The sequence below is a fragment of the Oncorhynchus clarkii genome, chromosome 5 (assembly GCF_045791955.1).
Source record: "Oncorhynchus clarkii lewisi isolate Uvic-CL-2024 chromosome 5, UVic_Ocla_1.0, whole genome shotgun sequence".
Classification (NCBI taxonomy): Eukaryota; Metazoa; Chordata; class Actinopteri; order Salmoniformes; family Salmonidae; genus Oncorhynchus; species Oncorhynchus clarkii.
Genome location: NC_092151.1, coordinates 80182395 through 80326573, shown reverse-complemented (window position 1 = coordinate 80326573; position 144179 = coordinate 80182395). Strand labels below are relative to the sequence as shown.

General features: G+C 44.5%; 1 protein-coding gene across 5 annotated transcripts; it reads left to right on the top strand.

Annotated features, from left to right (window-relative positions):
• The first annotated feature begins 64750 nt into the window (after nucleotides 1-64750).
• LOC139409429 (insulin-like growth factor binding protein 3) lies at nucleotides 64751-130342 on the top strand. Of its 5 annotated transcripts, none has more exons than XM_071154577.1 (5): nucleotides 64751-65224; nucleotides 76684-76964; nucleotides 79155-79274; nucleotides 127274-127439; nucleotides 128992-130342. In XM_071154577.1, exons 1-4 carry the CDS (start codon nucleotides 64861-64863, stop codon nucleotides 127397-127399), a joined length of 891 nt encoding a protein of 296 aa, XP_071010678.1. In that variant the 5' UTR covers nucleotides 64751-64860; the 3' UTR covers nucleotides 127400-127439; nucleotides 128992-130342. The 5 variants fall into 5 exon arrangements, with proteins under 5 accessions (XP_071010678.1, XP_071010676.1, XP_071010674.1 ...); XM_071154575.1 differs by having other exon boundaries at nucleotides 128050-130342; XM_071154573.1 differs by adding an exon at nucleotides 104334-104408 and having other exon boundaries at nucleotides 127274-130336.
• Nucleotides 130343-144179: the final 13837 nt, after the last annotated feature.

Genomic DNA, 144179 nt, shown 5'->3' with positions numbered 1-144179 from the left:
ATGGTTTAAATTGGGTCAAACGTTTTAGGTAGCCTTCCACAAGCTTCCCACAATAAGTTGGGTGAATTTTGGCCCATTCCTCCTGACAGAGCTGGTGTAACTGAATCAGGATTGTAGGCCTCCTTGCTCGCACACACTTTTTCAGTTCTCCTCACAAATTTTCTATAGGATTGAGGTCAGGACTTTGTGATGGCCACTCCATTACCCTGACTTTGTTGTCCTTCAGCCATTTTGCCACAGCTTTGGAAGTATTGTTGGGGTCATTGTCCACTTGGAGAACCAATTTGCGACCAAGCTTTAACTTCCTGACTGATTTCTTGAGAAGCTGCTTCAATATAGCAACATAATGTTCCTTTCTCATGATGCCATCTATTTTGTGAAGTGCATCAGACCCTCCTGCAGCAAAGCACCCACACAACATGATGCTGCCACCCCCGTGCTTCACGGTTGGGATGGTGTTCTTCGGCTTACAAGCCTCCCCCTTTTTCCTCCTAACATAACAATGGTCATTATGGCCAAACAGTTATATTTTTGTTTCATCAGACAAGAGGACATTTCTCCAAAAAGTACGATCTTTGTCCCCATGTGCAGTTGCAAACCGTAGTCTGGCTTTTTTATGGTGGTTTTGTAGCAGTAGCTTCTTTCTTGCTGAGCGGCCTTTCAGGTTATGTCGATATTGGACTTGTTTAACAGTGGATATAGATACTTTTGTACCTGTTTCCGCCAGCATCTTCACAAGGTCCTTGGCTGTTGTTCTGGGATTGATTTGCACTTTTTGCACCAAAAGTACATTCATCTCTAGGAGACAGAACGCATCTCCTTCCTAAGCAGTATGACGGCTGCATGGTCTCATGGTGTTTATACTTGCGTACTATTGTTTGTACAGATGAACGTGGTACCTTCAGGCATTTGGAAATTGCTCCCAAGGATGAACCCAACTTGTGGAGGTCTACATTTTCTCTGTGTGGTCTTGACTGATTTCTTTTGATTTTCCCATGATGTCAAGCAGAGGCACTGAGTTTGAAGGTAGGCCTTGAAATACATCCACAGGTACACCTCCAATTGACTAAAATTATGTCAATTAGCCTATCAAAAGTTTCTAAAGCCATAATTTTCTGGAATTTTCTGTTTAAAGGCACAGTCAACTTAGTGTATGTTAACTTCAGTGAATTATAAGTGAAATGATCTGTCTGTAAACAATTGTTGGAAAAAGCCCTCCCCCGCCCTCCTTTCAGAAAATCCACGACTCCATTTGGTTGCTCCCAGCCTATACACAGAAACTAAAACAGGAAGCGCCCGTGCTCAGGTCTGTTCAACGCTGGTTCGATCACGTAGACTGGGATATGTTCTGCGCAGTGTCGGACAATAACATGATGAATACGCTGATTCGGTGAGCCGAGTTTATTAGCAAGTGCATCGCTGATGTTGTACCCACAGCGTTTACTACAGTTTTTCTCAGTCGCTTTGGTGCATTTCTTAGATCAAAAGTGCAATTCTTGATACTACTTGTACAAATTCCAAATCATCTAGTCACTTGTGCACATCATTAAAGCAATTTCTTATTTCTTTGAACAAATTGCAATTGATAATGTACAAGTGTCAGCTTTTTTCCACATTATCAATTGCTCATGTCATGTTGATCAAAATATAGTAGATGGTTCTCTGTTGAATAGTCTTACCCCTCAAAACATCTAGGCATTAGTTCCTTGCATAAGCCATTACATGCAAAATTGTTGAACTATTTGTCATAAACTGTCAAGCATAGTTTTACACATTTCTATTAGACCTTTTGTACAAAAACGTGAATTGATGAATCGTGCAGGTGAAATTAACCCTCACTCATGAAGGAATGTAAAGTGTTAGTTCAACCAACAATCAACCAGTTGTCTAAATTGCTCAAAGGTGCATCTCATGAAGAATCAATTGGCAAGCATATATAGAGAGACCACAACACAGAGTTGCAATGTTTCCTCCGACACATTGGTGCGGCTGGCATCCGGGTTGGATGCGCGCTGTGTTAAGAAGCAGTGCGGCTTGGTTGGGTTGTGTATCGGAGGACGCATGACTTTCAACCTTTGTCTCTCCCGAGCCCGTACGGGAGTTGTAGCGATGAGACAAGATAGTAGCTACTAACAATTGGATACCATGAAATTGGGGAGAAAAAGGGGTAAAATTTAAAAAAAATATATATATAAAAAATGTGTCTACAATCAGGTGTAGCACACTGAAGGGCTTACGCCCCAGTGGTGTGGACGTTGAGTTACGACCCACTTACAACCAAGGCCATGTGGCAAACAATGATGCAAGCACTAGGGACGGAGGGGTGAGCATGCGGGTCTAGGAAGAGGAGATGTTGTTTCTGTGCGTCTGTAAGCTGTTGTTCGTATGTGTATGTTTGTATTTGGTGTAAAAAAATCATACAAACATTTTTGACTTTGGTCTGATATTTCAACAGCTTAAAGATTACCATGCAAGGTTATTTAGCTGCTTCTGTTTCATGCCGATCCGATGGTATCGCTCCAGAACCTCCGGTGATACATTCACGCCAAGCTCCTCCGATATCAGCTTGATCACATAGCTGGAAAGGTCTCCTTTTCCTCGTTTCCGTTAGCGACAATATTCTCATATTATTTTGTCTCATTCTGTTCTCTTCTAAAGTTTGCCAATTTTGTTGTCTTGTTCGTCCATGCACCCGCCCTGTATATGCATATCTGACACGATAGACTCTACTTTCCTTTCGAGAAAATCTACTTCTTTAACAACAGATTGTAGCAGTTAGTTTGTTTTGGTGAGCATTTAGCTACAGTATCTTTTCCTGGATATCATTCAGCTCTTCATTGACCTCATTTGCATCTTGAAGTTGCTTTCTGTTTTTTTCTTCTAAGCGAAGCCATGGCTTGTTGGGTTTGAGTCGCAGCATCACTTTAGCCACAGATTGATCCGCTGTTGTATATAACAGACCGCTCACTCTCTATCATGGTTACTTGTGGATATATTGATCTATCGATTTTAAAGGCTTAATTTGAACTATGTTGCCTGGCTTCTACATATATTTACAGTTTTGACGGAGCTACTCCTTCCCCATCCTATCGTTACTCACATGCACCTTCTCCGATTCCACGCCTAGTCGAGAGCAGGCAGAGTTTTAAAATGGGACTACATCTTCATCATGATACGCATAGATAATACAATCAGTCTATATTTTCAAAAGCATGCGAGTTTTGTGTTGATATTTCACAAACTCTGCAGGCTTTTGGAGTTGCCTAGATGCGCGAATCAATAGCAAAAAAGGCCCACACTTTTTAGGCTACATTATAGCATGCTAAATGTTGCTGATAAGTTATGGAAGAGCAAATGAAAATATGAGCTGCACCTCCACTTATTTGCCCAGCCAGAGATCAATTAACAGATGTAGATTTTGGGAAACAACATCACATAGATTGATTATCAAGTCACTGGCTTTTGGTCGGGAGTAGCTATAGGCTACTACGCGGGTGAAGAGCAAAATAATCCACTAGGCTACATAGCCTAACACGCTAGCAAAAAGTTATCCGTCTTGCTAATAGATGTGAAAACTAATGATCATGAGCGCTCATCTGAACTTAACTAACATTTACCAGCCTAATTGTAACCAAATATCCAAACAGCGATTCAGTGAAAACAATAATCTGACTTTGATTGATTTATCTAGACGAGTTCCCAAGCTTGTCTCAAATCAAAACGGTGGTGAAAGTATCATCTAGACCAGTGTTGCCAAACTTTTTATAGTCCCGTACCCTTTCCTCCAGTTGTGTACCCCGTCTAGCACCAGGGTCAGCACACTCTCAAATGTTGTTTTTTGACATCAATGTAAGCCTGCCACACATACAGTTTACAAAACATTTATTAAACATAAGAATTTGTGTTAATTTTTATCACAACCAGGCTCGTGGGAAGTGACAAAGAGCTCTTAAAGGACCAGGGCACAAATAATTATATAACAATAATCAATAATTTTGCTCTTCATTTAGCCATTTTACAAATAAAATCTTATTGTTCATCAAAAATTGCGAATAACTCACCACAAGTTAATGAGAACGGTGTGCTTGAGATGATGCACATAATTCTGCAATGTTGGGTTGTATTGTCTCTGTCTTAAATCATTTTCCACACACAGTCTGTGCCTGTATTTAGTTTTCATGCTAGTGAGGGCTGAGAATCAACTCTCACATAGGTACGTGGTAGCAAAGGGCATCAGTGTCTTAACAGCACGATATGCCAAGGCAAGATACTCCCAGCGCATCCCTATCCAGAAATCTGGTAGTGGCTTCTGATTAAATTACATTTTCACAGAACCGCCTGTACCAATTTCGATGAGGCTCTCTTGTTCAGATATTGGTAAGTGGACTGGAGGCAGGGCATGAAAGGGATAAGGAATCCAGTTGTTTGTGTCATCCGTTTCGGGAAAGTACCTGCGTAAATACGCATCCAGCTCACTCAGGTGCATCGCTATATCACATTTGACATTGTCCGTAAGCATGAGTTCATTTGCACACAAAAAATCATACGATGATGGAAAGACCTGTGTGTTGTCCTTGTTAATGTAGACAGAGAAGAGCTCTAACTTCTTAATCACAGCCTCAAATTTGTCCTGCACATTGAATATTGTTGCGGAGAGTCCCTGCAATCCTAGATTCAGATCATTCAGGCCAGACAAATCATCACCAGACAGGCCAGTCGTGTGAGAAACTCGTCATCGTACAAGCGGTCAGACAAGTGAAAATGATGGTCAGTAAAGAAAACTTTAAGCTCGTCTCTCAATTCAAAATGTTTTGTCAATATTTTACCGGTTATCACTTGATAACCGGTGCACTTCTGTATGTTGTAAAAGTGTTGCATGGGCGCTGCCCATATCATTGCATAATGCAGAAAATACACAAGAGTTCAGGAGCCTTGCTTTAACAAAGTTAACCATTTTCACTAGTGTCCACAGCGTCTTTCAAGCTGTCAGGCATTCCCTTGGCAGCAAGAGCCTCTCGGTGGATGCTGCAGTGTACCCAAGTGGCGTCGGGAGCAACTGCTTGCATGCGCGTTACCACTCCACGATGTCTCCCTGTCATGGCTTTTGCGCCATCAGTACAGATACCAACACATCTTGACCACCAAAGTCCATTTGATGTCACAAAGCTGTCCTGTACTTAAAAAATATCCTCTCATGTTGTCCTGGTTTCCAATGGTTTGCAGAAGAGGATATCTTCCTTAATTGACCCCCCATAAACGTAACGGACACATACCAGGAGCTGTGCTAGACCCGCCACGTTTGTTGACTCATCCAGCTGTAACGCATATACAGTGCCTTGTGAAAGTATTCGGCCCCCTTGAACTTTGCGACCTTTTGCCACATTTCAGGCTTCAAACATAAAGATATAAAACTGTATTTTTTTGTGAAGAATCAACAACAAGTGGGACACAATCATGAAGTGGAACGACATTTATTGGATATTTCAAACTTTTTTAACAAATCAAAAACTGAAAAATTGGGCGTGCAAAATTATTCAGCCCCCTTAAGTTAATACTTTGTAGCGCCACCTTTTGCTGCGATTACAGCTGTAAGTCGCTTGGGGTATGTCTCTATCAGTTTTGCACATTGAGAGACTGACATTTTTTCCCATTCCTCCTTGCAAAACAGCTCGAGCTCAGTGAGGTTGGATGGAGAGCATTTGTGAACAGCAGTTTTCAGTTCTTTCCACAGATTCTCGATTGGATTCAGGTCTGGACTTTGACTTGGCCATTCTAACACCTGGATATGTTTATTTTTGAACCATTCCATTGTAGATTTTGCTTTATGTTTTGGATCATTGTCTTGTTGGAAGACAAATCTCTGTCCCAGTCTCAGGTCTTTTGCAGACTCCATCAGGTTTTCTTCCAGAATGGTCCTGTATTTGGCTCCATCCATCTTCCCATCAATTTTAACCATCTTCCCTGTCCCTGCTGAAGAAAAGCAGGCCCAAACCATGATGCTGCCACCACCATGTTTGACAGTGGGGATGGTGTGTTCAGGGTGATGAGCTGTGTTGCTTTTACGCCAAACATAACGTTTTGCATTGTTGCCAAAAAGTTCAATTTTGGTTTCATCTGACCAGAGCACCTTCTTCCACATGTTTGGTGTGTCTCCCAGGTGGCTTGTGGCAAACTTTAAACGACACTTTTTATGGATATCTTTAAGAAATGGCTTTCTTCTTGCCACTCTTCCATAAAGGCCAGATTTGTGCAATATACGACTGATTGTTGTCCTATGGACAGAGTCTCCCACCTCAGCTGTAGATCTCTACAGTTCATCCAGAGTGATCATGGGCCTCTTGGCTGCATCTCTGATCAGTCTTCTCCTTGTATGAGCTGAAAGTTTAGAGGGACGGCCAGGTCTTGGTAGATTTGCAGTGGTCTGATACTCCTTCCATTTCAATATTATCGCTTGCACAGTGCTCCTTGGGATGTTTAAAGCTTGGGAAATCTTTTTGTATCAAAATCCGGCTTTAAACTTCTTCACAACAGTATCTCGGACCTGCCTGGTGTGTTCCTTGTTCTTCATGATGCTCTCTGCGCTTTTAACGGACCTCTGAGACTATCACAATGCAGGTGCATTTATACGGAGACTTGATTACACACAGGTGGATTGTATTTATCGTCATTTAGGTCAACATTGGATCATTCAGAGATCCTCACTGAACTTCTGGAGAGAGTTTGCTGCACTGAAAGTAAAGGGGCTGAATAATTTTGCACGCCCAATTTTTCAGTATTTGATTTGTTAAAAAAGTTTGAAATATCCAATAAATGTCGTTCCACTTCATGATTGTGTCCCACTTGTTGTTGATTCTTCACAAAAAAATACAGTTTTATATCTTTATGTTTGAAGCCTGAAATGTGGCAAAAGGTCGCAAAGTTCAAGGGGGCCGAATACTTTCGTAAGGCACTGTAATTCACAGGCTTGTATGCAAAGCAGTAATTGTTTCAAAACATCTCCTGCCATATCACTGATGCGTCGTGAAACAGTGTTGTTTGATGAAGGCCTTTTCCCCCAGCATTCTCCCAGCCATATCCGTGGTAGCAGGAAGAATTAAGTCCTCCACAATAGTATGGGGCTTGTCTGTCCTAGCCACTCAGTAGCTCACCATATAAGATGCTTCTAGCCCCTTCTTTATTAACGGTATCTGTTGCTTTAATACATGTCTTACTACTCGAAAGTCATCTTTATTCTCACTCAAAAAACTCCTTTGGCTTATTTTTCAAATTGTCATGTTGCGTTTCTAAATGTCTGCGCAAGAGTGAAGGTTTCCCGCGAGAGAGTAACAGTTAATGTGATTGGATGTTAATTATTAGACTAGGCTACCTGTATTTGACATTGTGTTGTTATTTCGCTGAACACTAGATGTTTTCATTTTATTTTGGCAGTGAAACGAGGCTACTCAGGTGAGAAAAAAACCGCACCCAAACGGCATTGCGAGTACCCCTGGGGGTTTGGGAGTACCTGCTTTGCATTTATTATAATGGTTGGATGACTTTGAGAGTTAAGCATCAGATACATGCCTTCTATTGCATTAGCATTATTCCACTATTTTTAATGATGTTTATTCCTACAGTAATCCTTTATTCGTCCATTAGTTGTGATTAAGAAAACATGCATAGACAGTGATGGGCTATGTGAAGTGATGGGCGAAGTGCAACCTGGACTCGGGTAGATATTACAAAATAAAGTCAAATCTGTTTGGTATGGTACTGTATGTATTAATTTGTGGATGTTCATCATCCATTTCATAAGATATCTTACGAATTACAATTTGTATGATGGCTACCTGCCACCCATGCTAAAGTTGTCTGTGATGAAATTCGAACGCGCAATCTTTGGGTTGCTAGCATTCACGTTCTATGCCTACCCAACCACCGTCAAAGAAGGTTACTTCATTTTTGCATGAAAGAACCTGCTTTGTTATCTAACCATACCAAAAGTACCATATCATACTAATTTACAGTATTTTGGGTTGGTGCAACAGGTGTAAACTCAAAAAAGTTGGACATTGCTACGACCAACCTAATATTTAAGACCAGCCTTTTTTAAGTCCAACTGGTGCATCCAGCCCCTGATCACCTGCACACACAGTTTACATTCATAGCAGCCACATACAGCATCATCCCTCTGCTCGTTGTATAATTCATACGATTCCCGTCTCACCTTTTGACTTTGCTTATGGACTTCATTGCACAACACAATAGCTGTCTCTGGCCAGGCGAATAAACCTCTCCAAGTCAAACCTTCATACTCTCCAAGCCAAACCTGTAGCTAACCTCTACACAGCCTACATCACTGTCACCATGTTAACTAACGTCTTAGTCAACATTGCTACTAGAACTAACACGTTAGTAAACCCAAAATCCAATCCATGTGTACAACCACTCATTACAGTGTACAGCAAGCAGTCAAACATTTACACCGGCGTGCCCCGTGGCAATACATTTATTAAACCGAAAGCTTACCTTGACTTGGAAGAGTTGCAGTCTTGGATAGCCTTAGCCAGCTGGCTAACATAAATAGCTTTCCTCTCTGTTTGTGGCTAAATTAGCTGCATTAGCTGGCTAAGTAAGTAAAGAGTAAACTAAGAAGAAGAAAAAAAATACAATGAACTATAGCTATCACTCTCTCTCTCGCTCTCTCATTCTCTGCTGCTTCTCCTTCATTTTTGAAGAAATTAATTTGTTCAAAAGTGTCCAACTTTTGTCTTTCTCTCTCTTTACGTCAACTACTCACCACACTTTATGCACTGCAGTGCTAGCTAGCTGTAGTTTATGTTTCAGATTAATTCTCTGGTCCTTTGATTGGATGGACAGCATGTCAGTTCATGATGCAAGAGCTCTGATAGCTTGGAGGATGTCCTCCGGAAGTCGCCGTATTGTCACGAATATCACCGAAGGTGGCTCCCCTTCCTGTTCGGGTGGCTCTCGGCGGTCGTCATCGCCGGTCTACTAGCTGCCACCGATCCCTTTTTCATTTTGTTTGTTTTTGTCTAATTGTTTTCACCTGTTCCTTGTTGGGGTTTTGGGGTGGGTATTATTTAAGTTAGTTTAGCCCGCTTGTGTTTGTGCGGGCTTGTTGTCGTTGTACGTAAGAGGTGTATTGTTTATTTGGGTTTTCGCTGTCTGGTTTATTTACCAGTGGTCCTTGGGTTGTGTTTGCGCCTGTGTTTTGGCTTCACCCATTTTTGTACCTGTTCCTGGTTACTTTGGACATTTAAAGCGTTTTTCCCTTGAATCTTCTGTTCTCAGCGTCTGACTCCACACCCATCACTCTTCAGATATTACACATATTCACTGTTTAAGTCTATGGAAGCGGGTGAGAACCATGAGCCTCCTAGGTTTTTGTATTGAAGTCAATGTACCCAGAGGAGAACAGAAAATAGCTGTCCTCCGGCTACACTGTGGTGCTACCCTAGATGGTGCTGTTGAGGCTACTGTTGATCCTCATTGGAAAACAGTGTTTTAATCACCTATTTGGTGACGTGAATATATTTAATATAGTTTTATCTAAAAAGCACAGCTTTTTTATTTTTCACTAATACTTTTTTTCTTAAATTTACTGAGTAGGATGGTCCTCCCCTTCCTCTGAGGAGGAGCCTCCACTGATGAATGTTTTTTTGACAATTGTTTCATTTTGTTCATTTTGTTCATCTAGATATTGAAACATACATTTTCTTCTGCAGTTTATGGTTAGAAAAAATTGTGGAAAATGTAAATTGACTTGTTTAAATCCTTTTTAACGGATGCTTTTACAGCTCTTTCTTTGGCTCTTTTCATTTCTCAATCTGTCTCTTTCGTTCCCTCTGTATTTCTTTGGCAGATCCCCCTTCCCCATAATGCCTGGCCTACTTTATCATATGTCTCTGTCTGCATTCCAAATGTCACCCTATTCCCTTTATAGTGCACTACTTTTGACCAGGGCCCAAAGGGCTCCCATAGGGCTCTGGTCAAAAGTAGCACTATAAAGTCAATAGTGTGTCATTTGGAACACAGTCTATCTCTCTGCACTCTCGCTGCTGCCCTGGTGAGAGATACATACACAAACAAACACACATAAACACGTTATTTAGTGCCCATGAAGTCCTACAGATATGTTTTTCCCCCTTTGTAAATGTAACATGGTAAATGCAGTCAGTGCTGGCTGACAGGGGATTCTAGGAAAGGAGACATTCCCTGAATGTGTGTGTGTGTGTTTGTGTGTGTGTGTGTGTGTGTGTGTGTGTGTGTGTGTGTGTGTGTGTGTGTGTGTGTGTGTGTGTGGTGTCTGGTGTGTGTGTAATAGATATATGGTTGGCATGCTCTAGTGTGTAACAGTGTATGTTATAGTGTATGTTTGTGAAGGTGGGTTGTCATGGTTTAGAGCTCAAGAAGAGGTCAGACAGAGCCTGACATAAAGGTCATGGTCATGGATGCACAAACACATACACACAAACAAACAAACACACACACACACACATTTTGTTTTTATTTCAGACCTGAATTTTCAGACCTGATTTGCAAATTTGTATTTAGTTTTAGTTGTATACAATATTGATTTGAAGTTTTTATATTATTTAGTTTCAGTTTTAGTTTTAGTGTTAGGGACAAAAAGCCTGTCAGGTCGCTAAAGATCCACTTCATGAGATGACTTCAAAACTGGCCACTAGGGGCAACGGTTGCTAGGACGTTGTTGCGTGGTTGCTAGGACGTTGTTGCTAGGCACTTTTTTTTTTTCAATTATTTTTTTTATTTTATTTATTTATTTATTTATTTTATTTTTTACCCCTTTTTCGTAGTATCCAATTGTTGTAGTAGCTACTATCTTGTCTCATTGCTACAACTCCCGTACGGTCTCGGGAGAGACGAAGGTTGAAAGTCATGCGTCCTCCGATACACAACCAACCAAGCCGCTGCTTCTTTAACACAGCGCACATCCAACCCGGAAGCCAGCCGCACCAATGCGCCGGAGGAAACACCGTGCACCTGGCCACCTTGGCTAGCGTACACTGCGCCCAGCCCGCCACAGGAGTCGCTGGTGCGCGATGAGACAAGGACACCCCTACCGACCAAGTCCTCCCTAACCCGGGCGACGCTAGGCCAATTGTGCGTCGCCCCACGGACCTCCCGGTCGCGGCCGGTTACGACCAATTAGTTTTTTTACCCATTTTTCCCAAACCTTAATGCTTAGCTTTTCCATTTTGCAATTAATGCCTAAACTTACAGTAAGCCTTCGAAATGTGACGTTTATAGATAAAATGGCATTTGGGTTGTATATTTTGTTTTTGTTTTTTGGGATGTCACTTCTGTCCACTGGGTGGCAGTAATACATAAGGGTCCGATCATAGGTTAGGTTTCAATGTCAATGTGACTTAAATTTAAAAGGAATAGGGCTGAGACTGGTGCAAACCATATAGTGGTAAGAAACTCTCTCTCACCCATGTTTACATCAATCCAGTTATTTTGAACTTTAGTACTGCATGTAAGAGGAATCATGTTAGCTACCTAGATGATTCTTTTGCTGTTAGCTAGTAATAGCTAGCGAAAGTGATGCACAAACTAGGCCTATTTGAACCATCGGCATCTTCTCGCAGCATTTAGCCACCAGATTCACTAGCGTGAAAATCCCATTTGATTTTTTATTATGTTTACTATAATAACCTTGACACACACACACACACACACACACACACACACACACACACACACACACACACACACACACACACACACACACTCAGAGAGACAAAGAGAGACAAAGAGAGACAAAGAGAGAGAATTGAAGAAAGTAGAGAGAGAGATGGTGGATTAAAAAGGTGAGACTGAGGCTGAAAGTGTCAGAAGTAGTGATTGAAATGTGGGAGTGGAATATAATATAGAGGAATGGGGATGAGGGGTAGAGAGATGGGCAGAGAGAGGAGAGAGAGGGTGAGAGGCAGAGAGAGGAGAGAGAGGGTGAGAGGCAGAGAGAGGAGAGAGAGGGTGATAGGCAGAGAGAGGAGAGAGAGGGTGAGAGGCAGAGAGAGGAGAGAGAGGGTGAGAGGCAGAGAGAGGAGAGAGAGGGTGAGAGGCAGAGAGAGGAGAGAGAGGGTGAGAGGCAGAGAGAGGAGAGAGAGGGTGAGAGGCAGAGAAAGAAAAAGAGGATGAAAGAAAGAAAGACAGAGAGGAAGAGAAGGAAAGAGAAAAGTACTGGTGTTTTTTAAATAGCCTACGTGGAACACCAAATCCTCTCAGCAGCAAAAATCAGCTGACACGCTACCACTTGCCAAGGAGGGGGGCAGGGCTTATAACTCTCTCCACTGACACATGCTCAACATGCAGATAGAGAGAGAGAGAGAGAGAGAGAGAGAAGAGGGAGCGAGAGAGAGAGAGAGGGTGGAGGGATTGAGAAAAATAAGAGGAAGAGGCGGTTAAAATAGTGAGAGAAAGACAGAGGGAGAGAAAGAAAGAGAAGTAGAGAAAAGAGGGAGAGAGGGAGAAGGAGGAAGGGAAGGAGTGATTGTTTAGCCTGATCCGCTGTGTGTTTGCTGTTGTAGTAATCAGGCCATTCACTGCTATTGACGCAGTCATTATTTGACAGTAATAACAGCTTTAAATTTTGGCTAGACTGCTTTGATGTGTCCTCTACCCTCTCCCTCTTTGCCCTCTCTTTGCCCTCTCTTTGCCCTCTCTTGCCCTCTCCTTCTCTGGATCCCTCTCTACTAAGACAGGGCATGACTGTCTGGATGGAGGGAAGGTTAAAGGAGGACAACAGGGGGAGACAAACTGTATGGGGAGGAGGATAGGAGAAGAGGAGAAGAGAAGAAGAAAGAGTGAGTATGCTGCATACATAGAAAATAGAGGATGAGAAGAGGGCCTTGGCTTTATCTTTTTGGTCTCCCTTTCTCTCGCTCTCTATCTCTCTCCCTCTCTCTCTTTCTCTCTCTCTCTCTGCTGATGTCCAGTTGGTTTCCTGCTTTCCCAGAGTAATGCACAGTTTACGAGGTTGGCAGAGAATCATGGTTTATAACTGTCTCTGCTCTGCCTAACCCCTATGTGTCTCTCTCTCGCTCTCGCTCTCGCTCTCGCTCTCGCTCTCGCTCTCGCTCTGTCTCTGTCTCTGTCTCTGTCTCTGTCTCTGTCTCTCTCTCGCTTTCAATTCAAAGGGCTTTATTGGCATGGGAAACATATGTTTACATTGCCAAAGCAAGTGAAAGATAATAAACAAAAGTGAAATGAACAATCAAAATTAATAGCAAATATTACACTCACAAAACTTTCAGAAGAAGAAAGACATGTCAAAAGGGAAGTAAATAAAAAGGGAAGTAAATAAATATGGGTTGTATCTAAAATGGTGTCTGTTCTTCACTGGCTGCCCTTTTCTTGTGACACAACTTGCTGCTGTGTTGCTTCACCCCATAGATATAGGAGTTTATCAAAATTACGTTTATTTTTCTAATTATTTCTTGGTCTGTGTAATCTGAGGGAAATATGTGTCTCTAATATAGTCATACATTTAGCAGGAGGTTAGGAAGTGCAGCTCAGTTTAAACATAATTTTGAGGGCAGTGTGCACATAGTCTGTCTTCTCTTGAGAGCCAGGTCTGCCTATGGCAACCTTTCTCAATAGCAAGGCTATGCTCACTGAGTCTGTACATAGTCAAAACTATCCTTACGTTTGGGTCAGTCACAGTGGTCAGGTGTTCTGCCACTGTTTAATCTCTGTTTAGGGCCAAATAGTGTTCCAGTTTGCTCTGTTTTTTGGTAAATTCTTTCCAATGTGTCAAGTAATTATCTTTTTATTTTCTCATAATTTGGTTGGGTCTAATTGTGTTGCTGTCCTGGGGCTCTGTGGGGTCTGTTTGTGTTTGTGAACAGAGCCCCCGGACCAGTTTGCTTAGGGAACTCTTCTCTAAGTGAATCTCTCTGTAGTTGATGGCTTTGCTATGGAAGGTTTGGGAATCACTTTCTTTTAGGTGGTTGTAGAATTTAATGTCTCTTTTCTGGATTTTGATCATTAGCAGGTAGCGGCCTATTTCTGCTTTGCGTGCATTCTCTGGTGTTTTACCGTTTTACACAGAGGATATTTTTTGCTGAATTCTGCATGCAGAGTCTCAATTTGGTGTTTGTCCCATTTTCTGAATTCTTGGGACCCCAGACCTCACAACCATAAAGGGTAATGGGTTCAATAACTGATTCAAGCATTTTTAGCCAAATCTTGATTGGGATGTCAAACTTGATGTTCCTTTTGATTGGGTAGAAGGCACTTCTTGCCTTGTCTCTCAGACCGTTCACAACTATGTGGAAGTTACCTGTGGTGCTGATGTTTAGCCCGAGGTAGTTATAGTTTTTTTTGTGTCCTCTAGTGCAACGCTGTCTCGACGGAATTTGTATTTGTGGTCCTGGCAACTGGACCTTTTTTGGAACACCATTATTTTTGTCTTACAGATAATAATTGTCAGGGCTCTTTATTCCAAATATTGGGGAAGATGTCAGAGCTGAGAATGATTTTAAAGTGTTTATCTATAGCCAATTGGAATTTGTGGTCTGTATATTTTATCATTTCGTTTAGTATACCATCAACACCACAGGCCTTTTTTGGTTGGAGGGTTTGTATTTAGTCCTGTAGCTCATTCAATATAATTGGAGAATCCAGTGTGTTCTGGTAGTCTTTAATAGTCGATTCTAAGATTTGTAATCAATCATTTATATGTTTTTGCTTGTTAACTTGTTGTTGCCCAATTGTTTTTGGTAGGTTTCTACACTACTTTCCTTCCATCTATAACATTTCTTAATATTACTCAGTTCCTTTGGCTTTGATGCCTCATGATTGAGTATTGCTCTGTTCAAGTAGACTGTGATTTTGCTGTGATCTGATAGGGGTGTCAGTGGGCTAGACAATGAACACTCAGAGACACTCTGGGTTGATGTCAGAGATAAAGTAGTCTATAGTACTACTGCCAAGGGGTGAGCTATAGGTGTACCTACCATAGGAGTCTCCTCGAAGCCTACCATTGACTATGTGCATACCTAGCGTGGCACAGAGCTGCAGAAGTTTTTGTTGGTTGTTTTGTCATAGTTGTGTCAAGTGGGGAATATTTGGGAAGGAATATTGTCACCTCCAGGCAGGTGTTTGTCCCCCTGTATGCTGAGAGTGTCAGGTTCTTGTCCAGTTATGGCATTTAGGTCCCCACAGACTAGTACATGTCCCTGGGCCTGGCAATGGTTGATATCCCACTCTAGGATGGAGAAGCTGTCAGCGTTAAAGTATGGGGATTCTTTTGAGGGGATATAGTCTCTCTCTCTCTCCCTCTCTCTCTCTCTCTCTCTCTCTCTCTCCCCTCTCTCCCCTCTCTCTCTTTTTATCTCTTTCTCTCTTTCTCTCTCTTTTGTAGAGGTTGTATGTGTTTCTAGGATTGTGTAAAGTCAGTGTGTGTGTCTGGGAATGTGTAGAGATGGTATGTGCAGTGTGCATGTAGAATTGTGTAGAAATGGTATATGTATATTGGATGGTGGAGGGTGGAGGCAGAGGCACTTGGAGTAGGTTTTGGCAGAGCGCTCAGATTCTTCAGGTTTTTTGGATGCCCTCCATATCACCCTCCGTTTACCCCCCTCCTCCCCCTCTCCCTCACCCCTCCATATCTCACTCGCTTCTTCAACCCCCCCATATCACTCCTCCTTCAATTCACTGTCCCCCTCATCATCGCCCCTCCTTCAACCCCCTATCCCCCAGTCCCTCATCCCTCCTCTCCCCCGCCCTCCCTCATACCTCTCCTCCCCTCTCTCCCATCCTTGCCCCTCCCTCTCCCCTCCCTCCCCCTCTCCCCCCACTTCCCCCTCCCTGTCCTTCCCACTTTCCTCCCCTCTCCCCGCTCTCTTCCTTCCTTCCTTCCTTCCTTCCTCCCCCTCCCGTCCCTCTCTCCCCCCTCTCCCCCCTTCTCTCCCCTCCCTGTCCTTCCCCATCCCTCCCTCCCCTCCCCTCCTCCCTCACCCAACCTCTCCTTCCCATCTTCCTCCCCCCTCGCCACCTTCCTTCCTTCCTTCCCCTCCCCTCCCTTCCATCTCCCCCCTTCCCTTTCCTAACCCCTTCCTCCCCCCTCTCCCCTTCCTCCCCTCCCCCCTCTCCCCCTCCCTTCCTCCCCTCTCCCTCCTTTCCTCCTCCCAGTGCATTCTGATGAAGGTGACTGCTGAAGATGCCACTCTCTACTTCCGGCCCTTCTCCCCCTCCTCCCTCTTCTTACCTTTCTCCCCCCACCTCCCACTCTTCCCTCTTCTCACCCTCCCCTTCTCCCGCTTCTCCACCTTCCTTCCCCTTCCCCTTCTCACCCTCTCCCTCCCCTCTCCTCATCCCTATTTGCCCCCTTCCTTCCCCGAATGAGATGGATGTTTCCTTGCAGCCAGCAGTAAATCTCCATTTGTCCTTCGGCTCGTCTTACACTGGGTCATCCCCTGACTACTTATCCCCCTGTGTGCCAACCCTCCCCCACCTCAACCCCCTCTCCTCCCCTTTCTCTGCCTCACCCCTTCCCCTTTGCTCTTACTGCTGACTTCTTCTTATCTGATCTGTGCATTAGAAGAGCTTTCATTCTATTGTGCTGAACTGTGCTAATGTGAACTGTGCTGAACTGTACTGAACTATCATGCACTCCAAAGGCCAGGACCAGAACCTAGATCCAGAATCCTAACCCTATCCCACAGCAGGATAATGTTCTAAAAATCCATAGAGTTGTTTGTTGGGGGTTTGCATTGTGTCTGATAGGAGAGGAAAGGTATATTTGAGGACACCGATTGACAATGATCTCCACATACCTCCTTATTAACCACGTTTACAATATTGATCTATATTGGTTCATAAACCGCGCTTACAGTATTATTCTACAGTATATTGGTTTATTAACCATGTTTACAATATTGATTATGTTGGTTTATAAACCACGTTCACAGTATTATTCTACAGTATATTGGTTTATAAACCACTTTTACAGTATTATTCTGCAGTATATTGGTTTATAAACCACGTTCACAGTATTATTCTACAGTATATTGGTTTATAAACCACATTCACAGTATTTATCTACAGTATATTGGTTTATAAACCACGTTCACAGTATTTATCAACAGTATATTGGTTTATAAACCACGTTCACAGTATTTATCTACAGTATATTGGTTTATAAACCACGTTCACAGTATTTATCTACAGTATATTGGTTTATAAGCCACATTCACAGTATTTATCTACAGTATATTGGTTTATAAACCACGTTCACAGTATTTATCTACAGTATATTGGTTTATAAACCACGTTCACAGTATTTATCTACAGTATATTGGTTTATAAACCGCATTCACAGTATTTATCTACAGTATATTGGTTTATAAACCACGTTCACAGTATTTATCTACAGTATATTGGTTTTTAAACCACGTTCACAGTATTTATCTACAGTATATTGGTTTATAAACCACGTTCACAGTATTTATCTACAGTATATTGGTTTATGAACCACGTTCACAGTATTATTCTACGGTGCATTGGTTTATTAACCATGTTTACAGTATTGATTTATATCGGTTTATTAACAACACTATCTGCCGTGACTCAGGCCAGATGGCTGGTGTGTCTCTGTCTGTATCTGTGTGCATGCACACACGTGCAAGACTGGAGCATTCAGAAGTTAAGCAGAGGCAGCCTAAACCATTGATTTCTTGTGGATTGTTACCATGTGAATGGTACCACAGTGTGTCTTCTGCTACACTGTAAAAAAAAAAATTATCCTGCAATTGTCACAGTAAATCTATACTATAATATACTTTATGAACTGAATACAGTAGATTACCTTCAATTAAATTGCATTGTGGGAAAATCTAAATCTAAAAATATTGAACCTCTCACTATCATAGTCTCTTGTTCCCACTTGCATCAAGTTGCACACAATTGTTCCTGTACCCAAGCAAGCTAAGGTAACTGAACTGATGACTATCAGCACTCACCTCTGTCATCATGAAGTGCTTTGAGAGGCCAGTCAAGGACAATATCACCTCCACCTTACCCGACACCCAAGACCAGGGATGGGCAACTTTGATGTGGGTGGGAGCCACAGTGGCTCGCTGGTCTGAGTACCCACAAACATAGCAATGATTTATACATACACTAGATGACTGATAGGGTGTGCTGTGTTGAAGTCACTATGCCTCCATCTAGGTACTCCCCCACCATTGTTAAAAAATATTTTGAAAGCTATAGAAATGCATTTTTTAATGTCTACATTGGTTTTCACCACATGTATTCTATTACACAGACCTTAATGCATACTTTTAAATTATATTATGTGAGCTAAACATACAAATAAGTATATGAAAATATATAAAAACATTTTCCTTAATTAAGCAGAATAGTTTGAGATTCCTAATGTTACTGTACCCACTACAACAACAAAAATAATTAAAACACATTTTTGTTCTTGAAACATTGAATGTAAATAATGTAGATTTCCATTCATCCCTATGGAGGACTGCTCCTACTGGGGAGTACCAATATGGCCGACCGGTGGCTTCAAAGGCTCACAATAGCCAATACATAGCATCAGCAATCCAGGGTAAATATATACAGTAAATTCGGAAAGTAGTCAGACACCTTCACTTTTTCCACATTTTGTTACGTTACAGCCTTATTCTAAAATGGATGAAAAAAAGAAAACATCGTCATCAATCTACACACAATACCCCATAATGACAATGTGAAAACAGGTTTTTAGAAATGTTTACAAGATTATTAAAAATAAAAAACAGAAATACCTTATTCACATAAGTATTCAGACCCTTTGCTATGAGACTAGAAATTGAGCTCAGGTGCACCTCATTCTATTCATCATCCTTGAGATGTTTCTGCAGCTTGACTGGAGTCCACTGTGGTAAATTCAATTGATTGGACATGATTTGGAAAGGTACACACCTGTCTATATAAGGACCCGCAGTTGACAGTGCATGTCAGACAAAAACCAAGCAATGAGGTCGAAGGAATTGTTCGTAGAGCTCCAAGACAGGATTGTGTCGAGGCACAGATCTGGAGAAGGGTAAGAAAAACATTCTGCAGCATTGAAGGTCCCCAAGAACACATTGGCCTCCATCATTCTTAAATGGAAGAAGTTTGGAACCACCAATACTTTTCCAAGAGCTGGATGCTGGGTAAAACTGAGCAATCGGGGGAGAAAGGTCTTGGTCAGGGAGGTGACCAAGAACCCGATGTTCACTCTGACAGAGCTCCAGAGTTCCTCTGTGGAGATAGGAGAACCTTCCGGAATAGACAACAATCTCTGCAGCACTCCACCAATCTGGCCTTTATGGTAGAGTGGCAGTGGTGTAAAGCGCTTAAGTAAAAATATTGAAAGTACTACTTATTTAGTTATTTTGGGTATCTGGGGCCTCATTTATAAAAAAGATCTTAGATTTATACTTACACTTAGTCGTAAGATCATTTCTGATGGTGTGCTTACGTTGGATTCATAAAAGATCCTGATCATAAAATACCTTGCTTACGCAGGTTCTAAGAAGCCCATTTGTAACTTACGCATGTTACGATCTACTAGGTGTGGTGGGTGGAATCAGGCGCAGAGAGCAGAGTTCAGTCGTTTTTTTCAGATTTATTCTCCAGCGCAACTAAACAGTCACGCCAACACACAGGGCGTAAATAAGTTGCCAGTCCAAAACAACAACAGGACTAAACAGTCCGGAGAATAAATACAAGAACAATTCACACCATCAAAACCCAGAGTAACAAAAACAAGCCCGCACAAATACCCAGCAGGCCTAGTGCCCCTAAATACCCTACAAACAAACCCTAATACAAAACAGGTGTACCCAATTAACCAATAACCCAAAACAAACGGAAAGGGAATCGATGGCAGCTAATAGGCCGGTGACGACGACCGCCGAGCACCGCCCGAACAGGAAGAGGCACCATCCTCGGCGAGGTTCGTGACAGTACCCCCCCCCTGACGCGCGGCTCCCGCAGCGCGCCGACCCCGGCCTCGAGGACGACCCGGAGGACGAGGCGCAGGGCGATCCGGGTGGAGGCGATGGAAATCCCTCAAGAGGGAAGGATCTAAAATGTCCCTCCCCGGTACCCAGCACCTCTCCTCCGGACCGTACCCCTCCCAGTCCACGAGGTACTGCAGGCCCCTCACCCGGCGTCTCGAGTCCAGAATAGCTCGTACTGTGTACGCCGGGGACCCCTCGATATCCAGAGGGGGTGGAGGGACCTCCGGTACCTCACCGTCTTGTAGGGGACCAGCTACCACCGGCCTGAGGAGAGACACATGAAACGAGGGGTTAATACGATAATAAGAGGGAAGTTGCAATCTATAACACACCTCGTTTATCCTCCTCAGGACTTTAAATGGCCCCACACACTGCGGCCCCAGCTTCCGGCAGGGCAGGCGGAGGGACAGGTTTCGGGTCGAGAGCCAGACCCTGTCCCCTGGTGCGAACACCGGGGCCTCACTGCGGTGGCGGTCAGCGTCTCTCTTCTGCCGTTCACTGGCCTGCCTGAGAGAATCCTGGACTGCCCGCCAGGTCTCTCTAGAGCGCTGTACCCACTCCTCCACCGCAGGAGCCTCGGTCTGACTCTGATGCCACGGAGCCAGGACCGGCTGGTAGCCCAGTACACATTCGAATGGCGACATATTCGTGGACGAATGCCGAAGAGAATTCTGGGCTAACTCTGCCCACGGGACGTACCTCGCCCATTCTCCTGGCCGATCCTGGCAATACGACCTCAGAAACCTGCCCACTTCCTGGTTTACTCTCTCCACCTGCCCATTACTTTCGGGGTGATAACCAGAGGTAAGGCTGACCGAGATCCCCAGACGCTCCATAAACGCCTTCCAAACCCGAGATGTGAACTGAGGACCCCGATCGGAGACGATATCCTCTGGGACCCCATAGTGCCGGAAGACGTGGGTAGAAAGAGCCTCTGCAGTCTGTAGGGCCGTAGGGAGACCAGGCAATGGGAGGAGACGGCAGGACTTAGAGAACCGATCCACAACGACCAGAACGGTAGTGTTCCCCTGAGATGGGGGAAGATCAGTAAGGAAATCTACCGAGAGATGGGACCATGGCCGTTGTGGAACCGGGAGGGGCTGTAACTTCCCTCTAGGAAGGTGCCTAGGAGCCTTACTCTGGGCGCATACCGAACAGGAAGAGACATAGAGCCTCACATCCCTAGCTAAGGTGGGCCACCAGTATTTCCCTCTAAGACCCCGCACTGTCCTATCGATCCCCGGATGACCCGCAGACGGTAGTGTGTGAGCCCACCGAATCAACTTATCACGGACACCAAGCGGTACGTACCTTCTACCAGTCGGACACTGTGCAGGCGCAGGTTCAACCCTCAACGCCCGCTCGATGTCCGCGTCCACCTCCCATACCACTGGGGCCACCAGCCGAGAAGCTGGAAGGATGGGAGTGGGTTCGATAGACCGGTCCTCGGTGTCATAGAGACGGGACAGCGCGTCGGCCTTAGTGTTGAGGGAACCTGGTCTGTAAGAGATCGTAAATCTAAAACGTGTAAAAAACATGGCCCACCTAGCCTGGCGAGGATTCAGTCTCCTCGCTGCTCGAATATACTCCAGATTACGGTGATCAGTCCAGATGAGGAAAGGGTGTTTAGCCCCCTCTAGCCAGTGTCTCCACACCTTCAGGGCCTTTACCATAGCTAGTAACTCCCGGTCCCCCACATCATAGTTCCGCTCCGCCGGACCCAGCCTCTTAGAAAAGAAAGCGCAGGGACGGAGCTTCGGTGGCGTGCCCGAGCGCTGAGACAGCACGGCTCCAACCCCAGCCTCGGACGCATCCACCTCCACTATGAATGCTAACGAAGGGTCCGGATGCGCCAACACGGGAGCCCCAGTGAACAGTGCCTTCAACTGGTTGAAGGCTCCATCAGCCTCTGCTGACCACCGCAAACGCACCGGCCCCCCCTTCAGCAGTGAGGTAATGGGCGCCGCTACTTGGCCAAAACCCCGGATAAACCTCCGGTAGTAATTGGCAAACCCTAAAAACCGCTGCACCTCCTTTACCGTGGTCGGAGTCGGCCAATTACGCACGGCGTTAACGCGGTCACACTCCATCATCATCCCCGAGCTGGAAATGCGATAACCCAAGAAGGAAACGGCTGGTTTGGAGAACACACATTTCTCAGCCTTGACGTATAGGTCATGCTCCAGCAGTCGCCCAAGAACCTTGCGCACCAGGGAAACATGCGCGGCGCGTGTGGCAGAATAAATCAAGATGTCATCAATATAGACTACCACACCCTGCCCATGCAAGTCCCTGAGAATCTCATCTACAAAAGATTGAAAGACGGCTGGAGCATTTTTCAACCCATACGGCATGACGCGGTACTCATAGTGGCCTGATGTGGTACTAAACGCTGTTTTCCACTCGTCTCCTCCCCGAATACGCACCAGATTATATGCGCTCCTGAGGTCCAGTTTTGTGAAGAAACGCGCTCCGTGGAATGATTCCACCGCCGTAGCGATGAGAGGTAGCGGATAACTAAAACCCACTGTGATCGAATTGAGACCTCGATAATCAATGCACGGACGCAGACCTCCCTCATTTTTCCTCACAAAAAAAAAACTCGAGGAGACGGGTGACATGGAGGGCCGAATGTACCCCTGTCTCAGAGCTTCCGTGACATATGTTTCCATAGCCAGCGTCTCCTCCTGTGACAGTGGGTACACATGACTCCGGGGAAGTGCAGCGTTCTCCAGGAGGTTTATCACGCAATCCCGCCGTCGATGGGGTGGTAATTTGGTCGCCTTCTTCTTACTAAAAGCGATAGCCAAATCGGCATATTCTGGGGGAATGCGCACGGTGGAAACCTGGTCTGGACTCTCCACCGTCGTGGCACCGATGGAAACTCCTATACACCTCTCTGAACACTCGTCTGACCACCCCTTAAGAGCCCCCTGTTTCCAGGAAATAAGGGGATTGTGAATAGCCAGCCAGGGAACCCCCAACACCACCGGAAGCCCAGGTGAATCAATAAGGTAGAAACTGATCTTCTCCCCATGATTCCCCTGCGTTACCATGTCCAGCGGAATCGTGGCCTCCCTGACCAGCCCTGACCCTAGCGGTCGGCTATCTAAGGAGTGCACAGGGACAGGTGGATCTATCTGCACTAACGGAATACCCAATTTACGGGCGAGTCCACGATCCATAAAACTCACAGCTGCGCCTGAATCAACTAGCGCCTTATGCTGCAGAGAGGGGGAAAATGCAGGGAAAAAAATTAACAAAAACATGTGACCAACAGGGAGCTCTGGATGAGTTTGGTGCTTACTCACCTGGGGTGGCCGAGGAGCGTTCTGCCGACCATCTCGACTCCCAGAGGGACTCCTCCAACACCGATCCGAAGTGTGTCCTCTCCGTCCACAATAGGAGCAGGAGGAGCCCCCTCTGATCCCCCTTGATGCAGCTCCTCCCAACTCCATCGGAGTGGGAGTGGGAGAGCTGGAAGGTGGAATTAACAGGACCCCTTCTGAACGCCCGCGGGCAGCTAGCAGGTTGTCCAATCGAATAGACATGTCTATTAGTTCATCCAGGGAGAGAGTGGTGTCCCTGCAAGCCAGCTCCCGGCGGACGTCCTCCCGGAGACTACACCGGTAATGGTCCATCAGGGCCCTGTCATTCCACCCAGCACCAGCAGCTAGAGTCCTAAACTCCACCGCGAAGTCCTGCGCGCTCCTCGTCTCCTGTCTGAGGTGGAACAGTCGCTCACCCGCCGCTTTACCCTCTGGTGGATGATCGAACACTGCTCGGAAACGGCGGGTGAACTCCAGGTAGTTGTCCCGAGCCGAGTCTGGACTGTTCCAGACTGCGTTAGCCCAGTCCAGGGCCCTGCCCGTTAAACAGGAGATGAGGAGGCTCACACTCTCCTCACCCGAGGGAGCCGGACGCACGGTAGCCAGGTAGAGCTCCAGCTGGAGCAAAAATCCCTGGCACCCAGTAGCCGCTCCATCGTACTCCCTCGGGGGGGGAGAGACGTAGTGCGCCGGACCCAGAGGACGACGTAGGTGGAGTAGGTGGTGTCGGCAGTGGGGGAGCTGGGGTAGACGTCGGGAGACCTCTCCTCTCCCATCGTTCCATCCTCTCCATCATCTGGTCCATCGCGGTACCAATCCGATGGAGGACAGCTGTGTGGTGATGAACGCGCTCCTCCATAGTGGGGAGAGGAGTGGTCGCTGCTCCTGCTGACTCCATTTCATGGTGCGGGCTTCTGTTACGATCTACTAGGTGTGGTGGGTGGAATCAGGCGCAGAGAGCAGAGTTCAGTCGTTTTTTTCAGATTTATTCTCCAGCGCAACTAAACAGTCACGCCAACACACAGGGCGTAAATAAGTTGCCAGTCCAAAACAACAACAGGACTAAACAGTCCGGAGAATAAATACAAGAACAATTCACACCATCAAAACCCAGAGTAACAAAAACAAGCCCGCACAAATACCCAGCAGGCCTAGTGCCCCTAAATACCCTACAAACAAACCCTAATACAAAACAGGTGTACCCAATTAACCAATAACCCAAAACAAACGGAAAGGGAATCGATGGCAGCTAATAGGCCGGTGACGACGACCGCCGAGCACCGCCCGAACAGGAAGAGGCACCATCCTCGGCGAGGTTCGTGACAACGCATCTGTGATCAATAACTCTCAAATTAACTTAAAATTGACGGCACCTGAATGTGCCTTACAATCAAATTAGAGTTTAGTCAGGAATAGCCATGGACCAAAGGAGAAAAGCTAACTTTTTGGAAGACGAGATCACGGCGATGGTAGAGGAGATTGAAGACACGTATTATTCAGTGGATAGCTTGAGGGTCGGACACCGCTACAGTGAACGATGTGGATCAGCAAGACAGAACTGTGGCTGATGTGCATAAGAAATGGTCTGACATTAAACTGCAAGGGATAAAAATAATATCCCTACATAACCAGCAGGAAAATCACCTACGTCAAGTCTAGACTCTGAGTAGAGATAAGATCATTTCCACATCACAGTAAGGTTTTATAAATAACTACTTATACGTGGATTTCTGCGTAAGTCATACTTAAGATCAAAATAGATCGTAAGTCAGTTTTATAAATGAGGCCCCTGTACTTTACTTGACTATTTATATTTTTGACAACTTTTACTTTTATTCCACTACATTCCTAAAGAAGATAATGTACTTTCTACTCCATACATTTTCCCTGATACCCAAAACTACTCGTTACAGTTGGAATGTTTAGCAGGAAAGGAAAATTGTCTAATTCACGGACTTAAAGAGAAAAACCCTGGTCATCCCTACTTCATCTGATCTGGAAGACTCACTAAACAGAGAAAAACCCTGGTCATCCCTACTGCATCTGATCTGGAGGACTCACTAAACAGAGAAAAACCCTGGTCATCCCCACTGCATCTGATCTGGAGGACTCACTAAACAGAGAAAATCCCTGGTCATCCCTACTGCATCTGATCTGGCGGACTCACTAAACAGAGAAAATCCCTGGTCATCCCTACTGCCTCTGATCTGGAAGACTCACTAAACAGATAAAAACCCTGGTCATCCCTACTGCATCTGATCTGGAGGACTCACTAAACAGAGAAAAACCCTGGTCATCCCCACTGCATCTGATCTGGAGGACTCACTAAACAGAGAAACACCCTGGTCATCCCTACTGCATCTGATCTGGCGGACTCACTAAACAGAGAAAAACCCTGGTCATCCCTACTGCATCTGATCTGGCGGACTCACTAAACAGAGAAAAACCCTGGTCATCCCTACTGCAGGTGATCTGGCGGACTCACTAAACAGAGAAAATCCCTGATCATCCCTACTGCATCTGATCTGGCGGACTAAACACAAATGCTTTGTTTGTAAATGATGTATGTGTTGGCAGTGTGCCCCTGGATATCCATAAATACATTTAAAAAAAGAAAGTCCTGCCTTTTAGTATGCTTAATATAAGAAATATCAAATGATTTAAACTTTTACTTTAGATACGTAAGTATATTTAAAACCAAATAATTTTATACTTTTACTCTAGTATTTTATTACTTGGTGACTTTCACTTTTACTTTAGTCATTTTCTATTATTAACAGCATCATAACGTGTGAATGTTGTTCCGTGGCAGGGACTTGGAGACTTGTCAGGATCGAGGGAAAGATGAATGGAACAAAGTACAGAGAGATCCTTGATAAAAACCTGCTCCAGAGCACTCAGGACCTCAACTGGGGCAAAGGTTCACCTCCCAACAGGACAGCAACCCTAAGCACACAGCCAAACATTGCAGGAGTGCCTTGGGACAAGTCTCTGAATGTCCTTGAGTGGGCCAGCCAGAACCCGGACTTGAACCTGATCTAACATCTCTGGAGAGACCTGAAAATAGCTGTACAGTGACGCTCCCCATCAAACCTGACCAACCTTGAGAGGATCTGCAGAAAAGAATGGGAGAAACTCCCAAAATACAGGTGTGCCAAGCTTGTAGTGTCATACCCAAGAAGAATCAAGGCTGTAATCGCTGCCAAAGGTGCTTCAACAAAGCACTGAGTAAAGGGTCTGAATACTTATGTAAATGTGATATTTCATTTTTTTTGCTTTGTTATTATGGGTAATTGTGTGTAGATTGATGAGGGAATAAAACTATTTAATACATTTTAGAATAAGGCTGTAACGTAACAAAAGGTTGAAAAAGTGAACTTCTTTGGGATGGTTGAGCTAACGTAGGCTAATGCAATTAGCATGAGGTTGTAAGTAACAAGAACATTTCCCAGGACACAGACACATCTGATATAGGCAGAAAGCTTAATTTCTTGTTAACCTAACTGCACTGTCCAATTTACAGTAGCTATTACAGTGAAAGAATAACATGCTATTGTTTGAAGAGAGTGCACAATTTTGAACATGAGAAGTTATAAACAAATTAAGCACATTTAGGCAGTCTTGATACAACATTTTTAGACTGATCCAATAAACAATGGTCTGGAACCTGGTCTGGAATAATACATTTTGGCCTTACTCTTGTGTTTCAAAGATGATGGTTATTTCTTTGTATAATTTTTACCAGATCCATTGTGTTATATTCTCCTACATTCCTTTCACAATTCCACAAACTTCAAAGTGTTTCCATTCAAATGGTACAAAGAATATGCATATCCTTGCTTCAGGGCCTGAGCTACAGGCGGAAATTGAAAAAAACGGGCAGATCCTTATTAAGGGGTGTGAAAACTTTACGAATGCACTGTACATCTGTCACGTCCTGATCTGTTTCACCTGTCCTTGTGCTTGTCTCCACCCCCTCCAGGTGTCACCCATCTTCCCCACTTTTCCTCTGGGTATTTATACCTGTGTATTTATACCTGTGTTTGTTTGTCAAATTTACCAGCGTTTATCCTGTCAGCTCCTGTCTTTTCCCAATCTCTCTCTTTCTCATCCTTCTGGTTTATGACCTTTCCCTGTCCTGACCACTCTGCCTGCCCCTGACCCTGAGCCTGTCTGCCATCCTGTACCTTTGCCCCACCTCTGGATTACTAAACTGAGCCTGAGCCTGAGCCTGAGCCTGAGCCTGAGCCTGAGCCTGAGCCTGAGCCTGAGCCTGAGCCTGAGCCTGAGCCTGAGCCTGAGCCTGAGCCTGAGCCTGAGCCTGAGCCTGAGCCTGTCATCCTGTATCTTGGCCCCACTACTCTGGATTATCGACCCCTGCCTGCCTTAACCTGTCATTTGCCTGCCCCTGTTGTTGCAATAAACATTGTTACTTCACACAGTCTGCACTTGGGTCTTACCTGATAACATCATTGATCCATACTCACACATGCAGTCAGAGCCGGCTCTAGCCTTTTGGGGCCCAAAGTAAAGCGGAGAGATTTTTTTTAAGTTTTTGAGTTAATTTACTGAAATTCTACACATTTTTTTGATTTAATTGTATAACTAATTTAATGCAATTATAGTCACCATCTAGCAGACAGTTTTTTAAATGTAACCTTTATTTACACTGGGAGTCATGCTGTGACCAAGGTGCCTTTCTCAGATAAACGTTGCATTCACATCAATAACCATCACAAACACATCAATATACACGATACACACCAATATACACTATACTGTTTGTGACCTCATGAAAGACAGACACATTACCCTAACTCTGTTTATACAGGTTCCTCACTTATGAGGCTTGCATCTAATTGTTGTATAAAATGAATGAGTAAAGATGAAACTATTTGTGAAATTATGTAATGTGATGTTAAACCTTTAATGTGAGTACATTGTGTTCCCTTTAAAGTTTAACTAAGTTATTGGCCCGCCCCCGTGACACAGACATGACTTGGCATCATGGAACTGCCTCTTCTACTGTTATGAATAAAAGCCCCTCCTGAGAAAATCTTCTTCAGACTGAGCAAACCCACAGCGTGAGTTTAGACCACAAAAACCTCAGTGTAAGCTAAGGTTGCAATGGTTGTTGAGTTCCTAACCATACCACGTGGAGCATTGGCTACACGGCTGGAAATAGTTAAACTCTGAGAATATCGATCCCTACAGAATAAGAGCAAATCTTAGGTACTAATTACTAGTCTGCAGCTAGAAATTATGTAAACCTGGGACGAGAATACCGACTACTGCCGAAACATCTATTCTATGAGAACATTTCTGAATGGTACTCTGAAGTAGCCATTCTAACTATGAAAGAACAGAAAGAGAGAGAGAGACTCGGATGAACTCTCCAGCAGACGAACCGGGTTCCAACAGAAAAAATAATGGGCGTAAACACGTGCGTAAATATATATTGACTGTAATTATTTCCGAAAGAGTGAGGGTTCATGTGCAAAGGATTAGCATTTCAGTTAATACAATTATCAACTGTGTGTAAATCAAATCAAATCAAATGTATTTATATAGCCCTTCGTACATCAGCTGATATCTCAAAGTGCTGTACAGAAACCCAGCCTAAAACCCCAAACAGCAAGCAATGCAGGTGTAGAAGCACGATAGCTAGGAAAAACTCCCTAGAAAGGCCAAAACCTAGGAAGAAACCTAGAGAGGAACCAGGCTATGAGGGGTGGCCAGTCCTCTTCTGGCTGTGCCGGGTGGAGATTATAACAGAACATGGCCAAGATGTTCAAATGTTCATAAATGACCAGCATGGTCAAATAATAATTATCACAGTAGTTGACGAAGGTGCAGCAAGTCAGAACCTCAGGAGTAAATGTCAGTTGGCTTTTCATAGTCGATCATTAAGAGTATTTCTACCACTCCTGCTGTCTCTAGAGAGTTGAAAACAGCATGTCTGGGACAGGTAGCACGTACGGTGAACAGGTCAGGATTCCATAGCCGCAGGCAGAATAGTTGAAACTGGAGCAGCAGCACGGCCAGGTGGACTGGGGACAGCAAGGAGTCCTCATGCCAGGTAGTCCTGAGGCATGGTCCTAGGGCTCAGGTCCTCCGAGAGAGAGAAAGAAATAAAGGAAGAGAGAATTAGAGAGAGCATACTTAAATTCACACAGGACACCGGATAAGACAGGAGAAGTACTCCAGATATAACTGACCCTACATAAACTACATAAACTACTAAACTACACAAACTACTGCTGCATAAATACTGGAGGCTGAGACAGGAGGGGTCAGGAGACACTGTGGCCCCATCCGATGACACCCCCGGACAGTGCCAAACAGGAAGGATATAACCACACCCACTTTGCCAAAGCACAGCCCCCACACCACCAGAGGGATATCTTCAACCACCAACTTACCATCCTGAGACAAGGCCGAGTATAGCCCACAAAGATCTCCGCCACGGCACAACCCAAGGGGGGGCGCCAACCCAGACAGGAAGCTCACATCAGTGACTCAACCCACTCAAGTGATGCACCCCTCCTAAGGACGGCATGAAAGAGCACCAGTAAGCCAGTGACTGTAATAGGGTTAGAGGCAGAGAATCCCAGTGGAAAGATGGGAACCAGCCAGGCAGAGACAGCAAGGGCGGTTCAAATCAAATCAAATCAAAGCAAATTTTATTTGTCACATACACATGGTTAGCAGATGTTAATGCGAGTGTAGCGAAATGCTTGTGCTGCTAGTTCCGACAATGCAGTAATAACCAACAAGTAATCTAGCTAACAATTCCAAAACTACTACCTTATAGACACAAGTGTAAGGGGATAAAGAATATGTACATAAAGATATATGAATGAGTGATGGTACAGAGCGGCATAGGCAAGATACAGTAGATGGTATTGAGTACAGTATATACATATGAGATGAGTATGTAAACAAAGTGGCATAGTTAAAGTGGCTAGTGATACATGTATTACATAAAGATGCAGTAGATGATATAGAGTACAGTATATACGTATACATATGAGATTAATAATGTAGGGTATGTAAACATTATATTAGGTAGCATTGTTTAAAGTGGCTAGTGATATATTTTACATAATTTCCCATCAATTCCCATTATTAAAGTGGCTGGAGTTGAGTCAGTGTGTTGGCAGCAACCACTCAATGTTAGTGGTGGCTGTTTAACAGTCTGATGGCCTTGAGATAGAAGCTGTTTTTCAGTCTCTCGGTCCCAGCTTTGATGCACCTGTACTGACCTCGCCTTCTGGATGATAGCGGGGTGAACAGGCAGTGGCTCGGGTGGTTGTTGTCCTTGATGATCTTTATGGCCTTCCTGTGACATCGGGTGGTGTAGGTGACCTGGAAGGCAGGTAGTTTGCCCCCGGTGATGCGTTGTGCAGACCTCACTACCCTCTGGAGAGCCTTACGGTTGTGGGCGGAGCAGTTGCCGTACCAGGCGGTGATACAGCCCGACAGGATGCTCTCGATTGTGCATCTGTAGAAGTTTGTGAGTGCTTTTGTTGACAAGCCGAATTTCTTCACCCTCCTGAGGTTGAAGAGGCGCTGCTGCGCCTTCTTCACGACGCTGTCTGTGTGGGTGGACCAATTCAGTTTGTCTGTGATGTGTACGCCGAGGAACTTAAAACTTACTACCCTCTCCACTACTGTTCCATCGATGTGGATAGGGGGGTGTTCCCTCTGCTGTTTCCTGAAGTCCACAATCATCTCCTTAGTTTTGTTGACGTTGAGTGTGAGGTTATTTTCCTGACACCACACTCCGAGGGCCCTCACCTCCTCCCTGTAGGCCGTCTCGTCGTTGTTGGTAATCAAGCCTACCACTGTTGTGTCGTCTGCAAACTTGATGATTGAGTTGGGGGCGTGTGTGGCCACGCAGTCGTGGGTGAACAGGGAGTAGAGGAGAGGGCTCGGAACGCACCCTTGTGGGGCCCCAGTGTTGAGGATCAGCGGGGTGGAGATGTTGTTGCCTACCCTCACCACCTGGGGGCGGCCCGTCAGGAAGTCCAGTACCCAGTTGCACAGGGCGGGGTCGAGACCCAGGGTCTCGAGCTTGATGACGAGCTTGGAGGGCACTATGGTGTTAAATGCCGAGCTGTAGTCGATGAACAGCATTCTCACATAGGTATTCCTCTTGTCCAGATGGGTTAGGGCAGTGTGCAGTGTGGTTGAGATTGCATCGTCAATTTTGGGGCTTCACCATGTTTCATTGAAATGTACAGCTGTATGTCATCCGCATAGCAGTGAAAATTAACATTATGTTTTCGAATGACATCCCCAAGAGGTAAAATATATAGTGAAAACAATAGTGGTCCTAAAACGGAACCTTGAGGAACAAACCACACAGAGGACAAACCATTCAGAGACAGACTGATATCTTTCCGACAGATAAGATCTAAACCAGGCCAGAACTTGTCCGTGTAAACCAATTTGACTTTCCAATCTCTCCAAAAGAATGTGGTGATCTATCAAAAGCAGCACTAAGGTCTCGGAGCACGAGGACAGATGCAGAGCCTCGGTCTGATGCCATTAAAAGGTAATTTACCACCTTCACAACTGCAGTCTCAGTGCTATGATGGGGTCTAAAACCAGACTGAAGCATTTCGTATACATTGTTTGTCTTCAGGAAGGCAGTGAGTTGCTGCGCAACAGCCTTTTCTAAAATGTTTCAGAGGAATGGAAGATTCGATACAGGCCGATAGTTGTTTTATATTTTCTGGGTCAAGGTTTGGCTTTTTCAAGAGCGGCTTTATTACTGCCACTTTTAGTGAGTTTGGTACACATCCGGTGGATAGAGAGCCGTTTATTATGTTCAACTTAGGAGGGACAAGCACAGGAAGCAGCTCTTTCAGTAGTTTAATTGGAATAGGGTCCAGTATGCAGCTTGAAGGTTTAGAGGCCATGATTATTTTCATCATTGTGTCAAGAGATATAGTACTAAATATAGTACTTAACTGACTTGCCTAGTTAAATCAAATAAAACAATTATAATAATTGCCATGTCCTTTGGTCTGTTTTGTCCTGCAGTCACTGCCAGTTTGGAAGCCTTTGTTGAGGCCTCTAAAAATGTATGTGATTTAAAATACCAGATATTCATATGCTGTAATATGAAAACACATAACCTAGCAGCCAACCTGCTTCCACCAATCCCATGTAATTACAGTAAAATACTGTAAAATACACTCCTCACCTCCCCTCAATGTATTTAATGTATTCATTTATTAATTCATTAATTAATTTATTACAATTAGTCTAATTTCTTTTACAGCATAATACAGTATATTTTACAGTAATGTACTGCTCTGATTTTACAGTAACTTGCTTGCAGCCAATTGCCTCCAAGTTACTGTAAAACAACAGTATCAAAGATTACAGTAAGAGTATTTGTTAATGTAAAATGATTGCAGTATAATTATTGGTAATATAAAGCAATTACAGTAACAGTATTGGATACCATAAAATACGGTATGGTAACATACTGTACCTTTTTTTATGGTAAGTAACAGGCTGCCAGTAAGTTACCGTAGAAAACAACAGGACATCTTTTTTAAGTGTACAGTGTAGGTAGACAGACACTATGTCTTGAAAAACGTCTTGTACCGAAACATTAAGGAAAAATACATGTACTTGGGTAAATGAATGTTGGGCTTATTTCTATGTTTCAACAACGAGAGAGACAGAACATCTCTGTCTGAGGACCAGGCTCGGCTTTGTGATAGGATGTGATGAGATACGCATCCACAGAATGCATTCTATTATAATATGTTGTAGTGTATTGTATATGTATAAAGTAAATCCACCTTGGTTAACATTGTTAACCCTTCCAGCCCCATGCAGCAGAACAGAGGGCAGACAGGGGGTGGGCTCTGTCACTGTGCCATGACATTGAATGTGATGTGATGAGTGGCAGGTTACATCTCTAGTCCGTGACCCTGATTCGTCTGCACCAGTCCTATGCCGCTGCAGGTCAGGTGACCCATCACGACATAAGACATTATCGTAAAACTGGGAGTCGTGGTTTGTTGCCCAGACGATAAATGATTATCAATTATCAATAACAGAAGAAATGTTCTTTGTGACATTTTGATGTAGTTCTATCCTTGAGCTGTACTTGTCTATTAATGTTCTGTATTATATTATGCTTTTGTGAGGTAAAGATGACTGCCTCTAAACACAGCGCTTTGTTGGGTACCTAACGTTTGCTATGTTATGTTGGTAATTATATATTTAAGAACAGTTGCGTAATTGCTTCAGTAATAAGATGACATTGAGTACTTGGTAATTGTGTGTCTCTTTCTCTCTCGCTTCATCTCTCTCTCTCTCTCTCTCTCTCTCTCTCTCTCTCTATCTGTCTTTCTTTCTCTCTCTCTCTCTCTCTCTCTCTCTCTCTCTCTCTCTCACTCTCTCTCTGTCTCTCTGTCTCTTGCCTGTCTCCGTAGCACCATGTACTTTTGTGGCACAGCACGGCTCTTTTAACTTAATGAGGGAACGTTCTGTGTCTGATTCATTTACTCTAAAATATACGCTGTACGATATAACAATGTGCCATTAGAAATGAGAAACACACACACACACTCAGGAGTACTGCACAGGCATGTGCTGTGATGAAGTCATATAAGCATTTATAAACATTTTGCTACACTCGCAATAACATCTGCTAACCATGTGTATGTGACCAATAAGATTTGATTTGATTTGAGAAGGCCTTAAGTAGTTTTATGTCATGTCTCATAGCTACAGATGTCAGATATTTTCTGTCATGCCTCACAGCTACAGATGTCAGATCTTTTCTGTCATGCCTCACAGCTACAGATGTCAAATATTTTCTCTCATGCCTCACAGCTACAGATGTCACATATTTTCTGTCATGTCACACAGCTACAGATGTCACATATTTTCTGTCATGTCACACAGCTACAGATGTCAGATATTTTCTGTCATGTCACACAGCTACAGATGTCAGATCTTTTCTGTCATGTCACACATCTACAGATGTCAGATCTTTTCTGTCATGTCACACAGCTACAGATGTCAGATCTTTTCTGTCATGTCACACAGCTACAGATGTCAGATCTTTTCTGTCATGTCACACAGCTACAGATGTCACATAGTTTCTGTCATGTCACACAGCTACAGATGTCACATAGTTTCTGTCATGTCACACAGCTACAGATGTCAGATATTTTCTGTCATGTAACACAGCTACAGATGTCAGATCTTTCTGTCATGTCACACAGCTACAGATGTCAGATCTTAATCTATTTAGATTGCATCACATCAACTTTCAGTATTATTTATCAGTGAATGTAAAACCATGTTATTTTGAACATCGGTGTCATTTAATATTATGCACTGGTATGATAGTTGTTATTTATTATTTTTATTTCTAGTGTGTTTTGTTCTACCTCATGTTATTTTAAGAACTACATCGATATGTATTGCTGCATCGTTGTGTTTAGCGCTTGCAAGAAAAGCATTTCGCTGTACTTGTGAATGTGATATTAAAACTTGAAACTGTATAAATATTCACAACGCAAGCCTACTCAATAGAAAAAACATCAGCTCTAATACAATACTAGCTTCACAGTGAAACACCACTATTCTGTCTATGAATCATTCTTGAACAGTCAGTAACATTCTGTCTAGAAATTCTGCCTTAAAAAGCAGCCTCCTTATTATCACCAGCTGATGTCTCATTAAACCAACATACGCGCTAAATTCACCCACACAAATGATCTCAATTGCAACCATTATCGGCCACCCCATTAACACTCTCTAAAAGATGATGCCGGTGTCTTGCTAGCATCAAGTCTTTCAAGATATATTGGCCCTATGGGTGGTATTGTCATCGCAACAACTTAGTCCTTTTTGAACAGACTAAGGGTAATTTATCTATTTGACAAGCATTCCATACAATAGAAATAAAGAATTTCCTTGTTTACTACGGCAAATTTACTGTGGCAATTGATCTGACACGTTGTATGAATGGAAACTGATATTGGTTTAGCCTATTGACTATTATTATTTTATAAACAAATGTTAGTTTAGCCTACTGACTTATTATTTTAGAAACTAATGTTAGTGTAGCCTAATGACTGTTATTATTTTATAAACTAATGTTAGTGTAGCCTACTGACTGTTATTATTTTATAAACTAATGTTAGTGTAGCCTACTGACATTATTTTATAAACTAATGTTAGTGTAGCCTAATGACTGTTATTATTTTAAGAACTAATGTTAATGTAGCCTACTGACTTATTATTTTAGAAACTAATGTTAGTGTAGCCTACTGACTTATTATTTTATAAACTAATGTTAATGTAGCCTACTGACTGTTATTATTTTATAAACTAATGTTAGTGTAGCCTACTGACTTATTATTTTATAAACTAATGTTAGTGTAGCCTACTGACTTATTATTTTATAAACTAATGTTAGTGTAGCCTAATGACTGTTATTATTTTATAAACTAATGTTAGTGTAGCCTAATGACTGTTATTATTTTATAAACTAATGTTAGTGTAGCCTAATGACTGTTATTATTTTATAAACTAATGTTAGTGTAGCCTACTGACTTGTTATTTTATAAACTAATGTTAGTGTAGCCTAATGACTTATTATTTTATAAACTAATGTTAGTGTAGCCTAATTACTTATTATTTTATAAACTTATGTTAGTATAGTCTACTGACGTATTATTTTATAAACTAATGTTAGTGTAGCCTACTGACTTATTATTTAAACAACTAATGTTAATGTAGCCTACTGACTTATTATTTATAAACTAATGTTGGTGTAGCCTACTGACTTATTATTTTATAAACTAATGTTAGTGTAGCCTACTGACTTATTATTTAAAAAACTAATGTTAGTGTAGTGTACTGACTTATTATTTTATAAACTAATGTTAGTGTAGCCTACTGACTTATTATTTAAAAAACAAATGTTAGTGTAGCCTACTGACTTATTATTTTAAGAACTAATGTTAGTGTAGCCTACTGACTTATTATTTTAATAACTAATGTTAGTGTAGCCTACTGACTTATTATTTTAAGAACTAATGTTGGTGTAGCCTACTGACTTATTATTTTATAAACTAATGTTCGTGTATCCTACTGACTTATTATTTTATAAACTAATGTTGGTGTAGCCTATTGACTTATTATTTTAAGAACTAATGTTAGTGTAGCCTACTGACTTATTATTTTAAGATCTAATGTTAGTGTAGCCTACTGACTTATTATTTAAAAAACGAATGTTAGTGTAGCCTACTGACTTATTATTTTATAAACTAATGTTAGTGTAGCCTAATGACTGTTATTATTTTAAGAACTAATGTTAGTGTAGCCTAATGACTGATATTATTTTAAGAACTAATGTCAGTGTAACCTAATGACTGTTATTATTTTAAGAACGAATGTTAGTGTAGCCTAATGACTGTTATTATTTTAAGAACTAATGTTAATGTAGCCTACTGACTTGTTATTTTATAAACTAATGTTAGTGTAGCCTAATGACTGTTATTATTTTAAGAACTAATGTTAGTGTAGCCTAATGACTGTTATTATTTTATAAACTAATGTTAGTGTAGCCTACTGACTTATTATTTTATAAACTAATGTTAGTGTAGCCTAATGGCTGTTATTATTTTATAAACTAATGTTAGTGTAGCCTAATGACTGTTATTATTTTAAGAACTAATGTTAGTGTAGCCTAATGACTGTTATTATTTTAAGAACTAATGTTAGTGTAGCCTAATAACTTATTATTTTAAGAACTAATGTTAGTGTAGCCTAATGACTGTCATTATTTTAAGAACTAATGTTGGTGTAGCCTACTGACTGTTATTATTTTATTTGTTTCCTATTTTTAACCAAAAGTGTCAGGTATGTTAATTTCTTATCAAGACTGAACTGTCCATATTTGAAATGTGTAACTACATCAAGTCAATCGGGATTCAGTTTTTAATGCCAGAAGGGCATTGAGCTGGAACTGAACACATGCCCACACGGTAGGCTTATATGTGCGCACTGAAGGTAGCAGCCCTAACTGCTAGGCCACTCCAGGCCACAACTGAACTCAATTTTGACAGTTAATTTGTTACCTTAGGATACACTAAACACTGGCATGTTGTAGAATAGTGTTAACCAATGTCTATCTGGTGTCATTAAGCTATATAATATGACAGTTTTTGATGTGTATGGCTGCATTTCATATACATTTTTGTACATTTTAATGTTGCAGTAATAGGACATAGACCTATCGTTTGAGTGAGCGAGAGTTAACATTATTTTGATAGGAAGTCCTGATCCCAATGACTCGACTGCCCCCACATGGGGGAAACATGGGGGGAAAGAGAACAACTAATTTTCAGCCACTCATGAGGCTCATTTTATTTTCGTGATGCATCAGGAAAATTCTCTGCAACAAAGAGTGATCAAGTTAACCCTCTGGGGTCACCGGCGTATTATACTAATTCAATTTCCGTGCATGCGCAGTCAATTTCAACCGTGGCTATTCCTCAGCATCACAGTCAGAGACATTTGGGCTAGCACTGTGCCACAGGTGTTACACACACGCACACACACACTTTGCCCACTGGTGGTGGCATCCGCTAGACCTGACAGTTTAGGATTAGTCATGTGATGATCAAAGAGAAGACAGGAGGCAGCCTTGGGGTTCTAGAGAAGACAGAATGTAGCCTTGGGGTTCTAGAGAAGACAGAATGTAGCCTTGGGGTTCTAGAGAAGAAAGAATGTAGCCTTGGGGTTCTAAAGAAGAAAGAATGTAGCCTTGGGGTTCTAGAGAAGATAGAATGTGGCCTTGGGGTTCTAGAGAAGAAAGAATGTAGCCTTGGGGTTCTAAAGAAGAAAGAATGTAGCCTTGGGGTTCTAGAGAAGACAGAAGGTAGCCTTGGGGTTCTAAAGAAGAAATAATGTAGCCTTGGGGTTCTAAAGAAGAAATCATGTCGCCTTGGGGTTCTAAATAAGAAATAATGTAGCCTTGGGGTTCTAAAAAGACAGAATGTAGCCTTGGGGTTCTAAAGAAGACAGAATGTAGCATTGGGGTTCTAAAGAAGAAATAATGTAGCCTTGGGGTTCTAAAGAAGACAGAATGTAGCATTGGGGTTCTAAAGAAGAAATAATGTAGTCCTGGGGTTCTAAAGAAGACAGAATGTAGCCTTGTGGTTCTAGAGAAGACAGAAGGTAGCCTTGGGGTTCTAAAGAAGTCAGAAGGTAGCCTTGGGGTTCTAAAGAAGACAGAATGTAGCCTTGGGGTTCTAAAGAAGACATAATATAGCCTTGGGGTTCTAAAGAAGACAGAATGTAGCCTTGGGGTTCTAAAGAAGACAGAATGTAGCCTTGGGGTTCTAAAGAAGAAAGAATGTAGCCCTGGGGTTCTAGAGAAGAAATAATGTAGCCTTGGGGTTCTAAAGAAGAAAGAATGTGGCCTTGGGGTTCTAAAGAAGAATGAATGTAGCCTTGGGCTTCTAGAGAAGGAATAATGTAGCCTTGGGGTTCTAAAGAATAAAGAATGTAGCCTTGGGGTTCTAAAGAAGAAAAAATGTAGCCTTGGGGTTCTAGAGAAGACAGAAGGTAGCCTTGGGGTTCTAGAGAAGACAGAAGGTAGCCTTGGGGTCTGTCAAAGTACTTCTTCAGACTGAAATCCAAACCACATGGCCAAGCAGCAGAGTTTCTGTGAAACGTGGGGTTTACGTTGTTGTGTGCCGCATGCAGCTCCTCTCCTCTAATTACAGCGCTCATTTGTTCACCATGCTGCAGACACCCCTGTGTCAGAGAGAGACTATAACTCACAGAGTCATTAGTGAGAAAATAAAAAAAATGTGTTCCTTTTATTGGTGTTTGATTAGTTGTTTGGTTACACAATGAAAAACTGTTTCTAAAATAAAGCTGTAAAGTATTTATTGTCTTCGGGGGAGAAACGGTTTATATCTCCACCCCTGTAAGGACAGGAATGGCATTTATGCAGACAGATTGGCTGTGAACGCATGGTATGCATTTTCTTACTCTCGCGCCTCTCTTCATTATGTCAAGCAGCTTCGAAACATTGTGTGTCAGAAATAAAGTTAATGTGAGGAATTTCACAAGTGGCAAAATGCATTAGACTATAGTTACAGTATGTGGCCAGGAAATAAGAATCCATGTGGGATCCACCATAGGGGGCTAAAGAGAGGGTCACCCAATGGCACCATATTTCCTATATAGTGCATTACTTTTCACTAGGGAATAGGGTGCCATTTGGGATACAGGCTGTGTGGAGTATCTCCCTCCTGTGCTGTAACAACCTTCTACTCAACAGCAGGTGAACATGGAAATCAAACCAATTCAGTCAGCACTCCATCACTGCAAGACTACCAGCCCACAGAGTATGGAACTCACATTCACATGAAATTCACTCTGGACTGTTGTCCTCCGCCTCCCTCAAATCAGATAATCATTTGATGCCCCCCTTTTCTCCTGTCCTCCTGCCCCCAGCTTATGGAGCCTCCTCAAGACCATGAGAGGACAGGGCTGCCTGAGTGGAGAGTGAGAGCTGAGAAAATCAAATCAAATTGCATTTGTCAAATGTGCCAAATGCATACTTACAGTACATGCTTACTTAAAAGCCCTTAACCAACAATGCAGTTGAAGAAATAGAGTTAAGAAAATATTTAAAAAATATACTAAAGTGAAAAAAAGAAACAAAATAATATCTAAAAGTAATACAAGAGAATTACATAACAATATTGAGGCTATATACAGGGGGTACCGGTACCGAGTCAATGTGTGTACAGGTTAGTCGAGGTAATTTGTAAAGTGACTATGCATAGATAATAAACAGTGAGTAGCAGCAGTGTAAAAACAAATGGTCGGGGTGTCAATGTAAAAATTCCGGGTGACCATTTGATTAATTGTTCAGCAGTCTTATGGCTTGGGGGTAGAAGCTGTTAAGGAGGCTTTTGGTCTTAGACGTGGCGCAACCGGTATCGCTTGCCGTGCGGTAGCAGAGAGAACGGTCTATGAATTGGGTGACTGGAGTCTTTGACAATTTTTGGGGCCTTCCTCTGACACCACCTAGTATGTAGGTCCTGGATGTCAGGAAGCTTGGCCCCAGTGATGTACTGGGCCGTACGCACTACCCTCTGTAGTGCCTTAAGGTTGGATGCTGAGCAGTTGCCATACCAGGCAGTGATGCAACCATGCTCTCGATCTTTTCAGTCTCCTGAGGGGGAAAGGTGTTGTCTTGCCCTCTTCACAACTATTTTGGTGTGTTTGGACCATGATAGTTTGTTGGTGATGTGGATACCAAGGAACTTGAAACTCTCGACCCGCTCCACTTCATCAATGTTAATGGGGGCCTGTTTGGTCCTCCTTTTCCTATTGTCCACGATCAGCTCCTTTGTCTTGCTCACACTGAGGGAGAGGTTGTTGTCCTGGCACCACACTGCCAGGTCTCTGACCTCCTCACTATAGGCTGTCTCGTCATTGTCAGTGATCAGGCTGTTGTGTTGTCAGCACAACAGTGAGCTTTGTGGGCACTATGGTGTTGAACGCTGAGCTGTAGTCAATGAACAGCATTCTCACATAGTTGTTCCTTTCGTCCAGGTGGGAAAGGGCAGTGTGGTGTGTGGTGTGATTGAGATTGCGTCATCTGTGGATCTGTTGGGGCGGTATGTGAATTGGAGTGGGTCTAGGGTTTCCGGTATGATGGTGTTGATGTGACCAACCTTTCAAAGCACTTCATGGCTACTGATGTGAGTGCTACTGGGCGGTAATAATTTAGCCTGCCTATCTTCTTTTTCTTGGGGACAGTGACTAGTGGCATAGCGGAATTTCGTATAAGCGTCCAGATTAGTTTCCCGCTCCTCGAAAGTGGCAGCTCTAGCCTTTAGCTCGGTGCGGATTTTGCCTGTAATCCATGGCTTCTGGTTGGGAAATGTACGTACGGTCACTGTTGGGACTATGTCGTCCCACTGAGATGGTTTACTTCTCAATGCCATTGGATGAATCCCAGAACATATTCCAGTCTGCTAGCAAAACAGTCCTGTAGCTTAGCATCCGCATCATCTGACAGCTTTTGTTTTGAGAGAGCCACTGGTACTTCCTGCTTTAGTTTTTGCTTGTAAGCAGGAATCAGGATGATAGAATTATGGTCAGATTTTCCAAATTGAGGGCGAGGGAGAGCTTTGTATGCATCTCTGTGTGTGGAGTAAAGGTGGTTTAGAGTTTTTTTCCCCTCTGGTTGCACATGTGACATGGTGGTAGAAATGAGGTAAAACAGATTTAAGTTTGCCTGCATTAAAGTCCCTGGTGTGCCGCTTCTGGATGAGCATGTTCTTGTTTGCTTATGGCCTTACACAGCTCGTTTAGTGCGGTCTCTGTGCCAGCATCGGTTTGTGGTGGTAAATAGACGGCCACGAATAATATAGAATAATATAGATCATGAGGTATTCTACCTCAGGCGAGCAATACCTCAAGACTTCTTTAATATTAGACATAGCGCACCAGCAGTTATTGACAAATAGACACACACCCCGTCCCTCGTCTTAACAGATGTAGCTGCTCTTTCCTGCCGATGAATGGAGAAGCCAGCCAGCTCTATATTACCCATGTCGTCATACAGCCATGTCTCGGTGAAACATAAGATATTACAGTTTTCAATGTCCCGTTGGTAGGATATTCTTAATCGTAGATTGTCCAGTTTGTTTTCCAATGATTGCACTTTGTCCAATAATATGGAAGGAAGTGGTGGTTTTCCTACTCATCAGCTAATACTCACAAGGCACCCCGCCCTCCTCCTCCTTTTCCTCCATCTTTTCTTCACATTCATGATGGAGATTTGGGCCTTGACAAAGCAGTATATCCTTCGTGTTTGGCTCTTTAAAGAAAAAATCTTTGTCCAGTTTAAGGTGAGTAATCGCTGTTCTGATGTCCAGAAGCGCTTTTTGATCATAAGAGGCGGTAGCAGCAACATTATGTACAAAATGAGTTGCAAACAATGCAAAAAAAATACATATATATATATATATAGCACAGTTGGTTAGGAGCCCGTAAAACGGCAGCCCTCCCCTCCAGCGCCATTATCTCCCAGGGCTGACGGGGGTGAGGTGGAGGGATCAGCAGAGTGCTGCTCTATGCGATGAGTCACATGAGATTAATCTGCTATTTGATGGGAAATGTGTCATTCTCAAGGTCCTGTCCAGCACGACAGGAAGATAGATTTAAGAGCCAACCAGGGGTAAGATTACATTTGTATTATTCTCTCTCTCTCTCTCTCTCTCTCTCTCTTTTCCAATGGTGCAATCAAAACAGAACACTATTTACATGATCAACCTCTTACTGCCCCCCCCCCCCTTCCCACCCCACCCCTCTCCCCCAGGAAGATGATATTCACCTCTGCTTGACCTTTCACACTCAGTCACTGACTAAACAATGAGTGGGGCTAAAGACTCCCTTCTATAGAATACCACTTACGAACCAGAGTATATTCCATGTGTGTGTATAGCTGTACCACTTACAAACCAGAGTATATGACATGTGTGTGTATAGCTGTACCACTTACAAACCAGAGTATATGCCATATGTGTGTATAGCTGTACCACTTACAAACCAGAGTATATGACATGTGTGTGTATAGCTGTACCACTTACAAACCAGAGTATATGCCATGTGTGTGTATAGCTGTACCACTTACAAACCAGAGTATATGACATGTGTGTGTATAGCTGTACCACTTACAAACCAGAGTATATGACATGTGTGTGTATAGCTGTACCACTTACAAACCAGAGTATATGCCATGTGTGTGTATAGCTGTACCACTTACAAACCAGAGTATATGACATGTGTGTGTATAGCTGTACCACTTACAAACCAGAGTATATGCCATGTGTGTGTGTTTGTATAAACGTATGTGAGGCCCTCTTGACAGTATATACCAGAATATGGGTGGGGATAGTGAGTCGAGGTTGGGGGTTGGAGTGGGGGCGGGTCACATCACTTAAACATACATGTCCAACATAACAAGCATGCCTAAACTTTCCTATACACCATGTCACCCTCCTTGCGTGTGCGAGTGCGTGTGCAAGTGTGCGAGTGCATGTGTGAGTGCGAGTGCGTGTGCGTGTGCGAGTGAGTGCGTGTGCGAGTGCGCATGTGTGTATAGGACCCAGTGGAAAAGGCACTATCTTTCTCAGCCTAATCAATCAGCCACAACCTAAACAACATGTCAACCACAGACAGCTTTAATTGACGGGAGGGTTGAGGAAAATCTACTCCCCAGCTGCTGGTTACAGAGTGGGGCATACTGGAATGAGAGGAACATACTAACTAACTACTGGCTTTTAGCCATGAGTAGGTACAGCCTAGTCTCATAGACTAGACGTAACATAGTCAATGCAAATCCGGGACACTCAAATTGGTATGATGTGATGTTTGGTATGGTTACATAAGACAGAAAGTTACTTAAGGCAAATAACTTGAATGTCATCACGGATAACTTTTATATTTTATTAATTAGCAACTTTGCAACAACTTAACATGTTAGCTAACGCTTCATTTAACCCTAACCCTAACGTTAACCAATTAACAAAACTCCTAACCTTAACCTTAACTCTAACCTCTAACCCTAGCCCCTAAACTAGCATCCTTAGCCACCTAGCAAACGTTAACATTAGCCCCCTACCTAATTTTAGCCACAACAAATTGGAATTCATAACATACCATACCTTTTGCTGATTCGTAACATATCATACAAATTGTAATTTGTAACATATCATTCGAAATGGATGGTGGACATTCACAAATGAAAACATAACATATGAAACGTAACATATCATACTAATTGGAGTGTTCCGGATTTAGTATAGCATATAGTAGTGTTGTTGTGGGCTCCCGAGTGGCGCAGCAGTCTAAGGCACTGAATCTCAGTACAAGAAGTGTCACTATAGTACCTGGTTTAAATTCAGGCTGAAGTCTTTATTAAGGTTTATATAACAGCATGTGACAATAAAGAGCGGTAATAAATATTTTTGCGACCTTAAACCAACACTAAGCGATCTAGTCAAGAGGTGGACCTCTTGGTGTAAAGGTGTTGGCAGGACATTTGCTGGACCCAGGTTCAAGTCCCAGGCGGGGATACATTAGCTGTCAGACGTGGGATGAGAGGCGTGTATGTGTGAGGGACTTGGTATAGAGAACAGGTATGTTTTTGCCACTTAAAAGGAACAAATGGCTTTGCCACTGTGGTGGTACCCTAAAAAGGCAAATGTGTACCTTTTCGCTCTTTCAAGGTATGAACTGCAAGTGTACAATTGTGTACACTGCCGTTCAAAAGTCCAGCATCCCTGAGTCGCCTCTTCACTGTTGACGTTGAGATTGGTGTTTTGCGGGTACTATTTAATGAAGCTGCCAGTTGAGGATTTGTGAGGCAACTGTTTCTCAAACTAGACACTCTAATGTACTTGTCCTCTTGCTCAGTTGTGCACCGGGGCCTCCCACTCCTCTTTCTATTCTGGTTAGAGCCAGTTTGCTCTGTTCTGTGAAGGGAGTAGTCCACAGCGTTGTACTAGATCTTCAGTTTCTTGGTAATTTCTCGCATGGAATAGCCTTCCTTTCTCAGAACAAGAATAGACTCACGAGTTTCAGAAGAGAGGTCTTTCTTTCTGGCTATTTTTAGCCTGTAATCGAACCCACAAATGCTGACTAGATGACTAGATACTCAACTAGTCTAAAGAAGGACAGTTTTATTGCTTCTTTAATCAGGACAACAGTGCTAACATAATTGCAAAAGGGTTTTCTAATGATTAATTAGCCTTTTAAAATTATGAACTTGGATTAGCTAACACAACGTGCCATTGGAACACAGGAGTGATGGTTGCTGATAAATGGGCCTCTGTACGCCTAAGTAGATATTCAGCTACAGTAGTCATTTACAACATTAACAATGTCTACACTATATTTCTGATCAATTTGATGTTATCTTAATGGACAAAAATGTGCTTTTCTTTCAAAACCAAGTATATTTCTAAGTGACCCCAAACTTTTGAATGGTAGTGTACCTATAACTAAAGGTACAATGGACGTACCTTACAGGCTCTCAGCCCCATCGGGCTCTGGTCAAAAGTAGTGCACTATAAAGGGAATAGGGTGCCATTTTGGAAAAATGTACATGCCTGGCTGTCTGGGAGTAGTCTTCATATACAACCTGTATGGTCTTTCTTGTGCTTACATTGGTAATCAGTCAGCTGCTGAGAGAATGCCTATCTTGGTACTAATCTTATCTGGTTGCTTTTTACTTTTCACATTTTTTGCCAGATAGTCTCCTCCCCCTCCATCTCTCCTTGACAACAGAACATTATATGCACACCTCTCTTTATTCCTTCTTTATCTCTATCACTTTCACACCCCTTCTCTTTTCTAACCATATTCTCTTATCTTCTCGCTTTCTTATTATCTTTCAGTTCCTTTTCTGCTGCTCCATTCATTCCCAGGTTCCTCCAGTCTAAAGGATCTGTCTGCCTGGCACCCAAGCCCTTACTTTGTCCCAAATGGCACCCTATTCATGGTATAGTGCACTACTTTTATCCAGAGCCCTATTGGAACTGGTCGAAAGTAGTGCACTACATAGGGAATAGGGGGCCATTTAGAACACACACCCTGACTGAGCTCCGGAGGTGACATCACCCCCCAACATCATGTGACCTGCTGTGGGCAAACCCTCCCATGCTGGTTCACACCAGGATTACAGTTCAGCACTCTCTATCCTTCTGTCTCTCTCCTTCTCTCTCTTCTTCAGTCTCTCTGTCTCTTTCCATCTCTACCTTCTTAGAGAAAAAGGTTCCAAAAGGGTTCTTCGGCTGTCTCCGTAGGAGAACACTTTTTGGTTCCAGGCAGAATCCTCTGTGAACAAAAAAGGTTATTCAAAGGGTTCTCCTATGGGGACAGCCGAAGAACCCTTTAAGGTAGCACCTTTTGTCTCTTGCACCCAGCTCCAATTTAAACTACTTCCTTCTCTTAGGCCCTATTTCTGTTCATGTAAACACAGTACTATAATGTAGTTTTCTACATCGCTGAGTTCAGTTCTCTGACTGCCATCTCTCTCTCTCTCTCTCTCTCTCTCTCTCTCTCTCTCTCTCTCTCTCTCTCGCTCTCTCTCTCTGTGTGTGTGTGTGTGTGTGTGTGTGTGTGTGTGTGTGTCCTCGCTTGGTGTCAGGTAAACTTCTGAAGAGAAAGGTTTAAAGTCTCAATCCTCTTAGCAAGGGCTCTGCTTGAGTCCCAAAAAGCACCCTATTCCCTATATGGCGCATTACTTTTGACCAGAGCCTATAAGGCAAAGTTGTGCACTATATAGGAATAGGGTGCCATTCGGGATGCATTCTGTCTTTACAGAGCAGTGAGACGAGGCATCGTGTTCATTATCCAGTCTTTGGGCTAGCAGGGTTTTAGACATGGGCGTGAAGAGAGGAGAGGAGGCCTCTTTGCTCTGTGTGCTGTGCTGTTGGAGGATCAAGGTGCTGTGCTTGGTGGCAGCAGCGGTGTGTCGTGTTGCACTGCGGCCTGCCCTGTAGAGGTGCGCTGATCTTGTGCCCTGTGTGGTGCTTGGTTGGTTGGTGGTTCGGTCGGTATGTGTGTCAGGACAGGAAGGGGAAACTGATCCTCTTAGCAGGCTAGAATTGGCCTGCTCTTAGGAAAGTGTCACAGTCACAGCCCTGCCTGGGGTTCTCAACCCACAGAGAGAGAAAGAGAGAGAGATCAAGCAAGAGAGAGAGAGAGCAAGAGAGAAAGAAAGAAATAAAGAAAGAGGGGGAGGGAAGGGTAGAAAAATAAAAAGAGAGAGAGAGAGAGAGAGAGAGAGAGAGAGAGAGAGAGAGAGAGAGAGCGAGAGAGAGAGAACTAGAGAACATGACTCTACTACTTAGCACTCCAGTAGGAGTAGGTTGGTTGTTCAGCTGAGAACAGACAGACAGTCAGTGTCTCTCGTGATATTCTGCACACTCCAAACACATCTCCAGGCGGGAGCCGCATCCAGGGCACTACCCATGCATGTTTGACCGATTAGCGGGAGTCACTGGCGGGCTGGACCCAGATCTCCTGCTGGGTGCTGCTGATCAGCCCTGGTGGTGCCAACTGTCCAGGCTGTGTCCCAAATGGCACCCTATTTTCTTTATAGTGTACTACTTTTGATCAGGGTCCATAGGGAATAGGGTGCCATTTGGCACCCAGACAGCAAAAACAATTAACTCCAGCACAAATACATCACAACAAATATGGATCTTTCTCCCTCCTTCTCCCTTGTTCTCTCTCCTTCTCACCCCCCCCCCCCCCCTCCTCTCTTCCTCCCTAAACCTCTCTCAGCACAACTCAACTGGTATTCCTAATTACAGTTGACACATTTATGTTTGAAAATCTTATGGGACTTTTTGCCTCGCTTTCTCTTTCTCTTTCTATCCCCTTTCTGTCTCTCTCTCTCTCTCTCTCTTTCTCTTTCTATCCCCTTTCTGTCTCTCACTCTCTCTCTCTCTTTCTCTTTCTATCCCCTTTCTGTCTCTCACTCTCTCTCTCTCTTTCTCTTTCTATCCCCTTTCTGTCTCTCACTCTCTCTCTCTCTTTCTCTTTCTATCCCCTTTCTGTCTCTCACTCTCTCTCTCTCTTTCTCTTTCTATCCCCTTTCTGTCTCTCACTCTCTCTCTCTCTTTCTCTTTCTATCCCCTTTCTGTCTCTCACTCTCTCTCTCTCTTTCTCTTTCTATCCCCTTTCTGTCTCTCACTCTCTCTCTCTCTTTCTCTTTCTATCCCCTTTCTGTCTCTCACTCTCTCTCTCTCTTTCTCTTTCTATCCCCTTTCTGTCTCTCACTCTCTCTCTCTCTTTCTCTTTCTATCCCCTTTCTGTCTCTCACTCTCTCTCTCTCTTTCTCTTTCTATCCCCTTTCTGTCTCTCACTCTCTCTCTTTCTCTTTCTATCCCCTTTCTGTCTCTCACTCTCTCTCTCTCTTTCTCTTTCTATCCCCTTTCTGTCTCTCACTCTCTCTCTCTCTTTCTCTTTCTATCCCCTTTCTGTCTCTCACTCTCTCTCTCTCTTTTTCTTTCTGACTCTCTTTCTTGCTCTCTTGCCTCCAAGCGTTTCTCTAACCGTTTCTCTAACCATTTACAACACTCGGTGTCAAAGGTAGTCCAAGAAGATCATCAAGGCACTCAGCCACCCGAGTCCAGTCTGTTCACTCTGCTACCATCTAGCAGACAGAGACAGTACAGGGGGATCAGAGCCGGGACTGAAAGACTGTAGAACAGCTTCTATCTCCAGGCCATCGGCCTGTGGAACAGCCTCTATCTCCAGGCCATCATCCTGTTGAACAGCTTCTATCTCCAGGCCATCATCCTGTTGAACAGCTTCTATCTCCAGGCCATCATCCTGTTGAACAGCTTTTATCTCCAGGCCATCATCCTGTTGAACAGCTTCTATCTCCAGGCCATCGGCCTGTTGAACAGCTTCTCTCTCCAGGGCATCATCCTGTTGAACAGCTTCTATCTCCAGGCCATCATCCTGTTGAACAGCTTCTATCTCTAGGCCATCGGCCTGTTGAACAGCTTCTATCTCCAGGCCATCATCCTGTTGAACAGCTTCTATCTCCAGGCCATCGGCCTGTGGAACAGCTTCTATCTCCAGGCCATCAGACTGTTGAACAGCTTCTATCTCCAGGCCATCATCCTGTTGAACAGCTTTTATCTCCAGGCCATCGGCCTGTTGAACAGCTTCTATCTCCAGGCCATCGGCCTGTAGAACAGCTTCTATCTCAAGGCCATCGGCCTGTTGAACAGCTTCTATCTCAAGGCCATCAGCCTGTTGAACAGCTTTTATCTCAAGGCCATCGGCCTGTTGAACAGCTTCTATCTCCAGGCCATCAGCCTGTTGAACAGCTTCTATCTCCAGGCCATCGGCCTGTTGAACAGCTTCTATCTCCAGGCCATCGGCCTGTAGAACAGCTTCTATCGCCAGGCCATCGGCCTGTAGAACAGCTTCTATCTCCAGGCCATCGGCCAGTTAAACAGCTTCTATCTCCAGGCCATCGGCACAGCTTCTATCTCCAGGCCATCATCCTGTTGAACAGCTTCTATCTCCAGGCCATCATCCTGTTGAACAGCTTCTATCTCCAGGCCATCATCCTGTTGAACAGCTTCTATCTCCAGGCCATCATCCTGTTGAACAGCTTCTATCGCGAGGCCATCGGCCTGTTGAACAGCTTCTATCTCCAGGCCATCGGCCTGTTGAACAGCTTCTATCTCCAGGCCATCATCCTGTTGAACAGCTTCTATCTCAAGGCCATCGGCCTGTTGAACAGCTTCTATCTCCAGCCCATCGGCCTGTTGAACAGCTTCTATCTCCAGGCCATCGGCCAGTTAAACAGCTTCTATCTCCAGGCCATCATCCTGTTGAACAGCTTCTATCTCCAGGCCATCGGCCAGTTAAACAGCTTCTATCTCCAGGCCATCATCCTGTTGAACAGCTTCTATCTCCAGGCCATCAGCCTGTAGAACAGCTTCTCCAGGCCATCGGCCTGTAGAACAGCTTCTATCTCCAGGCCATCAGCCTGCTGAACAGCTTCTATCTCCAGGCCATCAGCCTGTTGAACAGCTTCTATCTCCAGGCCATCAGCCTGTTGAACAGCTTCTATCTCCTGGCCATCAGACTGTTGAACAGCTTCTATCTCCAGGCCATCAGCCTTTTGAACAGCTTCTATCTCCAGGCCATCAGCCTGTTGAACAGCTTCTATCTCCAGGCCATCAGCCTGTTGAACAGTTTCTATCTCAAGGCCATCGGATCATCAGACTGTTGAACAGCTTCTATCTCCAGGCCATCAGTCCGTTGAACAGCCATCGCATCACATCTCCTGTAGTAATAGATACATATATAGTCCCTCACACAAAACACACACACACCTCATACATGCAGACTCTTGTACTCACATATACACTCACACACACCCATAAGCCCATACTCACAACCACACACACACACACACACACATAGCCAACGCTGCTGTCCCATGTATATAGAGACATTAAACACTGGACATTTTATTTTATACTGTATACTTTATTCTTCAGCTCACTGTAGTATATCTACTGCTGTACATATCATTCTAAGTATATAGTGGTGTATATACTCATGGACTGCGTTTAGATTAATGATAGAGTGCTGTTTGGGTTGTTAACTGGATTCATTCTGACATTTGTGATTTCTTGTTTCTTGTTTAGATTATTATTTGTGCACTTGTTTGTCATTTTACTGCACTGTTAGGAGCTAGTAACACAAGCATTTCGCAGCACCAGTTATAACATCTGCCTGTGTACGCGACCAATAAATCACTAAATTCCTAAAGAGCCATTATCCCAAACCAATCAATAATGAATGGCTAGTTTCAGGGGACATGTGTAATGTTTCATAAACTTAAAAATAATGTCGGCCACTCCTGGGAAGGTTTACCAGTGTTCCAAATTTTCTCCATTTGTGGATAATGGCTCTCACCGTGGTTCAATTATGTCAATTACATTGTTTCTCATCTGTTCCTGAATTTCTTTAAATCGCGGCATAACGTCTTGCTTTTTGAGATCTTGACAGGTTGTATTTAAGTGTTTTCTTGATTCAGCAGGTCTGGCAGTAATCAGGCCTGCGTGTGGCAAGTGAAATTGAACTCAGCTTTCCAAAAAATGTGATTAACCACAGTAAATTCATGATTTAACAAGGGGGAGGGGGGGGCAATTACTTTGTCACATAGTGCCATTAAGGTTCGGATAGCTTTTTCCCCTTAATACATAAAATGATCACTTAAAAACTGCATTTTGTGTTTATTTGGGTTATCTTTGCGTAATATTAAAATTGGTTTGATCTCAAACATTTAAGTGTGACAAATGTGCAAAAAAATAAGAAATCAGGAAGGGGGCAAATACTTTTTCACAGCACTGTATTTAGCAATATAAGCCCCAGCAGATATGACAAGCACCATGGTGGGTTTGATTCCCACTATACTGTGGCCATGATCTATCATCTGAGGTCTATTCTGACTGAGCCACAGAGTACCACAGTTACTAGATCATCAGAGAGAGAGAGATGAACCCCTGCACGCTGGTCCCAGAACCAACGGCTAGACCAAGGCCATGAGTGACTGTCTGTCTCTGCTGTGGCTAGGCCCAGGCCAGACCCCTGCTGTTATAATGGAGCTGTGAGTCGGGAAGCAGGTCCAGGGGGAAACGTATAATATAACAACAAAACCAGGAACGAGACAATTCCATGTGGCTATAATCCGGTACAGAAGAACAATACCAACTGGTGAGTGAACACAAGAGAGTGACATATAAAGGGGAATAAATGATGAAGGTAATGTCCAGGTGTGAATCATATTGATTAACAGGTGAGCGTAATGATGAGTGCCAGGTGTGCGTAATGATGAATCCCAGGACCGGTAGTTAGTATTTTGGCGATGTCGTACGCTGGAGGGGAGGAGCAGGAGAAGATGTGACAGTACCCCCTCTCTGACGCGCGGCTCCAGCCACAGGACGACGCCAACCAGAGGGACGACCCCTCAGAGCAAGGAGCGGGTCGGTCCGGACTGCGAAGGTGAACATCACGGATGATGTTGGGGTCCAGAATGTCCTCCACCGCAACACAACACCACTCCTCTGGGCCACACCCCTCCCAGTCCACCAGATATTGGAGCCGACCCATATGACGTCGGGAGTCCAGTAGGGATATGACGGTGTACGCCGGACCCTCCAGGGGGGGTGAAGGTGTGTCGTGGGGGACAGTATCAGCTAGGGGACCTCACCTCGTTGACCCTCAGGAGAACCTTGAACGGCCTCACAAACTAGGGGCTCCGTTTCTTGCAGGGCAGGCGGAGTGGGAGGTTCCTGGTAGAGAGCCAGACACGATCTCCAGGATGGAACACAGGAGTGTCACTGCAGTGGCGGTCTGCCTGTTTCTTCTGACGATGGACGGCGTGCTGGAGTCCAACGTGTCGCATCGCTCCACACCTCCTCCGCACGCCTGAACCATTCATCTACCGCAGGAGCCGCGGTCTGGCCCGGGGTCCACAGGGCCAGGGCCGGCTGGAAACCCAAAACAGACCAGAAGGAGGTCAACCCAGTGGAGAAGTGACATAGGGAGTACTGGGCGTACACTGCCCAGGCAAGGAATCATGCCCACTCACCCTGCCGGTCCTGACAGTGACTCCTTAGGAACCTCCCCAGCTCCAGGTTTATCCTCTCCACCTGCCCGTTGGACTGAAGCCGATACCCGGAAGTGAGGCTGACCGTGACCCCGAGCTTCTCCAAAAAGGCCCTCCATACTCGGCATGTGAATTGGGGGCCATGGTCGGAGACGATGTCCTCCAGAAGGCCATAACGCCAGAATACCTGCTGGAAGAGTGCCCCAATGACTTGGAGAGCAGGAAGAGGGATTAAACTACATGACTCAGAAAATCTATCCACTACCACCAGAATGGTGGTGAAACCATCAGAGGGGGGAAAATCGGTTACAAAGTCAATGGATAGATGTGACTAAGGTCGCTGAGGCACGTGAAATGGCAAGAGCTTCTCTGCTGGAGCATTCCAGGGGGACTTGGTTTGAGCACATACGGAACAGGAGTTGACATACCGAGTGACATCCTGCATCAAGGTGGACCACCAGTACTTCTCAGCGATGGAGTGTATGGTGGGAGAAATACATGGATGTCCAACGATGACAGCTGTGTGAGCCCAGGTCAGCAGCCAATCCCTTATCCCTGTGGGAACGTAGATGCCTTCAGGAGGACAATTCTGGGGTGTGGGCTCCTTCTGAGTCTGGCGGATGTCCACATCTACATCCCAAACCACTGGACCTACAACTCGGAAGGATGTTATTATGGGTGCCCTCTGGACAGGAACCTCTCCCGATAGGTCAGCATGAAGTCGAACATGGTGAAGAAAAGTCCCCACCTGGCTTGGAGCGTATTCAGTCTCCTCGCTGTCCGCATGTATTCTAGGTTCCAATGGTTGGTGAGGATGACGAAGGGTTCCTTGACGCCCTCCAGCCAGTGTCTCCACTCTTCTAATGCCAACTTCACCGGCAGGAGCTCTTGATCGCCTACGTCGTAATTACGCTCTGCGGAGGACAGTTTCTTGGAGTAAAAAAGCACAAGGATACAATTTCAATGGTTTACCCTGTCTTTGTGACAAAACTTCCCCCATGCCCACCTCAGATGTGTCTACCTAAACGGCAAAAGGTAGCACGGGATCTGGGTGTTTTGCAAGGGAGTGGAGGTGTAACGCCCCTTGAGGAGACGAAAGGCCTTGTCGGCTGCTGGAGACCACACCAACCTGTGAGGCCCACCCTTGAGGGAGGTGAGAAGGGCGGCAACGGCGCTGAAGTTCCTGATGAAGTGACGGTAGAAGTTGGCAAACCCCCAAAACCGTTGTAACCCCTTGATGGTGGTTGGGACAGGCCATGACCTTACCGCATCTACCTTGTCCTCCAGCTTCAATCCCTGCGGGCTAATTTGGTAACCCAAGAAAGATACAGACCTCTGATGGAATTGGCACTTCTCTGCCTTGATGAACAGGTGATTGGCCAAGAGGCGTTCCAGGACTGCTCGAATGTGGGTGATGTAATCTTCCAGGTTGATCGAGTAGATCAGGATGTCATCAATGTATACAATCACCTGACGTCCGAGCATGTCCCTGAACACCTTGTTGACGAATGCCTGGAACACTGACAGAGCATTGGCTAAGCCAAAGGGCATAACCAAGTACTCGTAGTGACCAGACATTGTGCTGAACGTCATCTTCCACTCATCCCCCTCCCGGATGCAGATGAGATTATAGGCACTCCACATTTCCAGTTTGGTAAAGAATTGGGCCCCGCAAAGCTGCTTGAGGGCACCAATGGGAGAGGGTACCGATACTTCATGGTGATGTCATTGAGTCCTCAGTAATCGATACATGAGCGTAATCCTTCCTCCTTCTTGGCCATGAAGAAGAAACCAGCCGATGCAGGAGACGTGGATGTGGGGATGAAACCCTGTTGGAGCGCCTCTTGAATGTAATCCTCCATGGCCTGGGTCTCAGCCATACACAGAGGGTATGGCATTGGAGCCAAGGGAGGCGGAGTATGATTTTGTGAACTGGTGCACTGGTGATGAAGAAGGGGATGTTCTCCTGGTGACTGGACTCCACTGTGAGGGTGAGTGGTTGAGTGATGTGTGATGATTCCAGATTCTAATGGCCGACAGTCAAAAACTTGAACCAGGAAAAGGAGAGGAGAGCGGGTAGATGGTAATGTTGAGGGAAGAGGCAAGGGTCTGATTCATAAAGTTCCCCGCGGCGCATGAATCCACTAAAGCTGTAGACACAGTACATGAGGGACAGTCAGCCAGAGTGATGGACACCAAAAAGAGTATAGCAGGAAGAGCTGAATCTAGAATACTCACTTCTGGTCCAGGGGATGGAACATCACATGACCATTCCTCTGCTCTAGTGGATCCTGGATTCTGGACACCGGACACCGCTGTACCGGACACCGCTGTACCGGACACCGCTGTACCGGACACCACTGTACCGGACACCGCTGTACCGGACACCACTGTACCGGACACCGCTGGAGCTTGTGCCCTCTTTGCTCACAGTACAGACAGCCCCAGCTGTATCCATCTGCGTCGTTCTGCCGCAGAAAGGCGTGTGATCCCTACCTCCATGGGTTCTGGCTCTGATTCCAAGTGCTCGCCGAAGGGGGGAGAGAAACGATGAAGATGCCGACACTCCCAGAGAAGGTTATCCAGACGGATGGCCATCACAATGAGTGTGTCCAGGGTGAGGTTGTCATCACAACAGGCCAGTTCCGTCTGGACCTCCTCGTGCAGACCTGTCCTAAATAGCGTGCGAAGCGCCGGCTCATTCCATCCACTGGAAGCTGCTACTGTCCAGAAGGTGAGCGCGTACTCAGCAGCCGTCTGATTCCCCTGCTGTAGCTAAAGCAGTTGTCACCTCCCTCTCTGCCCACCGCGGGATGATAAAAAAATAAATTTAAACAGAGCCATGTACCACTCATAAGAATCTGGCTCCTCCTCTCTCCCAGATGGCTGTTGCCCATTCCAATGCCTGCCCGGTCAGCAGAGAAATAACCATGGCAACCTTAGACCTTTTGGTGGTGGGGGCTCCCAACTGGTGTGGAAAATAGAGGGAGCACTTTAGGAGGAAGCCACGGCATTTGGATGGTGTACCTTCGTATTTCTCCGGGAGGGACAGACGGGCATCGCTAACCTGAGCGGGTTACTGAATGGGCCGTTGTGCTGGCTCGCTGGGTAGACTGGCTATAGAGTATCCTCCACTGCTGGACTGCAACTTCTCTCTGGGTGTTCGAGATGCGGTAGACTGCCTAGAACCTCTTCCATGGCCATCCCCAGTTGAACCAGCTGGTCATGGTGTTGATGTTGAAGGTACCCCTGTTCATCGACCGTCTGAGGGATATCCGATTTTCCTGCTGCTTCCATAGTTGGAGTTCGTATTCTGTAATAATGGAGCTGTGAGTCGGGAAGCAGTTGAAACATATAAACCAACAAAATCAGGAACGAGACAATTCCATGTGGCTATAAACCGGTATACAAAAACAATACCAACTGGTGCGTGAACATAAGAGAGTAACATAAATGAGTGCCAGGTGTGCGTAATGATGAGTGCCAGGTGTGTGTAATGATGAATCCCAGGACCGGTGGTGAGTACTCCAGCGACGTTGTACGTCAGAGGGGAGGAGCAGGAGAAGATGTGACATATGCAGTGCTACTAAAGGTGCTATCTAGGACTTAAAACGTTTCTTCGGCTCTTCCAATAGGAGAACCCTTTGAAGAACAATGTTTGGTTCCAGGTAGATCCTTTTGGGTTCCATTAAGAACCCTGTCCACAGAGGGTTCTACATGGAACCAAAAAGAGTTCTCCTATGGGGACAGCCGAATAACATTTTTTATTTAACAGTGCCGTGATGAGGTTTCACTAAGTCAATGAGTCAAAGCAGACCCAGGCATCGTCCCTGACATGAGTAACTGTGTCTGTCTGCACTGTCAGCACCCAGGCTGAGTTAAGGAGCTGAACGTGATTTCCTTCAAAACCAAACAGCTGGCAGCAGATGAGAATGACTGTCATGGGAGGATTTATTTACGCCAAAATCACATCTCAGACATTCCCCTGGTGGGATGGGGAACGCAAGCCAATAAGCTGACGAGTTGTGATAAACACGAAAGTAATTCAAATGAATGAATCATTTAAATGCATTTGTGTTGTTTCATGGGCCATATACAACAAACGAAGCAACAAATGCATTAAGACAATACATACAGTCTGAAAGAATAGAGAGTGTTTGGTTTTCATTCTGTCTTGCTTCATAAGGTTGCTTCAGCAGGTTGGTTCAGCGGCAACGAGCTTTAAAGTTGCTAGGAAATGGGGAGGGAGGTTTCTTTTTATGTGGCCACTTGTGCCCAGGTTAATGAGGCCACATTGTTGACAAAAAAGGCCTCCAAAAAAGTTAATGAATCCATACAGCCAAATAATAATTAATAATTTATCAATAATTTATTTCCATACATGTACATATGTACTGAACAAAAATATCAATGCAACATACAACAATTTCAAAGATTTTACTCAGTTACAGTTCACATAAGGAAATCAGTCAATTTATGTAAATTCATTAGGTCCTAATCTATTGATTTCTTATGAACGGGAATACAGATATGCGTATGTTGGTCACAGATACCTTTAAAAAAAAAAGTAGGCCCGTGGATCAGAAAAGCAGTCAGTATCTGGTGTGACCACCATTTGCCTCATGCAGCTCGACATTTCTCCTTCTTATATAGTTGATCAGATTGTGACCTGTGGAATGTTGTCCCAGTTCTCTTCAATGGGTGCAAAGTTGCTGGATATTGTCGAGAACTAGAACATGCTGTCGCACACGTCGATGGGTGAGGATGCAGGCCATGGAAGAATTGGGGCATTTTCAGCTTCCAGGAATTGTGTACAGATCCTTGTGACAGGTGTTGGAGTATGTTTTGTTCTGTACAGGCTTCTTTCTTTTCATTCTGTCATGTCTGTTAGTGTTGTAGAGTAACTCCAATGTTGTTTTAAAGTCCCCATTGGCCTCATGGTAAAATCCCTGAGTGGTTTCCTTTCTCTCTGGCAACTGATTTAGGAAGGACACCTGTATCTTTGCAGTGACTGGGTGTACTGATATACCATCCAAAGTGTAATTAATTACTTCGCTATCTTCGAATGGATATTGAATGTCTTGCATCTATCAATAGGTGCCCTTCTTTGCAAGGCATTGGAAAACCTCCCTCGTCTTTGTGGTTGAATCTGTGTTTGAAATTCACTATTTGAAATTCACTATTCGACTGAGGGGCCATACAGAAAATTGCATGTGTTGGGTGCAGAGATGAGGTAGTCATTAAAAAAATTGTGTTAAACACTATTATTGTGCACACAGACAGAGTCCATTCAACATAATATGTGACTTGTTAAGCAGATTTTTACTCATGAACTTACATATTTAGGCTTGCCATAAGAAAGGTGTTGAATACTTATTGGCTTTTCAGCTTTTCATTTTTAATTAATTTGTTTAAAAAAATTATCAAACATTATTCCAATTTGACATTATGGGGAAGTGTTGGCCAGTGACACACAATCTGATTTTAATACATTTTAAATTCAGGCTGTAACACAACAACATTTGGAAAAGGTCAAGGGGTGTGCATAAATTCTGAAAGTATTGTACCTAGACCACCTAGTGAGATGTGCCTCTTGTTAAGTAAATCAGGTGTTAAATGAGGTGAAAAGGAGATTGGAGTGCCTCTTTAAGAAGATACATTTTATAAATAGGCGGGGTTTAGATATAACTATGACTTTATGGCTGTGTTAACTATTAACTACCCTAAAACTGTCAGGATGATCCCTCTGAGCCATGTTGAGCTTTCATTAGGAAGCTATCTAATGTCATGGAACTAGGTGTAGAAGTACCCTGGACTTATCTGACCATAGTTCTGAAGAATAGGCCTGTCAAGATGGTGTATGGTCTATAGCAGGGGTATTCAACTCTTACACCACGAGTTCCAGAGCCTGCTGGTTTTCTGTTCTAACTGATAATTAATTGCACTCACCTGGTGTTCCGGGTCTAAATCAGTCCCTGATTAGAGGGGAACAATTAAAAAAACGCAGTGGAACTGGCTTCAAGGTCCAGAGTTGAGTTTGAGGGGTCTATACTGTGAGATTGAGACCATGTAACATGTATGTGGTGTTTGTATTGTATGCCACGGTTAACCACTGTAACATTCTGCATATTGTGCATTCTGTTTTGGGAAATAAAGCATGTGGTCGTGTTGCATATAGCTTGTGTGAGGAGTGTGTGGCTGTGTCCAAAAGGGCACCCTTTTCCGTATATAGTGCACTACGGTCAAAAGTAATGCACTATATAATAGGTGAAAGGGTGCCATTTCTCTTTTCCCTATAATATAGTGCATTACTTTTGACCGTAGCGCACTATATAGGGAAAAGGATGCCATTTCTGTGTTTTGACAGCAGGACGATGTGCTGAATGAAACACTCGGAGCTGAGAGGAAGAAGGAATTAAGATACATCTCCAATCTTCGCTCTCCACAAACCTCAAATGATGAAGTGTGTAATTGAGGACACTGTTACCATAGGAGCAACGGAACAGAGAGCAAGGGGAGGAAAATAAACAACATGTCCCAAATAGTATCTTATTCCCTATACTGCATAGAAGTAGTGCACCATAAAGTGAATAAGGTGCCATTTGAAAAGCATCCACTACGTTGTTTGGTTGTTTTATGTTTCCAATTATTGATTTATGATCAGAATCAGAAATAGAATATTGCTGCTTCGTGAGAATGGTCGACAGCGGAATGCTGAGAATTATTTATTTATATATTTATTTGAAATTTTGATGACAGGATTAAAACCCTTGAGATGAGAGATAGAGATCTTGTTTCCGAGGAATTTATAGCAGTACGGCTGACACAGAGAGAAACTGAGACAGACAGAGATAGACTGAGAGAAGGCGAGACTGAGAAAGAATGAGAGAGAGACTGAGAGAGACAGTGAGAGGTAGAGACTGAGAGAGACAGTGAGAGGGAGAGACTGAGAGAGACAAAGAGAGTGAGAGACTGCCAGACTGAGACAGACAGAGAGAGAGACAGACTGACAGAGACAAAGAGAGGGAAAGACTAAGAGAAGAGAGAGTGAGAGGGAGAAACTGAGAGAGACGGAGGTTAGGGAGAGACTGAGATTGAGACAGTCTGAGACAGAATGAGTCAAACTCAGATAGACAGAGACAGACAGCTTGAGACAGACAGAATGATACAGAGACAGAGAGAAACTAAGACAGAGACAGAGACAGGGAGGGACACAGACCAACAGAGAGATATTGAGATAGAGGGAGAGAGAAAGAGAGACAGAAACACTGACACAAAGTGAGAGAGACTGGGACCTCTGGGCCCTGGTCAGAAGTAGTGCACTATATAGGGAATAGGGTGAGAAGTAGTGCACTATATAGGGAATATGGTGAGAAGTAGTGCACTATATAGGGAATAGTGTGAGAAGTAGTGCACTATATAGGGAATAAGGTGCCATTTGGGACGCACACACACACTTTTGGCCATGTGCTCCATAAACGTTTCTGTATGAGCAGCCAGACCAGGCAGCATGTAATCTAGAGGCTGTATATATTCACAGCTGAACTAACACAAATGGACAGGACAGCCACCCATACAGGCCTCAGGATAGCAACCTACATGACAATGGCACCCAATGGTACCTACATGACAATGAGCTACAAACGTATGCAAAGACAGACAGACAGACAGACAGACAGACAGACAGACAGACAGACAGACAGACAGACAGACAGACAGACAGACAGACAGACAGACAGACAGACAGTGAAAGCACAAAAAAAACTGACGAAAAGAAAACAAAAAAGGAATATGCCAAGTAATAAGAAAACTAATCTTAGCTGCAGATGTTTTCTTGCTATTCTGGGGGTGTTTTCTTACCCTGTGCTTGTTTTTCATAATGCAGTCTCAACACTTTTTCTGTTTCTCTGGTGGAAATCGGACAATGGTCAATACTGATTGCTTTATTTTTTCAGTGTTTTACGCCTCTCACGTTTGTTATTGCAGAACAGGAGGGTATGCAGGACCAGGGAAGCTGCTGAGATGGCACAATCCCACCATTTCTGTCTAATAATTTGAAATCCTGTGAGGTGTGTGTGTGTGTGTGTGTGTGTGTGTGTGTGTGTGTGTGTGTGTGTGTGTGTGTGTGTGTGTGTGTGTGTGTGTGTGTGTGTGTGTGTGTGTGTGTGTGTGTGTGTCTATACTGTGCAGTCGTGCTCAGGGAGGTGCACTCTCTCTGTGGTCTATCTGTGTACTGGTGTGTGCTTGACATGCTGAGAGGGATGGAGGCAGAGACATGGAACAGTGGAGATACATTCTACGTTCCAGAACTCAGCAGGTTCCACAACCCAGAACAGTAAAACAATACCTCCCTCTGTGGCTGCACCCCCCACAGCTCACACACACACACACACACAAATGACTATGTTTAAGTGTGTTGAGGAATGAATCCACCTACACACCTGCCCAAAAGAATGTAGACATGGGCGGTGTCTTTAGTGTGTGGGGGGCACCTCCCATGGAGTGCTGTGCTGTGGACCATGGCAAAGTGGCTATCCCTGTGGTGGAGAAGTTAGGGTTGTGTCCCAAATGGCACCCTATTCCCTATAGTGCACTACATCTGACCAAGGCCTCGTTTCCCAGAGCCTTCTTCGCGTTAAGATAATCGTTAAAACCATCTTTAGTAGCCGAGATGTTTCCCAGAGCCTTCGTAGAGTTAAGATAATCGTTAAAACCATCTTTAGTAGCCGAGATGTTTCCCAGAGCCTTCGTAGAGTTAAGATAATCGTTAAAACCATCTTTAGTAGCCGAGATGTTTCCCAGAGCCTTCGTAGAGTTAAGATAATCGTTAAAACCATCTTTAGTAGCCGAGATGTTTCCCAGAGCCTTCGTAGAGTTAAGATAATCGTTAAAACCATCTTTAGTAGCCGAGATGTTTCCCAGAGCCTTCGTAGAGTTAAGATAATTGTTAAAACCATCTTTAGTAGCCGAGATGTTTCCCAGAGCCTTCGTAAAGTTAAGATAATCGTTAAAACCATCTTTAGTAGCCGAGATGTTTCCCAGAGCCTTCGTAGAGTTAAGATAATCGTTAAAACCATCTTTAGTAGCCGAGATGTTTCCCAGAGCCTTCGTAGAGTTAAGATAATCGTTAAAACCATCTTTAGTAGCCGAGATGTTTCCCAGAGCCTTCGTAGCGTTAAAATAATTGTTAAAACCATCTTTAGTAGCCGAGATGTTTCCCAGAGCCTTCGTAAAGTTAAGATAATCGTTAAAACCATCTTTAGTAGCCGAGATGTTTCCCAGAGCCTTCGTAGAGTTAAGATAATCGTTAAAACCATCTTTAGTAGCCGAGATGTTTCCCAGAGCCTTCGTAGAGTTAAGATAATCGTTAAAACCATCTTTAGTAGCCGAGATGTTTCCCAGAGCCTTCGTAGAGTTAAGATAATCGTTAAAACCATCTTTAGTAGCCGAGATGTTTCCCAGAGCCTTCGTAGCGTTAAGATAATCGTTAAAACCATCTTTAGTAGCCGAGATGTTTCCCAGAGCCTTCGTAGAGTTAAGATAATCGTTAAAACCATCTTTAGTAGCCGAGATGTTTCCCAGAGCCTTCGTAGAGTTAAGATAATCGTTAAAACCATCTTTAGTAGCCGAGATGTTTCCCAGAGCCTTCGTAGAGTTAAGATAATCGTTAAAACCATCTTTAGTAGCCGAGATGTTTCCCAGAGCCTTCGTAGCGTTAAAATAATTGTTAAAACCATCTTTAGTAGCCGAGATGTTTCCCAGAGCCTTCGTAGCGTTAAGATAATCGTTAAAACCCTCTTTAGTAGCCGAGATGTTCATAAGCCTTCGTTTGTAACGTGGCTCTTAAAAACCTTTGGACATCTACGAGTGATTCAGACTACTCGTAGAGCAGCCAACGTGCATCGTTAGGCTTATTTTCTCCCTTACGTCACAATATATCATTAAAAAAAACAATTTAGAAGGGTTTTGTTTGAATGGGTATAATTATATGATGATAAATATTTAATTTGGATAATGTATAGGATCTAATGTAATATTTGGAATATGTATTTGTAAAACAAATCCAGGTTTTATCACAAGCGGAATCTTATCCGGTACAAATTGGAAACACCTGGAACACTATAAAAGCTTTTGTCTCCCTTAATCAGCCGACCAACCCGAAGAAACTTTGAGCTGAGTGCTGAGGTGCAGTTTCTAACAGTTTTGCACTTTTACGCAGTAGGGAGTTCCTCGCGTTCCTTATGGATGGACACCGACTCATAATTTAATTTTTTTATAAAAAAAAACGAAATATGTGCTGTAAAGGGTTGGTTACTGTATATATTTGTGGGCTATAATGAAACTATCTGAGATAATTATATTGTGGTGCAGTGTGTTAAAGCACTGCGGAAGAAAGAAGACAGCTGGTGTTCAAATCTTGAAATCAATGAACATTACATGACGAAAATGGTTAGTTTGTAGATTATGGTGTTATTTATTTGTATTCATAAAAACTAGTCTGCGAAATGCATAGGTCATGAATGTGGGCTATTAGCGGCATCGATTTCAGCATCAGGGAACTGGACAGCTCCCACAACCGGATCATGTGAAAAAACGAACACTCCCCAACGACGCTGTTAGCTGTCGCACTTACAGGTTCACTCTACGTGCTTGTTTGGGAAACACCGTTAAAAAGTTGGCTCATAAATAACGATGCATCTGGAATGATCATCGTAATGCTTGAGTTACATCGCAATTGGTAAACGAGGCCCAGAGCCTTATGGGCCCAGGTCAAAAGTAGTGCACAATATAGAACATAGCGTGTCATTTGAGACGTATTTAGGAAACTGTTTAAAATGGCAAGCAGGAAAACCACTGGTATAGCCAGCAGGAAAACCACTGGTATAGCCAGCAGGAAAACCACTGGTATAGCCAGCAGGAAAACCACTGGTTCAGCCAGCAGGAAAACCACTGGTATAGCCAGCAGGAAAACCACTGGTATAGCCAGCAGGAAAACCACTGGTTTAGCCAGCAGGAAAACCACTGGTATAGCCAGCAGGAAAACCACTGGTATAGCCAGCAGGAAAACCACTGGTATAGCCAGCAGGAAAACCACTGGTATAGCCAGCAGGAAAACCACTGGTATAGCCAGCAGGAAAACCACTGGTATAGCCAGCATGAAAACCACTGGTTTAGCCAGCAGGAAAACCACTGGTATAGCCAGCAGGAAAACCACTGGTATAGCCAGCAGGAAAACTACTGGTTTAGCCAGCAGGAAAACCACTGGTTCAGCCAGCAGGAAAACAACTGGTATAGCCAGCAGGAAAACCACTGGTATAGCCAGCAGGAAAACCACTGGTATAGCCAGCAGGAAAACCACTGGTATAGCCAGCAGGAAAACCACTGGTTCAGCCAGCAGGAAAACCACTGGTATAGCCAGCAGGAAAACCACTGGTATAGCCAGCAGGAAAACCACTGGTATAGCCAGCAGGAAAACCACTGGTTTAGCCAGCAGGAAAACCACTGGTATAGCCAGCAGGAAAACCACTGGTATAGCCAGCAGGAAAACCACTGGTATAGCCAGCAGGAAAACCACTGGTATAGCCAGCGGGAAAACTACTGGTATAGCCAGCAGGAAAACCCCTGGTATAGCCAAGGGAAACTGATTCAGACCATATCTAGTGTTCTGTTCATGTGAAAACCTCTAACCCTATGGGGCTGGTGTCCCAACCTATATTAACTTTAGTCCTGGACTACAAACACTTTCAATTGAGAATGTAACATACGTCTGGGTCCAGGATTAGGCATAATCTGTGTCAGGGAAACTAGTCCTTTATGTTTCACATTTTACTTGGCTCCTAACTCTAAATTAAATAAGCGTATTGCCTGCTTTAATCAATTAAAATACAACAAAATTGTAGGCCTATATACTAAACATTGTGTACAAAGTGATAGTTAAACAATAAATACTGTACATTCACAGAATAGGCCTAATCCACCTTTGAATCGGTTCTAAACCGTTATTAATGTCATTCTCGAGCCTGTGTCGTCAACATCGGCGGTTCCTCTGGATCGGGGCTCTCCGTTTACATTATTCATTCGGAGGGTGTGACTTGTTGGCTCTTTTTCCCGCCTGTATAAAACGACAAGTTCGCTTAAAAGAAAATACAGATGGAGAAGTCTAGCCGGTTCGCTGTGACACAGAGAGTCCCCTTAAGCTTACGTGACAACTCGCATACTGTCCCTTTGTGACCAGCTTATCGGCAGAATGCCCGGTCTATGCGTGCTTTGTCTCACTGCGGTGCTCGCTGCATTCACCCGGTTCGCGGAGACCGTTGGACCGGTGGTCCGATGCGAGCCGTGTGACGCCGGGGCTCTTATGGAGTGCAAGCCGCTGCCAAAAGACTGCGCAGAGAGGGTGCGGGAGCCCGGCTGTGGGTGCTGTCTGTCGTGCGCCCTTGCTGAGGGTCAGGCGTGTGGAGTGTACACCGGGCGCTGTGGCTCCGGGCTGATTTGTCAGTTCCAACCCGGGGAGACCCGACCACTGCAAGCCTTGCTAGAGGGACGGGGAGCGTGCTCCAGCGCCGCGTCCAAAAAACTCAACACCTTTCTGCTCCCCGCGCAGAAACAAGGTAAGCGCCTCACTGTTCTAAATGTCGCTCTTTCTATGAAGGTTCTGAGCTGGGTTGGTCTGTTTCTGTTAGAGAACCACTCTAGTCTTAGGGCTATAGGCTGCGGGTCGATGTTGGTGTGACTCAGGGTTACTCAGGGTCATGGGTTACTTAGGCTTACTCATTAAATATTGATGTGAGTTAATTTGTGGTAATCGGCAATAATTAGACACTCGGCGGACTGTGGCTGCCTTGTGGCCGGCTCTCCATGAGTGTCGGACGTTATGCCTCCCTCTAAGTGTCCGTTGCCCGCTACAAATAGCAACAGTGGCCCTGTGGCAGTTCAGAGAAGATTCACGCTTAATAAGATTATGTGCATTACAGTGCACATAAGGGGTTAATAAAATGTTGGTTATTGTACATTAATGCTATTAGTATCGAATCAGTGTTTTTTTTATTTGCAGTGTGAGGTTTAAGTATATAGCCAATATGTCAATACGTTTTGCGCGTCGTAACCTATTGCCAACATATCCATGGCGCACAGTATATATGGGCCATATAGTAATTAAAAACGCATTAAAATTCAGGATGTTGTGAGCTTTCTTTAGTTAAACAATTGATATACTCTGTCATTGGCTGTGAAATGCACCATAGGGTTTGATTGGAATCTGCGCAACTATTTTAGCCCGTGGCATTCCCTCCATTCCGCCACTCCGGTCGCTAAGGCGTGCGCCACCATATGTCAGATACACACTGTAGTCGTTGTTCTTTTGAGGACGACATGCTGACTCTCAATACCATATACTGTGTGCTCTCTCCTCTCGCGCTCTGCACACGCACGCACACACACAGATACACATCAACCACACACACACACACGCTCACACACACACACACACACACACACACACACACACACACACACACACACACACACACACACACACACACACACACACACACACACACACACACACACCTGGCTGCCCCAACTCAATCGTTAGTGAATGCCACATATGTGTATCTTTAGAGGAAGTAGATGAGCAAAAATTAGCGTTTTGTGAATGAAGACATTGTCATGTCCCTACTCTCCTTTCCCAAACGCACAGCTTTGACATCGGGACATGCAAATACGCCTGACACACACACACACACACACACACACACACACACACACACACACACACACACACACACACACACACACACACACACACACACACACACACACTAATATGGACCTGGCACACATATCACATCCATGTGAAGCCATACTTCCTCCACCTTGCATTATCACAAGGAAAGAGGGGAAGGCCCTGTTTCACTCTGCTCCCTGTGGTGTTGTTGTGTGTTTAGTGGAGGCTGTGTCAGCCCACCAGACGTTGGTGTGTGTTTAGTGGAGGCTGTGTCAGCCCACCAGGCGTTGGTGTGTGTTTAGTGGAGGCTGTGTCAGCCCACCAGGTGTTGGTGTGTGTTTAGTGGAGGCTGTGTCAGCCCACCAGGCGTTGGTGTGTGTTTAGTGGAGGCTGTGTCAGCCCACCAGGCGTTGGTGTGTGTTTAGTGGAGGCTGTGTCAGCCCACCAGGCGTTGTTGTGTGTTTAGTGGAGGCTGTGTCAGCCCACCAGGCGTTGGTGTGTGTTTTGTGGAGGCTGTGTCAGCCCACCAGGCGTTGGTGTGTGTTTAGTGGAGGCTGTGTCAGCCCACCAGGCGTTGGTGTGTGTTTAGTGGAGGCTGTGTCAGCCCACCAGGCGTTGGTGTGTGTTTAGTGGAGGCTGTGTCAGCTCACCAGGCGTTGGTGTGTGTTTAGTGGAGGCTGTGTCAGCCCACCAGGTGTTGGTGTGTGTTTAGTGGAGGCTGTGTCAGCCCACCAGGCGTTGGTGTGTGTTTAGTGGAGGCTGTGTCAGCCCACCAGGCGTTGGTGTGTGTTTAGTGGAGGCTGTGTCAGCCCACCAGGCGTTGGTGTGTGTTTAGTGGAGGCTGTGTCAGCCCACCAGGCGTTGGTGTGTGTTTAGTGGAGGCTGTGTCAGCCCACCAGGCGTTGGTGTGTGTTTTCTCCTAGTAATTTGTCTTTGCCACAGTGGTGTGTGGTGAAGCAGTCCACTGTCACATTGTCACACACAAAGGCTATTGTTAGCTAGGTCTGTCACTTTAAACAGCAGTCTGGCTTGCCAAAAATAGTGCACTATGTACACTCTAAAACATTTCCTGCGCTTTTCTAAGGTAACTTAGAGGCAGCCAGTCTCCTGTAAGTTAACAAAAGGTACAATATGTTACCGTAAGATATTTTACGGTATCCAATACTGTTCCTGTAATAATTTTACTATTGTTTTTATGGTAACTCACAGGAAACTGTTTAACTGTAAGTTGCCGTAAAATAACAGTACAGTGAGTTACTGTAATCCTTTTACGGTAATTGTAATGTATGAATGAATGGATGAATGAAGGGAGGAATTACATTCATTGAGGGAGATGGGGATTGTATTTTACAGTATTTTACCGTATATTGCATGGGATTGGTGCACGCAGGTTGGCTGCTAATGTGTTTACATATGACATCATATCAATGAATGCCAGTTTGGACGCCTTTGTCAAGACCTCTCGAAGTACAAGTGATATCAAATTCCACAGACCAAGGATATGGCAAATGCTCAACCATTAAAGGTTTGTGACTTGCTGCCACTCCAATCCGTCCTCTGTACACATTTAATTGATGTGGCACTACTACAACACATACTCACATACAAGGCATGACTCAAAATATGTTAATGAGTCAGAAACAAATGCACTGTGCACCCACTAGTGGTCAAAAGGTTTGTGGTGCCCGAAAAAACCGGCACTCTATTCTGTGGGGTGCAATTACAGTACCATACGAAATACATACATTATTTCCCTGCCCACAACATTTTCCCACAATACATCATAATTTACAGCATGCTGCAGTATAATGCATTACAGTATTTTATTGTTGATAAATGTACACATTTACAGTATAAATCACAGTTTTCCTATTACAATGTAATATACCATTAATTTTGTAAATCATATAAATATTGTGCACACCTTATGTGGTTGGTTCAGACACCTTGATGTCTCTCAATCCAATTAGTCAGAAGTGTTTGAAAACGTTGCTAGTTGCCAATCCCACAATGCTGTCCAGTGTTGACTGCTAGGCCATTGTCCTTAACAATTCCAGACCAAACTGACCCTAAAACAGCCTCTAGGCAACCGTACCAGTCTCTATCACATTGTTGTGCACTGTGTTTAGAGTTACTGAGATGCCCTTCGGGCCCTGCTCAAAAGTAGTGAGCTATATAGGCAAAAGGTTGCCATTTGGGAGCCATACCAACAATTTAACAATGCCTCTCCTCTCGCTTTCTCTCTCTCTTCGTTTGTCTCTCTGTCTTTCTCTCTCTCTCTCTCTCTCTCTGTCTCTCTCTCTCTCTCTCTCTCTCTCTCAACCTCTCTCTCTCACCCTCTCTCTCTCACCCCCCCCCCTCTCTCTCTCTCTCTCTCTCTCTCTCTCTCTCTCTCACCCTCTCTCTCTCACCCTCTCTCTCTCTCTCTCTCTCTCTCTCTCTCTCTCTCTCTCTCTCTCTCTCTCTCTCTCTCTCTTTCTTTCAATTCAATTACATTTAAATTTAAGGGCTTTATTGGCATGGAAAACATGCGTTTACATTGCCAAAGCAAGTGTAAACCTACGTAATGTATGTAGATAATAAACAAAAGTGAAATATACAATTAAATGATTTTCAGAGTAAACATTACACTCACAAAAGTTCCAAAATAATAAAGACATTTCAAATGTCATATTATGTGCAAATAGTTGAAGTACAAAAGGGAAAATAAATAAACATAAATATGGGTTGTATGTACAATGGTGTTTGTTCTTCACTGGTTGACCTTTTCTTTTGGCAACAGGTTACAAATCTTGATGCTGTGATTGCACACTGAGACATTTTGCCTAACAGTTATGGGAGTTTATCTATGTTTGATTTGTTTTCAAATTATTTTCTGGGTCTATGTAATCTGAGGGAAAAATGTGTCTCTAATATGGTCATACATTTGGCAATAGGTTAGGAGGTGCAGCTCAGTTTACACCTCATTTTGTGGGCAGTGTGCACATAGCCTGTCTTCTCTTGAGCGCCAGATTATCCTTTCTCAATAGCAAGGCTATAATCACTGAGTCTGTACATAGTCAAAGCTTTCCTTAAATTTGGGTCAGTCAGAGTGGTCAGGTATTCTGCCACGGTGTACTATCTGGTTAGGGACAAATAGCATTCTAGTTTGCTCTTTTTTTTGTTGATTCTTTCCAATGTGTGAAGTAATTATCTTTTTGTTGTCTCATGATTTGATTGGGTCTAATTGTGTTTCTGTCCTGGGGCTCTGTGGGGTCTCTCTCTCTCTCTCTCTCTCTCTCTCTCTCACTCTCTCTCTCTCTCTCTCTCTCTCTCACTCTCTCACACACTCTCTCTCTCTCTCTCTCTCTCTCTCTCACACACACTCTCTCTCTCTCTCTCTCTCTCTCTCTCTCTCTCTCTCTCTCTCTCTCTCTCTCTCTCTCTCTCTCTCTCTCTCTCTCTCCCTCTCTCTCTCACACTCTCACCACTAAGTTGTTTACCCTGCTGCCATTGGACAAACAAATTTCGTAAGATGTTTATCAGAAAAAAGTAATGGGAGAGGTTTTTGTAAATATACATGGATGTTTTTCCAGGCATCCTTATGCAGTATTCAGACACCTTCCCTTTTTCCACATTTTGTTACTTTACAGCCTTATTCTAAAATTGATTAAATTAAACAGATCCTCATCAATCTACACACAATACCCCATAATGACAAAGCAAAAACTGTTTTTAGAAAGATAACTATAATAACTGTATTAAAAATATAAAACATTAATACCTTATTCACTTAAGTATTCAGACCCTTTGCTATTCATTTCAAAATTGAGCTCAGGTACATCCTGTTTCCAATGATCATCCTTAAGATGTTTCTACAACTTGATTGGAGTCCATAAATTCAATTGATTGGACATGATTTGGAAAGGCACACACCTGTCTATATAAGGTCTCACAGTTGACAGTGCATGTCTAAGAAAAAACCAACCCATGAGGTCGAAGGAATTGTCTGTAGAGCTCTGAGACAGGATTGTGTCGAGGCACAGATCTGGAGAAGGGTAGTAAAACACTTCTGCAGCATTGAAGGTCCCCAAGAATACAGTGGCATCCATCATTCTTAAATGGAAGAAGTTTGTAACCACCAAGAGTCTTCCTAGAGCTGGCCACCCGGCCAAACTGAGCAATTGGGGGAGAAGGGCCTTGATCAGGGAGGAGACCAAGAACCCGATGGTCACTCTGACAGAGCTCCAGAGTTGCTCTGTGGAGATAGGAGAACCTTCCAGAAGGACAACCATCTCTGCGGCATCCACCAATCAGGCCTTTATGGTAGAGTAGGCAGACGGAAGCCACTCGACAATAAAAGGCACATGACAGCCCGCTTGGAGTTTGCCAAAAGTCACATAAAGACTCTCAGACCAGGGAAAACAAGATTCTGGTCTGATGAAACCAAGATTGAACTCTTTGGCCTGAATACCAAGCATCACGTCTGGAGGAAACCCTGCAACCTCCCTACTGTGAAGCATGGTGGTGGCAGCATCATGCTGTGGGGATGTTTTTCAGTGGCAGGGATTGGGAGACTAGTCAGGATCAAGGGTAAGATGAATGGAGCAAAGTACAGAGAGTTCATTGATGAAAACCTGCTACAGAGCACTCAGGACCTCAGACTGAGGCGAAGGTTCACTTTCCAACAGGACAACAACCCTAAGCCAAGACAACGCAGGAGTGGCTTCGGGACAAGTCTCTGAATGTCCTTGAGTGGCCCTGCCAGAGCCCAGATTTGATCCCGATCAAACATCTTTGGAGAGACCTGAAAATAGCTGTGCAGTGACACTCCTCATCAAACCTGAGAGAGCTTGAGAGGATCTGCAGAGAAGAATGGGAGAAACTCTCCAAATACAGGTGTGCTAAGATTGTAGTTTTATACCCAAGAGGACTTTAGGCTGAAAATCACTGCCAAAGATGCTTAAACAAAGTACTCAGTAAAGGGTCAGAATACTTATATAAATGTGATATTTCAGTTTTTTTATACGTTTTCAAAATGTAAAACAAAAAAGGGTTTTAACTTTGTCATTATGGGGTATTGTGTGTAGATACATGAGGAAAAAAATAAAATGTAATACATTTTAGAATAAGGCTCTAAAGTAACAAAATATAGAAAAAGTCAAGGGGTCTGAATACTTTCCGAATGCAGTGTAGACTGGGCTCCCTCTCCCCTTGGATCCTTGCTACTAATTTCTGGTTTTTAGGAGTTGGTTGAAGTGATTTGTCTTGTTTCAAGGTGAAGGGTGACGATGGGGAAGCTTTATCTATTCTGCAGCCATTTTGTTGTTGTTTTTTAGGTTCTAGTTTACGCCAATGATGACATCGTTGATGTTTAAGTTGTATTCATAATGTACCCCGTCCTGCCCCTCCCCACCCGCCCCTCCCTTCCCACACCTCCGCAAGACAATATTTGGTTCTACTTAATCCTTACAACGTGTGTGTGTGTGTGTGTAACTGCGTGTGTGTGTTCAAATAAGTGTATGTCTGTGGTTTTGTGTGTGTGTGTGTCTTTGCCAAGACCAGTTGAATGTGTTCAGCCCACTGCTGGCCTCACGATTCCAGGTTCAAATCCAGTGTTGACATTCTTTCCCTGAGTGCCTTCAGATGGTTATCTGCACAGGGCCTGTGTGCTAATGGCAGCCTTTTCCTTATGGGCCCTGGTCTAATGTAGTATAGGGAATAGGGTGCCATTCGGGATGCACCCGTACTGTCCAGCATAGCACACAGCCTCATGTGGCTCTGGTCAGTAATAGTGCAGTAGGAAATAGTAGTTCTGGCTGACCCTGATCATATGGTGGATAGTTCGTCCCTTTCCTATATTAGGGAGCGATGTTAAAATCCCCCTCCTCCACCTCTTCTATCTCTCCTTCTGACCCGGTCAGGTGGTCTGGGCTCTGCTCTGTCTTTAACGATTTGTCAGGAATCTTTGCCAGCTACGTGGTCTATAAATATCAGGAGCAAGCGACTAACTTCCTGTCGCTCTCGCTCTCTCTGCTCCTCCCTCGTCTGTCTGTCTGTCTGTCTGTCTGTCTGTCTGTCTGTCTGTCTGTCTGTCTGTCTGTCTGTCTGTCTCTCTCTCTCTCTCTCTCTCTCTCTCTCTCTCTCTCTCTCTCTCTCTCTCGCTCGCTCGCTCGCTCTCTCGCTCTCTCTCGCGCTCTCGCTGCTCTCCCCTCTCCCTGGCTGTCTCTCTCTGTCTCTCTGTCTCTCTCTCTCTCTCTCTCTTTCTCTCTCTCTCCCTCTCCCTCTCTCTCTCTCTCTCTCTGTCTCACTCTCTCTCTCTCTCTCTCTCTCTCTCTCTCTGTCTCAATTCAATTCAAGGGCTTTATTGGCATGGGAAACATGTGTTAACATTGCCAAAGCCCTTTTCTTGTGGCAACAGGTCACAAATCTTGATGCTGTGATGGCACATTGTGGTATTTCACCCAATAGATAAGGGAGTTTATCAAAATTGCATTTGTTTTCTAATTCTTTGTGGTTCTATGTAATCTGAGGGAAATATGTGTCTCTAATATGGTCATACATTTGGCAGGAGGTTAGGAAGTGCAGCTCAGTTTCCACCTCATTTTGTGGGCAGTGAGCACATAGCCTGTCTTCTCTTGAGAGCCAGGTCTGCCTACGGCGGCCTCTCTCAATAGCAAGGCTATGCTCACTGAGTATGTACATAGTCAAAACCTTCCTTAAGTTTGGGTCAGTCGCAGTGGTCAGGTATTCTGCCACGGTTTACTCTCTGTTTATGGCCAAATAGCATTCAAGGTTGCTCATTTTTTGTTGTTAATTCTTTCGAATGTGTCAAGTAATTATCTTTTTGTTTTCTCATGGTTTAGTTGGATCTAATTATTTTGCTGTCCTGGGGCTCTGTGGGGTGTGTTTGTGTTTGTGAACAGATCCCCAGGACCAGCTTGCTTAGGGGACTCTTCTCCAGGTTCATCCCTCTGTAGGTGATGGCTTTGTTATGGAAGGTTTGGGAATTGCTTCCTTTTAGGTGGTTGTAGAATTGAACAGCTCTTCTCTCTCTCTCTCTCTCTCTCTCTCTCTGCTCTCTCGCTCTCTCTCTCTGCTCCCCCTCTCTCTCTGTCTCTCTCTCTTTCTCTATGCTCCCCATTTCTCTCTGCTCCCCTCTCTCTCTGTCTGTCTCTCTCTCTGCTCCCCCTCTCTCTCAGCTTCCCCCTCTGTCTGTCTGTCTGTCTGTCTGTCTCTCTCTGTTTCTCTCTCTGCTCTCCCTCTCTCTGTTTCAATTCAATTCAGGGGGCTTTATTGGCATGGGAAATATATGTTTACATTGCCAGAGAATGTGAAATGGATAAACAAAAGTGAAATAAACAGTAAAAAGTGAACAGTAAATATTACTCACACAAGTTCCAAAATAATAGAGACATTTCAAATGTCATATTATGTCAATATACAGTGTTGTAACGATGTGCAGCTAGTTAAAGTACAAAACGGAAAATACATATGGGTTGTATTTACAATGGTGTTTGTTCTTCACTGGTCGCCCTTTTCTTGTGGCAACAGGTCACAAATCTTGCTGCTGTGATGGCACATTGTGGTATTTCACCCAATAGATAAGGGAGTTTATCAAAATTGGATTTGTTTTCTAATTCTTTGTGAGTCTATGTAATCTGAGGGAAATATGTGTCTCTAATATGGTCATACATTTAGCAGGAGGTTAGGAAGTGCAGCTCAGTTTCCACCTTTTTATGTGGGCAGTGTGCACATAGCCTGTCTTCTCTTGAGAGCCAAGTCTGTCTACAGCAGCCTCTCTCAATAGCAAGGCTATGCTCACTGAGTATGTACATAGTTAAAACCTTCCTTAAGTTTGGGTCAGTCACAGTGATCAGGTATTCTGCCGCTGTTTACTCTCTGTTTAGGGCCAAATAGCAGGTTTGGGAATTGCTTCCTTTTAGGTGGTTGTAGAATTGAACAGCTCTTCTCTCTGTCTCTCTGTCTCTCTCTCTCTCTCTCTCTCTCTCTCTCTCTCTCTCTCTCTCTCTCTCTCTCTCTCTCTCTCTCTCTCAATTCAATTCAATTGACTTTATTGACATGGCAAGTTCATTATCACTTACATTGTCAAAGTATACATATCGAAAAATAAAAATATAATTTTAGATATAAAATATATATATATATTTATATGTAAATAAATGGTGGGACCAACAGCAATAATAATAGTGGTAGTGGACATGGGATTACCATTAACAACAACTACAACAACAATATTAATGAGAACAACAATACATTAAAGCAATGGTAGTAGACCAGTGTCAACATGACTGAGAAGACACATGACCTGGTAGTAGACCAGTGTCAACATGACTGAGAAGACACATGACCTGGTAGTAGACCAGTGTCAACATGACTGAGAAGACACATGACCTGGTAGTAGACCAGTGTCAACATGACTGAGAAGACACATGACCTGGTAGTAGACCAGTGTCAACATGACTGAGAAGACACATGACCTGGTAGTAGACCAGTGTCAACATGACTGAGAAGACACATGACCTGGTAGTAGACCAGTGTCAACATGACTGAGAAGGCACATGACCTGGTAGTAGACCAGTGTCAACATGACTGAGAAGACACATGACCTGGTAGTAGACCAGTGTCAACATGACTGAGAAGACACATGACCTGGTAGTAGACCAGTGTCAACATGACTGAGAAGACACATGACCTGGTAGTAGACCAGTGTCAACATGACTGAGAAGACACATGACCTGGTAGTAGACCAGTGTCAACATGACTGAGAAGACACATGACGTGGTAGTAGACCAGTGTCAACATGACTGAGAAGACACATGACCTGGTAGTAGACCAGTGTCAACATGACTGAGAAGACACATGACCTGGTAGTAGACCAGTGTCAACATGACTGAGAAAACACATGACGTGGTATGAAAGACACAACAAAACAAGATGGGAAATATTATCGACAGGGACTTTTCACTGGCTGTCCCTCAGGTTGTGGCAGGAGGACACATATTTGGCTGCCAAAACTGCACATTTTGGCTTTTCACACAATAAATATTATACTTTTTTCTTCATCTTTTATAGTTTCAAATTCTTTGTATTGAATTATAATTTTGGGAAATAAATATTATCTTAGGTCTGAGTATTTGTCACAGTGTTATGCAGCTCTATCTCTACCTCTCCCCTGGAGCAGAGTGAGCACAGCCTGTTCTCTCCGGCTAGCCAGGTTTGTCTGTGACGACCGGTCTCTATAGCCAGACTGTGCTCACTGAGTCTGTACCTAGTGAATGTTTTATTCAGTTTTCTATCAGTCACAGTGGTCAAATAGTCTGCCATCATGTACTGTCTGTTTAGAGCCAAATAGCATTGAAGTTTACTTTGATTTTAAGTGGTGTCTTTCCAATAGGTGATATATTTTTCTTTTTGTTTTGTGATGATTTGGTTGGGCCAGATTTTCTGAGTGCTGTCCTGAGGCTAGAAGCTTCTGTATTTATTTATGTGTACTTTAACCATTTGTACATTGTTACAACACTGTGTATATACAATCTCTCTATATATACAGTGGTGTAACAATGTACAAATGGTTAAAGTACACATAAATAAATACACATCAAGTACACATAAGTATAAATATGGGTTTTATTTACAATGGTGTTGGTTCATCACTGGTTGCCCTTTTCTTGTGGCAACAGGTCACACATTATGCTGCTGTGATGGCACACTGTGTAATTTCACCCAGTAGATATCAAAATTGGATTTGTTTTCAAATTCTTTGTGGATCTGTGTAATCTGGGGGAAATATGTCTCTCGAATATGGTCATACATTGGGCAGGAGGTTAGGAAGTGCCGCTCAGTTTCCACCTCATTTTGTGGGCAGTGTGCACATAGCCTGTCTTCTCTTGAGAGCCATGTCTGCCTACGGTGGCCTTTCTCAATAGCAAGGCTATCTCTCTCTGTCTCTCTCTCTGCTCCCCCTCTCTCTCTGTCTCTCTGTCTCTCTGTCTCTCTCTCTCTCTCTCTCTCTCTCTCTCTCTCTCTCTCTCTCTCTCTCTCTCTCTCTCTCTCTGTCTCTGTCTCTGTCTCTGTCTCTGTCTCTGTCTCAGTCTCGGGACCTAGAACAATATAGTGTTTAGACTATTTCAGACTTGTGAACTCTGGAACTCTGACAGTATCCAAACACACCATAATCTTGGTAAAGATGTTCCTGAAGCTAACTTAATGGTGTTTCATCTCCTTGCCAATACATAGACCATCCTCTATAACAATCTAACAACACACACTCATCCTCAAACTTTTTGGACTTCATTTGAAAATGTTTCTAAACCATGACATCACTTCCTGTTGCTTTGACAGAGAACACAAGCGGGGAGCATTCCGGGGCAGGGGATGAACGGCGTGCCAACGGCACCGTGACGACGACCAAGATGGTGGCAGGGGGCGCGGTAGGTGTGGAAGGCGGAGGTGGTGGACATCGGGGGGCGATAGAGGCCAAACCGCCGCTGCACACCAAGCTAGACGTGATCAAGAAGGAGCAGAATAAGAAGAGCCAGAGCTACAAGGTGGAGTCAGTGTCTGGGGGAGTCAACTCCGACATGCACAACTTCTCTCTGGATAACAAGAGGGAGACCGAGTATGTAAGTAATGACTATTTCATGCACCGTGGATAAAGACACTTAACTAATACCTACCACCACCTACAGTGGGGAAAAAAAGTATTTAGTCAGCCACCAATTGTGCAAGTTCTCCCACTTAAAAAGATGAGAGAGGCCTGTAATTTTCATCATAAGTACACTTCAACTATGACAGGCAAAATGAGAAGAAAAAAATCCAGAAAATCACGTAGGATTTTTATGAATTTATTTGCAAATTATGGTGGAAAATAAGTATTTGGTCAATAACAAAAGTTTATCTCAATACTTTGTTATATACATTTTGTTGGCAATGACAGAGGTCACATGTTTTCTGTAAGTCTTCACAAGGTTTTCACACACTGTTGCTGGTATTTTGGCCCATTCCTCCATGCAGGCTTTTTGGTAAAAACTCAACTCGCCGTGTTTGGAGGACAAAGAATGCTGAGTTGCATCCAAAGAACACCATACCTACTGTGAAGCATGGGTGTGGAAACATCATGCTTTGGGGCTGTTTTTCTGCAAAGGGACCAGGACGACTGATCCATGTAAAGGAAAGAATGAATGGGGCCATGTATGAAAATGAAAATGAAAATCTCCTTCCATCAGCAAGGGCATTGAAGATGAAACGTGGCTGGGTCTTTCAGCATGACAATGATCCCAAATACACCGCCCGGGCAACGAAGGAGTGGCTTCGTAAGAATCATTTCAAGGTCCTGGAGTGGCCTAGCCAGTCTCCAGATCTCAACCTCATAGAAAATCTTTGGAGGGAGTTGAAAGTCCGTATTGCCCAGCAACAGCCCCAAAACATCACTGCTCTAGATGAGATCTGCATGGAGGAATGGGCCAAAATACCAGCAACAGTGTGTGAAAACCTTGTGAAGACTTACAGAAAACATTTGACCTCTGTCATTGCCAACAAAGGGTATATAACAAAGTATTGAGATAAACTTTTGTTATTGACCAAATACTTATTTTCCACCATAATTTGCAAATAAATTCATTAAAAATCCTACAATGTGATTTTCTGGATTTTTTAAATTGATTTTGGCTGTCATAGTTGAAGTGTACCTATGATGAAAATTACAGGCCTCTCTCATCTTTTTAAGTTGGAGAACTTGCACAATTGGTGGCTGACTAAATACTTTTTTGCCCCACTGTATCTCTCATAATACTGTACAAACGACCATACCAAACACAGACACACACGCACACAGTCATATTACAGTGTTATTACAGGGTTAGTACAGGGTTAGTACAGGGTTCGTACAGTGTTATTACAGGGTTAGTACAGGGTTAGTACAGGGTTCGTACAGTGTTATTACAGGGTTATTACAGGGTTAGTACAGTGTTATTACAGGGTTAGTACAGGGTTAGTACAGTGTTATTACAGGGTTATTACATGGTTATTGCATGGTTAGTACAGTGTTATTACAGTGCTATTACAGTGTTATTACAGGGTTATTACAGGGTTAGTACAGTGTTATTACAGTGTTATCACAGTGTTAGTACGGTGTTAGTACGGTGTTAGTACAGTGTTAGTACATGGTTATTACAGGGTTAGTACAGGGTTAGTACAGTGTTGGCACAGGGTTAGCACAGTGTTAGCACAGGGTTATTACAGGGTTAGTACAGTGTTAGTACATGGTTATTACAGGGTTAGTACAGGGTTAGTACAGTGTTATTACAGGGTTAGTACATTGTTATTACGGTGTTAGTACACTGTTATTACAGTGTTAGTGCAGTGTTATTACAGGGTTATTACAGGGTTAGTACAGTGTTATTACAGTTTTATTACAGGGTTAGTACAGTGTTGTTACAGGTTTATTACAGGGTTAGTACAGTGTTATTACAGTGTTAGTACAGTGTTATTACAGGGTTAGTACAGTGTTATTACAGGGTTATTACAGGGTTAGTACAGTGTTATTACAGGGTTATTACAGGGTTAGTACAGTGTTAGTACAGTGTTATTACAGTGTTATTACAGGGTTAGTACGGTGTTATTACAGGGTTATTACAGGGTTAGTACAGTGTTATTACAGTTTTATTACTGGGTTAGTACAGTGTTATTACAGGGTTAGTACAGTGTTATTACAGTGTTAGTACAGGGTTAGTACAGGGTTATTACAGGGTTATTACAAGGTTAGTACAGTGGTTAGTAATGTTTTATTGAGGTGTTGTGTGCTGTGTGTGCAGGGCCCATGCAGGAGAGAGATGGAAAGCATCCTGAACAGTCTTAAAATCTCCAATGTGCTCAACCCCAGAGGCTTCCGCATCCCCAACTGTGACAAAAAGGGCTTCTACAAGAAAAAACAAGTGAGAACACGCGCACACCAAACAAACCCCATTTCTTGTTCATAGTGAGTCAGCAGGGTGCATTTATCTGTAACGTTAGCTGTAATACCAGGTCATTATTGATGTTGATAATGTTGTTGATGTTGCTGCTGTCAAAGCAACGTCAAAGAAGGCCGTGGGGGGCCTGGGCGAGGTTTCCTTCCGAAACCTATGTAGTGAGTGAGTGAGTGAGTGAGTGTGTGTGTGTGTGTGTGTGTTGGGGGGGGGGGGGGGGGGGGCGGTTGTATTACTGTCCTCGTGGGTACAGTAAATCCCCATAAGGGGGGATGGTCTCTGAGTCATGGTGGTGTTATTTAAAAAACATTTTTTCTCAGAATTGTATCTGTGAATATACAGTACATGACCAAAAGTATGTGGACACCTCCTTGTCGAACATTTCATTCCATAATCATGGGTATTAATATGGAGTTGGTCTCCCCTTTGCTGCTATAACAGCCTCCACTCTACTGGGAGGCTTTCCACTAGATGTTGGAACATTGCTGAGGGGACATGTTTCCATTCAGCCACCTTCCCCAATCTGTTGCCACAAAGTTGGAAGCACACAATCGTTTAGAATGTCATTGTACGCTGTAGCGTTAAGATTTCCATTCACTGGAACCAAGAGGTCTGAACCATTAAAAACATCTCCAGACAATTATTCCTCCACCATCAAACTTTACAGTTGGCACTATACACTGGGGCAGGTAGTGTTCTCCTGGCATCCGCCAAACACAGATTTGTCCGTCGAACTGCCAGGTGGTGAAGCATGATTCATCACCCCAGAGAAGGTGTTTCCACTGCTCCAGAATCTAATGGTGGCGAGCTTTACTCCACTCCAGTCGACTCTTGGCCCCGCACATGGTGATCCTAGGCTTGTGTGCGGCTACTTGGCTTTGGAAACCCATTTCATGAAGCACCCAACGAACAGTTCTTGTGCCGACGTTGCTTCCAAAGGCAGTTTGGATCCCGGTAGTGAGTGTTGTTTGGAGAGAGCGTAGTTACGTTGGTGCTGGAGCCTACTAGTACTATGGCATGGTTTCTATTTGGTAACCTTTGGCCTACTAAGATGTTCTCTTAGAAACATGTGTCCCTCAGACGACTGGATTTGAGTTTATATAAACCTGTATGTGTTGTGCCAGCTCCTGCCCCACACAGTGTAGGGAGATAGAGTAAGAAGGGATCAGGGGAGATAGAGTTAGAGTTAGAGAAGTGCAGGGAGAGATAGAGTTAGAGGGGTGCAGGGAGAGATAGAGTTAGAGGGGTGCCGGGGGAGATAGAGTTAGAGGGGTGCAGGGGGAGATAGTTAGAGGGGATCAGGGGAGATAGAGTTTTTAGAGGGGTGCAGGGGAGATATAGTTAGAGGGGATCAGGGGAGATAGAGTTAGAGGGGTGCCGGGGAGAGATAGAGTTAGAGAGGTGCAGGGAGAGATAGAGTTAGAGAGGTGCAGGGAGAGATAGAGTTAGAGGGGTGCAGGGAGAGATAGAGTTAGAGGGGATCAGGGGAGATAGAGTTAGAGGGGTGCAGGAGGAGATAGAGGGGTGCAGGGGAGATAGAGTTAGAGGGGTGCAGGGGAGTTAGAGGGGTGCAGAGGGGATAGAGTTAGAGAGGTGCAGGGGAGGTAGAGTTAGAGGGGTGCAGGGAAGATAGAGTTAGAGGGGTGCAGGGGAGATAGAGTTAGAGAGGTGCAGGGGAGATAGAGGGGTGCAGGGGAGAGATAGAGTTAGAGGGGTGCAGGGGAGATAGAGTTAGAGAGGTGCAGGGGAGATAGAGGGGTGCAGGGGAGATAGAGTTAGAGGGGTGCAGGGGAGTTAGAGGGGTGCAGGGGGATAGAGTTAGAGGGGTGCAGGGAGAGATAGAGTTAGAGGGGTGCCGGGGAGAGATAGAGTTAGAGGGGTGCCGGGGAGAGATAGAGTTAGAGGGGTGCAGGAGGAGATAGAGTTAGAGGGGTGCAGGGGGAGATAGAGTTAGAGGGGTGCAGGGGAGGTAGAGTTAGAGGGGATCAGGGGAGATAGAGTTAGAGTTAGAGGGGTGCCGGGGAGAGATAGAGTTAGAGAGGTGCAGGGAGAGATAGAGTTAGAGAGGTGCAGGGGGAGATAGAGTTAGAGAGGTGCAGGGAGAGATAGAGTTAGAGGGGTCCAGGGAGAGATAGAGTTAGAGGGGATCAGGGGAGATAGAGTTAGAGGGGTGCAGGAGGAGATAGAGTTAGAGGGGTGCAGGGGAGATATAGTTAGAGGGGATCAGGGGAGATAGAGTTAGAGGGGTGCAGGAGGAGATAGAGTTAGAGGGGTGCAGGGGAGATATAGGGTTGCAGGGGAGTTAGAGGGGTGCAGGGGAGTTAGAAGGGTGCAGGGGAGATAGAGTTAGAGGGGTGCAGGGGAGAGATAGTTAGAGGGGATCAGGGGAGATAGAGTTGGAGGGGTGCAGGGGAGATAGAGGGGTGCAGGGGAGATAGAGTTAGAGGGTTGCAGGGGAGTTAGAGGGGTGCAGGGGAGTTAGAGGGGTGCAGGGGGGATAGAGTTAGAGGGGTGCCGGGGGAGATAGAGTTAAAGGGGTGCAGGTGGCAGGGAAATAGAGGTAGGGGTGCAGGTGGCAGGGAAATAGAGGTGGGGGTGCAGGTGGCAGAGAAATAGAGGTAGGGGTGATGGTGGCAGGGAGATAGAGGTAGGGGTGCAGGTGGAAGGGAAATAGAGGTAGGGGTGCAGGTGGCAGGGAAATATAGAGGTAGAGGTGCAGGTGGCAGGGAAATATAGGTAGAGGTGCAGGTGGCAGGGAAATAGAGGTAGGGGTGCAGGTGGCAGGGAAATAGAGGTAGGGGTGCAGGTGGCAGGGAAATAGAGGTAGGGGTGCAGGTGGCAGGGAAATAGAGGTAGGGGTGCAGGTGGCAGGGAAATAGAGGTAGGGGTGCAGGTGGCAGGGAAATAGAGGTAGAGGTGCAGGTGGCAGGGAAATAGAGGTAGAGGTGCAGGTGGCAGGGAAATAGAGGTAGGGGTGCAGGTGTTAGGGAAATAGAGGTAGAGGTGCAGGTGGCAGGGAAATAGAGGTAGAGATGCAGGTGGCAGGGAAATAGAGGTAGAGGTGCAGGTGGCAGGGAAGTAGAGGTAGGGGTGCAGGTGGCAGGGACATAGAGGTAGAGGTGCAGGTGGCAGGGAAATAGAGGTAGGGGTGCAGGTGGCAGGGAAATAGAGGTAGGGGTGCAGATGGCAGGGAAATAGAGGTAGAGGTGCAGGTGGCAGGGAAATATAGGTAGAGGTGCAGGTGGCAGGGAAATAGAGGTAGGGGTGCAGGTGGCAGGGAAATAGAGGTAGGGGTGCAGGCTTGCTGCCAGGGGTGTTGAGGTAAACCCTTTGAGGTCGATGTTTGCAGTCACAGAAGTTTTATGACCGGGAAACACAGTGAATAGGAGACCGTGTGAAGCATCTCGGGTGACAATACTAAGCAGAAAGGAGGGTATGGAGAGGAAGAGAGGGGTTTGACAGAGGGGGAAGAGCAGAATTAAACGAGCACAGTCATGAAAGCAAGTTGTTTAAGTCAAGTGTCCCCTAGACTAAAATAATAATCCTGTCTGCAGACGCTGTGTGTGTGTGTGTGTGTGTGTGTGTGTGTGTGTGTGTGTGTGTGTGTGTGTGTGTGTGTGTGAGTGACTGAGTGAGTGAGTGGGTGTTTGTGTGTAATGTGAGTAGCCCAGAAGATAGACGAAGCCTGAGCTGCGGGAGCCATACAGAAGGCTACAGTGAAGTCTAAATTTAGTTGCAGTTACAGTATATGAATTGGCTCAGTGTACCAATGAAAGCCAAGCATGCTTTACCCTGTCCCACTCACTGACTCAACCCCCTCTCTTTCTCTCTTTCTCTCTACAAGTCATCTCTCCCACTCTCTCTACATCTCCCTTTCTCTTCACCTCCCTTTCTCTTCCACTCTCGTCTATTCATTCACCTGGTCTTTCCCACCATCTTCCTCCCTTCTCTCCTCCCTTCTCCCCTCCTCCCTTCACTCCTCCCTTCTCCCCTCCTCCCTTCTCCCCTCCTCCCTTCTCTCCTCCCTTCTCCCCTCCCTTTTCCCCTCCTCCCTTCTCTCCTCCCTTCTCCCCTCCTCCCTTCTCCTACCCTCCCTTATCTCCTCCTCCCCTTCCCCTTCTCCCTTCTCTCCTCCCTTCTCCCCTCCTCCCTTCTCCCCTCCCTTCTCCTCTTCTCCCTTCTCCCCTCCTCCCTTCCCTTCTCCCCTCCTCCCTTTCTCTCCTCCCTTCTCTCCTCCCTTCTCTCCTCCCTTCTCCCCTCCCTTCTCTCCTCCCTTCTCCCCTCCCTTCTCCTCTCCTCCCTTCTCCTCTCCTCCCTTCTCCTCTCCTCCCTTCTCCCCCCCTTCTTTCTCCCCTCCTCCCTTCTCCCCTCCTCCCTTCGCTCATCCCTTCTCTCCTCCATTCTCTCCTCCCTTCTCTCCTCTCCATTTCTCCCCTTCTCCCTTCTCCCCTCCTCCCTTCTCTCCTCCTCCCTTCTCCCCCCTCCCTTCTCCCCTCCTCCCTTCTCCCCTCCCTTCTTCTCTCCTCCCTTCTCTCCTCCCTTCTCCCCTCCCTTCTCCCCTCCTCCCTTCTCCCCTCCCTTCTCCCCTCCTCCCTTCTTCTCTCCTCCCTTCTCTCCTCCCTTCTCCCCTCCTCCCTTCTCCTCTCCTCCCTTCTCTCCTCCCTTCTCTCTTGCCCTTTCAGTCCATCCATCCTCCCACCTGGTCCAGCTTTGTTGGGTGGAGAAGGAATCTCCTTGTCACGGAGGGTAGGGACAGGCTTCAGTGGGTCTGTGTGTTTGGACACACCCCCTATCCTCCCCACTCCGCCTCCCTTCCTCCCTCCCTTTCTTTCTCTTCTCCTGCATCCATTTATCTCCCCCCTGTGACCCTCCCTCCCTTCCTCCCCAGCTGAACCAGGCTATAAGGTCTGACTCATTGAGCATTCTGCGTTCTGGAAGCGTACTCTGTCGTTGGCCACAATGGCTTTATAATAACTGACTACCCCCTCAGGGACAGAAACAGATATTTTAATTCTGTCTCTCCCTGTCCTTGTTTCTCCCTCCTTCTCTCTCTCCCTCCATTTCTCTTTCTCCCTCCATTTCTCTCTTCCTCAGTTTTTTTTGCAGGGTAATGAATTACAGTCTGTTTGGCCCGACTATCTCTCTCTCTTTTCTTCTCCTCAAATCCAGCCTTTTTATTTCTCTCACATCCTGCTATCTCTCAGTATATAATGTTGCTATGCATCTCTCGCTCTACCACCACTACAGTTGCTTTTCTCTTATGGTCCTATCTTTTTACACTACCTGTTGAATGATTCCCTGTACAGCAGGATGCATGACCACAGTGTGACAGTCCATCTACTGGGCAGCAGAGGAGTCTCTATCACTGTTGAATGTATGCCTATGCTCGTTTCAGAGTGGCTGCACTGAGGCTCTTATTAGCCCTGCTTTATGCAGAAAAGCAATATCCTGCAGCCATGTGCAGGCCAGGGAGCCCCCCCCCCCCCCCCATACCCCTTGACTTAATCCTCATTTTGTTGTGTTACAGCCTGAATTCTAAATGGATAACAATTATATTATTTCTTACCCATCTACACACAAAGTGAAAACATGTTGTTAGACATTTTTGCAAATGTATTGAAAATGAAATACATAAATATTTAATTTACATAACTATTCACACCCTTGAGTCAATACTTTGTAGAAGCACCTTTGGCAGCGAAGAGCTTTATACACCTGAATTGTACAATATTTTCCCATTATTCCTTTTTAAATTCTTCAAACTCTGTCAAGTTGGTTGTTGATGATTGCTAGACGGCCATTTTCAAGTCTTGCTGTAGATTTTCAAACAAATATAAGTTATAAGTGTAACTAGGCCACTCAGAAACATTCATTGTCGTCTTGGTAAGCAACTCCAGTGTAGATTTGCCCTTGTGTTTTAGATTATTGTCCTGCTGAAAGTTGAATTTGTCTCCAAGTGTCTGTTGAACGCAGACTGAATCAGGGTTTCCTCTAGGATGTTGCCTGTGCTTACCTCCCGATGACAATCATACCCATAACATGATACAGCCACCCCCATGCTTGAAAATACAAATACAGTGATGTGTTGTGTTGGATTGTCCCAAAACATAACGCTTTTTATTCAGGACAAAAAGTAAATTTGACAAATTTTTACTTAAGTGCCTTGTTTCAAACAGGATGCATGTTTTGGAATATTAGTGTTTCCTTCTTTTCACTGTGTCATTTAGGTTAGCAAGGTAGAGTAACTACAATGTTGTTTATCCATCCTCAGTTCCCTCATACCACAACCATTAAACTCTGTAACTGTTTTTAAAATCACCATTGGCTCATGGTGAAATAGCTGAGCACTTTCCTTTCTCTCCGGCAACTGAGAAAGGAAGGACGCCTGTAACTTTGTAGTGACTGGATGTATTGATACACCATTCAAAGCCTAATTAATAACTTCACCATGCTCAAAGGGATATTCAGCTTCTAGTTTAAAAACATTGTTTCTCTTCTACCAATCGGTGCCCGACTTTGCGAGGCATTGAAAAACCTCCTTGGTCTTTGTGGTTGAATCTGTGCTTGAAATGTAAACATCTGATGAAATCTGATTGAGGAACCTTACAGATAAATGTATATGTGGGGTACAGAGATCGGGTAGTCATTCAAAGATCATCTAAGGATCGGTGTCCCGCTAGTGGGACAACTTCCGGTGAAACTGGAGGGTGCACAATTCAAATAAATAATCAAAAATATTATGGATTTTAAACATTTAGATACATATAAGAGTCTTATATCGGCTGAAAGCTGAAATTCTTGTTAATCTAACTGCACTGTCTGATTTACAGTAGCTATTACAGCGAAAACATGCCATGCGATTGTTTGAAGACGGCTCCCCACATCAAAATATTTTTCCACCGGCACAGGTTTCATACATTCACATATAACAATTAAATATTCACTTACTTTTTGAAAATCTTCCTCTGATTTGTCATCCAAAGGGTCCCAGCTATAACATGTAGTGTCATTTTGTTAGATAAAATCCTTCTTTAAATCCCAAAAAGTCAGTTTAATTGGTGTCATCGTTTTGAGAAATCCACTCGTTCAACTTGCAGAGAAAATCTAACCCTAAACTTTGTTTCAACAAGTCAAAATACATTTCTATTTACTCCCCAGATACCCTAAAATTTCATCAAACTATAATGTTTCTTTCGGAAAGAAGTATATTCAATAGGAAACCGATTTTAGCAGGTGCATAATGTCTTCATGGCACACGCAAACACACATTTCCAAGACTGTGTCCTTCAACTAAAACTGTTATTTCTTATTCATTGTTGAAGTTACAAGCCTGAAACCTTGAACATAGACTGCTGACACCCTGTGGAAGCCATAGGAATTGCATCCAGGGAGCTAATTTCCAATATGTTGTTTCCCTTGCATTACTAAGAGGATGGTCTCAAAAAAAAGAAATTCTGGTTGGTTTTTCTTTGGATTTTCGCCTACCATCCTATCCTGGCTTCAGGGCCTGAGCTACAGGCAGTTTACTTTCACTGTCATTTGAGGCAGGAAGTGGAGAAAAAAGGGGCCTAGCCTGAATCCATTCAGGCTGTAACGCAACAAAATGTGAAAAAGTAAAGCAGTCTGAATACTTTACATTCGGAGAGTATTCAGACCCCATGACTTTTTCCACATTTTTGTTACGTTACAAACTTATTCTGAAATTGATTAAATTGTTTTTCCCCCTCATCAATCTACACACAATTACCCATAATGACAAAGCAAAAATAGGTTTGTAGAATTTTTTTAAATACTGAAATATAACATTTACATAAGTATTCAAACCCCTTACTCAGCACTTTGTTGAAGCACCTTTGGCAGCGATTACAGCCTCGAGTTTTGTTGGGTATGACGCTGCAAGCTTGGCACACCTGTATTTGGGGAGTTTCTCCCATTCTTCTCTGCAGATCTTCTCAAGCTCTGTCAGGTTGGATGGGGAGCGTTGCTGCACAGCTATTTTCAGGTCTCTCCAGAGATGTTCAGTTAGGTTCAAGTCTGGGCTCTGGCTGGGCCACTCAAGGACATTCAGAGACGTGTCCCGAAGCCACTCCTGTGTTGTCTTGGCTGTGTGCTTAGGGTCATTGTCCTGTTGGAAGGTGAAGCTTCGCCCCAGTCTGAGGTCCTGAGTGCTCTGGAGCTGGTTTTCATCAAGTATCTCTCTGTACTTTGTTCTGTTCATCTTTCCCTCAAACCTGAAGAGTCTCCCAGTCCCTGCCGCTTAAAAACATCCCCACAGCATGATGCTACCACCACCATGCTTCACCATAGGGAGGTTGCCAGGTTTCCTCCAGACGTGATGCTTGGCTTTCAGGCCAAAGAGTTCAATCTTGGTTTCATCAGACCAGAGAATCGTGTTTCTCATGGTAAGAGAGTCTTTAGGTGCCTTTTAGCAAACTCCAAGTGGGCTGTCATGTGCCTTTTACTGAGGGGTGGCTTCCGTCTGGCCACTCCACCATAAAGGCCTGATTGGTGGAGTGCTGCAGAGATGGTTGTTCCTCTGGAAGGTTTTTTCATCTCCACAGAGGAACTCTGGAGCTCTGTCAGAGTGACCATCGGGTTCTTGGTCACCTCTCTGACCAAGGCCCTTCTCCCCCGACTGTTCAGTTTGGCCGGGCAGCCAGCTCTAGGAAGAGTCTTGGTGGTTCCAAACTTCTTCCATTTAAGAATGATGGAGGCCACTGTGTTCTTGGGGACCTTCAATGCTGCAGACATGTTTTAGTACCCTTCCCCTGATCTGTGCCTCAACATAATCCTGTCTTGTAGCTCTGCAGACAATTCCTTCAACCTCAACTTTTTTTGTTATCTAACATGCACTATCATCTGTGGGACCTTATATAGACTGATGTGTGCCTTTCCAAATCATGTCCAATCAATTGCATGTACCACAGGTGGACTCCAATCAAGTTGTAGAAACAGAAAGTGAACACACTCTCAAATACGCACACAACCATACCCCTTTCAAAGGCACTTGAATCTCTTGTCTTGCACGTTCACCATCTGAATGGCACACATACACATTCCATGTCTCAAAAAACATCTGTAACCTTTCTCCTCCCCTTCATCTACACTGATTGAAGTGGATTTAATAATTGACAGCAATAAGGGATCATAACTTTCACCTGGATTCACCTGGTCAGTCTATGTCATGGAAAGAGCAGATGTTCCTAATGTTTTGTACACTCAGAGTACATTTTGAATGAGCTATTAAAGACTTTCAGAACCCATTGAATTCTCCAATTACATTGGATGAACTACTGCACAAAATACAAACCCTCCAACTCAAAATGGCCTGTGGTGTTGATGGTTTCCTTAACACGGACCACAAATCCAAATTGGCTATACTTAAACATTATCCTTAGCTCTGGCCTCTTCCCCAATATTTGGAATCAAAGTCTGATCTCCCCATTACACAATGGAGACAAATTTGACCCCAATAATTGCCTTAGAATCTGTTAAACAGCCACCTCTTGAAAAAACCTCTGCAGTATCATCAACAGCAGACACCACATTTCCGCAGTGGAAACAATGTAGAGAGCAAATGTCAAATTGGCTTCTTACCAAGATAATGTATGACAGACCACATATACACCCTGCAAACCCTTACTGACAAAGAATCAAAAACAAAAGCAAAGTCTTCTCATGTTTTGTTGATTTCCAAAAAGCTTTTGACTCAATTTGGCATGAGGGTCTGATCTACAAATTGAGGGAAAGCAGTGTTGGTCGCGAAACATATGATATTATAAAATCAACGTACACAAACAACAAATGTGCATTAAATGACAATATGCACACAGATTTTTTTCCTCAGGGCTGTAGGGTGAGACAGGGATGTAGCTTGAGCCCCACCTTCTTCAACATGTGTCTTCAGAAAGTATTCACATCTCTTTACTTTTTCCACATTACGTTGTGCCACAGCCTGACTTTAAAATGTATTATTCAATTAAAATGTACATTTAGATTTTGTGTAACATGATTTGTTCAATGACTACCTCACCTACAGTACGTACCCCACACATACAATTATATGTAAGGTCCCTCAGTCGAGCAGTGAATTTCAAACACAGATTCAACCACAGAGACCAGGGAGGTTTTCCTATGCCTCGCAAAGAAGGGCACCTACAGTATTGGTAGATGGATTTTTTTTAAAGCAGACATTAAATATCCCTTTGATTATGGTGAAGTTATTAATTACACATTGGATGGTGTATCAATACACCCAGTCACTACAAAGATACAGGCGTCCTTCTTAACTCAGTTGCAGGAGAGGAAGGAAACCGCACGTGGTTTTCGCAATGAGGCCAATGGTTACTTTAACAGTGGCAGAGTTTAATGGCAGTGATAGGAGAAAACTGAGGATGGATCAACAACATTGTAGTTACTCCACAATACTAACCTAAATGACAGTGTAAAGAAGGAAGCCTGTACAGAATAAAATAATCCAAAACTTGCACCCTGTTTGCAACAAGGCACTAAAGTAAAACTGCCCAAAAAATTGAGAATAAATTATCTTTATGTCCCGAATACAAAGCATTATGTTTGTGGTAAATCCAACACAACACATCACTGAGTACCACCCTCCATATTTTCAAGCATCGTGGTGGCTGCATCATGTTATGGGTATGCTTGTCATCAGCAAGGATTAGGGAGTTTTTTTGAAAAAAATAAATGAAGTAGAGCTAAGCACAGGGAAATTCCTAGAGGAAAACCTGGTTCAGTCTGCTTTCTAACAGACACTGCGAGACAAATTCCCTTTTCAGCAGGACAATAACCTAAAACACAAGGGCAAATCTACACTGGAGTTGCTTACCAAGATGACATTGAAAGTTCCTGAGCGGCTCTGAGAGACTTACCCAGAAAGACTCAATAACACTGACGTGTGTGAATACCTATGTAAATTAGATATTTCTGTATTTACTTTTTTTAAATAAAAAAAATCTAAAAACATGTTTTCACTTTGTCGTTATGGGGTATGGTGTGTAGATGAGTGAGCAACATTTTATTCATTTTGAACTCAACAGAATTTGTAATAGGTCAAGGGCTATGAATACTTTCTGAAGGCACTGTATCAATGAATTGGCAAGGCTCTAGATCAGTCTGAAGCACCCAGCCTCACACTACTGGACTCAGAAATCAAATGTCTACTGTTTGCAGATGGTATGGTCCTTCTGTCCCTAACCAAGGAGGGCCACAGGTTATTTCAGACTTAGGCCTTGACAGTGAATCTCAGAAAGACAGAAATAATGATGTTCCAAAAAAGGTCCAGATGTCAGGACCACAAATACAAATTCTATCCAGATACCATTGCCCTAGAGCACACAAATAATTATAACTACGTCGGCCTTAACATCAGCACCACAGGTAAGTCTGAACGATCTGAAGACAAGGCAAGAGAAACCTAAAACTCAACATCCCAATTAGGATCCGGCTAAAAATACTTCAATCGGTTGGAGAACCCATTGCCCTTTATGAGTCACGTCTGGGGTCCACTCACCAACTAAGAATTCACAAATGGGACAAACAATATCCTTCGCGTACAATGTAAAACTTCAAATAATGCATGCAGAGCAGAATTAGGACTATATCTGCTAATTATCAAAACTTCATAGAGATTAATCAAAAGAAGAGTCCTCTCTGCCAGCTGGTTCTGTCTCTCTTCACAAACACAAACCGACACCAAAGGGCCCCAGGACAACATCACGATTAAACTCAACCAAATCATTAGAAAACAACAAGGTAACTATTTGACACACTGGAAATAATTAATCAAAAACAGAGCAAACTGGAATCTGAATCTGGCCCTAAACAGAAAGTACACAGCGGCAGAGTACCTGACCAATGTTACTGCCCATAAAATGAGGTGGAAACTGAGCTGCACTTGCTAACCTCCTGCCAAATGTATGGCCATATTAGAGACACATATTTCCCTCAGATCACACAGGCCCACAAAGAATTTGAAAACAAATCAAACATAGATAAACTCCCATAACTGTTAGTTGAAATGTCTCAGTGTGCAATCACAGCATCAAGATTTGTGACCCGTTCAAATCAAATCAAATCTCATTTTATTGGTCACATACACATGGTTAGCAGATGTTAATGCGAGTGTAGTGAAATGCTAGTGCATCTAGTTCCGACCGTGCAGTAATATCTAACAAGTAAATCTAACAATTTTCACAACAACTACCTTACAAGTGTAAAGGAATGAATAAGAAAATGTACATAAAAATATATAGATGTGCGATGGCCGAACGGCATAGGCAAGATGCAGTAGATGGTATAGAGTACAGTATATACATATGAGATGAGTAATGTAGGGTATGTAAACATTATATAAAGTGGCATTGTTTAAAGTGACTAGTGATACATTTATTACATCCAATTTGTAATTATTAAAGTGGCTAGAGATTTGAGTCAGTATGTTGTTAGTGATGGCTGTTGAACAGTCTGATGGCCTTGAGATTTAACAGTCTGATGGCCTTGTTTTTCAGTCTCTCAGTCCCAGCTTTGATGCACCTGTACTGACCTCGCCTTCTGGATGATAGTGGGGTGAACAGGCAGTGGTTGTTGTCCTTGATGATCTTTGCATGATCTGTGCATGGCCACGCAGTCATGGGTGAACAGGGAGTACAGGAGAGGCCTGAGAATGCACCCTTGTGGGGCCCCAGTGTTGAGGATCAGCGGGGTGGAGTTGTTGTTTCCTACCCTCACCACCTGGGGGCGGCCCGTCAGCAAGTCCAGGACCCAATTGCACAGGGCGGGGTCGAGACCCATGGTCTCGAGCTTAATGACGAGTTTGGAGGGAAACTATGGTGTTAAATGCTGAGCTGTAATCGATGAACAGCATTCTTACGTAGGTATTCCTCTTGTCCAGATGGATTAGGGCATTGTGATTGCGATTGCGTCGTCTGTGGACCTATGAGGCAGTAAGCAAATTGGAGTGGGTCTAGGGTGTCGGGTGGGGTGGAGGTGATATGATCCTTGACTAGTCTCTCAAAGCTCTTCATGATGACGGAAGTGAGTGCTACGGGGCAATAGTCATTTAGCTCAGTTACCTGAGCTTTCTTGGGAACAGGAACAATGGTGGCCCTCTTGAAGCATGTGGGAACAGCAGACTGGGATAGGGATTGATTGAATATGTCCGTAAACACACCAACCAGCTGGTCTACGCATGCTCTGAGGACGCGGCTAGGGATGCGAGGGTTAACGCGTTTAAATGTTTTACTCACATGGGCTGCTGTGAAGGAGGGCCCACAGGTTTTGGTAGCGGGTCGTTTCGGTGGCACTGTATTGTCCTCAAAGCGAGCAAAGAAGTTGTTTAGTTTGTCTGGGAGCAAGACGTCGGTGTCCACGATGGGGCTGTCTTTTTGGAATCTGTGATTCACTGTAGACCCTGCCACATACGTCACGTGTCTGAGCCGTTGAATTGCGACTCTACTTTGTCTCTATACTGACGCTTAGCTTGTTTGATTGCCTTGCGGTGTGAATAGCTACACTGTTTATATTCGGTAAAGTTTCTGGTCGCCTTGCCATGATTAAAAGTAGTGGTTCGCGCTTTCAGTTTTGCGCGAATGCTGCCATCAATCCACGGTTTCTGGTTGGGGAAGGTTTTAATTGTTACCGTGGGTACAACATCACCGATACACTTGCTAATAAACTCGCTCATTACCATAAGAAAAGGGCAACCAGCCAGACAACATTGTAAATATAACCAATATTTGTATTTTTGCAGTATATATCTTCCCCTACCATTTGTACTTCAAATACTGTTACAACACCGTACACAGCTGATAACATAACATTTGTAATGCCTTTTTGAAACCTTTGTGAGTCTAATGAGTTACTGTTCATTTCTTATTGTTTAAACTCAGCAAAAAAAGAAATGTCAATTTTTCAGGACCCTGTCTTTCAAAGATAATTCGTAAAAATCCAAATAAACAGTTTTAACACTGTTTCCCATGCTTTTTCAATGAATCCTAAACAATTAATGAACATCCACCTGTGGAACAGTCGTTAATTAAGACACTAACAGATTTCCTTCCGGTAGGCAATTAAGGTCACAGTTATAAAAACTTAGGCCTTTCTACTGACTCTGAAAAACATCAAAAGAAAGATGCCCAGGGTCCCTGCTCATCTGCGTGAACGTGCATTAGGCATGCTGCAAGGAGGCATAAGGACTGCAGATGTGGCCAGTGCAATAAATTGCAATGGCCGTACTGTGACATTCCTAAGACAGTGCTACAGGACGGACAGCTGATCATCCTCTCAGTGGCAGACCACGTGTAACACCTGCACAGGATTGGTACATCCGAACATCACACCTGCGGGACAGGTACAGGATGGCAACAACAACTGCCAGAGTTACACCAGGAACACACAATCCCTCCATCAGTGCTCAGACTGTCCGCAATAGGCTGCCTAGAAGGCCAGCATCCCGGAGTCGCCTCTTCACTGTTGACGTTGAGACTGGTGTTTTGCGGGTGCTATTTAATGAAGCTGCCAGTTGAGGACTTGTGAGGCGTCTATTTCTCAAACTAGACACTAATGTATTTGTCCTCTTGCTCAGTTGTGCCCCGGTGCCTCCCACTCCTCTTTCAATTCTGGTTAGAGCCAGTTTGCTCTGTTCTGTGAAGGGAGTAGAACACAGCGTTGTACTAGATCTTCAGATACTTGGCAATTTCTCACATGGAATGGCCTTCATTTCACAGAACAAGAATAAACTGACGAGTTTCAGAAGAGAGGTCTTTGTTTCTAGTCATTTTGAGCCTGTAATCGAACCCACAAATGCTGATTCTCCAGATACAGTGCCTTGCGAAAGTATTCGTCCCCCTTGAACTTTGCGACCTTTTGCCACATTTCAGGCTTCAAACAAAGATATAAAACTGTATTTTTTTGTGAAGAATCAACAACAAGTGGGACACAATCATGAAGTGGAACGACATTTATTGGATATTTCAAACTTTTTTAACAAATCAAAAACTGAAAAATTGGGCGTGCAAAATGATTCAGCCCCTTTCCTTTCAGTGCAGCAAACTCTCTCCAGATGTTCAGTGAGGATCTCTGAATGATCCAATGTTGACCTAAATGACTAATGATGATAAATACAATCCACCTGTGTGTAATCAAGTCTCCGTATAAATGCACCTGCACTGTGATGGTCTCAGAGGTCCGTTAAAAGCGCAGAGAGCATCATGAAGAACAAGGAACACACCAGGCAGGTCCGAGATACTGTTGTGAAGAAGTTTAAAGCCGGATTTGGATACAAAAAGATTTCCCAAGCTTTAAAACATCCCAAGGAGCACTGTGCAAGCGATAATATTGAAATGGAAGGAGTATCAGACCACTGCAAATCTACCAAGACCTGGCCGTCCCTCTAAACTTTCAGCTCATACAAGGAGAAGACTGATCAGAGATGCAGCCAAGAGGCCCATGATCACTCTGGATGAACTGCAGAGATCTACAGCTGAGGTGGGAGACTCTGTCCATAGGACAACAATCAGTCGTATATTGCACAAATCTGGCCTTTATGGAAGAGTGGCAAGAAGAAAGCCATTTCTTAAAGATATCCATAAAAAGTGTAGTTTAAAGTTTGCCACAAGCCACCTGGGAGACACACCAAACATGTGGAAGAAGGTGCTCTGGTCAGATGAAACCAAAATTGAACTTTTTGGCAACAATGCAAAACATTATGTTTGGCGTAAAAGCAACACAGCTCATCACTCTGAACACACCATCCCCACTGTCAAACATGGTGGTGGCAGCATCATGGTTTGGGCCTGCTTTTCTTCAGCAGGGACAGGGAAGATGGTTAAAATTGATGGGAAGATGGATGGAGCCAAATACAGGACCATTCTGGAAGAAAACCTGATGGAGTCTGCAAAAGACCTGAGACTGGGACGGAGATTTGTCTTCCAACAAGACAATGATCCAAAACATAAAGCAAAATCTACAATGGAATGGTTCAAAAATTAACATATCCAGGTGTTAGAATGGCCAAGTCAAAGTCCAGACCTGAATCCAATCGAGAATCTGTGGAAAGAACTGAAAACTGCTGTTCACAAATGCTCTCCATCCAACCTCACTGAGCTTGAGCTGTTTTGCAAGGAGGAATGGGAAAAAATGTCAGTCTCTCGATGCGCAAAACTGATAGAGACATACCCCAAGTGACTTACAGTTGTAATCGCAGCAAAAGGTGGCGCTACAAAGTATTAACTTAAGGGGGCTGAATAATTTTGCACGCCCAATTTTTCAGTTTTTGATTTGTTAAAAAAAGTTTGAAATATCCAATAAATGTCGTTCCACTTCATGATTGTGTCCCACTTGTTGTTGATTCTTCACAAAAAAATACAGTTGTATATCTTTATGTTTGAAGCCTGAAATGTGGCAAAAGGTCGTGAAGTTCAAGGGGGCCGAATACTTTCGCAAGGCACTGTACTCAACAAGTCTAAAGAAGGCCAGTTTTCAACTGTGCTAACGTAATTGCAAAAGGGTTTTCTAATGATCAATTAGCCTTTTAAAATTATGAACTTGGATTAGCTAACACAACGTGCGATTAGAATACAGGAGTGATGGTTGCTGATAATGGGCCTCTGTACACCTATGTAGATATTCCATAAAAAAATCTACTGTATCCAGCTACAATAGTCATTTACAACATTAACAATGTCTACACTGTACTTCTGATCAATTTGATCTTATTTTAATGGACAAAAAAAACGTCAGCAGACTAGAATAGCAGCTCTGGTTTCCCAGTGTTACGAGACGTCGCCAAGCCAATAGATGGTGCTGCTGTTGTGTATCTGTATGTGTATCTGAGTGTGATATTATATAGTTATAATAGTAGTTATATAGTATATAGTAGTTATATAGTTATATATTATATAGTACTAGTGAGCCAAGTTAAGCATGACTTACTATGCACTGAATGGAGCTGTATTCATGCTACAGAGTGATGCTGAAGTAAAGACTTTCTAATCAACATTACCTTGCTCTTGTATTGAAAAAAACAACATATAAAACATGGTGTCAAAAGTCAGAACCAAATAGGTATATCCTTGACGAATCAAAATATCAAAACGACACATGGATAAATGTACAGCAGGAAGGGACGTGCCAACTTGCTAACCAGCTACAAAACGTTATAATAACGACAATGAGCACAATGGCTTACCCAGTATTTCCAGTACCAGAGCCTATGGACATGAAGGGCGAAACGTACACCAACTGGACATTTTATCCAGCACAATGGAAAAACTATGAGCTACCGGTGTGGACAAAAAGGATGCAAAAGTCCGCATAGCAACTCTGCTAACCGCGATTGGAAATGAATGTCATCTCTTACAGTGGCATCTTCATATGGCTGAAGCAGAGAGAACTGACCCAGTAAAAATGATAGAAGCGCTAGTGAAACACTTTGAGCCATTCAGGAACCTGATCTATGAGAGGTACATGTTTAATGCTTGTCAACAAAGTCAATGTGAAACATCAGAGCAGTACATTTCAAATCTGAGGACGCTAGCCGACACGTGAATTTGGTGCATTACGAGAGGACTAGTCCTTGTCAGGCTTGTCATAGGCACTAAAGATTTAGCTGCGCGAGCGCATTCTCAGAGAACCGAACCTCACTCTGAATAAAGCCATTGACGTGTGGTTCAAGTGAACAACACAGATGCAAATCAGGAAAATTGGTAGAGGTGAACCAGAGACTGTACATTATACCTCCCGTGAGCGATGTTCAGAATCAAAACACCAAACATATGGTTGTAAACAGACAGAGTTTACAGGGGATAATAACAAACATAGAATGCCAAACGACTCACCCTGTCATTACTGTGGTTCAGTGCATGCCAAAGCTAAATGCCCAGCACACGGTGTCACCTCTAAAGCATGTGGCAAACGAAACCACTTTGCCAGAGTTTGTAAACAAGCACAACATAAACCTCAATCTATTAGAGGAAGTTAATGAGTCAGATGACCAAACATCAGATGCAACGTGGTACATCTCACAGGTTAATTCTGTGAAAGACAAGGCAAAAAAGTGTTAATTAACCTTAAGCTAGCTCCAGTCAGTGATGAGCCATTGACATATGACCCCCTCCATACAATTAAATGTCAACTAGACATCAACAGTGAATGTCATAAGCTATGGGGACTTACAGCGAGTCATGCAAGATGGCAATCCAGTTGTCCTACCCAGCAAAGCTACACTATATGACAGCATGCTGATAAAGCCAACAGGAGAATGCAATCTCAAAGTAGATCATGATGGAAAAATGTTTTATATCAAATTTCAGGTCATGGAGACATCCCAGCTTCCTCTGCTGTCAGCTGACACGTGAAAGACTCAGCCTACTACATGTGAACCACAGCCATGTGTTACATCACGTCGACACCCCAAGCACCACATCCACTGAGGTCATCATGACAACTGAGGAGATCATCTCCAAGTACAAGGACGTGTTGGATGGGCTTGGCTGCCTTCCTGGAGAGCTACACCTAGAAGTAGACAATGCAGCTCGGCCTTTGGTATCCGCTACCAAGACGGATACCTATTCCACTGAAGGAAAGGGTCACAAAGGACATACATTCAATGGACAATGCAGACATCATCACGAAAGTCAGAGCCAACACCGTGGATCAACAACATGCTTGTCATTGAAAAACCTTACTGAGATCACACTTCCAGATGCCATCAATAGAAGAGATTCTACCAGAGATATCCAACGCAAAGGTATTCTCAGTTCTCAATACCAAATAGGGATACTGGAAAGTCGAACTTGATGAAGTGAGCAGCTATCTAACAACTTTCTGGACACCTGTAGGCAGGCATAGATGACTAAGAATGCCATTTGGAATCAAGCCAGCAGCTGAAGAATATGTGAAGCACTACATGGACTAAAAGGAGTGCATGTGATTGCAGATCACTACTCTATGGATGTGGTGACACACACAAAGAGGCGATGGCAGATCACTACTCTATGGATGTGGTGACACACACAAAGAGGCGATGGCAGATCACTACTCTGTGGATGTGGTGACACGCACAAAGAGGCGATGGCAGATCACTACTCCGTGGATGTGGTGACACACACGAAGAGGCGATGGCAGATCACTACTCCATGGATGTGGTGACACACACAAAGAGGCGATGGCAGATCACTACTCCATGGATGTGGTGACACACAAAGAGGCGATGGCAGATCACTACTCCATGGATGTGGTGACACACACGAAGAGGCGATGGCAGATGACAGAAACCTCACAGCTCTCCTGCAGAGAGCAAGAGATGTCAACCTAAAGCTGAACAAAAATAAACTCAAGTTAAAGCTACCTAGTGTGACATACATGGGTCATCTTCTCACCACAGAGGACCTTCACCCTGACCCAGAGAAAAGTCACTACAGCGGCTGTTGGGGTTTGTGAACTATCTTGCTAAATTCATGCCCCGCCTATCTGATGTGTGTGACCCGCTCAGAAGACTGACTAACAAGGACATTGAATGGACATGGCAACCACAGCATGACGCAGCAGTTAAGACTATCAAACAGTTAGTCACACAACACCCAGTGCTCAAATACTACGACCTGAATGATGAAGTCACACTGCTGTGTGATGTCAGTGGGACAAGTTTGGGCGCAGCCCTTCTACAGAAAGGACAACCTGTTGCATTTGCCTCCAGAACATTGACTCAGACAGAACAAAGATATGCACAGATTGAGAAAGAATGTCTCTCCATTGTTTCTGCATGTGACAAGTTGGAACGGCATTTGCATGGCAGAGAGATCATTACAATACACAGCGACCATAAACCACTTGAGAGGATCTTCAAGAAATTCCTACACACAGCACGCAAGCGACTGCAGAGAATGTTGCTAAGGCTACAAAGATACCAACTCCATGTGCAATACAAACAAGGCAAAGAACTACATGTAGCTGACTTCCTCTCCAGAACAGCTCAATCAACCACAGAGCATAGACAAATTCAAACACCAGCCTCGGTCTACGCTATGGGTCTAGCCACAGCTGACCTGGAACAGGTGGATAACACCAGTGATGTCAACATCTCAACTAAGACAATGGAGTCAATCAAAGCACACTGTTCCCAAGACCTACTGTTTCAGGCTCTGTACACACAAATCACCAACAGCTGACCTGGAATCAAACAGGCTGTGAGTCACACACTGAAAGATTTCTGGATGCACAAAGAGGAGCTCACCACAGAAAATGGACTGCTAATCAAAGAAAACAGGGTCTTCATCCCTGACATGTTACGCACGGACTTTCTACACAAAATACAGTCTGGCCACTGTCACGAACCGGCTCAAAGCCCGTAACAAAGGGAGACAACGTGGAGATAAGGAGTAACAAAATATATATTTATTTAACTAAAGCAACTAAGGAAAATATACAATGATGTGTGTAATCAGTAATCAGCAGTGTAAGTGAGTTTTGCATGCATGAATGTGATAATGCAGGGTGTTGAAAGGTGCCAAAACAAAAGGCCACCAAGAACCACAACACAATCTACAAAGGTGTCTGCATGGAGAGAGTCTCCTCCATGAATGTGGAAGAGGTGTATTTATCCTGGGAGCAACCTGGCCCAGGTGTTTCCCATGAAGCTGACGACCCTCCCAACTCCGCCCACCGGCATCCTAATAAGGAAACAAGAACAAAGACAGAATACAGCAGACAGAGTGGGAGGGTCGTCACACCACTCAGGCATAGAGGCCAGTCTCAGAAAGGCATGTGATGCTGTTTTCTGGCCAAGGATTACGGAGGACGTAAAGATCTTTATCAGCAAATGTGCCATGGACCCATGGAAAGCAATGTTGGCATGGCGGAATACTCCATGACTTAACAGTTCTCCGGTACAGCAACTCATGCCCAGACGCACACGTACGATCCTACCAACCACGAAAAAACTGCTCAAACCCCAAGTGGTACAAAGTGTAATTCCAAGAAAACAAGCCAAAGGGCTGACAGCAAAACATCACTATGACAAACATGCCTGTGACACGCCCAACATCATTCACAAACAGTAAGGGTTCTTCTCCACCACAACAACTCAGGCCCAACATCATCCACAAACAGTAAGGGTTATTCTCCACCTCAACAACTCAGGCCCAACATCATTCACAAACAGTAAGGGTTCTTCTCCACCACAACAACTCAGGCCCAACATCATCCACAAACAGTAAGGGTTCTTCTCCACCCCAACAACTCAGGCCCAACATCATCCACAAACAGTAAGGGTTCTTCTCCACCCCAACAACTCAGGCCCAACATCATCCACAAACAGTAAGGGTTCTTCTCCACCCCAACAACTCAGCAAGCACACTGGGCATAATATGCACTGATCAACTCAGTGAATGGTTGTATGAAGTACTAGTGAATGGTTCAAAAATACTGCAGAAACAGAAAAGACTGAACAGTGACTGAACAACTCAGGATTCCCCTGAACAATCGGCAAACAAATATGGATGAGGATGACTGGGGACCATGGAACAAACCCGCCATCCCCGCAGGTGGTGAACAACAGGTAGCTGATATGGAAGTAGACCCACTGCCTGAAAATATCCCTTTGAGACACACCAGAACCAGGACAAATATCAGGCCGTCTGTGAGATACTCCAGAACCAGGACAAATATCAGGCCGTCTGTGAGATACTCCAGAACCAGGACAAATATCAGGCCGTCTGTGAGATACTCCAGAACCAGGACAAATATCAGGCCGTCTGTGAGATACTCCAGAACCAGGACAAATATCAGGCCGTCTGTGAGATACTCCAGAACCAGGACAAATATCAGGCCGTCTGTGAGATACTCCAGAACCAGGACAAATATCAGGCCGTCTGTGAGATACTCCAGAACCAGGACAAATATCAGGCCGTCTGTGAGATACTCCAGAACCAGGACAAATATCAGGCCGTCTGTGAGATACTCCAGAACCAGGACAAATATCAGGCCGTCTGTGAGATACTCCAGAACCAGGACAAATATCAGGCCGTCTGTGAGATACTCCAGAACCAGGACAAATATCAGGCCGTCTGTGAGATACTCCAGAACCAGGACAAATATCAGGCCGTCTGTGAGACACTCCAGAACCAGGACAAATATCAGGCCGTCTGTAAGACACTCCAGAACCAGGACAAATATCAGGCCGCCTGTAAGATACTCCAGAACCAGGAAAAATATCAGGCCGTCTGTGAGATACTCCAGAACCAGGACAAATATCAGGCCGTCTGTGAGATACTCCAGAACCAGGACAAATATCAAGCCGTCTGTGAGATACTCCAGAACCAGGACAAATATCAGGCCGTATGTGAGATACTCCAGAACCAGGGCAAATATCAGGCCGTCTGTGAGATACTCCAGAACCAGGACAAATATCAGGCCGTCTGTGAGATACTCCAGAACCAGGACAAATATCAGGCCGTCTGTGAGATACTCCAGAACCAGGACAAATATCAGGCCGTCTTTGAGACACACCAGAACCAGGACAAATATCAGGCCGTCTGTGAGATACTCCAGAACCAGGACAAATATCAGGCCGTCTGTAAGACACTCCAGAACCAGGACAAATATCAGGCCGTCTATGAGATACTCCAGAACCAGGACAAATATCAGGCCGTCTGTGAGATACTCCAGAACCAGGACAAATATCAGGCCGTCTGTATGATACTCCAGAACCAGGACAAATATCAGGCCGTCTGTGAGATACTCCAGAACCAGGACAAATATCAGGCCGTCTGTGAGATACTCCAGAACCAGGACAAATATCAGGCCGTCTGTGAGATACTCCAGAACCAGGACAAATATCAGGCCGTCTGTGAGATACTCCAGAACCAGGACAAATATCAGGCCGTCTGTGAGATACTCCAGAACCAGGACAAATATCAGTCCGTCTGTGAGATACTCCAGAACCAGGACAAATATCAGGCCGTCTGTGAGATACTCCAGAACCAGGACAAATATCAGGCCGTCTGTGAGATACTCCAGAACCAGGACAAATATCAGGCCGTCTTTGAGACACACCAGAACCAGGACAAATATCAGGCCGTCTGTTAGATACTCCAGAACCAGGACAAATATCAGGCCGTCTGTGAGATACTCCAGAACCAGGACAAATATCAGGCCTTCTGTGAGACACACCAGAACCAGGACAAATATCAGGCCGTCTGTAAGATACTCCAGAACCAGGACAAATATCAGGCTGTCTGTAAGATACTCCAGAACCAGGACAAATATCAGGCCGTCTGTGAGATACTCCAGAACCAGGACAAATATCAGGCCGTCTGTGAGATACTCCAGAACCAGGACAAATATCAGGCCGTCTGTGAGATACTCCAGAACCAGGACAAATATCAGGCCGTCTGTGAGATACTCCAGAACCAGGACAAATATCAGGCCGTCTATGAGATACTCCAGAACCAGGACAAATATCAGGCCGTCTGTGAGATACTCCAGAACCAGGACAAATATCAGGCCGTCTGTGAGATACTCCAGAACCAGGACAAATATCAGGCCGTCTGTGAGATACTCCAGAACCAGGACAAATATCAGGCCGTCTGTGAGATACTCCAGAACCAGGACAAATATCAGGCCGTCTGTGAGATACTCCAGAGACTAGGTTGTTTAATCAGACTTTTTTGGTATTTTTTTGTATTGACTTTAAAGTTTATGCTTATTGAAGGTACTTGAATAAGAACACAGTTAGTTGTTTTTGTTTTCACTGGCAAGGGTTTTAACCCCAGGTCTTCTGTCTATGAGTCGAGGAGTAGTTATCTTCATTTGTTCGGTAAAGGAAGATGTTACGAGATGTCGTCAAGCCAATAGATGGCGCTGCTGTTATGTGTATCTGAGTGTGATATTTTATAGGACTAGTGAGCCAAGTTAAGCATTACTTACTATGCACTGAATGGAGCTCTATGCATGCTACAGAGTGATGCTGAAGTAAAAACTTTCTAATCAACATTACCTTGCTCTTGTATTGAAAAAACACCCTACGGCCCTCCAACTGGCCTTGGTAAATACTATAACAACTCCATGTTCACCTTCTCAAGCCTCTTTCTCTTTAGATCTCTTTCTCCGCTTTCTCTATTTTGATCACTCTCTCTCTCTATCTCTCTCTCTCTCTCTCTCTCTCTCTCTCTCTCTCTCTCTCTCTCTCTCTCTCTCTCTCTCTCTCTCTCTCTCTGCTCTCTATCAACAAGGTGAATTTTTCTCAGCATGACCCCACAGACTTAAAAACTTACTTTAGAATCCCGCAAGCCTGATACACAGAACCCTTCAGAGAGAGATTGAAAACATACATACATACATATACATACATATACATACATACATATGTACATATGTACATACACTCACACACTCACACACTCACTCACACACACAAATGTTTGCTTTACTTGTGATGACCAAACAATTGTTTTCCATTCAAAATCCTATTTCCCCTAACCCCTAACGCTAACCTAACCCTAAACCTAACCACTAAGCCTAAAAAAAGCAATTTTCCTTGTGGGGACCAGCGAAATGTCCCCAGGACTTCTGGTCCCCACAGGGATAGTGAAACCAAACCACACACACATTCTTGCCCGGGGATGTGATGTTTGAGTTCTGCTGAGGCATGACCTGCACACGATTTTAATAATCATCCAAGTTGAGAAAGGAGAGTGAGAGAGAGAGAGAAATTGAGGTTAGCAATGGGGCACACACACAAGCACACACAGTCTGGCAGGTGGCTGTGGAAGACAGGTGTTATTATTACATTATCTCTGGCTGGCCTGAGTTCCTCCTTCGTTTGCGGGTGTCTTGTCCAAACTGCTCCTTTTTGCTCTTCGCCTGGCTGTCAGTGGCAGCTCAACAATCCCCAACCCGTTCTCTCTATCGACCTCAACACGCAATCTACTCACACGCGCAAACACTCACATTCAGACTCATACATACACGCTGTCTCTCTCTCCCCTTACCTTCTTTTTTTTGTCACAGAAAATGACAGTTTTCGTGGTATTGCTTTGTGCACTGACTTTACTGAACTCTGGAGAAAACGAACATTGTCGCTGGGTGAGTACATCTGACAATGTGCTCTCCCGTCCATTAGACATTTTGTCTGCAGGAACTAGCTCTTTTTCACTCGGTCCGCTTGTCCAAGTGCCGATGTATTTGTGGCATGATGTGAACAGTACGAATTTGTGTCACTACCAAAGTCTAATGGTTTTAAATGACTGTTTTGTATTGTCTGGAAACTCACCTGTAGAATTCGCTTGCATTAGGTCTCTTAAAAAAGAGAAGCCGTGCAAGGTTATTAAACAGAGGTGCCTAGTTATTCTTCTTTTGTTGATATCAGGTAACGTGCAACCTAACTCTGGCCCTGATATGCAATGTCTCCAAACCCCCTCTGATTTTAAATCAAGATCTGGTTTTGGTATTTTTCATTTAAATGTACGCAGTTGTCAAAAATTGATGGGGTTAGGATTTGGGCTAAATCAACTGATGCTGATGTAATTGTGCTTTCTGAAACCTGGCTCAGCAAGTCTGTTTTTGATAAGGATATTTGTATAAGTGGTTACAATGTTTATCGCACTGAACGAGTTAAGAAAGGTGGGGGTGTGGCTATATATGTAAAATCTAAATTCCATGTAAGTGTGACAAAGTCTGAAACTATTTGTAAACAGTTGGAATTTCTTGCTTTGAATATTGAGGTTTCAAAGGGCCTCTCTATAACTGTGATTGGCTGTTATAGACCCCCCTCTGCTCTCTATAACTGTGATTGGCTGTTAGAGACCCCCCTCTGCTCTCTATAACTGTGATTGGCTGTTAAAGACTCTGCTCTCGGTGATGCATTTTCTTCCTTGACACACCTTATGTCTAAACTTCTTTACAGTGAAATGATCTTGATTGGTGATCTCAACTGGTGTTGGTTAAAGCCGGTGTCTGATGATTTAAAAATGTTTTGTAATTCTATGAATCTTACCCAGTTGATTAACTCACCCACTCGCCCAAATCTTAAATGCCCAGATAAATCTACCCTGATTGATTTGATATTGACAAATGTTCCACGGAAATATTCTGCAGTTGGTGATTTTTGAAATGATTTAAGTGACCATTGTGCTGTTGTTGCTGTTAGAAATACTAAGGTTCCTAAAACAAACCCACGTTTTATTCGTAAGAGAAATGTGAAGTGTTTTAATGAGCAGGCTTTCTTTCATGATTTGTTTTATTTTGACTGGAGCAGATTGATTTTATCCCTGATGTGGAAACTGCCTGGAAATTCTTTCATGATGGTTTTTCCCAAATAGTAAACAAACAATCCCCATTCCGCAGGTTCAGGGTTAAAGGGCGGGATAATCCATGGTTTTCTTCTGAGCTGTCTTGTATTATTCACGACCGTAATCTAGCCTGGGCTAAAGCAAGGAAATCATGTTCTGATGCTGATTGGCTTATTTTTAGGCAGTTACGAAACAAGTGTTATTTTCTTCTCAGGGAGGCCATGTCTGAACATTTTATGTCTGTTACCACGGATAACCTGAATGACCCTAGAAAGTTTTGGAAGGCTATTAAGTCTATGTCTGGTAACAGTAATGTTAATGAATTACCGTCATGTCTATTGAAGGACTTTGTTGCTGTTTATGACAAACCTGAAATTCTGAATTGTTTCAATGAGCACTTTGTATCATCTGGTAGGCTTGATTCAGTGTCCTCTGTCTCTGTTCAACCCTGTGTGGATGAACCATTGAGAGCTGGTCAAACTTTTAGCTTTTTGCCATTCTCAGTGCAGGTGGTACATACAGCCCTGAAATCCTTAGATCATAGAAAGCCTGCAGGTCCTGATCTTTTGCATCCCTGCTTTTTAAATCTGGCAGCTGATTTCATAGCTGAACCACTTACATATCTGTTCAATCTAACCCTGGAATGTAGTGAAATTCCAAAGATCTGGAAATCAGCATTTGTCCTACCACTTTTGAGAGGGGGAGATCCAACTCTTTTAAATAATTATAGGCCAATCTCAAAGCTGTCACCCCTGGTGAAAATACTTGAAACCCTTGTAAGTGAACAGCTAAAATAGTTTTTATTTACTAACTCTATTTTATCAATGTACCAGCTGGGCTTCAGGAAGAAGCATAGCACAATTACAGCAGCCATGAAGGTTTTAAATGATATCACTGAAGCCATTGAGAAAAAACAGTACTGTGTCTTACTTTTTATTGATCTCTCTAAGGCTTTTGATACAGTTGATCATGCTATACTAAGGCAGAGATTGTCGAGTGTAGGTCTTTCGGAGCATGCAGTTGCATGGTTTGCTAACTATCTGTCTGATAGAACTCAGTGCACTCAATTTGATGGGCTTAAGTCTGTTAAATTGTCTGTCTTGAATGGTGTGCCCCAAGGCTCTGTACTTGGTCCTCTCTTATTCACTATTTATATAAATGATTTAGACAAAAATGTCCAAAATGCACAACTTCATTTTTATGCTGATGATACTGTTATTTACCACTGTGCCTCGTCTCTTACAAATGCTTTCCAGAACATGTAAACTGCTTTTTATTTATTTTACATTTTGTTATTCTCTTTTTACTAGATTACTTGCAGTTTTTCATGTTGTCTCAATGAGCCCTTCCTGGTTAAATAATGTCCTCTTTCCCCTCTCTGTCTTCTTTCCCCTCTCTGTCCTCTTTCCACTCGCTGTCCTCTTTCCCCTTTCTGGTATCTTCCCCCTCTCTGTCTTCTTTCCCCTCTCTGTCTTCTTTCCCCTCTCTGTCCTCTTCCCCCTCTCTGTCCTCTTCCCCCTCTCTGTCATCTTCCCCCTCTCTGTCCTCTTCCCCCTCTCTGTCCTCTCTCCCCTCTCTGTCCTCTTTCCCCTCTCTGTCTTCTTTCCCCTCTCTGTCCTCTTTCCCCTCTCTGTCTTCTTTCCCCTCTCTGTCCTCTTTCCACTCGCTGTCCTCTTTCCCCTCTCTGTCTTCTTTCCCTTCTCTGTCCTCTTTCCACTCGCTGTCCTCTTTCCCATCTCTGTTCTCTTTCCCCTCTCTGTCCTCTTTCCCCTCTCTGTCTGATTTCCCCTCTCTGTCTTCTTTCCCCTCCCTGTCCTCATTCCCCTCTCTGTCCTCTTTCCCCTCTATGTCTTCTTTCCCCTCTCTGTCCTCTCTCCCCTCTCTGTCCTCTTTCCCCTCTCTGTCTTCTTTCCCCTCTCTGTCCTCTTTGCCCTCTCTGTCCTCTTTCCCCTCTCTGTCTTCTTTCCCCTCTCTGTCCTCTTTCCACTCGCTGTCCTCTTTCCCCTCTCTGTCCTCTTTCCACTCGCTGTCCTCTTTCCCCTCTCTGTCTTCTTTCCCCTCTCTGTCCTCTTTCCACTCGCTGTCCTCTTTCCCCTTTCTGGTATCTTCCCCCTCTCTGTCCTCTTTCCACTCTCTGTCCTCTTTCCCCTCTCTGTCTTCATTCACCTATCTGTTCTCTTTCCCCTCTCTGTCTTCTTTCCCCTCTCTGTCCTCTTTCCCCTCTCTGTCTTCTTTGCCCTCTCTGTCTTCTTTCCCCTCTCTGTCTTCCTTCCCCTCTCTGTCCTCTTTCCACTCGCTGTCTTCTTTCCCCTCTCTGTTCTCTTTCCCCTCTCTGTCCTCTTTCCCCTCTCTGTCTGATTTCCCCTCTCTGTCTTCTTTCCCCTCCCTGTCCTCTTTCCCCTCTCTGTCCTTTTTCCCCTCTCTGTCTTATTTCCCCTCTCTGTCCTCTTTCCCCTCTCTGTCCTCTTTCCCCTCTCTGTCCTCTTTCCCCTCTCTGTCCTCTTTCCCGTCTCTGTCCTCTTTCCCCCCTCTGTCCTCTTTCCCCTCTCTGTCCTCTCTCCCCTCTCTGTCCTCTTTCCCCTCTCTGTCCACTTTCCCCTCTCTGTCCTCATTCCAATCTCTGTCTTCATTCCCCTCTCTGTCTTCTTTCCCCTCTCTGTCATATTCCCCCCTGTCCTCTTTCCCCTCTCTGTCCTCTTTCCCCTCGTTGTCCACTTTCCCCTCTCTGTCTTCTTTCCCCTCTCTGTCCTATTTCCCCTCTCTGGTATCTTCCCCCTCTCTGTCCTCTTTCTCCTCTCTGTTCTCTTTCCCCTCTCTGTCCTCTTCCCCCTCTCTGTCCTCTCTCCCCTCTCTGTTCTCATTCCCCCCTCTGTCCTCTTTCCCCTCTCTGTTATCTTCCCCCTCTCTGTCCTCTTTCCCCTCTCTGTCCTCTTTCCCCTCTCCGTCTTCATTCACCTATCTGTTCTCTTTCCCCTCTCTGTCTTCTTTCCCCTCCCTGTCCTCATTCCCCTCTCTGTCCTCTTTCCCCTCTATGTCTTCTTTCCCCTCTCTGTCCTCTCTCCCCTCTCTGTCCTCTTTCCCCTCTCTGTCTTCTTTCCCCTCTCTGTCCTCTTTGCCCTCTCTGTCCTCTTTCCCCTCTCTGTCTTCTTTCCCCTCTCTGTCCTCTTTCCACTCGCTGTCCTCTTTCCCCTCTCTGTCCTCTTTCCACTCGCTGTCCTCTTTCCCCTCTCTGTTATTCTTTCCCCTCTCTGTCCTCTTTCCACTCGCTGTCCTCTTTCCCCTTTCTGGTATCTTCCCCCTCTCTGTCCTCTTTCCACTCTCTGTCCTCTTTCCCCTCTCTGTCTTCATTCACCTATCTGTTCTCTTTCCCCTCTCTGTCTTCTTTCCCCTCTCTGTCCTCTTTCCCCTCTCTGTCTTCTTTGCCCTCTCTGTCTTCTTTCCCCTCTCTGTCTTCCTTCCCCTCTCTGTCCTCTTTCCACTCGCTGTCTTCTTTCCCCTCTCTGTTCTCTTTCCCCTCTCTGTCCTCTTTCCCCTCTCTGTCTGATTTCCCCTCTCTGTCTTCTTTCCCCTCCCTGTCCTCTTTCCCCTCTCTGTCCTTTTTCCCCTCTCTGTCTTATTTCCCCTCTCTGTCCTCTTTCCCCTCTCTGTCCTCTTTCCCCTCTCTGTCCTCTTTCCCCTCTCTGTCCTCTTTCCCGTCTCTGTCCTCTTTCCCCCCTCTGTCCTCTTTCCCCTCTCTGTCCTCTCTCCCCTCTCTGTCCTCTTTCCCCTCTCTGTCCACTTTCCCCTCTCTGTCCTCTTTCCCATCTCTGTCTTCATTCCCCTCTCTGTCTTCTTTCCCCTCTCTGTCATATTCCCCCCTGTCCTCTTTCCCCTCTCTGTCCTCTTTCCCCTCGTTGTCCACTTTCCCCTCTCTGTCTTCTTTCCCCTCTCTGTCCTATTTCCCCTCTCTGGTATCTTCCCCCTCTCTGTCCTCTTTCTCCTCTCTGTTCTCTTTCCCCTCTCTGTCCTCTTCCCCCTCTCTGTCCTCTCTCCCCTCTCTGTTCTCATTCCCCCCTCTGTCCTCTTTCCCCTCTCTGTTATCTTCCCCCTCTCTGTCCTCTTTCCCCTCTCTGTCCTCTTTCCCCTCTCCGTCTTCATTCACCTATCTGTTCTCTTTCCCCTCTCTGTCTTCTTTCCCCTCTCAGTCTTCTTTCCCCTCTCTGTCCTCTCTCCCCTCTCTGTCCTCTTTCCCACCTCTGTCCTATTTCCCCTCTCTGTATTCTTCCCCCTCTCTGTCCTCTTCCCCCTCTCTGTCTTCTTTCCCCTCTCTGTCCCCTTCCCCCTTTCTGTCCTCTCTCCCCTCTCTGTTCTCTTTCCCCTCTCTGTCTTCATTCCCCTATCTGTTCTCTTTCCCCTCTCTGTCCTCTTTCCCCTCACTGTCCTCTTTCCCCTCTCTTTCTTCATTCCCCTATCTGTTCTCTTTCCCCTCTCTGTCCTCTTTCCCCTCTCTGTCCTCTTTCCCCTCTCTGTCTTTTTTCCCCGCTCTGTCCTCTTTCCCTTCTCTGTCTTCTTTCCCCTCTCTGTCCTCTTTCCCCTCTCTGTCCTCTTTCCCCTCTCTATCCTCTTTCCTCTCTCTATCCACTTTCCCCTCCCTGTCTTCTTTCCCCTCTCTGTCCTCTTTCCCTTCTCTGTCTTCTTTCCCCTCTCTGTCCTCTTTCCCCTCTCTGTCTTCTTTCCCCTTTTCTGTCTTCTTTCCCCTCTCTGTCCTCTTTCCCCTCTCTGTCCTCTTTCCCCTCTCTGTCCTCTTTCCCCTCTCTTTCTTCATTCCCCTATCTGTTCTCTTTCCCCTCTCTGTCCTCTTTCCCCTCTCTATCCTCTTTCCCCTCTCTATCCACTTTCCCCTCCCTGTCTTCTTTCCCCTCTCTCACCTCTTTCCACTCTCTGTCTTCTTTCCCCTCTCTGTCCTCTTTCCCCTCCCTGTCTTCTTTCCCCTCTCTGTCCTCTTTCCTCTCTCTGTCTTCTTTCCCCTCTCTGTCCTCTTTCCCCTCTCTGTCTTCTTTCCCCTCTCTGTTCTCTTTCCCCTCTCTGTCCTCTTTCCCCTTTCTATCCTCTTTCCCCTCTCTAACCACTTTCCCCTCCCTGTCTTCTTTCCCCTCCGTGTCCTCTTTCCACTCTCTGTCTTCTTTCCCCGCTCTGTCCTCTTTCCCCTCCCTGTCTTCTTTCCCCTCTCTGTCCTCTTTCCCCTCTCTGTCTTCTTTCCCTCTCTGTCCTCTTTCCCCTCTCTGTCTTCTTTCCCCTCTCTGTCTTCTTTCCCCTCTCTGTCCTCTTTCCCCTCTCTGTCCTCTTTCCCCTCTCTGTCTTCTTTCCCCTCTCTGTCCTCTTTCCCCTCTCTGTCCTCTTTCCCCTCTCTGTCCTCTTTCCCCCCTCTGTCCTCTTTCCCCTCTCTGTCCTCTTTCCCCTCTCTGTCCTCTTTCCCCTCTCTGTCCTCTTTCCCCTCTCTGTCCTCTTTCCCCTCTCTTTCTTCATTCCCCTATCTGTTCTCTTTCCCCTCTCTGTCCTCTTTCCCCTCTCTATCCTCTTTCCCCTCTCTATCCACTTTCCCCTCCCTGTCTTCTTTCCCCTCTCTCACCTCTTTCCACTCTCTGTCTTCTTTCCCCTCTCTGTCCTCTTTCCCCTCCCTGTCTTCTTTCCCCTCTCTGTCCTCTTTCCTCTCTCTGTCTTCTTTCCCCTCTCTGTCCTCTTTCCCCTCTCTGTCTTCTTTCCCCTCTCTGTTCTCTTTCCCCTCTCTGTCCTCTTTCCCCTTTCTATCCTCTTTCCCCTCTCTAACCACTTTCCCCTCCCTGTCTTCTTTCCCCTCCGTGTCCTCTTTCCACTCTCTGTCTTCTTTCCCCTCTCTGTCCTCTTTCCCCTCCCTGTCTTCTTTCCCCTCTCTGTCCTCTTTCCCCTCTCTGTCTTCTTTCCCTCTCTGTCCTCTTTCCCCTCTCTGTCTTCTTTCCCCTCTCTGTCTTCTTTCCCCTCTCTGTCCTCTTTCCCCTCTCTGTCCTCTTTCCCCTCTCTGTCTTCTTTCCCCTCTCTGTCCTCTTTCCCCTCTCTGTCCTCTTTCCCCTCTCTGTCCACTTTCCCCTCACTGTCCTCTTTCCTCTCTCTGTCTTCATTCCCCTCTCTGTCTTCTTTCCCCTCTCTGTCATATTCCCCCCTGTCCTCTTTCCCCTCTCTGTCCTCTTTCCCCTCTCTGTCCACTTTCCCCTCTCTGTCTTCTTTCCCCTCTCTGTCCTCTTTCCCCTCTCTGGTATCTTCCCCCTCTCTGTCCTCTTTCCCCTCTCTGTTCTCTTTCCCCTCTCTGTCCTCTTTCCCCTCTCTATCCACTTTCCCCTCCCTGTCTTCTTTCCCCTCTCTCACTCTTTCCACTCTCTGTCTTCTTTCCCCTCTCTGTCCTCTTTCCCCTCCCTGTCTTCTTTCCCCTCTCTGTCCTCTTTCCTCTCTCTGTCTTCTTTCCCCTCTCTGTCCTCTTTCCCCTCTCTGTCTTCTTTCCCCTCTCTGTTCTCTTTCCCCTCTCTGTCCTCTTTCCCCTTTCTATCCTCTTTCCCCTCTCTAACCACTTTCCCCTCCCTGTCTTCTTTCCCCTCCGTGTCCTCTTTCCACTCTCTGTCTTCTTTCCCCTCTCTGTCCTCTTTCCCCTCCCTGTCTTCTTTCCCCTCTCTGTCCTCTTTCCCCTCTCTGTCTTCTTTCCCTCTCTGTCCTCTTTCCCCTCTCTGTCTTCTTTCCCCTCTCTGTCCTCTTTCCCCTCTCTGTCCTCTTTCCCCTCTCTGTCCTCTTTCCCCTCTCTGTCTTCTTTCCCCTCTCTGTCCTCTTTCCCCTCTCTGTCCTCTTTCCCCTCTCTGTCCTCTTTCCCCTCTCTGTCCTCTTTCCCCCCTCTGTCCTCTTTCCCCTCTCTGTCCTCTTTCCCCTCTCTGTCCTCTTTCCCCTCTCTGTCTTCTTTCCCCTCTCTGTCTTCTTTCCCCTCTCTGTCCTCTTTCCCCTCTCTGTCATATTCCCCCCTGTCCTCTTTCCCCTCTCTGTCCACTTTCCCCTCACTGTCCTCTTTCCTCTCTCTGTCTTCATTCCCCTCTCTGTCTTCTTTCCCCTCTCTGTCATATTCCCCCCTGTCCTCTTTCCCCTCTCTGTCCTCTTTCCCCTCTCTGTCCACTTTCCCCTCTCTGTCTTCTTTCCCCTCTCTGTCCTCTTTCCCCTCTCTGGTATCTTCCCCCTCTCTCTCTGTCCTCTTTCCCCTCTCTGTTCTCTTTCCCCTCTCTGTCCTCTTTCCCCTCTCTGTCTTCATTCCCCTATCTGTTCTCTTTCCCCTCTCTGTCCTCTTCCCCCTCTCTGTCCTCTCTCCCCTCTCTGTTCTCATTCCCCCCTCTGTCCTCTTTCCCCTCTCTGTTATCTTCCCCCTCTCTGTCCTCTTTCCCCTCTCTGTCCTCTTTCCCCTCTCCGTCTTCATTCACCTATCTGTTCTCTTTCCCCTCTCAGTCTTCTTTCCCCTCTCTGTCCTCTCTCCCCTCTCTGTCCTCTTTCCCCCCTCTGTCCAATTTCCCCTCTCTGTCTTCTTTCCCCTCTCTGTCCTCTTCCCCCTTTCTGTCCTCTCTTCCCTCTCTGTTCTCTTTCCCCTCTCTGTCTTCATTCCCCTATTTGTTCTCTTTCCCCTCTCTGTCCTCTTTCCCCTCTTTGTCCTCTTTCCCCTCTCTGTCTTCTTTCCCCGCTCTGTCCTCTTTCCCTTCTCTGTCTTCTTTCCCCTCTCTGTCCTCTTTCCCCTCTCTGTCCTCTTTCCCCTCTCTATCCTCTTTCCCCTCTCTATCCACTTTCCCCTCCCTGTCTTCTTTGCCCTCTCTGTCCTCTTTCCCCTCTCTGTCTTCTTTCCCCTCTCTGTCCTCTTTCCCCTCTCTGTCTTCTTTCCCCTCTCTGTCTTCTTTCCCCTCTCTGTCCTCTTTCCCCTCTCTGTCCTCTTTCCCCTCTCTGTCTTCTTTCCCCTCTCTGTCCTCTTTCCCCTCTCTGTCGTCTTTCCCCTCTCTGTCTTCTTTCCCCTCTCTGTCCTCTTTCCCCTCTCTGTCTTCTTTCCCCTCTCTGTCCTCTTTCCCCTCTCTGTCCTCTTTCCCCTCTCTGTCCTCTTCCCCCTCTCTGTCCTCTTTCCCCCCTCTGTCCTCTTTCCCCTCTCTGTCCTCTTTCCCCTCTCTGTCCTCTTTCCCCTCTCTGTCTTCTTTCCCCTCTCTGTCTTCTTTCCCCTCTCTGTCCTCTTTCCCCTCTCTGTCATATTCCCCCCTGTCCTCTTTCCCCTCTCTGTCCACTTTCCCCTCACTGTCCTCTTTCCTCTCTCTGTCTTCATTCCCCTCTCTGTCTTCTTTCCCCTCTCTGTCATATTCCCCCCTGTCCTCTTTCCCCTCTCTGTCCTCTTTCCCCTCTCTGTCCACTTTCCCCTCTCTGTCTTCTTTCCCCTCTCTGTCCTCTTTCCCCTCTCTGGTATCTTCCCCCTCTCTGTCCTCTTTCCCCTCTCTGTTCTCTTTCCCCTCTCTGTCCTCTTTCCCCTCTCTGTCTTCATTCCCCTATCTGTTCTCTTTCCCCTCTCTGTCCTCTTCCCCCTCTCTGTCCTCTCTCCCCTCTCTGTTCTCATTCCCCCCTCTGTCCTCTTTCCCCTCTCGGTTATCTTCCCCCTCTCTGTCCTCTTTCCCCTCTCTGTCCTCTTTCCCCTATCTGTTCTCTTTCCCCTCTCTGTCCTCTTTCCCCTCTCTGTCCTCTTTCCCCTCTCTGTCCTCTTTCCCCTCTCTTTCTTCATTCACCTATCTGTTCTCTTTCCCCTCTCAGTCTTCTTTCCCCTCTCTGTCATATTCCCCCCTGTCTTCTTTCCCCTCTCTCACCTCTTTCCACTCTCTGTCTTCTTTCCCCTCTCTGTCCTCTTTCCCCTCCCTGTCTTCTTTCCCCTCTCTGTCCTCTTTCCTCTCTCTGTCTTCTTTCCCCTCTCTGTCCTCTTTCCCCTCTCTGTCTTCTTTCCCCTCTCTGTTCTCTTTCCCCTCTCTGTCCTCTTTCCCCTTTCTATCCTCTTTCCCCTCTCTAACCACTTTCCCCTCCCTGTCTTCTTTCCCCTCCGTGTCCTCTTTCCACTCTCTGTCTTCTTTCCCCTCTCTGTCCTCTTTCCCCTCCCTGTCTTCTTTCCCCTCTCTGTCCTCTTTCCCCTCTCTGTCTTCTTTCCCTCTCTGTCCTCTTTCCCCTCTCTGTCTTCTTTCCCCTCTCTGTCTTCTTTCCCCTCTCTGTCCTCTTTCCCCTCTCTGTCCTCTTTCCCCTCTCTGTCTTCTTTCCCCTCTCTGTCCTCTTTCCCCTCTCTGTCCTCTTTCCCCTCTCTGTCCTCTTTCCCCTCTCTGTCCTCTTTCCCCCCTCTGTCCTCTTTCCCCTCTCTGTCCTCTTTCCCCTCTCTGTCCTCTTTCCCCTCTCTGTCTTCTTTCCCCTCTCTGTCTTCTTTCCCCTCTCTGTCCTCTTTCCCCTCTCTGTCATATTCCCCCCTGTCCTCTTTCCCCTCTCTGTCCACTTTCCCCTCACTGTCCTCTTTCCTCTCTCTGTCTTCATTCCCCTCTCTGTCTTCTTTCCCCTCTCTGTCATATTCCCCCCTGTCCTCTTTCCCCTCTCTGTCCTCTTTCCCCTCTCTGTCCACTTTCCCCTCTCTGTCTTCTTTCCCCTCTCTGTCCTCTTTCCCCTCTCTGGTATCCTCCCCCTCTCTGTCCTTTTTCCCCTCTCTGTTCTCTTTCCCCTCTCTGTCCTCTTTCCCCTCTCTGTCTTCATTCCCCTATCTGTTCTCTTTCCCCTCTCTGTCCTCTTCCCCCTCTCTGTCCTCTCTCCCCTCTCTGTTCTCATTCCCCCCTCTGTCCTCTTTCCCCTCTCTGTTATCTTCCCCCTCTCTGTCCTCTTTCCCCTCTCTGTCCTCTTTCCCCTCTCCGTCTTCATTCACCTATCTGTTCTCTTTCCCCTCTCAGTCTTCTTTCCCCTCTCTGTCCTCTCTCCCCTCTCTGTCCTCTTTCCCCCCTCTGTCCAATTTCCCCTCTCTGTCTTCTTTCCCCTCTCTGTCCTCTTCCCCTTTCTGTCCTCTCTTCCCTCTCTGTTCTCTTTCCCCTCTCTGTCTTCATTCCCCTATCTGTTCTCTTTCCCCTCTCTGTCCTCTTTCCCCTCTCTGTCCTCTTTCCCCTCTCTGTCCTCTTTCCCCTCTCTTTCTTCATTCCCCTATCTGTTCTCTTTCCCCTCTCTGTCCTCTTTCCCCTCTTTGTCCTCTTTCCCCTCTCTGTCTTCTTTCCCCGCTCTGTCCTCTTTCCCTTCTCTGTCTTCTTTCCCCTCTCTGTCCTCTTTCCCCTCTCTGTCCTCTTTCCCCTCTCTATCCTCTTTCCCCTCTCTATCCACTTTCCCCTCCCTGTCTTCTTTGCCCTCTCTGTCCTCTTTCCCCTCTCTGTCTTCTTTCCCCTCTCTGTCCTCTTTCCCCTCTCTGTCTTCTTTCCCCTCTCTGTCTTCTTTCCCCTCTCTGTCCTCTTTCCCCTCTCTGTCCTCTTTCCCCTCTCTGTCTTCTTTCCCCTCTCTGTCCTCTTTCCCCTCTCTGTCGTCTTTCCCCTCTCTGTCTTCTTTCCCCTCTCTGTCCTCTTTCCCCTCTCTGTCTTCTTTCCCCTCTCTGTCCTCTTTCCCCTCTCTGCCCTCTTTCCCCTCTCTGTCCTCTTTCCCCTCTCTGTCCTCTTTCCCCCCTCTGTCCTCTTTCCCCTCTCTGTCCTCTTTCCCCTCTCTGTCCTCTTTCCCCTCTCTGTCCTCTTTCCCCCCTCTGTCCTCTTTCCCCTCTCTGTCCTCTTTCCCCTCTCTGTCCACTTTCCCCTCCCTGTCTTCTTTGCCCTCTCTGTCCTCTTTCCCCTCTCTGTCTTCTTTCCCCTCTCTGTCCTCTTTCCCCTCTCTGTCTTCTTTCCCCTCTCTGTCTTCTTTCCCCTCTCTGTCCTCTTTCCCCTCTCTGTCCTCTTTCCCCTCTCTGTCTTCTTTCCCCTCTCTGTCCTCTTTCCCTTCTCTGTCGTCTTTCCCCTCTCTGTCTTCTTTCCCCTCTCTGTCCTCTTTCCCCTCTCTGTCTTCTTTCCCCTCTCTGTCCTCTTTCCCCTCTCTGCCCTCTTTCCCCTCTCTGTCCTCTTTCCCCTCTCTGTCCTCTTTCCCCCCTCTGTCCTCTTTCCCCTCTCTGTCCTCTTTCCCCTCTCTGTCCTCTTTCCCCTCTCTGTCTTCTTTCCCCTCTCTGTCTTCTTTCCCCTCTCTGTCCTCTTTCCCCTCTCTGTCATATTCCCCCCTGTCCTCTTTCCCCTCTCTGTCCACTTTCCCCTCACTGTCCTCTTTCCTCTCTCTGTCTTCATTCCCCTCTCTGTCTTCTTTCCCCTCTCTGTCATATTCCCCCCTGTCCTCTTTCCCCTCTCTGTCCTCTTTCCCCTCTCTGTCCACTTTCCCCTCTCTGTCTTCTTTCCCCTCTCTGTCCTCTTTCCCCTCTCTGGTATCTTCCCCCTCTCTGTCCTCTTTCCCCTCTCTGTTCTCTTTCCCCTCTCTGTCCTCTTTCCCCTCTCTGTCTTCATTCCCCTATCTGTTCTCTTTCCCCTCTCTGTCCTCTTCCCCCTCTCTGTCCTCTCTCCCCTCTCTGTTCTCATTCCCCCCTCTGTCCTCTTTCCCCTCTCTGTTATCTTCCCCCTCTCTGTCCTCTTTCCCCTCTCTGTCCTCTTTCCCTTATCTGTTCTCTTTCCCCTCTCTGTCCTCTTTCCCCTCTCTGTCCTCTTTCCCCTCTCTGTCCTCTTTCCCCTCTCTTTCTTCATTCACCTATCTGTTCTCTTTCCCCTCTCAGTCTTCTTTCCCCTCTCTGTCCTCTCTCCCCTCTCTGTCCTCTTTCCCCCCTCTGTCCAATTTCCCCTCTCTGTCTTCTTTCCCCTCTCTGTCCTCTTCCCCCTTTCTGTCCTCTCTCCCCTCTCTGTTCTCTTTCCCCTCTCTGTCTTCATTCCCCTATCTGTTCTCTTTCCCCTCTCTGTCCTCTTTCCCCTCTCTGTCCTCTTTCCCCTCTCTGTCCTCTTTCCCCTCTCTTTCTTCATTCCCCTATCTGTTCTCTTTCCCCTCTCTGTCCTCTTTCCCCTCTCTGTCCTCTTTCCCCTCTCTGTCTTCTTTCCCCGCTCTGTCCTCTTTCCCTTCTCTGTCTTCTTTCCCCTCTCTGTCCTCTTTCCCCTCTCTGTCTTCTTTCCCCTCTCTGTCCTCTTTCCCCTCTCTGTCGTCTTTCCCCTCTCTGTCTTCTTTCCCCTCTATGTCCTTTTTCCCCTCTCTTTCCTCTTTCCCCTCTCTGTCTTCTTTCCCCTCTCTGTCCTCTTTCCCCTCTCTGTCCTCTTTCCCCTCTCTGTCTTCTTTCCCCTCTCTGTCCTCTTTCCCCTCTCTGTCCTCTTTCCCCTCTCTGTCCTCTTTCCCCTCTCTGTCCTCTTTCCCCCCTCTGTCCTCTTTCCCCTCTCTGTCCTCTTTCCCCTCTCTGTCCTCTTTCCCCTCTCTGTCTTCTTTCCCCTCTCTGTCTTCTTTCCCCTCTCTGTCCTCTTTCCCCTCTCTGTCATATTCCCCCCTGTCCTCTTTCCCCTCTCTGTCCACTTTCCCCTCACTGTCCTCTTTCCTCTCTCTGTCCTCTTTCCCCTCTCTGTCCTCTTTCCCCTCTCTGTCCTCTTTCCCCTCTCTGGTATCTTCCCCCTCTCTGTCCTCTTTCCCCTCTCTGTTCTCTTTCCCCTCTCTGTCCTCTTTCCCCTCTCTGTCTTCATTCCCCTATCTGTTCTCTTTCCCCTCTCTGTCCTCTTCCCCCTCTCTGTCCTCTCTCCCCTCTCTGTTCTCATTCCCCCCTCTGTCCTCTTTCCCCTCTCTGTTATCTTCCCCCTCTCTGTCCTCTTTCCCCTCTCTGTCCTCTTTCCCCTCTCCGTCTTCATTCACCTATCTGTTCTCTTTCCCCTCTCAGTCTTCTTTCCCCTCTCTGTCCTCTCTCCCCTCTCTGTCCTCTTTCCCCCCTCTGTCCAATTTCCCCTCTCTGTCTTCTTTCCCCTCTCTGTCCTCTTCCCCCTTTCTGTCCTCTCTTCCCTCTCTGTTCTCTTTCCCCTCTCTGTCTTCATTCCCCTATCTGTTCTCTTTCCCCTCTCTGTCCTCTTTCCCCTCTCTGTCCTCTTTCCCCTCTCTGTCCTCTTTCCCCTCTCTTTCTTCATTCCCCTATCTGTTCTCTTTCCCCTCTCTGTCCTCTTTCCCCTCTTTGTCCTCTTTCCCCTCTCTGTCTTCTTTCCCCGCTCTGTCCTCTTTCCCTTCTCTGTCTTCTTTCCCCTCTCTGTCCTCTTTCCCCTCTCTGTCCTCTTTCCCCTCTCTATCCTCTTTCCCCTCTCTATCCACTTTCCCCTCCCTGTCTTCTTTGCCCTCTCTGTCCTCTTTCCCCTCTCTGTCTTCTTTCCCCTCTCTGTCCTCTTTCCCCTCTCTGTCTTCTTTCCCCTCTCTGTCTTCTTTCCCCTCTCTGTCCTCTTTCCCCTCTCTGTCCTCTTTCCCCTCTCTGTCCTCTTTCCCCTCTCTGTCCTCTTTCCCCCCTCTGTCCTCTTTCCCCTCTCTGTCCTCTTTCCCCTCTCTGTCCTCTTTCCCCTCTCTGTCTTCTTTCCCCTCTCAGTCTTCTTTCCCCTCTCTGTCCTCTCTCCCCTCTCTGTCCTCTTTCCCCCCTCTGTCCAATTTCCCCTCTCTGTCTTCTTTCCCCTCTCTGTCCTCTTCCCCCTTTCTGTCCTCTCTCCCCTCTCTGTTCTCTTTCCCCTCTCTGTCTTCATTCCCCTATCTGTTCTCTTTCCCCTCTCTGTCCTCTTTCCCCTCTCTGTCCTCTTTCCCCTCTCTGTCCTCTTTCCCCTCTCTTTCTTCATTCCCCTATCTGTTCTCTTTCCCCTCTCTGTCCTCTTTCCCCTCTCTGTCCTCTTTCCCCTCTCTGTCTTCTTTCCCCGCTCTGTCCTCTTTCCCTTCTCTGTCTTCTTTCCCCTCTCTGTCCTCTTTCCCCTCTCTGTCTTCTTTCCCCTCTCTGTCCTCTTTCCCCTCTCTGTCGTCTTTCCCCTCTCTGTCTTCTTTCCCCTCTTTGTCCTTTTTCCCCTCTCTTTCCTCTTTCCCCTCTCTGTACTCTTTCCCCTCTCTGTCCTCTTTCCCCTCTCTGTCCTCTTTCCCCTCTCTGTCGTCTTTCCCCTCTCTGTCCTCTTTCCCCTCTCTGTCCTCTTTCCCCTCTCTGTCCTCTTTCCCCTCTCTGTCCTCTTTCCCCACTCTGTCCTCTTTCCCCTCTCTGTCCTCTTTCCCCTCTCTGTCCTCTTTCCCCTCTCTGTCTTCTTTCCCCTCTCTGTCTTCTTTCCCCTCTCTGTCCTCTTTCCCCTCTCTGTCATATTCCCCCCTGTCCTCTTTCCCCTCTCTGTCCACTTTCCCCTCACTGTCCTCTTTCCTCTCTCTGTCCTCTTTCCCCTCTCTGTCCTCTTTCCCCTCTCTGTCCTCTTTCCCCTCTCTGGTATCTTCCCCCTCTCTGTCCTCTTTCCCCTCTCTGTTCTCTTTCCCCTCTCTGTCCTCTTTCCCCTCTCTGTCTTCATTCCCCTATCTGTTCTCTTTCCCCTCTCTGTCCTCTTCCCCCTCTCTGTCCTCTCTCCCCTCTCTGTTCTCATTCCCCCCTCTGTCCTCTTTCCCCTCTCTGTTATCTTCCCCCTCTCTGTCCTCTTTCCCCTCTCTGTCCTCTTTCCCCTCTCCGTCTTCATTCACCTATCTGTTCTCTTTCCCCTCTCAGTCTTCTTTCCCCTCTCTGTCCTCTCTCCCCTCTCTGTCCTCTTTCCCCCCTCTGTCCAATTTCCCCTCTCTGTCTTCTTTCCCCTCTCTGTCCTCTTCCCCCTTTCTGTCCTCTCTTCCCTCTCTGTTCTCTTTCCCCTCTCTGTCTTCATTCCCCTATCTGTTCTCTTTCCCCTCTCTGTCCTCTTTCCCCTCTCTGTCCTCTTTCCCCTCTCTGTCCTCTTTCCCCTCTCTTTCTTCATTCCCCTATCTGTTCTCTTTCCCCTCTCTGTCCTCTTTCCCCTCTTTGTCCTCTTTCCCCTCTCTGTCTTCTTTCCCCGCTCTGTCCTCTTTCCCTTCTCTGTCTTCTTTCCCCTCTCTGTCCTCTTTCCCCTCTCTGTCCTCTTTCCCCTCTCTATCCTCTTTCCCCTCTCTATCCACTTTCCCCTCCCTGTCTTCTTTGCCCTCTCTGTCCTCTTTCCCCTCTCTGTCTTCTTTCCCCTCTCTGTCCTCTTTCCCCTCTCTGTCTTCTTTCCCCTCTCTGTCTTCTTTCCCCTCTCTGTCCTCTTTCCCCTCTCTGTCCTCTTTCCCCTCTCTGTCTTCTTTCCCCTCTCTGTCCTCTTTCCCCTCTCTGTCGTCTTTCCCCTCTCTGTCTTCTTTCCCCTCTCTGTCCTCTTTCCCCTCTCTGTCTTCTTTCCCCTCTCTGTCCTCTTTCCCCTCTCTGTCCTCTTTCCCCTCTCTGTCCTCTTTCCCCTCTCTGTCCTCTTTCCCCCCTCTGTCCTCTTTCCCCTCTCTGTCCTCTTTCCCCTCTCTGTCCTCTTTCCCCTCTCTGTCTTCTTTCCCCTCTCTGTCTTCTTTCCCCTCTCTGTCCTCTTTCCCCTCTCTGTCATATTCCCCCCTGTCCTCTTTCCCCTCTCTGTCCACTTTCCCCTCACTGTCCTCTTTCCTCTCTCTGTCTTCATTCCCCTCTCTGTCTTCTTTCCCCTCTCTGTCATATTCCCCCCTGTCCTCTTTCCCCTCTCTGTCCTCTTTCCCCTCTCTGTCCACTTTCCCCTCTCTGTCTTCTTTCCCCTCTCTGTCCTCTTTCCCCTCTCTGGTATCTTCCCCCTCTCTGTCCTCTTTCCCCTCTCTGTTCTCTTTCCCCTCTCTGTCCTCTTTCCCCTCTCTGTCTTCATTCCCCTATCTGTTCTCTTTCCCCTCTCTGTCCTCTTCCCCCTCTCTGTCCTCTCTCCCCTCTCTGTTCTCATTCCCCCCTCTGTCCTCTTTCCCCTCTCTGTTATCTTCCCCCTCTCTGTCCTCTTTCCCCTCTCTGTCCTCTTTCCCCTATCTGTTCTCTTTCCCCTCTCTGTCCTCTTTCCCCTCTCTGTCCTCTTTCCCCTCTCTGTCCTCTTTCCCCTCTCTTTCTTCATTCACCTATCTGTTCTCTTTCCCCTCTCAGTCTTCTTTCCCCTCTCTGTCCTCTCTCCCCTCTCTGTCCTCTTTCCCCCCTCTGTCCAATTTCCCCTCTCTGTCTTCTTTCCCCTCTCTGTCCTCTTCCCCCTTTCTGTCCTCTCTCCCCTCTCTGTTCTCTTTCCCCTCTCTGTTCTCTTTCCCCTCTCTGTTCTCTTTCCCCTCTCTGTCCTCTTTCCCCTCTCTGTCCTCTTTCCCCTCTCTGTCCTCTTTCCCCTCTCTTTCTTCATTCCCCTATCTGTTCTCTTTCCCCTCTCTGTCCTCTTTCCCCTCTCTGTCCTCTTTCCCCTCTCTGTCTTCTTTCCCCGCTCTGTCCTCTTTCCCTTCTCTGTCTTCTTTCCCCTCTCTGTCCTCTTTCCCCTCTCTGTCTTCTTTCCCCTCTCTGTCCTCTTTCCCCTCTCTGTCGTCTTTCCCCTCTCTGTCTTCTTTCCCCTCTTTGTCCTTTTTCCCCTCTCTTTCCTCTTTCCCCTCTCTGTCTTCTTTCCCCTCTCTGTCCTCTTTCCCCTCTCTGTCCTCTTTCCCCTCTCTGTCTTCTTTCCCCTCTCTGTCCTCTTTCCCCTCTCTGTCCTCTTTCCCCTCTCTGTCCTCTTTCCCCTCTCTGTCCTCTTTCCCCTCTCTGTCCTCTTTCCCCTCTCTGTCCTCTTTCCCCTCTCTGTCCTCTTTCCCCTCTCTGTCTTCTTTCCCCTCTCTGTCTTCTTTCCCCTCTCTGTCCTCTTTCCCCTCTCTGTCATATTCCCCCCTGTCCTCTTTCCCCTCTCTGTCCACTTTCCCCTCACTGTCCTCTTTCCTCTCTCTGTCCTCTTTCCCCTCTCTGTCCTCTTTCCCCTCTCTGTCCTCTTTCCCCTCTCTGGTATCTTCCCCCTCTCTGTCCTCTTTCCCCTCTCTGTTCTCTTTCCCCTCTCTGTCCTCTTTCCCCTCTCTGTCTTCATTCCCCTATCTGTTCTCTTTCCCCTCTCTGTCCTCTTCCCCCTCTCTGTCCTCTCTCCCCTCTCTGTTCTCATTCCCCCCTCTGTCCTCTTTCCCCTCTCTGTTATCTTCCCCCTCTCTGTCCTCTTTCCCCTCTCTGTCCTCTTTCCCCTCTCCGTCTTCATTCACCTATCTGTTCTCTTTCCCCTCTCAGTCTTCTTTCCCCTCTCTGTCCTCTCTCCCCTCTCTGTCCTCTTTCCCCCCTCTGTCCAATTTCCCCTCTCTGTCTTCTTTCCCCTCTCTGTCCTCTTCCCCCTTTCTGTCCTCTCTTCCCTCTCTGTTCTCTTTCCCCTCTCTGTCTTCATTCCCCTATCTGTTCTCTTTCCCCTCTCTGTCCTCTTTCCCCTCTCTGTCCTCTTTCCCCTCTCTGTCCTCTTTCCCCTCTCTTTCTTCATTCCCCTATCTGTTCTCTTTCCCCTCTCTGTCCTCTTTCCCCTCTTTGTCCTCTTTCCCCTCTCTGTCTTCTTTCCCCGCTCTGTCCTCTTTCCCTTCTCTGTCTTCTTTCCCCTCTCTGTCCTCTTTCCCCTCTCTGTCCTCTTTCCCCTCTCTATCCTCTTTCCCCTCTCTATCCACTTTCCCCTCCCTGTCTTCTTTGCCCTCTCTGTCCTCTTTCCCCTCTCTGTCTTCTTTCCCCTCTCTGTCCTCTTTCCCCTCTCTGTCTTCTTTCCCCTCTCTGTCTTCTTTCCCCTCTCTGTCCTCTTTCCCCTCTCTGTCCTCTTTCCCCTCTCTGTCTTCTTTCCCCTCTCTGTCCTCTTTCCCCTCTCTGTCGTCTTTCCCCTCTCTGTCTTCTTTCCCCTCTCTGTCCTCTTTCCCCTCTCTGTCTTCTTTCCCCTCTCTGTCCTCTTTCCCCTCTCTGTCCTCTTTCCCCTCTCTGTCCTCTTTCCCCTCTCTGTCCTCTTTCCCCCCTCTGTCCTCTTTCCCCTCTCTGTCCTCTTTCCCCTCTCTGTCCTCTTTCCCCTCTCTGTCTTCTTTCCCCTCTCTGTCTTCTTTCCCCTCTCTGTCCTCTTTCCCCTCTCTGTCATATTCCCCCCTGTCCTCTTTCCCCTCTCTGTCCACTTTCCCCTCACTGTCCTCTTTCCTCTCTCTGTCTTCATTCCCCTCTCTGTCTTCTTTCCCCTCTCTGTCATATTCCCCCCTGTCCTCTTTCCCCTCTCTGTCCTCTTTCCCCTCTCTGTCCACTTTCCCCTCTCTGTCTTCTTTCCCCTCTCTGTCCTCTTTCCCCTCTCTGGTATCTTCCCCCTCTCTGTCCTCTTTCCCCTCTCTGTTCTCTTTCCCCTCTCTGTCCTCTTTCCCCTCTCTGTCTTCATTCCCCTATCTGTTCTCTTTCCCCTCTCTGTCCTCTTCCCCCTCTCTGTCCTCTCTCCCCTCTCTGTTCTCATTCCCCCCTCTGTCCTCTTTCCCCTCTCTGTTATCTTCCCCCTCTCTGTCCTCTTTCCCCTCTCTGTCCTCTTTCCCCTATCTGTTCTCTTTCCCCTCTCTGTCCTCTTTCCCCTCTCTGTCCTCTTTCCCCTCTCTGTCCTCTTTCCCCTCTCTTTCTTCATTCACCTATCTGTTCTCTTTCCCCTCTCAGTCTTCTTTCCCCTCTCTGTCCTCTCTCCCCTCTCTGTCCTCTTTCCCCCCTCTGTCCAATTTCCCCTCTCTGTCTTCTTTCCCCTCTCTGTCCTCTTCCCCCTTTCTGTCCTCTCTCCCCTCTCTGTTCTCTTTCCCCTCTCTGTCTTCATTCCCCTATCTGTTCTCTTTCCCCTCTCTGTCCTCTTTCCCCTCTCTGTCCTCTTTCCCCTCTCTGTCCTCTTTCCCCTCTCTTTCTTCATTCCCCTATCTGTTCTCTTTCCCCTCTTTGTCCTTTTTCCCCTCTCTGTCCTCTTTCCCCTCTCTGTCTTCTTTCCCCTCTCTGTCCTCTTTCCCCTCTCTGTCCTCTTTCCCCTCTCTGTCTTCTTTCCCCTCTCTGTCCTCTTTCCCCTCTCTGTCCTCTTTCCCGTCTCTATCCTCTTTCCCCTCTCTACCCTCTTTCCCCTCTCTGTCTTCTTTCTCCTCTCTGTCCTCTTTCCCCTCTCTGTCCTCTTTCCCCTCTCTGTCCTCTTTCCCCTCTCTTTCTTCATTCCCCTATCTGTTCTCTTTCCCCTCTCTGTCCTCTTTCCCCTCTCTTTCTTCATTCCCCTATCTGTTCTCTTTCCCCTCTTTGTCCTCTTTCCCCTCTCTGTCCTCTTTCCCCTCTCTGTCTTCTTTCCCCTCTCTGTCCTCTTTCCCCTCTCTGTCTTCTTTCCCCTCTCTGTCCTCTTTCCCCTCTCTGTCCTCTTTCCCCTCTCTGTCCTCTTTCCCCTCTCTATCCTCTTTCCCCTCTCTATCCACTTTCCCCTCTCTGTCTTCTTTCCTCTCTCTGTCCTATTTCCCCTCTCTGTCTTCTTTCCCCTCTCTGTCCTCTTTCCCCTCTCTGTCCTCTTTCCCCTCTCTGTCCTCTTTCCCCTCTCTGTCTTCTTTCCCCTCTCTGTCCTCTTTCCCCTCTCCGTCTTCTTTCCCCTCTCTGTCTTCTTTCCCCTCTCTGTCCTCTTTCCCCTCTCTGTCTTCTTTCCCCTCTCTGTCCTCTTTCCCCTCTCTGTCTTCTTTCCCCTCTCTGTCTTCTTTCCCCTCTCTGTCCTCTTTCCCCTCTCTGTCCTCTTTCCCCTCTCTGTCTTCTTTCCCCTCTCTGTCCTCTTTCTCCTCTCTGTCCTCTTTCCCCTCTCTGTCTTCTTTCCCCTCTCTGTCCTCTTTCCCCTCTCTGTCCTCTTTCCCGTCTCTATCCTCTTTCCCCTCTCTACCCTCTTTCCCCTCTCTGTCTTTTTTCTCCTCTCTGTCCTCTTTCCCCTCTCTGTCCTCTTTCCCCTCTCTGTCCTCTTCCCCCTCTCTTTCTTCATTCCCCTATCTGTTCTCTTTCCCCTCTCTGTCCTCTTTCCCCTCTCTTTCTTCATTCCCCTATCTGTTCTCTTTCCCCTCTCTGTCCTCTTTCCCCTCTCTGTCCTCTTTCCCCTCTCTGTCTTCTTTCCCCTCTCTGTCCTCTTTCCCCTCTCTGTCTTCTTTCCCCTCTCTGTCCTCTTTCCCCTCTCTGTCCTCTTTCCCCTCTCTGTCCTCTTTCCCCTCTCTATCCTCTTTCCCCTCTCTATCCACTTTCCCCTCCCTGTCTTCTTTCCCCTCTCTGTCCTCTTTCCCCTCTCTGTCTTCTTTCCCCTCTCTGTCCTCTTTCCCCTCTCTGTCTTCTTTCCCCTCTCTGTCTTCTTTCCCCTCTCTGTCCTCTTTCCCCTCTCTGTCCTCTTTCCCCTCTCTGTCTTCTTTCCCCTCTCTGTCTTCTTTCCTCTCTCTGTCCTCTTTCCCCTCTCTGTCTTCTTTCCCCTTTCTGTCCTCTTTCCCCTCTCTGTCTTCTTTCCCCTCTCTGTCTTCTTTCCCCTCTCTGTCCTCTTTCCCCTCTCTGTCTTCTTTCCCCTCTCTGTCCTCTTTCCCCTCTCTGTCTTCTTTCCCCTCTCTGTCTTCTTTCCCCTCTCTGTCCTCTTTCCCCTCTCTGTCCTCTTTCCCCTCTCTGTCTTCTTTCCCCTCTCTGTCCTCTTTCTCCTCTCTGTCCTCTTTCCCCTCTCTGTCTTCTTTCCCCTCTCTGTCCTCTTTCCCCTCTCTGTCCTCTTTCCCGTCTCTATCCTCTTTCCCCTCTCTACCCTCTTTCCCCTCTCTGTCTTTTTTCTCCTCTCTGTCCTCTTTCCCCTCTCTGTCCTCTTTCCCCTCTCTGTCCTCTTCCCCCTCTCTTTCTTCATTCCCCTATCTGTTCTCTTTCCCCTCTCTGTCCTCTTTCCCCTCTCTTTCTTCATTCCCCTATCTGTTCTCTTTCCCCTCTCTGTCCTCTTTCCCCTCTCTGTCTTCTTTCCCCTCTCTGTCCTCTTTCCCCTCTCTGTCTTCTTTCCCCTCTCTGTCCTCTTTCCCCTCTCTGTCCTCTTTCCCCTCTCTGTCCTCTTTCCCCTCTCTATCCTCTTTCCCCTCTCTATCCACTTTCCCCTCCCTGTCTTCTTTCCCCTCTCTGTCCTCTTTCCCCTCTCTGTCTTCTTTCCCCTCTCTGTCCTCTTTCCCCTCTCTGTCCTCTTTCCCCTCTCTGTCTTCTTTCCCCTCTCTGTCTTCTTTCCTCTCTCTGTCCTCTTTCCCCTACTGTCTTCATTCCCCTCTCCTGCTTGTCTGTCTGTCTCTCATTCTCTCTCCTGTCTGTCTTTCTGTCTGTCCCGTTCTTCCCTCTCAGAATGTTTATATGCTATGGCTATGGGCCAGGGCTAGTTGAATGGTCTTAGTTTGTTATCCCTTCCCTCCCAAGCTGGTGTTAACTATTTACACCTGAAGGCTGTAAATGTCTGACAGAAAAAGCTCCTTTCCTAATTTAGTGAAAGATGACAAGAGTTTTATATGACAGACTGTAGGTTGTTAATATATTGCATTAAATCAATCATTTTCTCTCTTTCTCTCCCTCTCTCTCTGCAGTGCCGTCCTTCCAAAGGGAGGAAGAGGGGTTACTGCTGGTGTGTGGATAAGTACGGTCAGCCTCTCCCTGGCTATGATGGAAAGGAGAGAGGAGAATCCCAGTGCAACAACCTGGAGAACAAATGAGAGGCAGAGAGAGGATGGAGTGATGGAGAGAAATAATAAGGCAAGAAGAAGAGAGGAATGGGAGAGAGAGATACTTTTTTAACTCCTGCCTTGCACGTAACCGTCAAAAGAGTGCCGGACCGTTGACCTCAGGTCACATGACTGCCGGGTGGGGGAGGGAGAGGGAGGGAGGGGAAGAGAGGGGAAAGGAGGGGAAGGGAGGGGCAGACTGGGACAGCACAGCCTAATAGGCCAAGCCTTCTGTCCATCATCTGCAGCTATCTGCTCTGTGCTATGGGAACCTCTAGCTACCCCTCGTATGAAAACAACAGAGAGAGAAACTAAACATCTGCACTATTATTTTAGAGAGAGAGGATGGAGGGACTTTTCCACTCACTTTAAAGAGGACATGACTGTGACCCAACGCAACATGCTTGTGTATGTTTGTGTGTGTGTATGCATGCATGTGTGTGTGTGTGCATGTGTGTATGCCTGCGTGTGAGCATGAGTGTGAGCATGTATGAGTGTTTGTGTGTGGGTGTGTGTATGCCTGCGTGTGAGCATGTATGAGTGTATGTGTGTGTAAATGCTGTCTTTCAATAAGCTCAGTTTAGAGGTGTAAGAAAACCTCTTGACATCCAAACCCTGCCCCCTTCTATCCTGTCATGCAGAGACTCCTCCCCTTTCTCAGGATCCATCATTATGAAGTGAAGGCTTATGGGTAGGCCAGCCTCTGACCTCTTCCCTGCCATGTTGGACACCACTGGCCTTCCCCACTGTCTCCATAGCAACCAGCTTGTCCCGCCCGATGTGCTGCGTCACATTTACAGGTTTAGGGGGAAGGAAAGGAATGGAGACGGTGCCTTAAACCCACACTGCCCCTCTCCCCCTCTTCCCCATCCCTGACCCCTACCCCTCCCTTTCTCATATTCCTTGGTTAGCCCTCTGCGGTCCTCATAGGACCCCAGGAAGAGTAGCTGCTGCTTTTGCAAAAGTTCATGGGGATTAAAAAAAAATAATCAACAGGTTCTCACATAACGTTACCACCCTGCAGCCCTGGTCTGGTTAGCTAGCTGGCGGGTTGGGTTAGCATAGTTAGCCAAACCATCACTTCTTCATTCAGGAAATAGGGCCAGTGGTGTTGTCATGACAACATGGTCCCTCTATCTGCAGTACTCTTCCTGTCTATGGTGCAAATGTCCTGGAGTGGGGTCCTTTAGACTGGGCATGCTCGGTGGGACCGGGCTGCTCTCTATGCCATAGGAGCCAGCTTCGAGGCCAAGCACAACCACTTAAAGCACTTTAGATGCACCCAACCAACTTCCCTAGAGCGCTCCTCACAGTTAAAGACCATCTCTACCCATTGTAGTGTAGTAGTCATAGCTTTTAATTGGTGCAACATTTAACAAGGTTTATAGCACTGTAGAACAAAACATCAACAACAACAAAATAAAAAACAATGTTACACAAGCACTTCTGACTGTGACTTTACTCAGCCTAGAGAACAAACGCCCCTCCTCACAATTTCCATTCTATGCAAAGTGTGTTTTATTTTTGTTGATATTGTTTCTTGGAGATGCTTGTATGATCTTATGCCAACATAACTCCACCAGGTGGATGCGACACCAAATATGCATTCAAGAAGCAGACAGGGGGTCTGAGGGAGGGGGCGTGGTCCTCCTAGAAGTGCTCCCTGCTTCCTGTATGACGCTTTCACATATCCTGTGTCTGAAATGGCACCATATTTCGTATATAATTCCCTATGGGCCCTGATCAAAAGTGATGCACTACATAGGGAATAGGATGCCATTGAAGATGCAGACTTGAACAGTGGAGTGTGCACGACAAGGAATGCTAGCCCAGTAGCTCGGTAGCATGGAATTGGATGCACACACACTTTAAAACAAACAACAACAACATCTTAAAACCAACCAACCCGCTGAGGCTGCAAGCCATTCTATTTGAAGACTTGATTTCGGGGGAGGATAATTAAATTATGTTTAAGATATTGCCCCACTCCTTCCCAGTTCTTTGTTAGTCTTATTCTATATTCAAAATGTTTCCGTGGCTATGTGGCTGACACATGTACGGGTACTTCAAATTAAATAAATAAAGAAGTTATTTATCTAAGAAAGAATTATAAACTGATCCAAACTACGTTTTTTTCTTACCAACAGTAAGAATCAGTGACTCACTGATTGTAGAGCAAACTCGAAGTTGATTCAGCGTATTTTGGGGAATGTAATCACTAATGAATGTTACATTTTTTTATTAACATTTTCTTCTATAATTATTTTTGTAAACTTTAAACATCTCTGGTTTGTTGCCCACAGTAACTGTCAGTCGGTCAGGCACTCAGGCACTCAGGTCACTGGTCTGTAGACTAATTGGTTTGTAACAAAGTTGGGGTCAGTTTTATTTCTATTCAGTCAATACAATAATCTGAAAATCTTCATAAGGAAATGTTGAATTTGAATTTGAACTGACTTTTCTGAATTAACTGAATGGAATGGAGCCCAATCCTGTTGTGTAATCCAATGGGTCTGTAGTCAAGTGAAACTCTCAGTCAGTCCATCGGTCACTGCTCCAACACTTCTCTCCGTACACACCAACGTTCACACAAACGTGCACAGCAATGTGCACGCGATGCCATCCCGTCTCAGTCTCGGTCCACATCCAGGGGCACCTCTGTCTCTCTAACATTTTGTCACTTTTCTGGTGGTCATGTAAGAATCTCTCTTCTGTTCACGGGTAATTGTACTTTATTTTTACATTTTGTTTCAACTTTTATTGTGTAAAGAGTTTTGATTCTTTAAAGAAAAAAAGCTTTTCATGTTACTAATCTAGAAAATCACACAGCTATTATTTTCTTTGAGGAAGGAACATTATTTTGTTAAAATATAATTTGTATTTAATGTCTTTTTAAAATAAAAAAATAAACACTATTTTCATTTACTGTTGAAAGGCTCGAGGGTGTTTTTACAAGTTAGGCTGTGTTACCTCAGAGAGCAGAGAAGTACATTCAGTACTCAATACGGTCCTACTTCGGAGTTATAGTAAGTAGGCCTACATTCACTACTCAATACTGTCCTACTTCAGAGTTGAGTAAGTAGGCCTACATTCAGTACGCAATACTGTCCTACTTCAGAGTTATAGTAAGTAGGCCTACATTCAGTACTCAATACTGTCGACTTCAGAGTTATAGTAAGTAGGCCTACATTCAGTACTCAATACTGCCCAACTTCAGCGTTATAGTAAGTAGGCCTACATTCAGTACTCAATAATGTCCTACTTCAGAGTTATAGTAAGTAGGCCTACACTCAGTACTCAATACGGTCCTACTTCAGAGTTATAGTAAGTAGGCCTACATTCAGTACTCAATACTGTCCTAGTTCAGAGTTATAGTAAGTAGGCCTACATTCAGTACTCAATACTGTCCAAATTCAGAGTAATAGTAAGTAGACCTACATTCAATACACAATACTGTCCTACTTCAGAGTTATAGTAAGTAGGCCTACATTCAGTACTCAATATTGTCTTGTTCAGAGTTATAGTCAGTAGGACTACATTCAGTACTCAATACTGTCTAGTTCAGAGTTATAGTAAATAGGCCTACATTCAGTACTTAATATGGTCCTACTTCAGAGTTATAGTAAGTAGGCCTAAATTCAGTACGCAATACTGTCCTCCTTCAGAGTTATAGTAAGTAGGCCTTCATTCAGGACTCAATACTGTCTAGTTCAGAGTTATGGAAAGTAGACCTACATTCAGTACTCAATACTGTTCTACTTCAGAGTTATAATAAATAGGCCTACATTCAGTACTCAATACTGTCTAGTTCATAGTTATAGTAAGTAGGCCTATATTCAGTACTCAATACTATCCTACTTCAGAGTTATAGTAAGTAGGCCTACATTCAGTGCTAAATACTGTCTAGTTCAGAGTTATAGTAAGTAGGCCTACATTCAGTACTCAATACTGTGCAGTTCAGAATTATAGTAAGTAGGCCTACATTCAGTACTCAATACTGTCTAGTTCAGAGTTATAGTAAGTAGGCCTACATTCAGTACTCAATACTGTCTAGTTCAGAGTTAGAGTAAGTATGCGTACATTCAGTATTCAATACGGTCTAGTTCAGAGTTATAGTAAGTAGACCTACATTCAGTACTGAATACTGTCTAGTTCAGAGGTATAGTAAGTAGGCCTACATTCAGTACTCAATACTGTCCTACTTCAGAGTTATAGTAAGTAGACCTACATTCAATACTCAATACTGTCTAGTTCAGAGTTATAGTAAGTAGGCCTATATTCAGTACTCAATACTATCCTACTTCAGAGTTATAGTAAGTAGGCCTACATTCAATACTCAATGCTGTATAGTTCAGAGTTATAGTAAGTAGGCCTACACTCAGTGCTCAATACTGTCCTAGTTCAGAGTTATAGTTAGTAGGTCTACATTCAGTACTCAATATTATTCTTCTTCAGAGTCATAGTAAGTAGGCCTACATTCAGTACTCAATACTGTCCTAGTCCAGAGTTATAGTAAGTAGGCCTACATTCAGTACTCAATACTGTCCTGCTTCAGAGTTATAGTAAATAGGACTTCATTCAGTACTCAATACTGTTCTACTTCAGAGTTATAGTAAGTAGGCCTACATTCAGTACTCAATACGGTCCTACTTCAGAGTTATAGTAAGTACGCCTACATTCAGTATGCAATACTGTCCTACTTCAGAGTTATAGTAAGTAGGCCTACATTCAGGACTCAATACTGTCCTACTTCAGAGTTATAGTAAGTAGGCCTACACTCAGTACTCAATACGGTCTTACTTCAGAGTTATAGTAAGTAGGCCTACATTCAGTACTCAATACTGTCCTAGTTCAGAGTTATAGTAAGTAGGTCTACATTCAGTACTCAATACTGTCCTAGTTCAGAGTTATAGTAAGTAGGCCTAGATTCAGTACTCAATATTGTCAAAATTCAGTAATAGTAAGTAGACCTACATTCAATACACAATACTGTCCTACTTCAGAGTTATAGTAAGTAGGCCTACATTCAGGATTCAGTATTGTCTTGTTCAGAGTTATAGTAAGTAGGACTACATTCAGTACTCAATACTGTCTAGTTCAGAGTTATAGTAAATAGGCCTACAATCAGTACTTAATATGGTCCTACTTCAGAGTTATAGTAAGTAGGCCTACATTCAGTACGCAATACTGTCCTCCTTCAGAGTTATAGTAAGTAGGCCTACATTCAGGACTCAATACAGTCTAGTTCAGAGTTATGGTAAGTAGGCATACATTCAGTACTCAATACTGTCTAGTTCAGAGTTATAGTAAGTTGTCCTACATTAAGTACTCAATACTGTCTAGTTCAGAGTTAGAGTAAGTAGGCCAACATTCAGTACTCAATGCTGTCCAACTTCAGAGTTATAGTAAGTACGCCTACATGCAGTACGCAATATCGTCCTACTTCCGAGTTATAGTAAGTAGGCCTACATTCAGTACTTAAAAGTGTCTAGTTCAGAGTTATAGTAAGTAGGCCTATATTCAGTACTCGATACTGTCCTACTTCAGAGTTATAGTAAGTAGGCCTACATTCAGTACTCAATACTGTCTAGTTCAGAGTTATAGTAAGTAGGCCTACATTCAGTACTCAATACTGTTATTCATCAGAGTTATAGTAAGTAGGCCTACATTCAGTACTCAATAATGTCTAGTTCAGAGTTATAGTAAGTAGGCCTATATTCAGTACTCAATACAATCCTACTTCAGAGTTATAGTAAGTAGGCCTACATTCAGTACTCAATACTGCCCTACTTCAGAGTTATAGTAAGTAGGCCTAAATTCAGTACTCAATACTGCCCTACTTCAGAGTTATAGTAAGTAGGCCTACATTCAGTACTCAATAATGTCCTACTTCAGAGTTATAGTAAGTAGGCCTACACTCAGTACTCAATACGGTCCTACTTCAGAGTTATAGTAAGTAGGCCTACATTCAGTACTCAATACTGTCCTAGTTCAGAGTTATAGTAAGTAGGCCTACATTCAGTACTCAATACTGTCCAAATTCAGAGTAATAGTAAGTAGACCTACATTCAATACACAATACTGTCCTACTTCAGAGTTATAGTAAGTAGGCCTACATTCAGTACTCAATAATGTCCTACTTCAGAGTTATAGTAAGTAGGCCTACACTCAGTACTCAATACGGTCCTACTTCAGAGTTATAGTAAGTAGGCCTACATTCAGTACTCAATACTGTCCTAGTTCAGAGTTATAGTAAGTAGGCCTACATTCAGTACTCAATACTGTCCAAATTCAGAGTAATAGTAAGTAGACCTACATTCAATACACAATACTGTCCTACTTCAGAGTTATAGTAAGTAGGCCTACATTCAGTACTCAATATTGTCTTGTTCAGAGTTATAGTAAGTAGGACTACATTCAGTAATCAATATTGTCTAGTTCAGAGTTATAGTAAATAGGCCTACATTCAGTACTTAATATGGTCCTACTTCAGAGTTATAGTAAGTAGGCCTACATTCAGTACGCAATACTGTCCTCCTTCAGAGTTATAGTAAGTAGGCCTGCATTCAGGACTCAATGCTGTCTAGTTCAGAGTTATGGTAAGTAGGCCTACATTCAGTACTCAATGCTGTTCTACTTCAGAGTTATAGTAAATAGGCCTACATTCAGTACTCAATACTGTCTAGTTCATAGTTATAGTAAGTAGGCCTATATTCAGTACTCAATACTGTCTAGTTCAGAGTTATAGTAAGTAGGCCTACATTCAGTACTCAATACTGTTTAGTTCAGAGTTAGAGTAAGTAGGCCAACATTCAGTACTCAATACTGTCCTACTTCAGAGTAAGTATGCGTACATTCAGTATTCAATACGGTCTAGTTCAGAGTTATAGTAAGTAGACCTACATTCAGTACTCAATACTGTCTAGTTCAGAGGTATAGTAAGTAGGCCTACATTCAGTACTCAATACTGTCCTACTTCAGAGTTATAGTAAGTAGACCTACATTCAATACTCAATACTGTCTAGTTCAGAGTTATAGTAAGTAGGCCTATATTCAGTACTCAATACTATCCTACTTCAGAGTTATAGTAAGTAGGCCTACATTCAATACTCAATACTGTATAGTTCAGAGTTATAGTAAGTAGGCCTACACTCAGTGCTCAATACTGTCCTAGTTCAGAGTTATAGTAAGTAGGTCTACATTCAGTACTCAATATTATTCTTCTTCAGAGTCATAGTAAGTAGGCCTACATTCAGTACTCAATGCTGTCCTAGTTCAGAGTTATAGTAAGTAGGCCTACATTCAGTACTCAATACTGTCCTACTTCAGAGTTATAGTAAATAGAACTTAATTCAGTACTCAATACTGTTCTACTTCAGAGTTATAGTAAGTAGGCCTACATTCAGTACTCAATACTGTCCTACTTCAGAGTTATAGTAAGTACTCCTACATTCAGTACGCAATATTGTCCTACTTCAGAGTTATAGTAAGTAGGCCTACATTCAGTACTCAAAAGTGTCTAGTTCAGAGTTATAGTAAGTAGGCCTATATTCAGTACTCAATACTGTCCTAGTTCAGAGTTATAGTAAGTAGGCCTACATTCAGTATTGAATACTGTTCTACTTCAGAGTTACATTAGTAGGCCTCTATTCAGCACTCAATACTGTCCCACTTCAGAGTTATAGTAAGTAGGCCTACATTCAGTACTCAATACTGTCTAGTTCAGAGTTATAGTAAGTAGGCCTACATTCAGTACTCAATACTGTCTAGTTCAGAGTTATAGTAAGTAGGCCTACATTCAGTACTCAATACTGTCTAGTTCAGAGTTATAGTAAGTAGGCCTATATTCAGTACTCAATACTATCCTACTTCAGAGGTATAGTAAGTAGGCCTACATTCAATACTCAATTCTGTATAGTTCAGAGTTATAGTAAGTAGGCCTACACTCAGTACTCAATACGGTCCTACTTCAGAGTTATAGTAAGTAGGCCTACATTCAGTACTCAATACTGTCCAAATTCAGAGTAATAGTAAGTAGACCTACATTCAATACAAAATACTGTCCAACTTCAGAGTTATAGTAAGTAGGTCTACATTCAGGATTCAGTATTGTCTTGTTCAGAGTTATAGTAAGTAGGACTACATTCAGTACTCAATACTGTCTAGTTCAGAGTTATAGTAAATAGGCCTACAATCAGTACTTAATATGGTCCTACTTCAGAGTTATAGTAAGTAGGCCTACATTCAGTACGCAATACTGTCCTAGTTCAGAGTTAAAGTAAGTAGGCCTATATTCAGTACTCAATACTATCCTACTTCAGAGGTATAGTAAGTAAACCTACATTCAGTACTCAATACTGTTCTACTTCAGAGTTACAGTAGTAAGCCTATATTCAGCACTCAATTCTGTCCTACTTCAGAGTTATAGTAAGTAGGCCTACATTCAGTACTCAATACTGTCTAGTTCAGAGTTATACTAAGTAGGCCTATATTCAGTACTCAATAATATCCTACTTCAGAGGTATAGTAAGTAGGCCTACATTCAATACTCAATACTGTATAGTTCAGAGTTATAGTAAGTAGGCCTACATTCAGTGCCCAATACTGTCCTAGTTCAGAGTTAAAGTAAGTAAACCTACATTCAGTACTCAATACTGTCTAGTTCAGAGTTATAGTAAGTAGGCCTACATTCAGTACTCAATACTGTCTAGTTCAGAGTTATAGTAAGTAGGACTACATTCAGTGCTCAATACTGTCCTACTTCAGAGTTATAGTAAGTAGGTCTACATTCAGTACTCAAATAGTAAGTAGGCCTACATTCAGTACTCAATATTGTCCAAATTCAGAGTAATAGTAAGTAGACCTACATTCAATACACAATACTGTCCTACTTCAGAGTTATAGTAAGTAGGCCTACATTCAGGATTCAGTATTGTCTTGTTCAGAGTTATAGTAAGTAGGACTACATTCAGTACTCAATACTGTCTAGTTCAGAGTTATAGTAAATAGGCCTACAATCAGTACTTAATATGGTCCTACTTCAGAGTTATAGTAAGTAGGGCTACATTCAGTACGCAATAATGTCCAAATTCAGAGTAATAGTAAGTAGACCTACATTCAATACACAATACTGTCCAACTTCAGAGTTATAGTAAGTAGGCCTACATTCAGGATTCAGTATTGTCTTGTTCAGAGTTATAGTAAGTAGGACTACATTCAGTACTCAATACTGTCTAGTTCAGAGTTATAGTAAATAGGCCTACAATCAGTACTTAATATGGTCCTACTTCAGAGTTATAGTAAGTAGGCCTACATTCAGTACGCAATACTGTCCTAGTTCAGAGTTAAAGTAAGTAGGCCTATATTCAGTACTCAATACTATCCTACTTTAGAGGTATAGTAAGTAAACCTACATTCAGTACTCAATACTGTTCTACTTCAGAGTTACAATAGAAAGCCTATATTCAGCACTCAATTCTGTCCTACTTCAGAGTTATAGTAAGTAGGCCTACATTCAGTACTCAATACTGTCTAGTTCAGAGTTATACTAAGTAGGCCTATATTCAGTACTCAATACTATCCTACTTCAGAGGTATAGTAAGTAGGCCTACATTCAATACTCAATACTGTATAGTTCAGAGTTATAGTAAGTAGGCCTACATTCAGTGCCCAATACTGTCCTAGTTCAGAGTTAAAGTAAGTAAACCTACATTCAGTACTCAATACTGTTCTACTTCAGAGTTACAGTAGTAGGCCTATATTCAGCACTCAATTCTGTCCTACTTCAGAGTTATAGTAAGTAGGCCTACATTCAGTACTAAATACTGTCTAGTTCAGAGTTATAGTAAGTAGGCCTACATTCAGTACTCAATACTGTCTAGTTCAGAGTTATAGTAAGTAGGTCTACATTCAGTACTCAATACTGTCCTAGTTCAGAGTTATAGTAAGTAGGCCTACATTCAGTACTCAATATTGTCCAAATTCAGAGTAATAGTAAGTAGACCTACATTCAATACACAATACTGTCCTACTTCAGAGTTATAGTATGTAGGCCTACATTCAGGATTCAGTATTGTCTTGTTCAGAGTTATAGTAAGTAGGACTACATTCAGTACTCAATACTGTCTAGTTCAGAGTTATAGTAAATAGGCCTACAATCAGTACTTAATATGGTCCTACTTCAGAGTTATAGTAAGTAGGGCTACATTCAGTACGCAATAATGTCCTCCTTCAGAGTTATAGTAAGTAGGCCTACATTCAGGACTCAATACTGTCTAGTTCAGAGTTATGGTAAGTAGGCATACATTCAGTACTCAATACTGTCTAGTTCAGAGTTATAGTAAGTTGTCCTACATTAAGTACTCAATACTGTCCAACTTCAGAGTTATAGTAAGTACGCCTACATGCAGTACGCAATATCGTCCTACTTCCGAGTTATAGTAAGTAGGCCTACATTCAGTACTTAAAAGTGTCTAGTTCAGAGTTATAGTAAGTAGGCCTACATTCAGTACTCAATACTGTCTAGTTCAGAGTTAAAGTAAGTAGGCCTACATTCAGTACTCAATACTGTTATTCTTCAGAGTTATAGTAAGTAGGCCTACATTCAGTACTCAATACTGTCTAGTTCAGAGTTATAGTAAGTAGGCCTATATTCAGTACTCAATACTATCCTACTTCAGAGTTATAGTAAGTATGCCTACATTCAGTACTCAATACTGTCTAGTTCAGAGTTATAGTAAGTAGGCCTACATTCAGTACTCAATACTGTCTAGTTCAGAATTATAGTAAGTAGGCCTACATTCAGTACTCAATAATGTCTAGTTCAGAGTTATAGTAAGTAGGCCTACATTCAGTACTCAATACTGTCTAGTTCAGAGTTAGAGTAAGTAGGTCAACATTCAGTACTCAATACTGTCCTACTTCAGAGTAAGTATGCGTACATTCAGTATTCAATACGGTCTAGTTCAGAGTTATAGTGAGTAGGCCTACATTCAGTACTCAATACTGTTCTACTTCAGAGGTATAGTAAGTAGGCCTACATTCAGTACTCAATACTGTCCTACTTCAGAGTTATAGTAAGTAGGCCTACATTCAGTACTCAATACTGTCTAGTTCAGAGTTATAGTAAGTAGGCCTATATTCAGTACTCAATACTATCCTACTTCAGAGTTATAGTAAGTAGGCCTACATTCAATACTAAATACTGTATAGTTCAGAGTTATAGTAAGTAGTCCTACATTCAGTGCTCAATACTGTCCTAGTTCAGAGTTATAGTAAGTAGGACTGCATTCAGTGCTCAATATTCTTCTTCTTCAGAGTCATAGTAAGTAGGCCTACATTCAGTTCTCAATACTGTCCTAGTTCAGAGTTATAGTAAGTAGGCCTACATTCAGTACTCAATACTGTCCTACTTCAGAGTTATAGTAAATAGGCCTACATTCAGTACTCAATATTATTCTTCTTCAGAGTCATAGTAAGTAGGCCTACATTCAGTACTTAATACTGTCCTAGTTCAGGGTTATAGTAAGTAGGCCTACATTCAATACTCAATACTGTATAGTTCAGAGTTATAGTAAGTAGGCCTACATTCAATACTCAATACTGTATAGTTCAGAGTTATAGTAAGTAGGCCTACATTCAGTACTCAATATTATTCTTCTTCAGAGTTATAGTAAGTGGGCCTACATTCAGTGCTCAATACTGTCCTAGTTCAGAGTTGTAGTAAGTAGGCCTACATTCAGTACTCAATACTGTCTAGTTCAGAGTTATAGTAAGTAGGCCTACATTCAGTACTCAAAAGTGTCTAGTTCAGAGTCATAGTAAGTAGGCCTACATTCAGTATTCAATATGGCATAGTTCAGAGTTATAGTAAGTAGGCCTACATTCAGTACTCAATATTCTTCTTCTTCAGAGTCATAGTAAGTAGGCCTACATTCAGTACTCAATACTGTCCTAGTTCAGAGTTATAGTAAGTAGGCCTACATTCAGTACTCAATACTGTCCTACTTCAGAGTTATAGTAAATAGGCCTACATTCAGTATTGAATACTGTTCTACTTCAGAGTTACATTAGTAGGCCTCTATTCAGCACTCAATACTGTCCCACTTCAGAGTTATAGTAAGTAGGCCTACATTCAGTACTCAATACTGTCTAGTTCAGAGTTATAGTAAGTAGGCCTACATTCAGTACTCAATACTGTCTAGTTCAGAGTTATAGTAAGTAGGCCTACATTCAGTACTCAATACTGTCTAGTTCAGAGTTATAGTAAGTAGGCCTATATTCAGTACTCAATACTATCCTACTTCAGAGGTATAGTAAGTAGGCCTACATTCAATACTCAATTCTGTATAGTTCAGAGTTATAGTAAGTAGGCCTACACTCAGTACTCAATACGGTCCTACTTCAGAGTTATAGTAAGTAGGCCTACATTCAGTACTCAATACTGTCCAAATTCAGAGTAATAGTAAGTAGACCTACATTCAATACAAAATACTGTCCAACTTCAGAGTTATAGTAAGTAGGTCTACATTCAGGATTCAGTATTGTCTTGTTCAGAGTTATAGTAAGTAGGACTACATTCAGTACTCAATACTGTCTAGTTCAGAGTTATAGTAAATAGGCCTACAATCAGTACTTAATATGGTCCTACTTCAGAGTTATAGTAAGTAGGCCTACATTCAGTACGCAATACTGTCCTAGTTCAGAGTTAAAGTAAGTAGGCCTATATTCAGTACTCAATACTATCCTACTTCAGAGGTATAGTAAGTAAACCTACATTCAGTACTCAATACTGTTCTACTTCAGAGTTACAGTAGTAAGCCTATATTCAGCACTCAATTCTGTCCTACTTCAGAGTTATAGTAAGTAGGCCTACATTCAGTACTCAATACTGTCTAGTTCAGAGTTATACTAAGTAGGCCTATATTCAGTACTCAATAATATCCTACTTCAGAGGTATAGTAAGTAGGCCTACATTCAATACTCAATACTGTATAGTTCAGAGTTATAGTAAGTAGGCCTACATTCAGTGCCCAATACTGTCCTAGTTCAGAGTTAAAGTAAGTAAACCTACATTCAGTACTCAATACTGTCTAGTTCAGAGTTATAGTAAGTAGGCCTACATTCAGTACTCAATACTGTCTAGTTCAGAGTTATAGTAAGTAGGACTACATTCAGTGCTCAATACTGTCCTACTTCAGAGTTATAGTAAGTAGGTCTACATTCAGTACTCAAATAGTAAGTAGGCCTACATTCAGTACTCAATATTGTCCAAATTCAGAGTAATAGTAAGTAGACCTACATTCAATACACAATACTGTCCTACTTCAGAGTTATAGTAAGTAGGCCTACATTCAGGATTCAGTATTGTCTTGTTCAGAGTTATAGTAAGTAGGACTACATTCAGTACTCAATACTGTCTAGTTCAGAGTTATAGTAAATAGGCCTACAATCAGTACTTAATATGGTCCTACTTCAGAGTTATAGTAAGTAGGCCTACATTCAGTACGCAATACTGTCCTAGTTCAGAGTTAAAGTAAGTAGGCCTATATTCAGTACTCAATACTATCCTACTTTAGAGGTATAGTAAGTAAACCTACATTCAGTACTCAATACTGTTCTACTTCAGAGTTACAATAGAAAGCCTATATTCAGCACTCAATTCTGTCCTACTTCAGAGTTATAGTAAGTAGGCCTACATTCAGTACTCAATACTGTCTAGTTCAGAGTTATACTAAGTAGGCCTATATTCAGTACTCAATACTATCCTACTTCAGAGGTATAGTAAGTAGGCCTACATTCAATACTCAATACTGTATAGTTCAGAGTTATAGTAAGTAGGCCTACATTCAGTGCCCAATACTGTCCTAGTTCAGAGTTAAAGTAAGTAAACCTACATTCAGTACTCAATACTGTTCTACTTCAGAGTTACAGTAGTAGGCCTATATTCAGCACTCAATTCTGTCCTACTTCAGAGTTATAGTAAGTAGGCCTACATTCAGTACTAAATACTGTCTAGTTCAGAGTTATAGTAAGTAGGCCTACATTCAGTACTCAATACTGTCTAGTTCAGAGTTATAGTAAGTAGGTCTACATTCAGTACTCAATACTGTCCTAGTTCAGAGTTATAGTAAGTAGGCCTACATTCAGTACTCAATATTGTCCAAATTCAGAGTAATAGTAAGTAGACCTACATTCAATACACAATACTGTCCTACTTCAGAGTTATAGTATGTAGGCCTACATTCAGGATTCAGTATTGTCTTGTTCAGAGTTATAGTAAGTAGGACTACATTCAGTACTCAATACTGTCTAGTTCAGAGTTATAGTAAATAGGCCTACAATCAGTACTTAATATGGTCCTACTTCAGAGTTATAGTAAGTAGGGCTACATTCAGTACGCAATAATGTCCTCCTTCAGAGTTATAGTAAGTAGGCCTACATTCAGGACTCAATACTGTCTAGTTCAGAGTTATGGTAAGTAGGCATACATTCAGTACTCAATACTGTCTAGTTCAGAGTTATAGTAAGTTGTCCTACATTAAGTACTCAATACTGTCCAACTTCAGAGTTATAGTAAGTACGCCTACATGCAGTACGCAATATCGTCCTACTTCCGAGTTATAGTAAGTAGGCCTACATTCAGTACTTAAAAGTGTCTAGTTCAGAGTTATAGTAAGTAGGCCTACATTCAGTACTCAATACTGTCTAGTTCAGAGTTAAAGTAAGTAGGCCTACATTCAGTACTCAATACTGTTATTCTTCAGAGTTATAGTAAGTAGGCCTACATTCAGTACTCAATACTGTCTAGTTCAGAGTTATAGTAAGTAGGCCTACATTCAGCACTCAATACTGTCTAGTTCAGAGTTATAGTAAGTAGGCCTACATTCAGTACTCAATACTGTCTAGTTCAGAATTATAGTAAGTAGGCCTACATTCAGTACTCAATAATGTCTAGTTCAGAGTTATAGTAAGTAGGCCTACATTCAGTACTCAATACTGTCTAGTTCAGAGTTAGAGTAAGTAGGTCAACATTCAGTACTCAATACTGTCCTACTTCAGAGTAAGTATGCGTACATTCAGTATTCAATACGGTCTAGTTCAGAGTTATAGTGAGTAGGCCTACATTCAGTACTCAATACTGTTCTACTTCAGAGGTATAGTAAGTAGGCCTACATTCAGTACTCAATACTGTCCTACTTCAGAGTTATAGTAAGTAGGCCTACATTCAGTACTCAATACTGTCTAGTTCAGAGTTATAGTAAGTAGGCCTATATTCAGTACTCAATACTATCCTACTTCAGAGTTATAGTAAGTAGGCCTACATTCAATACTAAATACTGTATAGTTCAGAGTTATAGTAAGTAGTCCTACATTCAGTGCTCAATACTGTCCTAGTTCAGAGTTATAGTAAGTAGGACTGCATTCAGTGCTCAATATTCTTCTTCTTCAGAGTCATAGTAAGTAGGCCTACATTCAGTTCTCAATACTGTCCTAGTTCAGAGTTATAGTAAGTAGGCCTACATTCAGTACTCAATACTGTCCTACTTCAGAGTTATAGTAAATAGGCCTACATTCAGTACTCAATATTATTCTTCTTCAGAGTCATAGTAAGTAGGCCTACATTCAGTACTTAATACTGTCCTAGTTCAGGGTTATAGTAAGTAGGCCTACATTCAATACTCAATACTGTATAGTTCAGAGTTATAGTAAGTAGGCCTACATTCAATACTCAATACTGTATAGTTCAGAGTTATAGTAAGTAGGCCTACATTCAGTACTCAATATTATTCTTCTTCAGAGTTATAGTAAGTGGGCCTACATTCAGTGCTCAATACTGTCCTAGTTCAGAGTTGTAGTAAGTAGGCCTACATTCAGTACTCAATACTGTTCTACTTCAGAGTTACAGTAGTAGGCCTATATTCAGCACTCAATACTGTCTAGTTCAGAGGTATAGTAAGTAGGCCTACATTCAGTACTCAATACTGTCTAGTTCAGAGTTATAGTAAGTAGGCCTACATTCAGTACTCAAAAGTGTCTAGTTCAGAGTCATAGTAAGTAGGCCTACATTCAGTATTCAATATGGCATAGTTCAGAGTTATAGTAAGTAGGCCTACATTCAGTACTCAATATTCTTCTTCTTCAGAGTCATAGTAAGTAGGCCTACATTCAGTACTCAATACTGTCCTAGTTCAGAGTTATAGTAAGTAGGCCTACATTCAGTACTCAATACTGTCCTACTTCAGAGTTATAGTAAATAGGCCTACATTCAGTACTCAATATTATTCTTCTTCAGAGTTATAGTAAGTGGGCCTACATTCAGTGCTCAATACTGTCCTAGTTCAGAGTTATAGTAAGTAGGCCTACATTCAGTACTCAATACTGTCCTACTTCAGAGTTACAGTAGTAGGCCTATATTCAGCACTCAATGCTGTCTAGTTCAGAGGTATAGTAAGTAGGCCTACATGCAGTACTCAATACTGTCTAGTTCAGAGTTATAGTAAGTAGGCCTACATTCAGTACTCAAAAGTGTCTAGTTCAGAGTTATAGTAAGTAGGCCTACATTCAGTACTCAATATTATTCTTCTTCAGAGTCATAGTAAGTAGGCCTACATTCAGTATTCAATATGGTCTAGTTCAGAGTTATAGTAAGTAGGCCTACATTCAGTACTCAATATTCTTCTTCTTCAGAGTCATAGTAAGTAGGCCTACATTCAGTACTCAATACTGTCCTACTTCAGAGTTATAGTAAATAGGCCTACATTCAGTACTC

What these genes read in the sequence shown, in the direction of transcription:
- LOC139409429 (XM_071154573.1), top strand. Translation starts at nt 64,861, where the DNA reads ATGCCCGGTCTATGCGTGCTTTGTCTCACTGCGGTGCTCGCTGCATTC. An exon ending in GCTCCCCGCGCAGAAACAAG is followed by an intron (nt 65,225 to 76,683) that starts GTAAGCGCCTCA and finishes TTGCTTTGACAG; the next exon opens with AGAACACAAGCGGGGAGCAT. An exon ending in GCTTCTACAAGAAAAAACAA is followed by an intron (nt 79,275 to 104,333) that starts GTGAGAACACGC and finishes TTTTTGTCACAG; the next exon opens with AAAATGACAGTTTTCGTGGT.